This window comes from Schistocerca serialis, chromosome 2 (genome assembly GCF_023864345.2).
Source record: "Schistocerca serialis cubense isolate TAMUIC-IGC-003099 chromosome 2, iqSchSeri2.2, whole genome shotgun sequence".
Classification (NCBI taxonomy): domain Eukaryota; kingdom Metazoa; phylum Arthropoda; class Insecta; order Orthoptera; family Acrididae; genus Schistocerca; species Schistocerca serialis.
The window spans coordinates 498,113,843-498,241,966 of NC_064639.1; the positions used below are offsets into that span (position 1 = coordinate 498,113,843).

A 128,124-nucleotide genomic window follows, 5' to 3' on the forward strand; every position below is an offset into this window, starting at 1 on the left:
TTCTTTTTTTCTACCTGTGCTTCTGACGAGGCACTCACACTAATGGCTTGTTCTCCAGGCGTCTGACACACCTGGGTGCCCACGACGCATTATGTGCAGGTGGTCACTTAACTTTCTTACGGAAATATTTACGACAGCAGTTTCCGCTACAGTGACAGTCTCATATAAAAATATTTCACAGGTCAAGAATTTGCGTTGCAAATGTGTAGAAACAAAATCCTATGAATATAACAGTGTCCAAAAAATTTTCGCCGGCATTGTGATACATTCACGCATTTACACACATTTCATAACTCTTAAAGTACGATTCTTGGTTTCCAACATCCTTTTTTAAAAGTCAAGAGTCCCTAACTTCTATTCATTATTCATATACATATAAACACGTAATCACATTCCTCATATATGGTAGCATCATCTTATTGACATAAACATACCTCAACAGCATAATACATATCGTCATCATAAAAATAACATCATAACACCTCAGTCAAATCTCAAAAACGTCGTAGCTTTCTGCAATAATTTCAAAACCTAAAGAAAATTCTCTGCTCATTTCAATAGTGTCATCTACCTCAAACGTACTTTAAAATCATGATCTCATACCAAATACATCATTCAAAGCTCTCATAGTATCACAATGGTTCCAAAAAATATGAAGAGTTCACACAGTACAGACAAAATACAATTTCGTAAGTGTGAAATCATCCAGCTGTGTAATTGCGTAAACATGTGTCACTGACGTAGTAAAAAACATGTTTATCTCTCAGTTAAATGATCAGATAGCTGTGTAATTTATGTTTTAGAGAAATATGGTACCGATGTGTAAAGTTGTATAAGCAAATACCATATTAGCTGGGGCTCCTTGTGCTTGCCAAACACATGGTACACAAAGTAGGCGTGTACCCCCCTGAGGATTATTGTAATTATACCCTCAGGTGTTACAGATTACAAGAATGGAATGAAATGTATTATGGAAAACCTTTGTATCATTGTACCTCAAATATCTTTAAAAATAAATGATTTAAGTACAAAATTAATCACTCAAATACGTGTCCTGTAGTGCTAAACTGTGCGTCTTGTTGTAAGATAATCTCTGTGGGAGTGGCGTAGTTATCGTCCTCCGAAAGCTAAGTTCTGCAGAAGCCAATGTACTTACCTCATGATAAACAAAAGTGAAATGCTTGGCGTAGAGATATCTTAGTTATTACGCTTATTGTTGTGATGATGAAAGTACTGTGCTGTAACGTATTAATGTGCTATGGAAAAGGCTGTCTCCTCGTAGCTATACCACAAAAGTTACTACTAAAACATGTTTTACTTTCCAGAAGAATTCAGAAAAACTGTGCAGATATAAAACAGATACACCGCAAAAGCAACATTGTAAATTGTCACTCATTAGTAGCATCGTGATAAAATCGTGTAGCTGTCACATTAACTAACCACTGTGTCATCTGTTCGCAATAACAATGCATTCGTAATTTCTGTTTGAATAAGTTGTCTTGGTTCTTGACTGGATATTTAACTTTAAACATTGTTGCATGGTAACAGTTTCTAAAGCATACTAGTAACGTGAAGTGAAACGTTTTATGGCAAAGACAAAGTTAAAAAGCAGATTATCTTTCAATAAACGGTTTTACATGTGAAATGTGGTGAAAACCTTTTCCTCTTCTCAGTACGCAGAGTTTCAACTTGAATGCAATTATCATGCGGTATTCATCCGTAAAGAATACGGGAATTTTGCTCAAGGTTAGCGTCAATGTTATTTTTCCCTGAGCCAGCCGGCGCACGCGGGTGCCTGCGGTGCGAGTCATTGTCTGCTACCTCTTTGTTGGCGCGCGCCGTTATTGGGATTTGGAGACCTGGGCCCTGCCCTATTTAAATCCCGCCAGTTCTGATGAAATTCACGTCTGTCGTTACGATCACATCGTCTGTCGTCATGTCGGTAGTTCCTGTAGTTTCTTTCTTGTCGGTTAAGTGGTGGAGAATTTCTCCCTGAGTCGTAACTGCGCGCTGGACCGTTGCGTCTAAAGTTATTCTGCCTCCCTTGATAATAATTGTTTTGGTTCCCATATTGTCTGTTTCTCTGATTGTCTCTGTGATAGTCATTACCGCGGAAAGGTGATCTTTCCCTGTAACTATTACTACTCTGCCAACGGTTGTCATACGGGTGGTGTCTGTTTTGGTCACGATTTACGTTATGAGAATAGCCTTGTCGTGTCCAGTTATTATTTCTTTCATCGCGGAATTGCGACGGATGTGACCTGTAGTTGTTGTGTTCCTGCTTTCGCATCCCGCTACTGTCTGTGTCAATTTCTAATTCTTGTAAGAGTCCCTGAAAAGCTTCAATGTCGTCTTTGCCACGTCCTGCCAAAATAATATGCCATAAATGTTCAGGTAATTTGATTAAACAAATGCGGATGAGTTCTGAGGGGCTGTATGGGTTTGACAGGTACTGATTCTTGTGCAACATGTCTTCAAAATATTTGACAAGACTGGAAAATTCAGATTGTTCAAAGTGTTTCATCATCATGATGCTATGTTTTACTCGGTCTTGTGTGGCTTGAGACCAATATGCTGAGAGGAAGGCATGGTAAAATTCTCCTTCACTGTGGCAATCGTGAATGACCGATCGCATTCTTACAGCTGGTTCATTCTCTAAGTAGCCACACATAAATTCTAATCTGTGTTCTAATGACCAGTTGGGAGGAAAACAATGAGAGAATTGATGGAGCCACGCTTGTGGATGAATGTCGTTGGCAGAATTCTTAAACGTTTTGAATTTACGTGTAGTAATGAACAGCTTATAGTCAAAATCATCGTGTCGGCGAGTAGCATATCGGTCATTGGTACGTCGTGTCGGCGGTTCCATCTCAAAATTCGGTGTACCTTGCCAATTTCTTTCATAATTTCCGATGTGCCCTGAGTTATTATTTTGTGGCTGTTCCGTATTTCTATCTCCTTCTTCCCGTGTTGGAGCGCGAGTGTCCTCTGAAATATGTAATTCTTGTATTACCTGCATCAACTGATCTTGTACTTCCCGGATTTCTCTTTTGTGCTGTGTATTGATTTGAAATTTGATTTTGTTTGAATTTTCTTATTTGTTCATACTCTTCAGTGTCAGTGAAGGCTACGGGTCTTGTGTCATTCAGATCATCATCTACCTTTGTAGATAAGTTAGTGACCTGATCCGAAAGTTCGGCTACTTTCTCCGATAGTGTACTTATTTCCTCAGTGTGTTTTTCTGAACCAAGTTTCAGAGTGTCCATTTGTGTTGAAATCGTATCTACTGCGTCCTTTAAGTTTTCCTGAGTTTTTGCCAGTTGCGTAACCGAATCGGTAGATGCAACTGAGTCAATTTTAGCCCACAAGGTCTCATGATTTTCATGAACAATGGTTTGCAGTTCTTTTATGGCTGCTTCGTGATTCTGTAATGCATTTTCATGCCGCGAAAAAATAGGTTGAAAATGCTCACAAATTTTTGTTTTTACGTCATTACAGACCTTTTGACATTTCGATTCAATGTTATGTAATTCAGTAGTTAAATCTTCACGTGTTTGTTCAAGTGTGGTGTCTAACTTTTGAAGATTTTGTTCCATTGTGTCTAACTTTTGAAGATTTTGTCCCATCTCTCTCTGATTTTGTTCCATTTGTTGCATTAATTGCAATAGTAATGTATTAGTGTCTGGAATCTGTTTCTCTATGCTTTTTGGCAGTGCATTTTCACTGGCAACATTCACATTTTGACAAGCAGAAAATGTGTCTTGACTCATTTGAGAAAACGGTGAGGACGCAAAACCTGAATCTACAGTATTTGCAAAATTGTGTCCTATCATTTCGGATTCCTGAAGGCGAGCTGTTGCCGCGCGATCGATCGATAATGCTTCCCTGTTCACTAATTGTTTCACTGCCTACACCATTGTTTGCTGCCCGCTCCATTTCCCTATGCACAGTTACCAAATTACTATATTGAACATTAGTTAATTCATTACATGGTGGCGCTAACACACTACTTTCGTCTTCACTGTCATTTCTCAGTTTACTTTGGAGCCCAGTGTTACGTTTTTCACACGCCATTATTGTGACAATATTTCACACGATAACACAGAAAAACACAATTTGAAGAGCAAAAATAAGAGAACACATTAACATAGCACTGAAAATAATATCTAGTTAATTGCAGCTGCGAAATACTTGGTGCAAATTTACATGCATGCCACAACTGTTTTACTGTGCAACAATGAAAAACTACAAAGGAGATTCTCTCTACAATTACACATTAGCAGTAAACAAAATCTACACTAATTACACAACTACAAGAAAAAATCAGAAGATTCCAGTGAGGTATCCTAGGCAAAGGGTCGACATATGAAACGTCCCCTTTGAACAAATTATACTTATGAAACGTCCACTTAGAACAATTATACACGACTGTGCTTAAACTGACACACAATATTTTTTAGCGCAACGCAATCTGACTATCAAAGATCCCTGCAAAAGAATGGCCCTGAGTAACATTAAACTATACCTTTCACAAATCACTTACCTCACAAAAATCTCCGTTACTCGAACTACTGCAATACAGCGAGCGCCACTACTGCCAGCTAAATAAAAGATTCAAACTACGGAAGTCACTAACTACTGATAGAGATAGTTAGCAAATGAAAGATTTTAATAGAGAACAAACACTGTATTTACCTTAATAATCATAATATATATAACAGTTCAATTTCAAAACTTCCGCCATCTCTCTCCCCACATCCACCACTGCTGGCGGCTCACCTCCAACTGCCCAACGCTACGCGCTGTTAACACCCAGCTGCCCCTCTACAATGGCAGACAACAATGCAAACTAGCCACAGACTGCACACAGCACAGCCAGTGATTTTCATACAGAGCGCTACGTAACGTTGCCAATAAGAAACATAAACAGCCTAGCTTACAGTCTTTCAGGAGGACGTCAAGTGAATTTTTATCTGCTTTTTTGAATAGGTATATCTTACTTTTATTTTTGGAAGATTTGGGGGGGGGGTTACTGTATTCAATCTCGCTACGACAACCCTGTCTTCACTAATTCCTTTATCTGTTTTGATGCTCGTTATTAGCTCAGGATTATTTGTTGCTAAGAGGTCAAGTGTGTTTTCACAACAGTTGACTATTTGCGTGGGCTCATGAACTAACTGTTCGAAATAATTTTCAGAGAAGGCGTGTAGCATGGTTTCAAATGACGATTTATGCATTCCTCGGGATTTAATGATCTATCGAGGATAAATTAAAGTTACCACCAACTATGATCGTATGAGTCGGCTACATGTTTGAAATCAAACTCAAATTTTCTTTGAACCTTTCAGCAACTGTATCATCTGAACTGGGAGGTCGGTAAAAGTATCCTATTATTATTTTATTCCAGTTGCCAACAATGACCTCTGCCCATACTAACTCACAGGAACTATCTACTTCAATTTTGCGACAAGATAAACTATTTCTGACAGCAATAAACACTCCACTGCCAACCGTGTTTAGCTTATACTTTTGGAACACCATCAGGGTCTTCGCAAAAATTTCAACTGAGCTTATCTCCAGTTTTAGCCCTCTTTCAGTGCCTATAACGATTTGAGCATCAGTGCTTTCTATTAGCACTTGGAGCTCTGTTACTTCCCAACACAGCTACGACAATTTACAACTGTTATACTGATGGTTCAGGTATCTACGTTCTTCCTGTGTTCAGCCTGCACCCTTTGTGGCTGAAGCCCTTTTTTTATTTCCATGAGAGCCAAAAAAACCGCCGAGTCCACACCACACGGCCCTTGTTACCAGTGCAGCTGCCTCCTGCATGAGGTGGACTCCTGACCTATTGAGCGGAACCCAAAACCCAATCACCCTATGGCGCAAGTCGAGGAAACTGCAGCCTACATGGTCGCAGAACCCTATGAACCCCTGATGCTTACCCTCCACTCGGCTCTGTACCTAAGGTCCTCAATCGGTCCTGTTGACTTTGCACTAAATGGTGAATTCTGCATTCATCTCACAAACAAGACTTGCAGTCTTTCCCACTTCTGTTACCCTCTTGAAACCAGAGAGAATCTCCTCCAATCCAAAGTGACACACATCATTGGCACCGATTTGAGCCACCACCTGTAGTTCGCTGCACCCTGTGCTCTTCATGGCATCCGGTAGGACCTGTTCCACGTCTGCAATGACTCCACCCCTTATGCACATGGAATGGACATTGGTTTTCTTCCCTTTCTTGGCAGCCATGCCTCTAAGACACTCATATTGTGCCTAACATTGGAGCTCCCAACTACCAATAATACCACCTTCTGTGATTGTCCAGATCTTGCAGGCTGAGAGGTTACCTCTCAAACAGGGCAAGTGACTGCATCTGGCTGATGGACAGAGTCAGCCACAGACGGAACCTGGAACCTGTTTGTCAGAGTAACTGGGGAGTCCTTACGTGCAGTCCCCTGGGAAATGTTTCGCTGCCTGCCACACAGCTAGCCAACCTCCCACTCCACCACGGGTGAATGGTCAATATCAGTGTGAGCAGTAATTGGGCTGGTCATTGGTGCAGGCCGATTGGCGGACTCAGACGTGCTGGACGTCTATGGGATCCACTCGGCTGGTCAACAACAGTGATGATCTTCCACTGCAGCTTCAAGCTGTGTAACCGAAGCCATCACAGCCTAGAGTTGAGAGTGATGTGTCACCAACTCATCTCGCATCCGCACACAGCCATCACAGTTCCTATCCATACTATAGACTGTGGAAGACTGCACTACATGGACAATCGACATGCGCTCTGGAACACTATTGTGGACACGGAGGAAAACGGAAGAACTGTATTCAATGAATTAGATTAACACGCAGAAACTCAAAAACTGAACTACCAAACTAAATAATTCGCTCCTGATTAGCAACTTTTAATATGTCACAAAATCGGTTTAGTTTCCGATGAAAACAAAAACATAAGAACTGTGTCTATTAAATATGAAAATAACGCACAGAAACTCAAGAAACTAAACTTCCAAAGCCCACAGATGACACTACAGAATTCGCTCTTAGTTAGGAACTCGTAAAATGTCAAAAAGTCGATTACTACCCTGTTGCTGCTTGTGTCTCAGCCAGCTGCTGCTGCCCAAGATTTAACCTCCGTGCGTTTATTATACCCCAAATTGTGGGGCACCAGCGAAGTACGAATTCTATTTGGGGGGACTGACAATGCAGTCTTTCAATTTATACGGCTCCGGCCTCCTTAATTTCCTACCGTTCTGCAATTTCTTTAATTTTAATCTGCAGTTCAAAACTACTAAATTGTGGTCAGAGTCTACATCTGAGTTTCGAAGTGTACTGGAGTTTAAAATCTGACTTCGAAATCTCTACCTGACCATTGTGTAATCTGGAACCTTCTGTTGTCCTCTGGTTTCTTCGATGTATACAGCCTTGCCCCAAGAGATTAAATTGTTTTACCAGCCGGCTTCCACCTTCGATCCTTTCCCCCAATCAATTGTCTGCTAATACTTTTTTTCCTCCCCTTGCTTTTCTTGCAATCGAATTACAGTCCCATATCACAGTTAAATTTTCGTCTCCCCAAAGTATCTGAAAAATTATTTAATCTCATCATGAATTTTTTCAGCCTCTAAATAATCTGCGGAACTAGAAGGCATATGAACTTGTACTACAGTGGTGTTTCTGTTGACTGCGTTCACTATGCTCTTCATTGTAGCTTGACCGCAATTTCTATTCTCTGATTCATTACTAGATCCAGTCTGCACTACCTCTTTTTAATACTGTGTTGATAACTCTCACTTTATTTACTTATACAATATTAACTGTGTTTACAACTTCATTCAAACGAGCTACATAATTTGTAGAACTCTCAAAGCATAGGAAGTGAGTAATAAAACGCATGTAGAATTTTCTGTTGTAAAAATAGTCGTAAGTTGCAGACATTAATAACTTACTTTCGTGGTGCTGAAAGAAGAGTACGTTTATAATATGATTACGTTCTGGTTTGTTACTGACCTATATTGTATTGCCGCGATTCCCTCGATCAATCGATTTAGAACAATTATAAACTACTATCGAAGCACATTGTTCAGTAAAGGTTACTGCTATGATGGTATAGGAATGTGCGTTGGAGATACAATATTGCGCTATGTTTTGTTTTGAATTTTGTGTTTGTGTGCGGAAAAAATGCGTGTCAAGGAATCATTTTTACTTGTTCCTCTGCACTGTTTACTGAAGGTCTGCGATTTTGTGCAATAGCAGTCATGTTTAATTTCACGAAAGAGGTGAGTTTTGCAATAACAGGTTTTAAATATTACTTTGTCAGTTATGTTATCACATATAATTGCCACAAAATGTGCAATTACTTGTAGTTAGTGCATTTGTCTCGATGGTTGGGGCGAGGTTAGATATTATTTCAGTAAACAATAATTATTGGTCGTACCTAGAAGACATTTCTGACACATTGTTTACCTAAGAGCAAACATCGGGTTTCGAAATAGTGTAATGGACTCTATCGTACACAGATAACTTTTTGTGAGGGAACAGTGAATAAGTGTTTACTAGAGCCATTATCAAATAGATTACGAGGACTATAATCCGTAATGTAAAACAAAAGTAACAGGGAAGCTTATACGCAGAAAATAATAACTGTAACAACGTAGGTGGATTCGTAAGAGATAGTTATTCCTAGGAGCAAGCACGTCAAAAGACAGCTTTATGGTAATTACAAGTAGTAGTTCCAGTTGAGTAAGAGGCAGACTGATCGCAAGTAATTGACGAACTGTCTTGATAGCGGTTAGATGACTGTTAACGTTTTGTCGGTCGACTGTTTGTTTTTCAATTGTCCAAGAGAGTACTTAGTGAAATTGAGAGAAATATTTAAATTCAGTTAGTGTATATGTGCTTGTGATGCACACACGGTCGTTGTTAGTTGTTGGTGTCTCATTGAAAGTTAGTCGCAGTAGTAACCAATAAACGTACATTTTATTCTGATTCACTCACTGATGTACAATTCTTACCTGTTTGTATTTGCACTGCAAAGTAGTTTACAGTTTCATATAGACTGTAAATCGTACACAGTGCGATAGTAAAACAAAAGGTAGATAGGTGCTTCATTTTAGATTTGATGCAACCTTGGGTACCTCTCGTGACACAAACCATTTTAGAGGATTTATTATGTATTCATTTGGGAATCCATGTGAAAGTACCATCCTGCTGCCCTTTTCGTGACTTTTTTGAGCATTTTATTACTTTCAGTGCAGCGGTTTGTGAATTCCACATGCTGTGCATGTCGATGTTGTAGGTTATACAGATATTTCAGAATGGTTGATATTTTTAGTTTTACTGAACTTAGGTTCACTTGGAGTACTATCTGACTCAGTAAGTAATGGAGTAAGCCTAATTGTGCAGTATATTGAACTTTAAGGCTAATTGATGCTCTTCTGATGACTGGAGTTTACTGACATTTTGAAATTTTATGGTTCAGCTGTCGCTGTTGCAGGAAATTGTTTGATAGTGACACATTATCACAAGATGTACTGTGGCATTTGTTGATCTGTAGCTTCCATAACAAAACTGATTTGCCCTCTTCTTGTTGAATATCTTAACTTTGTTTATGTTTATACAAAAATTGCACTGTAAGGCTCTTTAAGGTCCAGTACAAGTCCACATAACATGTATTTCTCTTGAATCCCTGCAGCTCTAGATTTAACTATGTATCACCATATTTCTTCCAGTACGTTTCACAGTAGTTTTTGAAGTATTCAGCAGCTTCACCTGATTAGGCACATTGATTGAGGTGATCGGGAAAGATGATTGTTTTGTGGTGAGTTGGTAAAACCAATGAATATTACTGTTCTTGGTTGTGAGAGTAGACTGCTTTGTAACAGCCTGAAATCTCGGTTCAATGTTGTCAACATTGGCACTGGAAAGTGCATCTTTCTTAAATAAATAGCTGCAATAGTAAGAAATTACCAAAACTGTTGTAGGCCTAATACATAATATGGAAGTTGTGGATTTTTTTGCACTCGTGTGTGCCCCCCCCCCCTCCTCCCCCCCCCCATACACACACACACAAACACAAATAAGATGTAAAGAATAGCTTTTTCCTCTCTCCTTATGGAAGGAGACAAGGAGGTATCTTTACCATATTTAACTGCTATTAATGTAAAGCTGTACAAGTTCCTTTTTTTTTCTTTCTTTTTTTCCGAGTTAGTATTCCACACTCTACTTATAGCCAGCCACGCTGTTGTCATCCGATGTAACAGAGAGGTTTGGATAACTTGATGTGAACTTCTAGAACTTATCAAAACAAGCATTTCCATGTCTGGCTAATATGCAGAGATATAAGTGCTTTAGTTATTGTAGGTTGTACTTTAAGCCTGGTAACATTCCAGTGTAGTGAGCCTGTCCTGAAGTGCTTGGCCATTGGATCAGTAGTCTGTGCTGGAGTAACACAGATATCTTGCAAGATATATATAGTGATGCACTTTTCATTCCAGTTGTCCCAAAGTGAGGAGAGATCCTTGCAGTTGTGGGACATGTCTGAAAACAAGAATACACAATGAATATTTACAAAATAAGAACAGATATGCTAATGTACCTTCCACAGATCCCAAATGAAATGGCCCAACCTTTAGCATATTTAAAAGGATGTGAAACTTATCATCAAATATTAAATGGTCAGTACACTTGAGAGTGTATGGTAAGTTGTAGGCTGTTGTAGCCATGCATCATCAAATAAAACAGAAAACATTTTACAGCACTTATTTACGGTGATCACGTTACTCCACAAAAATTTGTACAAAAGTCAGATTGTACACAGTATTCATCTTAGCCTACGTAATATTAATAATAACATACATGCATCAATTGGTTTTCCTAAGAAACCTTTTTATTACTCAGAGAGCACAGGGAAATAACTTATAAAACTGAGTGGGAAATATTGGAAAAGTTGTCGAGGCTGAATTGAAGCTGACGTTAGAGAAGTGAGGAATTGCGAAGTATGAGATACCAGGGGTTACAAAATATATAAGGTTGAGAGGCAGTGTTGAGCATGTATGTATAATACTCGTGTAAAGTAGGAAATTTCTAAGTTACAGATAACTTTTACATGTATAATAAAGAATTTTTTCAAAGTATTTCATTATTAGCCACATAAAAAATGAAAATGAACAAGTGAAATTTTTAGTAAAGGAAAAGCAATTCTATTGTATTAGAAAGAACTTATTCAAGCCATACTTACGCCTATGTGTTACAAAAATGTGTGAATTTTTGGTAATTATTTCTTGATAAGGTCAGTGTGCACAAACAATTTTAATTGAAAATTGTATGTTACGAACTCCAAATTGTAATTTGAACTTGAAGCACTGTGACTCAGATATGTTCCCCTTTTATGAGTTTATAGGTGTTTAATGAGGCTTTACTTTTCATTGTTCTTATTGATCATTTGTTTTATAGAAGTGGCCCTCCATAAGTGGAGTACAAGATGCGAAGAGTTCCCTGTTTCTGAAAGCAGACATGGTATGTATTAATGTTAAGGTGGGTTTTATTAAGTAACGGAACATTGGCAGGTAGTAAGATCTATGCAGAATTTCTGCTAATGCTTCTCAGTACAGCAAGGTAACCCTATCACAAATCAGAGTACAGTGAATTAGAAGCTAGGTGCTTTCAGGATTGTCACAGTCAGTGCTGAAAGGTGTTGAGCTGTAAAAGTAAAAAAGGCAGCAAAGGGAGTTTGATAAGGGGTAGTCTGTAATAAGTTCTTAACAGCATGGAGTATATATGCTGGAATGATATAAGTCTAGAATAGGGCCAGTGGCGTACTTATGTGTTTCGCGCACGAGTGTTGTCAGAGTGTACTGTCATGTATGATGGGAACAAAAGAAGGTGTGTCAGCTGTTTGTGTTGCACAGCCAATGGGAGAGCAGCAAACAGACATGTTTTGAATATATTCGGAAGAGAAATTAAAACATTGTGGTAAACAAGATTGCAAAAGTAATGCAAGGACAGTAACGCAGCCTACGATTAATAAAAAAATAAATAAAAATAAAAAGCCGTGAAATATTTCTCTGCTTTGTGTTGCTACACAGTGAATCTGTGTGAGCACACTGAGTAAGTGGACTAGTGTTTTTTTAATTAAATCATGGGAGGAGGTATGTGAAGTAATGTTTTCGAATTAAATCACTGGGGAAGGTAGGTGAGTCAGTGTTTTTAATGAAATCGTGGTAGGGGGTAGGTGGATCACTGTTTTTAATTAAATCATGGGAGGCGATAGAGGGATACTAAATGTCTCAAACCACTCCACTTCATACTATTTACTCACATAATCACAGAATACCCCTCTCTAAATTCGCTAATGCACCAAAAAACAGCAAATGAGACAATTGTTTCAAATGTGTTCTTGCCTCTCTTTGGTTATTTGAAAGTATCATTGCATCGGCTATATGAAACTGACGCGTTGCCAACCTATGAGCACTTGATAAACTCCGGCGTGACCGCCGCTGGCCCTGATCTAGAATTTAGCCTGCTGCAAATAAAATTATTTGCATTGGATTTAGAGCCCTTCAGTTTCTGCATTTGCCTAATATTGATGTCTCTGTTATATAGTGCTATTCCAATTGTTGCATTTAATTAATTCTTAATGATTTTCATGAAATCTTGTGTGTGATATAGCAAACTGTTTTTAACATAGCCTCAGGTTTATGTTACTGTGCCCTCTCTGAGAGAGAATCAGCAAAAACCTGTATGCTCATTCACATCAATGCTTATAGTGAATGGATGTCACTTCATGCAGTGTTAAAAGTGATGACTGTGTAGGTTTGGATGATAGATGATAACTACTGTAATAGTTGCCTAGCTCCAGACAGGGAAATAATATATTCCAAGCTGATCAAATCAATTCATCAAGTCCCCTCGACGCTCCATCCTGCTTATGCATTACTCTGTTTTTCTACTACCATCATCTGTGTTGCTGGAACAGCTCCATAGGCCCTTGCTACTGGCAGCAGGGCTCATGGTGGGCTGAAAGAATCATCAAAAAACTCTTTTAACAGTAAACAAAACCCCTTAATGACCAGCCTTGTAAGTGTTAACTGGGATTATACACTCCTGGAAATGGAAAAAAGAACACATTGACACCGGTGTGTCAGACCCACCATACTTGCTCCGGACACTGCGAGAGGGCTGTACAAGCAATGATCACACGCACGGCATAGCGGACACACCAGGAACCGTGGTGTTGGCCGTCGAATGGCGCTACCTGCGCAGCATTTGTGCACCGCCGCCGTCAGTGTCAGCCAGTTTGCCGTGGCATACGGAGCTCCATCGCAGTCTTTAACACTGGTAGCATGCCGCGACAGCGTGGACGTGAACCGTATGTGCAGTTGACGGACTTTGAGCGAGGGCGTATAGTGGGCATGCGGGAGGCCAGGTGGACGTACCGCCGAATTGCTCAACACGTGGGGCGTGAGGTCTCCACAGTACATCGATGTTGTCGCCAGTGGTCGGCGGAAGGTGCACGTGCCCGTCGACCTGGGACCGGACCGCAGCGACGCACGGATGCGCACCAAGACCATAGGATCCTATGCAGTGCCGTAGGGGACCGCACCGCCACTTCCCAGCAAATTAGGGACACTGTTGCTCCTGGGGTATCGGCGAGGACCATTCGCAACCGTCTCCATGAAGCTGGGCTACGGTCCCGCACACCGTTAGGCCGTCTTCCGCTCACGCCCCAACATCGTGCAGCCCGCCTCCAGTGGTGTCGCGACAGGCGTGAATGGAGGGACGAATGGAGACGTGTCGTCTTCAGCGATGAGAGTCGCTTCTGCCTTGGTGCCAATGATGGTCGTATGCGTGTTTGGCGCCGTGCAGGTGAGCGCCACAATCAGGACTGCATACGACCGAGGCACACAGGGCCAACACCCGGCATCATGGTGTGGGGAGCGATCTCCTACACTGGCCGTACACCACTGGTGATCGTCGAGAGGACACTGAATAGTGCACGGTACATCCAAACCGTCATCGAACCCATCGTTCTACCATTCCTAGACCAGCAAGGGAACTTGCTGTTCCAACAGGACAATGCACGTCCGCATGTATCCCGTGCCACCCAACGTGCTCTAGAAGGTGTAAGTCAACTACCCTGGCCAGCAAGATCTCCGGATCTGTCCCCCATTGAGCATGTTTGGGACTGGATGAAGCGTCGTCTCACGCGGTCTGCACGTCCAGTACGAACGCTGGTCCAACTGAGGCGCCAGGTGGAAATGGCATGGCAAGCCGTTCCACAGGACTACATCCAGCATCTCTACGATCGTCTCCATTGGAGAATAGCAGCCTGCATTGCTGCGAAAGGTGGATATACACTGTACTAGTGCCGACATTGTGCATGCTCTGTTGCCTGTGTCTATGTGCCTGTGGTTCTGTCAGTGTGATCATGTGATGTATCTGACCCCAGGAATGTGTCAATAAAGTTTCCCCTTCCTGGGACAATGAATTCACGGTGTTCTTATTTCAATTTCCAGGAGTGTATTTTAATTAAGCAAAGGAGGAGAATATGAGGACCATTGGGTCTCCTCATTGGAAATGTATGTGCCTTCTTCCCAGATGTGAGCCAAGCTCCATGATAATAGGCCATCAGCCTCTAACAACAATCCCTGGTCTTTTACTGAAAGACGGGTTACCACAATTTCACTATCCACTTTCTGATGGTATAAGTGTGTAATTCTTATCCTCCAAACTTCCAAACATGTAAATAGTAGTTGGAAATCACCTATCTTTTTAAATATATAGGCTTAAGAGGTGGATTACCCTTGCAGTGGTGAGACAGTACCATAACCCAGTTTCAAAACCAGGCATACCCCCCAAGTACCGTTACCTGCTGTAGACCAGTACTTTTCTATAGTGCCATGAAAATTGCTCGAGAGCATGGTGGCCAGTAATTTCCAAGAATGATTGCCTATCGAAGTCGTGGGGTGCAAATGATACATATCGAACGTGCAATCGTTGATAGATGCTGAGTATGTTTACGGTGGTCACTACAGCAACAAAAAGAGAAGAGCGTTACAAAAATACATTTAATTCCAAGGAGACGACTTACCTTACTCGTCGTCAGTGTTGGAATCGTGAAAGTCCATTACAATGGTCTGGATGGTTAATTTGGAAGAGTCGAACTGTGTATTCTTCCTGATACTCATTTGTTTCCCGCACTGGCCGCAATGAAATTATAAATGGTATTTCAGCATCAAAACTGTTCTTACGAAGTTTTACACACTTTGCACCACCACCGTCTACACAGTCCCTTCTTTCCTCTTCCAGTAGTAGTCCATATTTACAACAAAAAGTCGAACAATTTTCTATGCGGGATAAACATGGAATTAGTTTTTTCCATGTGAGAGAATCCGCCGAAGAAACTTCAAGAACACCAGACATTCCACTCACTAACGACATAAATCGTCTGGGATTCCCTAACAAGTCACAAATAATTCGTAATTTAGAGCAACTAAGGGAACAACAGAAAATAGATAAAAATGATGATCACAAATGATTGATCACAACGCCCACCACCAGAGTCGCACGATTGATTTACAATTGCACGTTAAATATGTATTCTTTGGACACCACGACTTTGGTAAGCAATCATTCTTGGAAATTACCTGGTGGCCGATCGATTAATTAGCATCCTTGAATTGAAATGCCCTTTTAATTTACCTGCCAATTTGGTTTCCAGGAGGGTCAGTCCACAGCTGACCATCAGGTCCTGTTGGACATGAAATCTGCAAGACTTTTACCAAGCATCTTACTGCTATCTTTTTGGCTTGCATAAAGCATACTATGCTGTTGTAATGTAAGACACAGACAACAGTACAGCTTAAGTGAACCAGAGTTTATTCTTCTTCGAAATACAAGTGAACCGCAGTTGAACATAGACACAAACATAGAAACAGTCCAGGTATTGATACAAGTAGTTGCTGACGATAAGTAAGAACACAATATGAGAGCACTGGTAGATGGCGCAGTGGGTGCTGAGTACATACAGGGTTACAGCAACTCGTCCCTCTTGGGGAAAGGGCGCTCAGCTGATACGGACATTGGGGTGACTTGAAACATCCATTGCCTCTGTGGTGGACGCAGCCGATGACTATGGCCACAGTGTAAAGAGATTTTGAGGCAGAAGTGATGTGGTTGTGGACATGCGCGCCAGGCGCTCCCTTGCAAAATGTCATAAGATAGGGCCAGTGACAAGGCTACTGGTAACATCTTGACATCCAGTTCCTCAACGTGGTGTAACTGTACCAATGGTGAAGGCGCCAGCTGCTCTGTCGGGTGTGGCGGTGTTGAAGGGCCCAAAGGAACCGGCCCAGCCAGCAGCTGAATTGCCAGTGGCACCGAAGCATTGCAAGAAGACTAGACAACAAATGCCAAGGGGCTTTACCTCGGAGGACAGGCATGAGATGGCCATATCCATCCATAGATTGTGAATAAAAAGGACAAGCAGTCACTTGGTAAATGCCTTGATGCATGCGGAAATGTGGAAGGCATGAGACACAGACTGTTGACCATTATCCATCACAAGTGTACAAGGCAGTCTTTCAAAAGAAAAGAAAAAAAGGGGGAGGTCCTGAATTGCAGCTGCAACAGACTTTGAAGGGCAGCGGATAACATATGAAAATTTAGAGAAAGCATTGACAACCAAGTAAGAATGTAGGAAGTGTCCCACAAAATTAACACGGATGTGTTCCTGTGGATGTTGTGGTGCGAGCTACAGAGAGCGTCGCCCCTCAGTTCCACCTGTTGGCTAGCACATTGAGAGCAGTCCATGACAAGATGTACAATTTCACTTTTGATACCAGGGCAAAATGTGTAGACAGACCAATAACTTGGTATGCAAGACCCCCCCAGTGTCTCTGATGTATGAGCTATAGAGCAGCCAGGACTACAACCATAGCCGACAGCCTATCTGTAGCTAAGAGAACACCACTATCAGATACCAAAAAGCAGTGGTGGAGGGGAAAATAGGTGTGCCAAGGGTCAGAAGTCCATGGTAAGAAACTCTTCCACTGCAATTGGCACCTAAACATCTAAATGAAAACGGAGGAGTTCATCATGGTCAAAAGTAGGATCTGGTACCCTCAGAAGCTGGGAGAGCACATTGACGTTGGTGTGCTGTGTAGTAGGCAAAAAAAAAAACTATTTCATAGTTGTAGTGAGGCAGAAACAGGGCCCCACAATGGAGGCAATTTGCTGCTTTGTTGGGCAATGAAGCAGAAGCATTTAACAACTAAACATAGTTTTGTGGTCAATAATAGGTGGATCTTAAACCCCTAAAAGAACACATGAAACTTTTTGAGGTTGCAGGCGATAGCGAGCTCTTCCTTTTCAACTAGACAGTAACACTGCTGAGCAGAGTTGTGCATTTTTGATACTAAACTATCGGGCATTCAGAACCATCCTCATATTGATGCGCTAGAATGGTCCCAAAGAGACCAATGGGAGCTATAAGTACGCTTCATATAAATTCAGTTTTGGAGAAAAACTGTCGACAGGTGAGTTTAGCCAATAACTCGTCGAGATGGGGCAAAGGGTAGGTGTCAGTGGTAGATTGAGCATTAATGGTACGTTAAAGTCACCACAGAGGTGAAGCTGGTCAGTCATGGGGGGGGGGGGGGGGGTAGTCCACTCACTTGATGTAACAGACTGTATGGCCCCAATAATATCAGCCTCTCCAATTACGCTTTCACTTGATCATGCAAAGCCACTGGAACAGGGCACGAACAGAAAAAATATGGCTGGAAAGTGGGCCACAAAATTAGTGGCACAACCTAAACCACTCGAGAAAAGAGAAGAGAACTTGGAAAACAGAGGGTCTACCTGCTGGTGAGGGTCAGAGTCAGAAACCAGGAAAAACCAAAAGCTTTGAAAGCATCCAAACTGTACAAATTTGCAGTGTCAGCATCATCACCTACAAAAAATGTCACAGTATGAACCACAGCTGTATACATAGTGGGAACCATTAATTTCCCCACGATTCGAATATGCTGCTTGCTGTAACTCACCAAATGTTGAGTAACTGGAGATAACTCAGGAGGCCCAAATCCACATAAATTCGGGAGTTCCATAGAGTCATAGCTACACCCGTGTCCACTTGTAATCTGAACACTTCTTTCTATCACTTGCACTTCGATGAACAGTTTTTTATGATGTATAAGCACTTGAGACGCACAGTTACATCCATGTGTGCAGGAGGAGGCTGGAAACATGACACAGATGCTGTGGATCCTTCTTTCCTACAGTTGTTGCAAGTCACCCAGCACTTACGGCACACGGCCCTATCATGTTGCACAAAACAATATGGCCAAGATGGGAGCGCAGAGCGCTGCTGTTGGTGTTTTGATTGTTGTTTGGCATGTAGCTGTGCAGCATAGTGCAGAGGCTGTAGTTGTATGCCTGCTGCGCCGTCCTCCCCTGAGAACTGGCAGAGAACTGACTGATGCTGGATGATCAAAAGTAGGAGCCACTGCGGTGATGTGACACCAAGTATCAGACTGATAACTCACAGCACAAGATGCCTCGAAAGATTGACCAATATTTAATACTTCAGTCAAAGGTGGATACTTGCACTGCAGTGGGAGTTGAAACGCCTCCTTGTTAGGAGCCAACTGAATGGTTGTCTCACGGACCATAGAGTGAGCATAGCAGTCGTGATGAGCATCAGTAACAAACTGATATTTGTGACCGAGGCCAGGGAGTTTGGTCACCCAGCCTGGTAGGATTGGGGGGCTGTGTATGACAACAGTAGAACTGTACAAGTGCTGCAATGACATGTATGCGTTTATGGTGGTAATTTGAAACAGCCTACACTTTTCATTGAATAAAAGTGACACGAGTTCTTTGAGCTGGACCAACTGGTACAACAACTGGTAGATCCAAGGCGAAAACAAAGAAAGGATCAAAGCCTTACACATGTTTGCATCAGTGACACCAGAACTGAGGAAATGTTGCCCAAGCTACATAGCCTCCCAGTCTTCGGCCACATTGTCATAAAGGGGAAAGGATGGGGGGCACGCCATCGGCATTGGCGCCTGCGTAGGCAGCGTGGTCACAAGTTCGTGATAGCAATCGTAAGATGCTGCTGCTGCTCGATGAGAGATTTAAGCACTGGCTCTATGGCTAGAAGAACCTAAGGAACAACCAATAGACTGAGCACACAAAAATGAACACCACACTTGTCACCAGTTGTGTCTTAATGTAAGACACAAACAACGGTACGGCGATAATCATCCAAAATTTAATCTTCTTCCACAAACAAGCAAACAGTATTTAAGAATATAGACACAAACATAAAAACAATCCAGGTGCTAATCATAACTTGTAGGCTTTTGCAGCTGGCATCTTCATTAGTTAAAAGTTTCGATCTGAGAGGCCTTGGTCAATCCGTAAAACTTCTTCTTCTTGACATTTCGTTGCCAACTGCGGCCAACATCTTCCAAGGTGAGTCAGTGACTGGCTGCCAGGCCGTGGAGGTCCCATTTATGTGGAGCACATAGAGGGCACCACCGTACATCACGTGGGGCTGACTGTAAGTCTATCTCTGACTAATGTCATTATTCTTAATTGAAAGTAATCGATTGTCACGTTGTTGATGTCCCCCCCAGCAGGTCCACAACTCTTTTGTGGATATGTGTGTGGCGAGTATGGGACCCCGAGCTAGTGCAGTTCTCTTTCCTTTTCAGGCTGCATAGCTTCCCTTTCCACATCCCACCCTGTCCCCGATCCTCCTCCCACCCCCCCTCCCCCTTCATCCTTCCCCCCTCACCAGACTTTTCCACTTTCAACCCTTTCATTATTCAGAAAGGTGTCAACGCAATTGCAGGTCCTGTAAAGTCTTATTCCAGTTACGAAATGGCACCTCGTGGTTAGAAACAGACGGTGCCTTCCAGGCACGTAAATTTCTTCAAACTACACTGCTACACACCTTCCCTGTCCAGGTGGACGTACACCATACTTCAAATTCACCGTACGAGGTGGTTTATACAAGATCACGCAACTGATTATCCAATGAGGACATTCAAAATTACCTGTCCGATCAGGGCATAAAGGCTGTACATCAAGTCATGAAAAGGGTTGAAAAGAAATTTGACAGAGTTCAACTTCCATCAAACATTAAAGCAGGCTATGAGATAATTTCAGTTCACCCTTACATCCCCAACCCTACGTGTTGCTATCAGTGTCTGTGGTTTAATCATACCAGCCAGTGGTGGTCCAATACGAACAAATGCGTTACTTGTGGCAGGGATGCCCATGAGGGCGATTGTCCACCTCCATCCCCTTGTTGCATCAACTGTGTGAGTGATAGTGCCCTATTTTTAAAGATGAACAAAATAGTCAGGAAATTCGAGTGAAGGAAAATGTGTCTACCTTTGCTGATTGTGAGTTATTCACCAGTAGAAAGCCCACTGTGCTCCCAGCGGGTAAATACAGCACTGTCCTTGCCTCTCCTAGACCTACTAAGGAGGTAGCCATGCAGACTTTGGATCTCACTTTTAGCTTCAAGGTCGTCAGATCGCCATCTCAAAGATCGCCCGTTCAACCTCCCCACTATCACATGCTCACTCTAAGGCTCAACCTTCGTTGGCTCCTGCTAAATCATGGGCCCCATAATCAGACATCTGGACTTCCAAAAAAGAGCCTACTCATGAAGATTTTTTACATACCCAGACCTCACAACCATCGACTCCTCTCACATCTCAATGTCCTGCTTCCAAGAAGGCTCACAAGAAACACAGTTCCTCTCCTTCTCCGCCACAGCATGTCTCCTCTACGGCACCACCCAGCGGTAGCCACCCTCAGCCGTCTTCCGTGTCGCCGAGACGCACCGCTGGTGGCCAATCAACCAGCCGATCACCGGCAGCAGGAGCTGCCCCCAAACAACCTATGGATCAGGATCTTCTGCCTTTGGCAGAATGCCACTCTACGTCGTCAGCTGCCGGCTGTCAGCAGTTGTTGAGTTGATGGCAACTGTGGTGAGATTTTTCCCTTTTCTGCCCACCCTATGCCAATTATCCATTGGAATATTCATGGAATTCGCTGCAGTTGGAATGAATTGTCAATCCTCTTATGATCCTACTCCCCGGTCATCTTTTATCTTCAGGAAACAAAGCTATGTCCTCATGGTCGCTTTGTCTTCCCTTATTTGCAATCGGTCCGGTTTGATCTCCCCTCTGTTGGTGGCACTCCGGCGCATGGGGGACTTATGATTCTTCTCCACGATATTATCCATTATCACCATATGCCCTTAAACAGTTCCTTCCAAGCTGTCGCTGAATGTCTTTCCCTTTCTGGATACACCTTCTCACTTTGTACCATATACATTCCATCATCCACACCAATCGCAAGAGCCGATCTTCTTCGTCTGCGTGGTCAGTTCCCACCTCCTATTTGCTGGTTGGGGACTTCAACGCCCACCACCCGCTTTGGGGATTTCCGTGTCCTTATCCGAGAGGCTCCCTATTGATTGACCTCTTCCACCAAGCGGATCGTGTTTGCCTCAACACTTGGTAACCTACTTTTTTGACTGCCTGTTTTCAACCTGCTATCATTTGGACCTTTGATCGGCACTGTTCAGCTAGCTTGGTGCTTTGAATGGTTTGCTCCTGCTGATACACACTCAAGTGACCATTTTCCATGTGTCCTTCGATTACAGCCACTATGCACCCCAAGATGCTGGCAGTTTTCCCAAGCGGATTGGACACTTTTCTCCACTCTAGCAACATTTGATGACCCTCAATTTTCGCAGCATTGACGATCGGGTCACTCATGTTACGGAAGTTATTCTTAGAGCCATGGAACGTTCAATACCCTGTACCTCCCCTTTGCCCCAGTGCCTGCAAATTCCTGCCATCTGTTCTGCCTCGGGAACAGATGGCATCCACGTCAAAATGTTGCTGCATTTATCATATGGTAGTCCGTTTTTGACTGACAGTATCTTTCCCAGAAGATGGCGGGTAGCTATCGGCATTCCTGTTCCGAAACCTGGAAAGGACAAACATCTCCCCTCTAGCTCTCGCCCCATCTCTCTCATGAGTAGTGTATATAAGGTTTTGTAGCGGATTGTAAATTGCCGTTTAGGCTGGTGGTTGGAGTCCCGAAACCTGCCCAATGGGGTTTCCGAAAACATTGTTCCGCAGTTGACTATTTTGTTGCTCTCTCCATTTATATCATGAACCTCAGGAAATGCAAAACGGTAGCTATATTTTTTGATCTGGAGAGGGCATATGATACCTGTTGGAGGTCAGGCATCCTCTGCACACTGTTCTCTTGGGGCTTTCGAGGTCGGCTACCCCTTTTCATCTGTGAATTTATGACAGAGCGCACTTTTAAGGCGCGGGTGAACGCTACTTGCTCCTGTACTTTCTCCCAAGAAAACACGGTGCCCCATGGCTCCGTACTAAGTGTTTTACTGTTTGCCGTCGCCATAAATCCAGTTATGGATTGTCTCCTTCTCGATATCTCAGGCTCCCTCTTTGTTGATGATTTTACAATCTACTACAGCTCTCAATGGACGAGCCTTCTTGAACGATGTCTTCAAGGATATCCCGATCGCCTCCACTCACAGAGCATCGAAACCATCTTCCGATTTTCTCCTAGTAAGACTGTCTGAGTAAATTTTTGGCATCTTACGGAGTTTTATCTGCCTCCCCTACATCTAAACTCTATTGACCTTCTGTTTGCAGGCATCACCAAATTCTTGGGACTTATGCTTGACAGAAAACTGTGCTGGAGATTCTTTACACTGAGACTGCTAAACCTCCGCTGTCCGATCGGCAAGCTGTCCTTCTGAGTCATTATGCTAGTCATCTCTCCTCCGTGCCTGCTCATCTGACCCATGCCCTTTTTTTCGGCGCCTCCTTGAATTTAGGGTATGCAGGCCACCCTTCATCTCTACCACCATTGGGAGTCTGCTTCTGTCAACTGCTACATTCCATTTCCTTCCAATTTCCTAAAACTTTTTCAACAAATGGGGGTAAGGCGCCACCTTAGCTTTGCCTCCGGACCTGCCTTCTCTGTGATCTTTGCCAGTTTCCCAAGGGTAGTAGCACCCCCTTATATTTTATTTGCTGCTCTATGCGCACAAGTGGAGGATGCCACCTTTATTTAAACTGATGTCTCAAAGACCACTTTTGGTGTTGGGAGTGCCTATATTGTTGATGACACCCCTATTAGATTTCGGCTTCCTGACTAGTGTTTGGTTTTTACTTCGGAGCTTTACGCTGTTCTCCAGGATATCCAGTACATCGGTCACCATAAGCGGATACAGTATGTTATAAGCTTGGATTTGTTCATCTCTCTTCCCAACTTCCAAGTTCTTTATCCCGTCCACCCTCTGGTCCACCGGATTCAGGACTGCCTCCACATGCTCCACTTGGGGGGCATCTCTGTGGCATTCCTCTGGATGCCAGGACATTTTGGTATCTGTAGAAACGAGGCAGCCGATATAGCGGCAAAGGCTGCAGTCTCTCTTCCTTGGCCGTCTGGTTCCCTTTGCCGATCTACAGAGCGTTTTATGTCGTCGTGTTGCTGTTTTATGGCACACACATTGGTCTGCATGTCCCGATAATAAATTATGGGACATAAAACCTCTTCCCTGTGCTTGGACCTCTTCCTTCTGCCTCGTCGTCAGGAGGAAGTAATTTTAACTAAACTCTGGAATGGGCACTGTCTTTTTAGCCATCGACATTGTTTAAGTGGCAGTGCTCACTCTCTTCGTCCCCACTGCTCTCAACTGTGGATGGTGAGACACCCTTTACTTCAGTGACCTTATTTTAATCCGCACCCTACCCGTTTACAGTTGTAGCCTGATATATCTTCACTCTCTTCGTCCCCACTGCTCTCAACCATGGATGGTGAGACACCCTTTACTTCAGTGACCTTATTTTAATCTGCGCCGTACCCATTTACCCTTCCCGTTTAGCAGATGATGCGTGCTCAGCCAATCACATCCTGTGTTTATCAGTCATTTGAAACTCTCTTTGGGGAAAACAACCCGACACCCCCCCCCCCCCCCCATTCAATAGCAGTTTTCTCAAATTTCCTTCTATTTGTAGTTTCTCTCCTCCTTGAGTTTCGCTGCCATTGCTGCTGATTTAAATTTCCGGTTTTTACCCTTCACTGAGCCACAGAATGGGCGCTTAGGACCATAGCAGTTTTGTGCCCTAAAACCATAATAATAAAAAAAAATAAAAAAAACATTGTTGGTACCAAGTCAACTGCCATATCTTATGTAACTTTAAGCCTTCCTCTTTTCTATACATACGTGCATAATAGTGCGATGTTCTGGCTAGTAAGCTCATCTCACTAAATTTTGTTTCATGATCATCGTCTTTAAAAACATGTTCTGCTACAGCTGATTTGTCGGTATGTCCCAGTTGACAGTTCCTTTTGTGTAGGTTAAGCGAGTATTGACACTTCTTTTCATTGTTCCAATATAAACCTTCCCACAGCTACACTGAATTTCATACACCCCAGGAGTTGCTAAGGGGTGTCGAGCGTCTTTCACTGATCTTAAACGTTCACTAATCTTCTTGGTGGGTCTAAAGATTGTTTCAACTTGAAACTTCGCTGGAACTTTCCCAGTATGGTCCATAATATTGCAAATAAATGGAAGTTGTTGTTGCTGAGTGTTGTCAGATACTTTTCATCTGGGATGGAGGGCTCAATCTATCCCATTGCCAGTGTATCCATTTTGCTTCAAAGCCATTCACAAATGATTTAGTTCATCTTGCAAATAAACTGTCCTGGGACAATTCCGAAGTTTTTGAATGTGAGAAAACTGTTTCACTTGGTGCAAGCTAACTGTATCTATTCACACATGGAAGTGGCGATCCTATGGGAGCAGATACATCAAACATGCCGAGTCAAACATGCCGAGGACTGGTGGTAACTAACAGTCAACTGTTAAATCGCCATTTATTTATTAGCAATGCAATGCAGTTTTGTGATATGAAAGGTGGACAGCCTAACATTTAGATCTATGGAACTGATTGCAGAAGTGTTTTCTGATAGGCAGAAGTAGTTCAAGAATTTACAGAATGTCAGACAGGAAACACCAGTTACAGATGATTCCCATGTGGTTATTAACTTGTTGGGAAGGAAATTATCTAAGGAAAAAATTCCTGTTCTCTCCAAAGGAGGAAATTTTGCAATTACTCCATTAAAGGTTCCAACAGAGCATATTGTAGCTAATGTAGAGGTGGGGATTTGTGAGTTATCACCATATTCTGCTGATGTAATCAGAATGGAAACAGCCGTGATACTAAGTAAAGCTAAGCCACATGGCAGCAAGGAGAAAGGAAGACATTACGGGAGATTAATATGGACAGGAATATTATTGTACTTAATGCTGATCAGAGTAATGTTACCATTGTGATGATGAGTGAGGACTACCATAGGAAGATAATGAGTTTTACAAACAAACCGGAGTGGCCATGGACAGCCCTTTTGGATTCTAAAGGATCCTAGAACGAAAATGTTAGGAGCTACCAACTGATTAATAAAAAAAGTCTTCTATTCTTACTGAGGATAAAAAAATATCTATGCAAAACGGAAGCTTGCCATCCTAGATTGTATGGGCTACCGAAGATAAATAAGCCTGTTGTCTCATTGAGACCATTGGATCGCCTTCTCAAGAGTTGGCCAGACATCTCACCTCCTTGCTACAACCGCATATTGGTAAAACTGATTATCACATTAAAAATTCTATGCACTTTATTGAAAAATTGGAGGAGATTACTGTCGGTGCAGGTGATATCCTTCTCAGTTTTGATGTGGTATCCCTGTTTACCATGATTCTTTTTGACAAAGCTCTTATACATAGCTGATATGTTTCCAATTGATATAGTAGCTCTGTTTCGACATCGCCTGTCCATGACCCATTTCCAGTATGATAATGAGTTTTACAAAGAAACTGAAGGAGTGGCCATGGACAGCCCTCAGAGTCCCGCTGTTGCTAATCTATCATGGAAGATTTTGAACAGCAGGGGCTGCAGTCTGCCAGTAAAAGTCCTTTGAAGTGGTGTCGGTGTGTGGATGACACTTCTGTGGTATGGAATCACGTTGAAGAGGAATTGTATGATTTCTTTGTGCACCAAAATAGTATTAATTACTATGGAGAAAGAGAGTAACGGACAACTTAATTTTTTGGATTTATTAGTAATGAAATAAGTAGATGGGAATGTAGGGCATAAAATGTATAGAAAAGGTACACTCACCAACCGGTACCTCCATAAGAATTCGAAGCATCATCCCAGGAAGAAGAGAGGTGTCATTAAAACATTGCTGGACAGAGCTAATAATATCTGTGAGCCAGTTTATTTGCGAGATGAACCAAATCATTTGCGAAGAGCTTTTAAGAAAAATGGATACGATGACAACACCATAGATTGAGCACTCTGTCACAGGAGAAAAGAGTCTGGCAACATTCAGCAACAACAACTGTCTGCTGGAAAAGCTTTTCTTCCTTTTATTCACAATATTATGGACCGTATTGGGAAGGTTCTGCCCAAGTTTCAAGTTGAAACATTTTTTAGACCCACCACGCAGATTAGTGGATGTTCAAGATCGGCGAAACACGCACGACAATCCTTAGCAACTCCTGGAGTGTATAAAATTCCGTGTAGCTGTGGGAAGGTTTATACTGGAACAACAGAAGAAATGTCAATACCCGCTTATCCGAACACAAAAGGAACTGTTGACTGGGACATACCGACAAATCAGCTGTAGCAGAACATGTTTTCAAAGACGGTGATTATGAAACAAAAGTTAGTGAGACGAGCTTGCTAGCCAGCACATTGCATTATTATGCATGCATTTATAGAGAAGCTATATAGATTCAGAAACACCACCGTGATTTTAATAGAAAAGAGGAACGCTTAAAGTTAGGTAAGATATGGTGATCGACTTTGCACCAAAGATGCAATAATTGATCAATAGTTGGCCCCACATGATGTATGGTGATGCGCTCTATATAAACGAGACCTTCTCGGTCAAGCAGCCAGTCGTTGACTCACCTCGGCAGATGTTGCCCGCAGTTGGCAACGAAATGTCAGGAAGTCTTACAGATCGACCGCGGCCTCTCAGCCCGGAAGTTTTAACTAATGAATCCAGGTACTATACAAGCAGTTGCTGACAATAAATAAGAGTACAATATGATGGTGAGTGCCTGCTCCATTGTGCTTATAAAGAGGAGGGCTCCAGTAGAAGACGCCTCTGATGCTCGGTCTGTACAGATACCGTTGGCAGAATATTTGAAGTGTAGTGCTCATGTGGCCTGGGTTATAGCGTATACTACCTGGCATTGTCACATAATAACAGCACTTCACTGAGGGGATGTTGAGATACTTCACCAATTTTTATCTGCAGCTTTTTGTCACCTGGTCCTTTTAGATTAGTGTTGCATCTCTCAGGTCCCCACTAGTCCAGGAGAACAGTGTCTGTCAGTGTTTCATGTTATACTTTTTCTCACAGACATCGAGGGAGTTGTGCACTCTGTGAGTCTGCTGATTACTCCTGCTCATTATGTTGAGGACTTTTGCGTTTGGTATAGTACTCTGTCTGTAGGCTTTGCCAAGTATCACGTCAAAGGAGCCAAACAGTGGGCCTTCTCTTGGGCCCCTCTGTCATCACTTTTCATTTTTCCCCTGCTAAAAAACAAGTCATCCATCTTTTTTGCTGCAGCATGGACCATCCAGACTGAGCTCATCATGGGATACCAACTTGTCAATGTAGTCACACAGTGTTGTTTTGAGGGCTGCCTCTCCAGCAGTGAAATGACACAGTTACCCCATGTCTAAGAGAACACAAGAAGTTGCTTCATAAGCTTAATAGTCTCCGCCCCCTTCACCGTACATCTCGAGCACCATTCTCCAAATATAGGTTATTGGCCTTGTGGTGACTACACTACCAATACCAGATACATGTTTCAACAGCACTATAGACATTGAGAGAGTTAGTCATTTTGTCATTGAGGGATAAGTCGGATCATGAGCACCTTTCATTTGAGCCCCTTTGATAGTTTTCTGGATGAATATGGGATCCTAACGCTGCAGTTTTGATACCACCATCTACTACTCAGTTATGCAATTACTATTTCCCAATTCCCTAGCCATCAGAATTATCACATTCTTTTTCTTTCTCAGGAGTACCAACACTCTGGAAATCAATCCATGACATACCTTCAAATTGGAATGTTTTGGAAATCTACATTTATACTCCGCAAGCCACCCAACGGTGTGTGGCGGAGGGCACTTTACATGCCACTGTCATTACCTCCCTTTCCTGTTCCAGTCGTGTATGGTGGTTCGCGGGAAGAACGACTGCCGGAAAGCCTCCGTGCTCGCTTGAATCTCTCTAATTTTACATTCGTGATCTCCTCGGGAGGTATAAGTAGGGGGAAGCAATATATTCTATACCTCATCCAGAAACGCACCCTCTCGAAACATGGACAGCAAGCTACAATGCAATTCAGAGCGCCTCTCTTGCAGAGTCTATCACTTGAAGTTTGCTAAACATCTCCGTAACGCTATCACGCTTACCAAATAACCCTGTGACGAAACGTGCCGCTCTTCTTTGGATCTTCTCTATCTCCTCTGTCAACCCAACCTGGTACGGATCCCACACTGATGAGCAATACTCAAGTATAGGTCGAACGAGTGTTTTGTAAGTCACCTCCTTTGTTGATGGACTACATTTTCTAAGGACTCTCCCAATGAATATCAACCTGGCACCTACTTTACCAACAATTAATTTTATATGATCATTCCACTTCATATCATTTCGTACACATACTCCCAGATATTTTACAGAAGTAACTGCTACCAGTGTTTGTTCCGCTATCACACAATCATACAATAAATGATCCTTCTTTCTATGTATTCGCAATACATTACATTTTTCTATGTTAAGGGTCAGTTGCCACTCCCTGCAGCAGGTGCCTATCCGCTGCAGAGCTTCCTGCATTTCGCTGCAATTTTCTAATGTTACAACTTCTCTGTATACTACAGCATCATCTGCGAAAAGCTGCATGGAACTTCCGACACTATCTACTAGGTCATTTATATATATTGTGAAAAGCAATGGTCCCATAACACTCCCCTGTGACACGCCAGAGGTTACTTTAACATCTGTAGACGTCTCTCCATTGAGAACAACATGCTGTGCTCTTCAATCCAGCCACACAGCTGGTCTGATATTCCATAGGCTCTTACTTTGTTTATCAGTTGACAGTGCGGAACTGTATCGAATGCCTTCCGGAAGTCAAGGAAAATGGCATTACTTGGGAGCCTGTATCTAATATTTTCTGGGTCTCATGTACAAATAAAGAGAGTTGGGTCTCACACGATCGCTGTTTCCGGAATCCTTGTTGATTCCTACAGAGTAGATTCTGGGTTTCCAGAAATGACATGATACACGAGCAAAAAAGTGTTGTAAACTTCTACAACAGATCGATGTCAGAGATATAGGCCTGTAGTTTTGTGCATCTGCTCGACGACCCTTCTTGAAAACTGGGACTACCTGTGCTCTTTTCCAGTCATTTGGAACCTTCCATTCCTCTAGAATCTTGCGGTACACTGCTGTTAGAAGGGGGGCAAGTTCATTTGCATACTCTGTGTAGAATCGAATTGGTATCCCGTCAGGTACAGTGGACTTTCCTCTGTTGAGTGATTTCAGTTGCTTTTCTATTCCTTGGACACTTATTTCGAAGACAGCCATTTTTTCGTTCATTCGAGGATTTAGAGAAGGAACTGTAGTGCGATCTTCCTCTGTGAAACAGCTTTGGAAAAAGGTGTTTAGTATTTCAACTTAATGTGTGTCATCCTCTGTTTCAATGCCATTATCACCCCAGAGCGTCTGGATATGCTGTTTCGATCCACTTACTGATTTAATGTAAGACCAGAACTTCCGAGAATTTTCTGTCAAGTTGGTACATAGAATTTTACTTTCGAATTCACTGAGCACTTCACCCATAGCCCTCCTTACGCTAACTTTGACATCATTTAGCTTCTGTTTGTCTGAGAGGTTTTGGCTGCTTTTAAACTTGCAGTGAAGCTCTTTTTGCTTTTGCAGTAGTTTCCTAAGTTTTACTTGGCACGTAGCTGTCTAAAACACATTTTGCGATTGCCTTGAACTTTTTCCATAAACACTCAACATTGTCAGTGTCGGAACAGAAATTTTCGTTTTGATCTGTTAGGTAGTCTGAAATCTGCCTCCTATTACTCTTGCTAAACTGATAAACCTTCCTCCTTTTTTTTATATACCTGTTTACTTCCATATTCAGGGATGCTGCAACGGCCTTATGATCACTGATTCCCTGTTCTACACTTACAGAGTCGAAAAGTTCGGGTCTGTTTGTAATCAGTAGGTCCAAGATGTTATCTCCATCAGTCGGTTCTCTGTTTAATTGCTCAAGGTAATTTTTGGATAGTGCACTCAGTATAATGTGACTGTCCCTACCACCCATCCTAAACATCTGAGTGTCCCAGTCTATATCTGGTAAATTGAAATCTCCAACTAAGACTATAACATGCTGAGGAAATTTATGTGAAATGTATTCAAGATTTTCTCTCAGTTGTTCTGCCACTAATGCTGCTGAGTCGGGAGGTCGGTAAAAGGAGCCAATTATTAACCTAGATCGGTTGTTGAGTATAACCTTCACCCATAATAATTCACAGGAACTATCCACTTCTATTTCACTACAGGATAAACTACTAGTAACAGTGACAAACACGCCACCACTGGTTGCATGCAATCTATCCCTTCTAAATACCGTCTGTGCCTGTGTAAAAATTTCGGCAGAATTTATCTCTGGCTTCAGCCAGCTTTCCGCACCTATCATGATTTCAGCTTCGGTACTTTCTATCAGCGCTCATAGAGCACTTCATATCTAACTTCTGAAATGTTCCCACAGGCTGATTCATATGCAGACTCTGCTATGTATCCAGTTCACAAGATTCTGTTGTTGCATCCTTGCTTTTCTGTGGGAATACTGAGAAGTTGATGGTACTAAAGATGTCAAAATGATTGGAATACACTTTCACATGCATTAAAGGCCAGTAACAATACAGTTTGCCATGTACCTGTTGCATCTTCACAGTGAAGCTGGTGGCTATTGTTGGAGCTGTCTATTCCATGAAGAAGTAAACTCTCAACTTATTTTTTGTATTCAGTGACTGTGAGCAAGTGCACCTACTGATTGATTTTGACCTCTCCATCTTGCAGTGCCATTTAGCCTTGATGACCATCTTTCTAGTCTCAGCAGTACTGCATGCACAGTCTCTTTCTTCTGGATCCCTATCCCTATGGGAATCCTTGAGAACAAGCTACCTGATCACTTTATCCAGGAAATTGACCACATGGCCAAAATTGATAATGGTGATGCGGACATTCCGATCCATTGCAGCCACTCCTTCCAGCTAACAGTGTATCATCAAGGAGACCACTGTTGCGTTTGTTCTTCCGTTTGTCCCAGAAAGAATCCTCCATATTACCCCAACTTCGTATTAGACACTCTCTGACTAGGTTTTATCCTGAGCAATAAGATGACCCCTACCCTCACACCGTGTCCACACCCAACATGACAATGACTCACAGCCTTCCTTAAGGCATTCAGATAAACACAGTTGGAGGGAGTGCCTTTTATTTCCAGCTTTAACCCTCGAGTGTGTGCACCTATGTATAAAGTACATGAATTACAAATAATTTTCATGCACCAATCCATTGGTGTTTTACAACTGTGAGCTGGTATCTGTTCCTTCATTATTGCCTCAGCAAGCTGTGTTGTCATACATCCAAGAGAGCAGCAGTAATATAAAATAAACAGTGAACTGGATGAGAAAAAAATTATGATCCAAACAGCAAAATTACCCAGATTCTGATCTAGCAGTGCAACCCCACAACGAGGCAGTTGTGTATAAGATAATTAACAATCATATAAGCATTTGGTTAGGATATGATGCAAAAGTAATGTTTAATGCTTCGAGTGAGTCATTAATGTGAGGTAACACATGTACATGGCAACAGCGTGACATAATCAAAGTTTATTTTCTTATTGTTTAATTAAACAGTGATTTAGTTCTTATAATGTAAGTCTGTTTTATTGTTGTTCAGTTAAACTAAGATTAAACTGTGATCTTCTTCATACTTGTTTACCTTGGCAGCATAAACAGGGCTATTCTTGACATGTGTACAGAGTATACCACTTGCGCCAGTCTGTGTTATTAATAATGTACCTGCTGGAGGGTTAATGTTTCAACTATACTTGGGGACGGGTGTTCGGCTGTTATGGGAGGTGTGCCTCCCTCCTGCCCGCCCTCCTGACCGTCCCCCACCCCCCAATATTTTGAGCTCCAGTAGGTCTTGACTGTGTCTGCCCAGTTTGACTGCCTGGTCATATGCCTTTTGTATTCATTTTATTATTTCTCACAGCCTTTTCTGATTTTGTTAAGCTCTTGGCTTATATGGACTTTCATTTTGTGTATTTTGTAGGATGTTTATTATATTATTGTTTATGAACATCTCATGCCAACTGAGAGTCAGCCACAGAGCAAAGGGTTGTGTCTTTGACACATACGAACCCTCAGGGTTCTAGTATCTGTCTCTGTCCCTCTGCCCTACAAATGTGCTTGATTAAGTGTTAGGTACCCCTTGCGATATTCCCTGCATTTTTTTAAAATCATAACATTGTCAGTGTTCTGGGTGTCTTTGCTCGACTATTTCCCATATGCCATGGCAACATTTAAATGACTTTTACTCCTTGCTAACAGCACTGTTCTCCAGGAATTGGTTTTGCAAATGAGGAACTGGTGACTTCATTCTTTGGTCCCTTAATCCTTCCCCTACAACTAACAGCTAATAGCTGTTAGGCCTCCATGTTTCTTATGTCCTTTACATCAATCCTAAAAGGCAGTGTATGTTGAAAAAAGAAAGAAAAATGTTGATGCAGCAAATGAGAAGCAGTGAATATGAAGGATGAAGGTGCTTGATTGTAAATTACGTATAGTAGAAGGCTGATGACCACCCTTGCCACCTGCAGCATCATGTTTCTTGCATTCACCTCACTCCAACAGTCTCAACAGATGTGTGCATACACTATAGAAAGTGAAGCCATAGTTGACCACCAAAGAAGTAAGTGGTTTACCATTAGGCACACCAACACTGTTCCCCAGCAGAGAGAGAGGAACCTACAAAACGAAACATTCTGAAGCTGTCCCCCTACTCCATCCAAAATGTGCCTGATTATGCATTTACTCCTAGCTGTAAGGATGTTAGTGAGCCACCTCTGTAGTAAAACCTCAGCATAACATGTGACCTCTCTATTTCATTGCTTCTAGGCTCTAGAGTCCCTCTCCTGCTTGGTTCTGAGTGAGTGCCCTTCCTGTTCAGCTTTTCCCAACCTATCCCTTCTGCTTCCCAAGGAAGGAAATAATAGTTCTGAAAGCTAAGACAATGTTGTCACTGCTCCTGTAATATGTATGTATCGGCAGTGTTAGGTGTAAATACTGGCCAACAATTTTAGTTTTCCCATCTGAATTTTCCTTTGATACAGTTATTTGCCTTTTGGTGCCTTCTTTTGCTCTTTCTGTTTGTTAACTATAATTCTTATTGGTCACACTTTTGTCATGTGGACATGCTTTTACTTCTTCAGTAATTTTTCTTGCATGTTGAGAGACCAGCCTTTCATATTTGGCAACAGTTTTTCACTATATTTAATGACCCTCTTTCTGTATTAGCAAACCTCTGTTTTTAGGCAATCTCATGTAAGTGTCTAGCAATAATTTGTATTCATTTGGTGTACTTTTTCAGCTTTTTGCATTCTTCTTCTTCTTCTTCTCCTCTCTCTCTCTCTCTCTCTCTCTCTCTCTCCCCTCCCCCTCTCTCTCCCCCTCCCTCTCTCCCTCCCCCCTCTCTCTTTTGGATATCCACAACATTCCACATGTTATATATATCCACTTCCATTGCCGAACTATTTTTTCCTGTGTGGGTACTGTTTTTTTTTTTTTTTTTGCATGTAGCGGACTCTGCACATTCTTTCAGTGGCTAATTAACCTCTGTACATTCCAGTTGCTTTTTATGTTGACAAACAAAAAAAAGTCATAATTTTTTGTGTACTACATGTGTAATGAAAGATTGTGAGACATGACAAATTTTTCAATTAATAGTGTGCTTCTGGGTGCTCTGCTGTGCTTCCGGCTGCTGTGCCGAGTTGTGGTTTCCATTTTATGCTCAATATTTCGATGACTGACCCAACTGTCTTCTTCAGGTACTGTGAGTTCTGCTGTTGGAGTCCAGGTAGTACTCATAACAGTAAAACTTGCAACACCTGAAGTCAGCTGGGTCAGTTGTCGAAATATCTTGTGTAAAATGGAAACAACAACTCGGCAGAGCACTCTTAAGCACATTATTAATCAATTGTGTCGAGAAAACTTGAGAGATCACAGTATATTCTTCTTTTATTTTGCAGAAATCTTCAGCTGATGAAACACTTCAGAACTTAGCAGATTCATATGGCATCAAAGAGGAGTTTGTAAGTGTTATTTTTTTCTGTTTTATGTATTTTACATTAAGAATATAATGCTTTTTTATATAAAATTTAATACAAAGATCAGACTGAGTATATGCAGGGTGTACATAAATTCCGGCAACACTTTCAGTTATTTATTGCACAAGAACTAAACATTGTACAGATGTCATACATATTGTATTTTGAAGAGAAACTAGGAAAGTGTTTTTTACAAACATTCGATATGTGAACCATGAGTGACCGGGCAGATGTCAATATGGTAATCAAATTCTCGCCATACATGTCCCAGCATGGCATCATTGACTGTGGCACTCACTTCTCATATTTTCTCCTGGAGCTTTGCTTCATCACATGGTAGAGGCAGTACATACACCAGATCTTTAATATGTTCCCACAGAAAAAAGTCACACGGAGTGAGATTTGGTGTTTTTGTCGAACTACAGAAAGCTCGGTCCGCACCTGGATTCGCCACGTGTGCGACTAGCGCTGACTATCAGCAGATTACCAAACTACGCTGTTGTGGTATACATGAGAGAAAACTTTCGGGGATTCTCTTCAAAATGACATACGTATGATATCTGTACAATGTTTGGTTCTTGTGCAATAAATAATTGAAAGTGTTCCCGGACTTTATGTACCCCCTGTATAAACATAATGTAGCTATGAACTGGTTAGATGTTTGGGTCTCAAGATTACAATTTGTTATAAATTACAGATATTTATAGCACGTCTGCCTCCAGTATAGACCTACTGTAACGCTGTTTGTTTCTCAACCTTTCATGTGTGATTAACTGTTGTTGCACAAGATGTTAACAAATATTGTTGAATGTCTGTGTAAGTCATTTCTGTGGTTGAAGTCTAGATCAAGGTTGGTGCCAGCCATTTTACTTTTTCTTAAAGGAACATATGTTTGTGATGTGTCAGTTTTGTGTAGCAAATGAGAGAAGAGTTTTTGGTAGTCAGTGAGAGGCAGTGTATTTCAAGTGACTAAAATTAAAATACAGCAACCAGCATTCTTTACAGGTTTTTCGTGATTTGCATAAAATTTTACCACCAAAGGTTTTACGTTTTTATTTCTGCTTCGAATGAAGATTGTGGTGACAGATTGGTTTTAAGAGATCAGAGGTCTGGATTAGGTTTACAGTTGATAGCCCAGTTAGCTGGCAAAGCCATCAATGGGACATGACAGGAAGCAAGCTGTGTGAGCCAAAATATTAATTATTCAGAAGATAGTGATCATGAGTTGTATACATCTCACATTAGTTTGCACTGTCATTTCAGCTCTATATCATATGACACAAATTTAGTTTTACCCCCCCCCCCCCCCCCATACACACACACACAAACTGTGCATTCAGCTTTTATATAGACTTTACTATAACTATTTTTGTAATCGCATCTACTCTTGGCACTGAAACACTTCAACACACTGCACTCTCATTGCCTACTTTTAACCAATTACTGACATGTTCCCTTGCATTTCCATCACATGTAATGGCAAGCACTATCAAAGATCATCTGCTAAACATGTAATGGCTCTGCTCTTGGTCTAGGCTCTTACTTTTTTGCGAAATGTTTTGTGACACTTGCCAGGACATTGCGCATGTTTGTGTGCGCTCTTCTTTTTGCAAGGGTAGTACAGAAAGTAATGGCAAATTAACTAAGATTCGGGTGCGCACACGCACATGCACATGCGTGTGTGTGCGCGCGCGCACACACACACGCACATGCGCGCGCACACACACACTCTCTCTCTCTCTCTCTCTCTCTCTCTCTCTCCTGTCATCTGATACACTCCATATTACACATACACTGATCAGCCAGACCATTATGACCACCAACTTACTAGGTAGTCAGGCACACGCACAGTGCTTGTAGTATCAGCGAGCGTGCTGTCCTTGCATAGATGGGGAAGGTGCGCGATCTGCCTGATTTTGACTGAAGGCCCCCAGCACAAGCATTTGGGAAACTGCATAACTTATAGGGTGTTTGAGGAATGGTGTGGTGTGTTTCTTCAATACGTGGCGAAACCAAGGTGAAATCACATCCCAGGTATTGGACGTTGCAGTCTAGGCAGACTTGTAAAACAGGACAGTCGGCAGCCTGTGGTGGAACTAACATCAGACTTTAATGCCGTGCAGAGTACAAATGTGTCAGAACACACAATGCACTGAACACTCCTAACGATGGGCCTCTGCAGCCAACCACCCATGCAGGTGCCAATGTTAACACCACGACATTGACAACTATTACTGAAATGGTGGACATACTGGCTGTAGGCAGGTGGTCATAGTGTTCTGGCTGATAAGTGTATTTAGGAGCGTATACCAGAATAGAGGATTTGGGGGGTTTCTTTCATCCCTGGCAAGAGATCAAAATCGCACTGCTTCATTTGCAGTGGAGTACTCACGGTGTGCATAAAAAAAGCAGTAGGTGGGTGACAGTTTCAATTGCAAATAAGGCACGATACAGAAATGCTGCCTCGTAGTTGTACAACACTACAGGCATCACTTCCATTTTATTAAATTTATGTTGTAATGTGTTTGGTTGCATTGCTGCTTGGAGAAATCATTCATTCAACTGAATAGGGGTTTTTGTATTCACGTTCTAATAAACACCAGAAATAATAAGCAGCGTGCATGTTCATCATTACGATATCTGTCCAAGTGCAAACCAGTTACTGCACACCAGTGCACTGTTGCACTTCAGTAACATGACGAGCTATAGTTTGCTATAATTTTGCTCGTATTTTTCATGGTTTGCTATGCAATTTGACAGGATAGCTCTACCTTGAGGGGTAACTTCGTGACAGCAGCAAACAGCTCATTTTCACCAACTACTCATCTGTCTTGTACGTGTGAGCACGGTGAATCAAATTGGGAGTTTTATGTACCAGGTACAACACACACTGAACAACCTTGCTGCTTAAATGTGCAGTAGTGTGTCATAGCCACGAACTTCTCCTTTTTATGAATTTTGTTATACAGTACTTTGATTAATATTTCTTTAGATCGGCTAATTATCAGACTTTTCATTTTGTGATCACTCATGTCAACAGTTGCATTCAGTTTTCCACACCTCAGCAGTGGCATGTGCAAACAGTATAAATACACTGACACCTCACTGTCCACTTAAACTGCTGCTATTACTTTCTTGTCAACCCTGATAAATATTGAAAACTGGCATGTGCCTGTATTCATTATTTCATGATTGAAGTCAAAAGTGTGCCATTTGCAGGCAGCCTCTGGATAGTCCCAGTTGGTTGTTTGGCTACCTAATTAGTCGCTGTGGGTGCTCAGCTTTATTCTGCCCAGCATTCGTGAAAAGTGGCATTGCTGCAGAAGATAAGTGTGGAGTACCTAGTGCAGGTCGAAAACTATTAATTTTTTGTGCAGACTTGACCTGTAAAATAAGCATGTAATTAAAGCTATTTGCAGCTACATTTACTCCTGGTACAATACTCTTGTCAAGATTGCCACCATGAATATAGCTTGTAAATTATCAGTATTTGTAAAAATGTTTTCCTTGAATGTTTTACTTGCTTAAAGATAAATCAACTTAATGGTAGTTAAATTAACTGCCTTATATGTTAAATAACTTAAATAGTAACAAATGTAGTACTAGTTTCTACTGTCTGAAGTGTTCATATTATTCTCTCTTTGTGGTATTATATGATAAGAATGTTTGTAAATACTTGCTGTATGTAATTATATTTTCTTTTACATAGACACACTGATATGATGACCTTGCAACTGCATGTAGTGTTATTTTCTCCTTATCACACACACAGACTGCTGTTCAAAAAGCTTTGTTTCTGTTGTAGGGTTGTTTGTCAACTAGCGGCCTTACGAGGCTTCAGTCCACTGATGCTCCAAAGAAAGAAAAGGTATGTTCTGGATTTATTAGAAATAAAGGTTTGCTTGACAATTAATGCCAAATGTCTGATAAAAGTTCTATATAGCTAATTGTAGAGTAAACAATGTAAATGAAATTGTCTGTGACTAGAAAACTGATTCAGTGTAGCTTGATTACAAATTACTGATCATTTTCCTAAGGCTACATTTTCAGCAACATTGACTGTAAATACATGGTCTTATGACAGTGTCATAGAAGGAAATAAGTTCTTAGGCCAACTTTGTGTGTGTTAAATGCCAGATCCATGTAGAATACAACACACACACACACACACACACACACACACACACACACAAAGCAGATCTGGTGTAAGTACTTCAAAGATGTTGGGAATGCACCTACTTATACCTGGCAGCATTGTTGGATGTGTAAACAGATGTAATTTTTTCTGTTTTCAAACTGCATGGGAAGAAATTACATATGTTGATATCTGGTGAGTGGTGTGGGCATTTTGAGGTATTTGCAGAACATTTACTCAAATTACTTGTTGTATTGCTTCAAATATTATAAAATGACATAGGGCACAGCGATGAGATCGCCACTGTCTCTGGCAGTTGCGAACTACTTCCTGGAGCGCTTTGAGGAGAAGGCTTTGAAATTGGTGGTGTTGTGTCCTTCTTGGTTTGTAAGGTACATTGATGGCACCTTCCTGTTATTATCTTGTTTGTCAATCTCATGAATGTTGTCTGTCCCCAACATTAAATTTACTGTTGAATTGGAGAAGGATGGCAAGCTACCATTGGTGGACTTTTAGTTGAGAGGAAGGCAGGAGGCCAGCTGGATAATTCAGTGTACAGGAAGCCAACACACACTGACCGGTACTTGAACACTCATAGGTTTCACCATCAGGTACACAAGAAGGTGGTCATGGACATGCTGGTACACAGAGCGAAGATTACTTTGGATGATGACCACGTAGAATCGGAATTGTAACAATTGAGACATGTGTTAAGAGACAATGGCTGTAGCAAGGGAGACAATAACACTTTCAAATACCAGTGTGAAGGATGCCTCGTGAGTTGGCAGAGGATGCTATGCCAGCTGCTTTCCTTCCATACCGTGGGGCAACAAGCAGCAAGTTATAATGTGTGCTGCAGAGACATGAACTGAGACCAGTGTTCCAGCCTGCCTCGCAAGAAATGAGTTATTCCGTGCCCTTTTAAAGACAACATTGCTCTTCGTGTGTCTGGTGTGTATCATGCCCCTTGTGAATGCAAAAGTTCTATATAGGTCAGACTGTTCACACAGTTGTAGTGTTGTACAGAGCACAAACAATATATTAAATAAAGGGAGCATGACAATTCGGCCATAGCAGAGGATTGCCTGGACAGTGGACACAAAATACAGTTTCAAGAGATGATAGTCTTGGCTCAAGCATCAACATATTGGGATTCCGTTAAAAAGGAGTTAGCTGAGATATAGAATAAACAACAAAATTTTTAAAATGGACCAGGGGTACACACTTAGTAGGAAGTGCGGTCGGGCTTTGGATATCCAAAGAAATCAGACAGATGTTTGATGTTTTTAGGAAGGTGGGAGCTGCAGTTTCAAATTTGGTGCCAACCCCTGGTGTCACGTGATGACACTCGGTCCCGAATTGGGCCAGAGTTGCCATAAGCTGCTCAACTTGCCTTTCATGCATGCGTTGTTTTGGCCCTCTGTGATTGGTGCCAGAGGCTGCAGTTGTGCCTTTATAAGTGGAAACCATACCCAAGCAGTCAGTTGGTTTTACTCATGGTGATGACTGAAGTAACTGTAGAAAGCACAAGTGTTTTATTTGAGTTGACACACCTTGAAAACGGGGAAGATTTTTATTCAGACAATGCGCTGTGAAAGACTTAGAATAACATACTTTGTCAAAAACAGTTTGGATTCCAAAAAGGACTGTTAACTCAACAGGTGATATATTATAAGGGGCATTAAATAAACAAAAAAAAAAGAGCCGGAGTCTGGAATGTGTAAACCGGTGACAGGAGGGTAATATCTTGGTGTGTGTAACGAGGTTTGGTTCTGACCAGAGCATGGAAGTTCGTAGCCTTTCGCTAGAGGCACGTGTGCACGTCACGTGACTAGACAGAGTTAGCAGCAGCATGCATCAATCATCCAGCGCTGCCAATCGCATTGCAAACAGTGACATGGAGGTGTCAAAAGAAGAGCAAGGATGTATTGTTCGTTTTATGACAGCGGAAGGAGTAGGAGGAATGGACATTCATTGACGAATGTCACAAGTGTACGACAAACACTGCGTGTCCCTTGCAAGGGTCAAGGCATAGCACAAGGGCTTCAGGGAAGGATGGGTGTCGTTAGCTGATGATGCCTGGTCTGGAGCACCACACTGCATTACCGATGACATTGTCCAGCTGGAGGATGCACTCGTTACCCAGGATTGCCAAGTGACAGTGAAAGCCATAGCTGCTGTGATCAGATTGAGCATCGGAAGAGTTCACACGATCTTGAAGGAATGACTGCACATGCACAAAGTGTGTGCCCAATTTACTCATCTGCAATGCTATACTCGGGAAGGGAATGTGTTCTTGGCATGAGTGGTGGCTGGAGAAGAGTCATGGTGTCATCACTTCGACAATGCAAAGCCTCATACAGCCAACACACTTCTGTAGAAATTCAAATGGGAGGTTCTTGGCTACCTTTGGTATAGTCCTGACCTCTCTCCCTGCGATTACGCCATTTTTGGTGCCCTTAAAAAGGCTCTGAGGGACAAACGATTCACCTCGGACGACGACGTCCAGCTGTATGTGTGGAACTGGTTAAAATCGAAACTCCGGGAATTTTATGAGACAGTCATTCACCACATTGTGTCGCAGTGGGACAAGTGTCTCAACAGCCAGTGTCAGTACTTCTGAGATACAGGTATTGGTTTCTGTAATTATGCCTCCGGTTCTTTTCTTTTTGAACGCCCCTTATGGAAAAACAAATAAAAAAATTACTACCATTAGGAATATTTTGCAACATGGCTAAGGCTTTTGTTTGTGTTGACCGTGATGTCCTAATACAAAAGTTAAAATGTTACAGTATAGTAGGCACAACATGTTTGTGGTTTTTATCTTATAAGAATGACAGAAAACAACGTGTGTCACTTCCATGTTAATCACCTAATGATATGCTCTTAGAATTTGAGGCATGGTGTACCATGGCGTTTGATTTGGGGTGCTGTTGTTTCTGACATACACATATGATCTTCCACTTGTAGTTTCAGACTACGCAAATTTTGTATTTTTTGCAGATCATAGAAGTTTGTGAATCAAAAATAGTACCAGGCTCCTAATGAAATATTCGAAAACATCAACAGCGGGTTCAAGGCAAGTGGATTATCATTGTATTTCAAGATTAATTACATACATCTCGTAGAACTAAACAAGCCATAAAAATAATTACCTCAAACAACGAAATTCAAGAAGTAGGAAGTTTTAATTTTTTGGATCTACAGATAGATCACAAGTTCAGTTGGAAAATCCACTACTGAGAATTAATGAAGTGCCTTGGTTCAGCCATGTTTGCAGAAGGCATGATTGTTACCACAGGCAATTTAAAAAATGATGAAAGTAGCTTACTCTGCATATTTCCATTTACTAATGAGTTATCACGTCATTTTATGGAGAAATTAATGTTCCAGGATAGTATTTTCGGAACATAGAAACATGATATAAGAATTATGTATGTCCTTAATTCAAGAATCTCCCTCAAAAATCTCTTCAAAAAATTGGGTATTTTGATAAAAGTAAACAAACTTGGCTATTTTGGGTGCAGCTTTATTATTTCTCCATTGTTACTTGCTAAGTTATATTTTGCATCTGAAGTCAATGGTAATCTTTTTCCATTGATTCAACAGCATAAGACCAGGGACTCATATCACGAAAAAAATGTGTATTCCTGTTTCCAGACCAGTGTTAAACATGTTGGATGTTAGTCAGGATCAATAAGATAGAGAAGAAAAGTGTTTCTTTTTGTGACACTTGTTTGCAATTCTTGTTGGTAGGACCCTTTATTTTCCAAGAGTTCCAGACCCATTCAAAAATTGTCACACCTTTGCATCTCTAAATGAAATGTTTTCAAAACTGAACATGCACTATTCTGAACAAGTCATCACATTCTTTCATGTAACATCGACAATGTATTGTGCAGTGAATGATGCTATGGTGCTGACATTATTTGACTCATTGCTTATTCCTGAGCAAGGCACCGTTCAACAAACCCAAACCTGCTTTCATTCAAGACAATTTGTTCACTTCGTTGGAAGCAGATGGAATTTTTTTTTTTTTTCTTTACGTTGTTAATGTATGCTGTTGCTTCAGTAAGAAAATTCTTGATAGATATTGTTTGGAATTTACTTGCAGAATGTTGAAAACTCTTTGTATATACAATGCCTGTGCATTTACAAAAACTTTTATCTTATGTTTATGTACTTTGTATTTTGTTATTTCAGGAAGCAGTACAACCGCAGCAGCAGGATCAGTTGCAGCCATTATGCCATAAGCAAAACCAAACTGATAATGAGCAGAAGGAAAGCAGCTTTGCTCATTCTAGAGAAAGGTAAATTTCTAACATAGTGTTTTTGTGAAACTTGAAAAAATGAGGGATAAAGCATATTTTTACCATTTCTATTTGATACACTTTTACCTCTACAGTGTTGGAAAACATAATGTACAGCATTAGCCAGTGAACTGCATCTTCAGCTGTGCCGCAATAAGCATCTGATAATGTATATGATGTTGGTCATTAATTTCAGAATTAGGTACCCATTGATGATATCCAAGTGGACCACTTCGTCACAATTAATATGATTTTTGCCATCTTTCGTCTTGAATGTTCTGGAATGATCTCACAAATACTATATCAAATGTGTGATTGTGTTACACTTCTGTTTGATTTTTCTCAGGCAAACAGTTGTTATCTACTAGTACGTTATCTCCTAGTACAATCTTCTTGTAAAAATAACAGCTTATTAACTGTATTACAACAGATACCAAGTTAGGAATTGGCAACAGCCTCTACCCCTAACTAAATAGTGTATCTGTATTTCAGTGACCACTACCAAACACTTGATTGTCTTGCTTTAAGTTGAAGGAAGGTCTGAGGAATCACATTTTTAGTTAATATTTGGGATATGAATATATTTTTCTTAAGTAGCTTTTTAGCTCAGTTACTCTGAAGTTGTGTAGAGTAAGTAATATATAATCAAAAGCACATCATTTGCTACAAACTTCATTACACCGTAGTATGAACTTATTAGTGTCTGTGTGTGTGTGTGTGTGTGACTTTTCACCATTGGCTGTAGAAATTATTTATTTCACAGTTGCAATTTTGGCCTTTGGGCCATTTTCAAATTGTACTTCTTAAGATTTTGCTTTAGAGTATCAGACTTAAAATCCTCCGACATATACTGAAGCAAAAATCTTTTGCAGTTCAGAGAAAATGGCCCAAAGACTGAAATTGCAATTGTGAAATAAATAATTTCTACAGTCAACAGCAAGTATGGTGTCCTTTAAAAGAAAATGCAACATGACTGTGAACCCCTACCATGAGAAGTTTTACTGTTTTCGTTTGTAAGTCACATATAAATTCAACATGCTCTTTTGATTTTATGGAAGCACCCAGAAAGAAGATCAAATTGTCTTTGTTCAGTAGTTTCTTCAATTAATGATGAAGAATGAATGTGATAACACAGGGAAATACATATAGACCTCATTTTAAAAAATCTGTAAGTGTATTTTGTATCTTATTTTCCACATAACATACTGATGAAATAGTCACTTCAGATGACTGGTTGATAGAAAGACTTGTTGGACAGTAGCTCTGGAGAGTACGAAGTTCTTGCACAGTTACAGAAAAGCATAATACAATTAAAGTGTCATAGCAAACAAAATTTGTGATTGAGTTGAGGATTTCTTGGTAGGGAGGACACGGCATGTTATCTTGAGTGGAAAGTCATCAACAGCTGTAAAAATTAATTCTGAAATGCCCCACAGAGTGCGTGGGGATGCTTTGCCATTGATGTTCTATATTAGTGATCTGTCAGATTATATCAATAGCAACCTCAGACTTGTTGCAGATGATGCAGTTGACTATAATGAAGTACTATCTGCGAAAAATGACCCCGGTATACAGTCAGTTCTTAATAAGATTTAAAGTCTAAATATAGACAGCTTGTTTTGAAGGTTCAGAAATATTAAATTGTGCTCTTTACAAAATGCAGAAAAGTAGTATACCGTATTTACTCGAATCTAAGCCGCACTTTTTTTCCGGTTTTTGTAATCCAAAAACCGCCTGCGGCTTAGAATCGAGTGCAAAGCAAGCGGAAGTTCTGAAAAATGTTGGTAGATGCCGCCACAACTAACTTCTGCCGTCGAATATATGTAGCGCTACACAGACATGCTTTGTAGGCACAAAGATAAATACTGGCGCCAAAACCTCTGCGTCAGTAAATAAATTTAAAAAAAAGGTGGAAGACGAGCTTTTTTTTCTCCGCCCCGAGTTTCAACCACTGCATTTTCATACATTATCCAACGAAGTAAATACAAATTCCGTATTGTTCATCTTCGAATGTATTAGAATTTCAATGTTCTACGAAAATCCGACTGGCAAGACTGTTTGGGATGTTTTTCAATATGGCCAACTCTACGTTCTGAATTTTTTCCTACCTGTGAGAAGAGGTGGTTGCTAATAGTAACCTGATGAAATGTGAATCACAAGCAGTATTCTCTTCACCATAAGAGTAATACGAATATAAACATTTTGCCATATGTTCTTCCGTGTTTGTTGCTATCTCATTTAAATCCTGTCTGCCTAATAAACTACGAAACTAAAAGTGAGACAACAGCAAACGCGGAAGAATACACTTATCATGTCATGTTTATATTCGTATTATTCTGAGCCTAATAGTGATACAGTCAGAAATGAACCACGGCAACTGACTAGATTTTTAAATCTAAGATGACTCTAATTTCTTTGCAGAATTTGATGTACTAAAGAAGCGGCCGCAAAGATTTTCAAACGGAGAAAAATTTTCGCCTAACTCTCGTTCAGAACATGTTCTATCATACGCAGCCTATTATTTTGTTCTTGTTGATCATTCTCAAAGAAAGCAGCAGTGTAAGTAACAACAAATAGCAGTCTCTTGACATTGCTTCGCTAATGAGACGATTCGCTTCTTTTTAGTTGTAAGCGGCGGTAGCGCGCACAAAAGCAAGCCATGCCGCGAACGGCGACAGGCCGTAAACACGCACTATCAGAATGCGACAAACAATGCATGACACAGTACAGTGATGCATTTTCAGCTTAGAGTGACGTAAACACCTATAACAGAGAAAACGGCACATATCAGATCAAACAAAATAAGCAATCGATTCAAACCAGACGAAGCACGTGAAAAAGGAATGGTACCCGTGTAAATACGGACGGAGCGCCTGACGCATAGCAATGGCTACCTGGTAAAGCTTACGACTCGAACCAAACTACTGTAGCTGTATCGTCATTCATTCGACCTAAATTGTGTCTCATATTACAATGGACCAACTTTGTTTCGATTTGGAGGTGCGGCCTAAAACTTTTCTCTCGCCTTTAATTTCGAGTCTCAAATTTCAGGTGCGGCTTAGGTTCGGGAAATCTTTTTTTCCTTTGTTTCGAGTCTCATTTTTCAGGTGCGGCTTAGATTCGAGTGCGGCTTAGATTCGGGTAAATACGGTACTTTATTTTACATTAATTTATATGGGATAAATTGTTTCGCTTATTGAGTGTTTCACACTAAGAGCAAGATTCTGAAATGAATTATGCTCACTATGCAACTTTCCATTATATGGAGTCACAGCTACCACAGTGTGTTCACTGGAATCAAAATATTTTTCCCAAAAGATTTATTTTGATGTAGGACCAAATAGAAGTCAGATGTTGGCAAATCTCATAAATAGTATGGATGTTCCACTTCCATCAAGTTATGTAATCTTTCTGGCAGATGAAACTAGCTTTGCCTTTTCCATTCGTGGTCACACTATTTTTTACTACTGATTTGCTTCTGTCATGAATGGTTGAATCATATCCCATGTACAGCAACAAACCTGCCGCCTGCAACTTATGCAAAGCTTTCTAAAAGCTAATTGTTTGTGTAAACTGCCTATAGTATCAGCTGTTTCATACCTTTAATCACCGATTGTACTTTCTGGATATTTTCATCTCTGTTTGCAGTTTTGTATTATCCTGCATATAGATTGTGTAAAGAGAATTATGGCGACAGTTGAATTAAGCTGCCCATTTCTTGACTGTTGGAGAGGAGCAGATTATTAGAAAGCTACATGAGCTTGGGTAAATTTCTGTTAGCTAATAAATCACCCAAAACAAATAGTATTAATTGAATTGACATGGTGTTCTAATTTATCTATTTGAATGAAACACTCACTATATAACAGTTTTAAAATGTCATGCAGTCAGAAGTATTCCACAGGTTGTGTTTACAGTCCTTTTGCATTATTACACAGTGGGACCTTAAGTCCCAGGGTGCCAGTGAAGTATTTTCAGGGGGGGAAATATCCCACATTTATTAATTTGAAACAAGTTAAGTATAAAGTGGACACAGATGCATTCAGGAAATTAAGCTGGGATTCTGAGCTACTTGATTTAACGATCATTTGGCCTGTACATCAATACTTTACTTGTAACCTGTGCATTTGCAGAAAATCATAATTTTACTGATGTCACATTAAATAACTTGTACTCTTGTCAGTGGCAGCTATGCCATTTGTGGGCACAAGGTAGCAGTCTCCTGCCTAAAGCTACGTGGCTTCAGTGTAATTTGCCATAGTGGACATGTCGTCAGAAAAGCACAGCAGCTGTAGCAGTGTGGACTGCTGAAAATGTATGTGTCCCTAAGTCAGAATGTTTAACTCAGCAGTTTCATTAGTGTATCACAAGACATTCTTTTGCTGAGGAACTGAGTAGTCAACATCAGTAATGTGAATTTTTTCCAAAGTTTAGCAATGAGCTCTTCCAGTAGAGTAAGTTAAAAATAAAATAAAATAAAATTTTAGCTTTGTTATCTCCATCTTCTCTCTGTGGCACTGCTACTATTTTCTCTGCTATTGGCTGTAACATTTCTCTGACGGTTTTGAAGTTTATTTCATTATTTTTGTTTGTCTTGTCTCTGCTTCTTTACCATTTCTTCTTGTGCTTTGAACTGCTAACTTTAGTAAGCTACTTTCTAAAGTTTGTAACATATGATATCTTTATGCTTCACACGATCAGGGCATTCTGAGCAGTGCCAGTGGCATTCCTCCTACCTTAACCAGTAGTCAGATAACTGAACTTTGCTGGCGGTGTGAAGTGAACTGAGGCAGCTGCCATAAATTGTCCTTCCAATAGCTTGCTGGTGATGTCTTCCATTTCTTTTCATGCTTGGTCCTGTTTACAGGCCTGTAAACACGTATCGAGTGTTTAAGAATTCAATTTTTGTAATGGAATTTATCCCCTATGTGTTTGTCTTCCTTTCTAGACATAAGTTGCCCATTGATTATGTAATGTTCAAAGTAGATGTAACATTGGTGTACCTTTAACATGAATCAAGACATAACAGGAGACTGTGTTGTCAAGTAAATAGACTCGGTGCAAATCCAAACAGAGAATTTTTCGTTAGGTTGTTGTGTTGCTGTCTCTGCACAAGAACTTATCAAAAGATAATGACAAAACAAGAGGAAAAATGACATAATTGTTTACATCTTCACAGTAAGAATTGGATGTGTAATGGGCTTGCAAGTATATGTCATCTTGTATTGATGTTGTTGGATATGTGAGCTTTGTTTCTAGTGGCCAGTTATAAGACCCTATAACCCTCTTACCAGTACTCAGATGTAGTGTTCTCTTTATGATAATTTTTTTGAAAATCACTTCACATCTGTGAAACAGTGCGACTGTGCTATGGCTTTGTATGTCTGACATAACATCTAAAAGTCTAACCGCAAACCCAAACAATAATAATATTTGTGCGGTGAATGCTATACTTAACTACAGTGCACTCTTTAACTAATCTTGACCCCATGTTTACCTACCTGAAATTTGTTATTATGAAAGGAAAGATTGCTGCTCACCATGTAACAGAGACATTGAGTCGCAGACAGGCACAACAAAAAAACTACTAAACGCATAAGCTTTCGGCCAGAAGGCTTTCTTCCGAAACACACACACACACACACATACACACACACACACACACAGGCGCGCACGCGAATGCAGCTCACACACATTACCACTCCCTTGGGCTGCCGGAGCCAGACTGCGAGCAGTTGTGTATGGTGGGGGAAGCAATGTGGGTTGTGGGGGTAGATGCGGTAGGAGCGGGGTACTGGTGGTGGACAGTGTAATGTTGTTGTGGGAGCTGACAGGGAAAAGGTGGAGAGAGTGTAGGGCAGCTAGTTGCAGTCGGGATGTTAGATGGGAACGTGGAGAAAGAGGAAAGTAAAAAGACCTACCCTCCTATATAAAAGATACCAACCATTTCCTCCACAGATTCTCCACAGCTCCTGCTCCTTCACCATATGGTGTGCTGCTTGACACCATCGATGCCACCTCCCTTTACCCTAAGGCCCGTTTCACATTGGGACACTGGTGACGGTTGCCAGTGATGGTCATCAGTGACTGTGGTGAACACTCCTGGATCACTGGTCTCTGACACCACAGGTATTGCCAACTGATTAGTTAATGAAATGGACTCGTACACAGGTAGCAACTAAATTTCGCTAGTTTTGTGGTCCAAAAAATAAGGTACTAAATTTGAACAAAGAATATACAACTTACCAATTTTGTTTTTCTCAACCATGCTCTTCTCATTGCAATCACACACACACTTTGTTATAATTTCTTGCCACGCATTCGTTTTCATCACTTTGTTGCTATAAGTCATCGCTTTTCACATCCCAAATAGCAGGACTACTTTCTACTTCACTTATAAAGTCTCCCATCTTAATCAAATCTAAACTTATGGCTAAAGTGTGTACAGTATAATGTACAATGAGTGTTTCGCGTCACTGTCTCAGAAATGACTGCCTGTCGGTTGGCAAATCTGCAGCGCTGTCTCTGTGATCTGTGTCCCAGTGCAAACACTCCAATTCAAACTAATGCATGTCCAGTGGTGACTGCTGTGAGAACAGTGACCTCCTCTGTCACATGTGGTGAGGATGAGTCAGTGCTGGGTCACAGTGGCTCGGTGTGAGGCAGTGTAAGTGTCCCAGTGTGAATGCTCCAGTTCAAACGAATGTATCTCTGTCGGAGAGAGTCGCTGGTGACCGTCACCAGTGTCCCAGTGTGAAACGGGCCTAACATCCCTAATGCCCTTGGCTTAGACGCTATGGAACAATACCTTTCCCAACACCTTAGGAATTCCAAATCTACAACTCCCTTCCTAATCACCATGACCAACTACATCCTCACCCACAAATTACTTCTCCTTTGAAGGTGTCACCGACAAACAAATCTGGGGTGTGGCAATAGGCATCTGCAAGGCACCATCCTAGGCCAACCTGTTCATGGGCTTCTAGAGAAATCATTCCTAACCACCCAAAATCCCAAATCCCTGACCTGGTACAGATTCATTGATGACATCTTCTTAATGTGGATTAAGGGTGAGGACACCCTATCCACATTCCTCCAGATTCTCAACACCTTCTGCCCCATTTTCTTCACCCCGTCTTCCTCAACCCAGCAAGCCTCTTTTTCGATGTTGATCTCCACCTCAAAGACGGCTACATATCAAACGTACCAACCACTAGCAATACCTCCACTTCGACAGTTGCCAACCACCAGAAAGCCCCTTCCATTCAGCCTATCCATCTGTGGCCCTCACATCTGCAGTAATGAGCAGTCCCTCTCAAAATGTACCAGGGGTCTCACTGAGACCTTCACAGACCGTAACTACCCTCCTAGCCCTGTACAGAAACAGATCTCCTGTCCTTACCTCACCACCTATAAAGTCCCATTGTCCAGCAACAGAGGAACATTCCCTCATGATTCAGTACCACCCAGGACTGGAGCAGCTGAATCACATTCTCCACCAGGGTTTCGACTAGCTCGCATTGTGCCCTGAAGAATGTCTAGCCCACTATCCTCCCCACCCCTCCCACTGTGGTATTCCATTGCCCACTGAACGTACACAATATCCTAATCCATCCCTACAAAACCTTCCCTCCAACCCCTTGCCTCTTGGCTCATATCCCTGCAATAGACCTAGATAAAAGACCGGCCCCGTACCTTCTGCCACCACTGCTTTCTGCAGTCTGGTCACAAGTGTCACATGTCTCATAAAAGCAGGGCTACCTGTGAAACCAGTCGTGTAATCTACAAACTATGCTGCAACCACTGTGCTTTGTACTATGTGGGCATGACAACCAACAAACAGTCTGTCTGCACGAATGGCCATCAATAAACTGAGGCCATAATACAGCTGGATCACCCAGTTGGTGACCACACTGCCCAACACAAGTCTTCATTTTAATGAATGCTTCGCAGTCTGTGCCATCTACATCCTTCTTATCAACACCGTCTTTTCTGAATTTCGCAGTTGGAAACTCTCCCTGCAATATATCCTTTCTGTCCATAACCCTCCCGGCCTCAGCCTTCCCTAGTCGTCGTCCTGCACCCAACTATCCCACTCCATGTCTCCACTGTGCAGCATTCTGTTCCATGAGCACACCCCGGTCTTTCTACTACACTCCATTTCTGCCTCCCCCTTCTCTTCCGTCTAACCTCCTGACTGCACCTAACTTCTCTACCTTCTCTCCACTTTGTCTGTGTATGCTCTGTATGCTCCCACAAACAGTACTTCTCCGTCCACCACCTATACTGTGCTCTACCTCCCCCTCCCTGCCCCAACTACCGCCAGCCACCACCCAGATTGTTTCTGCCACCATGTGGAGTTTTTCACAGTCTGGCCAAGGCAGCCAGAGGCAGGGTCATACGTGTGTGAGCTGTGTTTGCATCAATGTGTGTGTGTGTGTGTGTGTGTGTGTGTGTGTGTGTGTGTGTGTGTGTGTGTGTGTGTGTGTGTTTGTTTGCTATTTTGAAAGAAGGCCTTCTGGCCAAAATCTTACATGTTAGTATCTTTTTAGTGTGCCTGTCTACGACTCAACATCTCTGCTATATGGTGAGTATCAATCTTTCCTTTTCATAATATTGTCATTATTCAGCCCTAGATTTTCCGTTGTTTGATTTTAACTGAAATTTAATTGGGCTGTCGAACTTCCGAAGCAGCCACTAAACATAGTGGCTGCATCCACTACTGGAACAGGAATTGTGGTTAAACTCACCTTGAGAAATTCCTCCTCAAATTAATGCTTTGGAGGAGAATTAATAAAGTACAAAAACAAGAATGAAACTGAGAAGATATTTATTCACTTTTTTCAGTAGTTTTAGGGCTTTCCGCAGTTCAGTGAATATTAATATGTATCATTTAAATAAACAAAATATGCTCTTGAAACTTTAAGGAAATATCTTTATGCAGATGAATTTTACTCAACGGATCTAGCAAAGTGACCCCCTCAAAAGCATTTAAGACAATGTTGTAGCTGCTGGTACATTTATCATTGTTACATTAGAACATAAGAAGTAAGAAAACTGAAATGGATATTTGAAATGAAACAGAACCACTCTGTAGGTATAATAGACAATATATTGAACAAAGTTCACTCGATCACAGAACAGGTTGGAGTAGTCTGGCTCTCCTTTACATTAATGACAGTACGAAAGGTCACAGCTTGCTATATTAATTGTAGTTCAGTTGATGATGTGATGTCAGAACAGTTGTGCAAATTTTTCACGCCCCTGGTTAAAACAATATGAGAGTGGTGTCATCTAGCCTACAGTTATTCAGCACACTTGAAACAAAGTTGTGCAACCACTGCAAACCCATAATTGAGCTTGGTAATTCTTGTAAGCATGCCCAGTAATTACCACAAATGACTTTCTATACAGAAATATTAATAAATGTGTTCCTCCAATATTTTGTGCAGGTGTTAGCCTAAAGAGTAAAATTTTGCTATGTGCAACAAAGAAACATGACTGTTAATGTCACTGGTGTCTGGCTACAAGTTTTTTCCTTTTATAAGGCATTTCCAAAATTGAATGCAACAAGGCAACCTGTTATCCCTGTCTCACCACCTACATCACATTTTCTCTTTTAGAAAAAAGCATTCTCCAGGTGGAAAAACAAGGGTAAAAGCCTAGTGGCTTTCTTCTGTCAGGTGCATGTTTTGCTACTTTTTGCAATAATAGATAATATTAAGTTAAGGATGGCATCAGACCTTACATAAATGATTTGTTTTATCTTCTTAAATGTAGAACAGTAATTTAATTTTGTATTTATCATTTACATTAAAATTTTACCACTTTACTAAATAAGAATGTCAGATACAAACAACACACTATATATGTGGATGATAACACTGTTCAGTAGATTAAAACTGAAGAAACTGCAAAAAGGTGGGGATTTAAGGAGACGGGACCTGGATAAACTGAAAGAACCAGAGATTGTACAGAGTTTCAGGGAGAGCATAAGGGAACAATTGACAGTAATGGGGAAAAGAAATACAGTAGAAGAAGAATGGGTAGCTTTGAGGGATGAAATAGTGAAGGCAGCAGAGGATCAAATAGGTAAAAAGACGAGGGCTAGTAGAAATCCTAGGGTAACAGAAGAAATATTGAATTTGATTTATGAAAGGAGAAAATACAAAAATGCAGTAAATGAAGCAGGCAAAAAGGAATAGAAACGCCTCAAAAATGAGATCGACAGGAAGTGCAAAATGGCTAAGCAGGGATGGTTAGAGGACAAATGTAAGGTTGTTGAGGCTTATCTCACTAGGGGTAAGATAGATACTGCTTACAGGAAAATTAAAGAGACCTTCGGAGAAAGGAGAACCACTTGCATGAGTATCAAGAGCTTTGATGGAAACCCAGCTCTAAGCAAAGAAGGGAAAGCAGAAAGGTGGAAGGAGTATGTAGAGGGTCTATACAAGGGCGGCATAATTGAGGACAATATTATGGAAATGGAAGAGGATGTAGATGAAGATGAAATGGGAGATATGATACTGCGTAAAGAATTTGACAGAGCACTGAAAGACCTGAGTCGAAACAAGGCCCCCGGAGTAGACAACATTCCATTAGAATTACTGAGAGCCTTGGGAGAACCAGTCCTGATGAAACTCTACCATCTGGTGAGCAAGATGTAGGAGACAGGCAAAATACCCTCAGACTTCAAAAAGAATATAATACTTTCAATCCCAAAGAAAGCAGGTGTTGACAGATGTGAAAATTACTGAACTATCAGTTTAATAAGTCACAGCTGCAAAATACTAACACGAATTCTTTACAGACGAATGGAAAAACTGATAGAAGCCAACCTCGGGGAAGATCAGTTTGGATTCCGTAGAAATTTTGGAACACGTGAGGCAATACTGACCCTATGACTTATCTTAGAAGAAAGATTAAGAAAAGGCAAACCTACGTTTCTAGCATTTGTAGACTTGGAGTAAGCTTTCAAATTCTGAAGGTGGCAGGGGTAAAATACTGGGAGCAAAAGGCTATTTACAATTTGTACAGAAAGCAGATGGCAGTTATAAGAGTCAGGGGTATGAAAGGGAAGCAGTGGTTGGGAAGGGAGTGAGACAGGATTGTAGTCTATCCCCGATGTTATTCAATCTGTATATTGAGCAAGCAATAAAGGAAACAAAAGAAAAGTTCAGAGTAGGTATTAAAATCCATGGAGAAGAAATAAAAACTTTGAGGTTCGCCGATGACATTGTAATTCTGTCAGAGACAGCAAAGGACTTGGAAGAGCAGCTGAACGGAATGGACAGTGTCTTGAAATGAGGGTACGAGATGAACATCAACAAAAGCAAAATGAAGATAATGGAATGTTGTCGAATTAAGTCGGGTGGTGCTAAGGGAATTAGATTCGGAAATGAGAGGCTTAACGTAGTAAAGGAGTTTTGCTATTGTGGGGAGCAAAATAACTGACACTGGTCGAAGTAGAGAGGATATAAAATGTAGACTGGCAATGGCAAGGAAAGTGTTTCTGAAGAAGAAAAATTTGTTAACATTGAGTATAGATTTAAATGTCAGGAAGTCGTTTCTGAAAGTATTTGTATGGAGTGTAGCCATGTGTGGAAGTGAAACGTGGACTATAAATAGTTTCGACAAGAAGAGGATAGAAGCTTTCGAAATGTGGTGCTACAGAAGAATGCTGAAGATTAGATGGGTAGATCACATAACTAATGAGGAGGTATTGAATAGAATTGGGTAGAAGAGGAGCTTGTGGCACAACTTGACTAGAAGAAGGGATCGGTTGGTAGGACATGTTCTGAGACATCGAGGGATCAGCAATTTAGTATTGGAGGGCAGTGTGGAGGGCAAAAATCGTAGAGGGAGACCAAGAGATGAATACATTAAGCAGATTCAGAAGGATGTAGGCTGCAGTAGGTACTGGGAGATGAAGAAGCTTGCATAGGATAGAGTAGCATGGAGAGCTGCTTCAAACCAGTCTCAGGACTGAAGATAACAACAACAACACCAACACCACTGTTCATTTATACATAGGAGGAAGTTAGTTTTCAGTGTGGGAAACTTGAGTTTGTTAACTGTTCAGTTTAAATGTAATGAATATTAACAGTGGGTTATCTGCTTCTGGTAACATTGTCTTGTGCTGCATATTCGTAGAGTTTGCTAATTTCTAACATGAAGAGGACGTTGTAGGAAAGCAAGAGCTCCAGAGGCTGGAAAACACAATTGAGATAGAGTTGATCTTGAGCTGCAAAAATCATAAGTAGGGGTTATTTGACCAGTGTCAAAGGACACCCTGTGGATGAAAACTACTTTTCTTGTTTTTGAAAAAAAGATATGTAATGTCTTGCAGACTCATCAGTTAACTTAAACCATTTTCTGTATGGGTTATTTGGTTGTAGTCATTGTGATTTCTGGCACCTTTTTCAGCAGTAGATAATGAGGAAAAGTTTGTCTTTAATTATAAAAGCAAGGATTGCTTGTTGTGCAGCTCATCTTGTGTTGGCAGTCTGCAAATGTTAATAGTACACATGAAACAGAACTTAGACTGGTTGAGAGAAACTACTCTACGAGCCTGGTTTTTAGCATGATAGAGTAAATATTGCCTTCCTATCAAATAAACTACCGTATTTACTCGAATCTAAGCCGCACTTTTTTACCAGTTTTTGTAATCCAGAAAACCACCTGCGGCTTAGAATCGAGTGCAAAGCAAACGGAAGTTATGAAAAATGTTGGTAGGTGCCGCCACAACTAAGTTCTGCCGTCTAATATATGTAGCGCTACACAGGCATGCTTTGTAGGCACAAAGATAAATACTGGTGCCAAAACCTCTGCTTCAGTAAATAAATTAAAATAAAAAAAAAGTGGAAGACGAGCTTTTTTTCTCCGCCCTGAGTTTCGACCACTGCATTTTCATATATTATCAACGAAGTAAATACAAATTCCGTATTGTTCATCTTCGAATGTAGCAGAATTTCAATGTACTACGAAAATCCGACTGGCAAGACTGTTTGGGATGTTTGTCAATATGGCCAACTCTATGTTCTGAATTTTTTCCTACCTGTGAGAAGATATGTTTGCTAATAGGAACCTGATGAAATGTGAATCACATGCAGTATTCTCTTCGCCATAAGAATAATACGAATATAAACATTTTGCCATGTATTCTTTTGTGTTTGCTGCTATCTCATTTAAATCCTGTCTGCCTCATAAACTACAAAACTAGAGTGAGACAACAGCAAACGCGGAAGAATATACATATCGTATCATGTTTACATTCGTATTATTCTTATGCCTAAGAGTGAGACAGGCAGAAATGAAGCACAGCAACTGACTAGATTTTTAAATCTAAGGTGACTAATTTCTGTGCAGAATTTGATGTTCTAAAGAAGCGGCCGCAAAGATTTTCAAACGGAGAAAAATTTTCGCGTAACTCTCGTTCCGAACATCTTCTATCATACACAGTCTATTATTTTGTTCTTGTTGATAGTTATCAAAGAAAGCAGCAGTGTAAGTAACAACAAATAGCAGTCTCTTGCCATTGTTTCGCAAATGAGACGATTCCTCTTTTTTTTTTAGTGGCGGTAGCGCGCACAAAAGCAAGCCTTGCCGCGAGCGGCGACAGGCCGTAAACACGAACTACCAGAATGCGAAAAACAATGCATGACACAGTACAGTAATGCATTTTCAGCTTAGAGTGACGTAAACACCTATAACAAAGAAAACGGCACTTATCAGATCAAAGCAAAATAAGCAATCGATTCAAACCAGACGAAGCACGTGAAAAAGGAAGGGTACCCGTATAAATACGGACGGAGCGCCTGACGCATAGCAATGGCTACCTGGTAAAGCTTAACTGCTGAGCTTACGACTCGAACCAAACTACTGTGGCTGTATCGTCATTCATTCGACCTAAATTGTGTCTCGTATTACAATGGACCGACTTTGTTTCGATTTGGAGGTGCGGCCTAAAAGTTTTCTCTCCCCTTGAATTTCAAGTCGCAAATTTCACGTGTGGCTTAGATTCGGGAAATTTTTTTTCCCTTTATTTCGAGTCTCATTTTTCTGGTGCGCCTTATATTCGAGTGCGGCTTAGAATCGAGTAAATACGGTATGTGGTTTCACATTTGCTATGTGAATACCAGCAAATTTCACTTACTTGAGCAGACAAAAAATTGCACATTGTATTAATTTTGAATCTGTTATTAGATATGATATAATTTTCTTGGGAAGTTCAAGAAGTGTATCTCAAATACTGATACTGCAAAAGAAAATTGTCATATACATTTGTACTGCACAGCCAACAAGAGTCTTGTCGCCCATTATTTCAGAGACTACAAATCCTAACTGTGGATAATATAAAATTACTTTTATTTCTTGTGTTATATATGTGGTTATAATGATCTCAAATAATTTGTGTCTGCCATGTAGGAAGATTATAATTTCTCTAATGCGTATGGAGGGGACAGTTACAGCATGGACGTATTTTAGTTGCCTTTAACAAGAGGAACATGTGAATGAAGATAATTATGTAGTGATATTCCATACACCAATTGAAATTGTATGCTCGGATTCCACAGTATATGGGGATGACAATACAAAGTTAATGAAATAAAAAGACACACTAACGAAACAAATCAGTAATCAATAAACAGCATGAAAAGGCAACAACCTGATTGATGCATCAAATGTAGATGCATATTGCTGTACAGAGGCTACACTAGATTTCAAATTACTGCTCCTTCTCTAGCAATTTTGCCCACACACACAAACATCTCATTCCCCCTCTCCTTCAGTGCCACGTTGATGAGGGTGATATTATTTCACTTTTGTTAAACTGGTAATCATGGTGTGTTACAAAAAGAAGATCCCACTGATTACAGCACAGATATGCTGAATTATGGTTGTGCAATGAATCTGACAAGCATCTATGTTTTGCAAAAACAGGCAGGCTTTTTGCAATAATTGGGGTCTAATTAACCTTCATATACTCTGAGCTTTTGCAGATGTTGTTCATATTGACAGCCTTCATGACCTGAATTATATTTCCTCCTGTTCTATATGAAATTAAATAATCAATACTATTTTTTAACTATTGATAATATTAATGAGATTGAATTTTTTTCAAATATAAAGTGTGTAAAACTAAGGATTAAGGGTGCTCTAATAATTGTGTAAATTTTAAAATATTTAATTTGAATTTATATTGTTTCATCTCAATTGCCCAGCAGGTCAGTGTCTAACTCAGGAAGAGAAGGTAGCAGTGACCGAACACAGAAGTTTCCATACAATGCTCAAGACATGAGAAGTATAATGAGTGAACCATATACATATTTCTACTCTGGAACACCAACTATGGTTCCGCCATACATGCAATATAAGGAGGAATATGATAGGATAATAGAGAGGACGTTATCTAGTGGAATTTTTTCTCAGTCTCACAGTGCAGTGAGTAAGGAACCTTTCAATAATCCAAGTGTAGTGAATAAAGTGACACCTGCAAAACTGAGTTCAGATGCTCGTGCATTGGCAGCCAAAAGGATTCACCCTTGCAATGTGTGTGGGAAGTCCTTCACAAAAGTGTACAGCTTGACTACCCATCAGAGAATCCACACTGGTGAGAGGCCATACTCTTGTCCAGAGTGTGGCAAGGCCTTCACAGAAGGTAGCAAACTGACTAAACACAGGCGCATCCATTCTGGAGACTGGCCTTATACTTGCCCACAGTGTGGCAAAGGATTCTCAGATTCCTACAACCTCGCTCGTCACCATCGCAGTCACACAGGAGAGCGGCCTTACAGGTGAGTTGTACTGTTAAGTTTTTTTTTTTTAGAGTGTGTGTGTGTGTTGCATTAGTTTGAGTGGGTTCTTGAGGGAGGACAGCTAGCTGACTGAGCACTGGTGAATGGCCCTACAGCTGCCCGCAGTGCGGCAAGGGCTTCTCCGACTCGTGCAACCTCGTCCGGCACCATCGCGGTCATACGGGCGAGCGCCCTTTCAGGTGAGTTAAAATTTTCATAAATTCCCCAGGGAGGTAAATTTAGTGTGATATCTTTCAGAAAACTATTTGTCATTAGCTTCAGAGTGACCTTTGGGTGTGTGCATGTATGAAGTACACAGTACAACCTCGTTTATCTGGGACCAGAACTGATACGATAAATCAAATTGGAGAATATTTTGAAAGAAGGTGAATCTTGTACAGTAACGAAATTACTTGCAACATATTGAGATATAACAACAGTATCCCCTTCTTTTCTTACTGAGGCTTGACGTAATGTCCTTTGCTTCAAACAAGTATAGTATGACATTTTTCAGCAGCATGATAATAGAATTGTTTGTTAGTTCAGTTGTAGTGGTATCAAACTGACACTCCACCGTGATAAGAGTGAGCAGATGCATAGTATTTGCATGTCATCTGCTCCTATTGTGTTGTCATTACTTCCTCCTTGTTCTCGGTTTCCCAATTGTCTGCCCCAACATTTGAACATTCTGTTATTTTTGAAAACATTGGTGAAATGATCTCATCAGCCATAATGTAAAAGTTGTTGCTTGCCAGTTGTGCTAGGGACACACAACAAGGAATAGTTTTCTCCCTGCTGAGATGTTTTGGGTGGTGGTTGAGACAGTTACAGGTGGCAGCCATAAATGAAAATTCAGACAAATAACTGACTCTTAATGTAATATTGATAAACTATGCACTACCACATTTAAAAGCTGTCAGGTAAGAAAAATGTAAATTGCAACTGAAAAATGTTCATCAGAGATTAATTGACATCATAATAAATGAGGGTCAGATGAACTAGCTTGTACTGTACTGTTCAAATATTCTTTGTCAGCACAAAATTACTACATTCTTCATATCTTTGTAGGTATTTTTATGTTGTTTCTCGGTCAGGATATTCTTTATATTGTTTGTAATTTGTAAAACAGTTTTGAGTTTCGTAACTGAATCCTTTTGTCTGATTTCCAAGACATTGGGATGGTGGTATTACTTCAGACACTGATGTATCTTCAGAAAGTAAAGTTAAAATTATTTAAAAAATTAACTTCATCTAAACACATTATGATTCACATAGCACTTGCAGTGTTTGCTGATTGTTATGCTAATCAATTGTTTTTCAGTGGTCACGAAAGTTATGGGAACATTTTTCAGTTATACTAGGTATTAATCTTTAATCTTCCCACTATTTGCTTCAGATGTAGTACTTGCAAATGTTTTGATAAGTTTTAAAATGTGTAGCAAGGAGGAGGAAAAAAAGGAAATCAGTGTGTTCATATAATGGATACCTAAGCAGGATTGTAGGCATCTGATACTTAGTTCTATTGTTAACCACCAATTTGTCATTTTGGATGAATGTTGATTTGGTTTTATGGGATATCCTCTCTCTTATGCTTCTCTTTCGGTTACCTTTGTCCCTATATTATATTTGTTGCCACATCATATTCTACAGTTCACTTATTACACTCATAAAATGTAATCACACATAATAATTCTGTAATGTCTGATCACTGTTGTGGTAATTCCATCAACATTACGAACTGTAATGCACAGTGGGTAAATTACAAGATTATAGCACAACCTTTCAGCTTTTACCCAAGACGTCACCAAGATGGCAGAGCGCCCTGTTTTAAGCTTATACAATATGGCAATTATAACATTGCCCATTACACAAGGGAGCAGTCATAAATAAAATGAAAAATATTTAATTACAGAAATGGCTTGTGACCAGTGGGACAACTGCGGAAATTATGGGGTTTTGGGCAGGGACAAACTAAATATATTACAATCCTAATAATGAAGATGTGTCAAAACAAATACTAATGCAAAAATTAAGCAAACAAAATCCTCAGAAATCAAGAACACCACAATAAAAAAGTCTAGTAAAAAAACTTGACAGAAATTTCACTCAACGAAGGCCATGATACATTGAACCTACACAAAGCTGGGCGGAGGGGCATAGCTTCAAAATGAGTGCTAATACTGCTTCATCAATACAGTCTTCCGAATGGCCAGCCCTAATTTTTCAAACCAGTAACCTCTCTGGATAGAAAACTATACGTTGTCCTATGCCCATGTCGTGGCCCCGTGTCCTAGATGCAGCAGCTTTGGTCAGTTTCACACCTTCTCCACAAACATAACACCTCACATAATCACCACTTAAACCAAATAACTGTAGGAATTTAATTGTGATCAACTTGCATTTCTCCATTGCAGCATTCAGGGTCCTACTCATGAACTTCATTGTCGTATCCATAGTTACTGAAAAATGGAACATAAAATTAAATTGCTAACTGTATAGAACATACCACACTAATATTGGGTTGGTGAATAAGTTTGTAGTGTTTTCCCATAAGTTTAATAGAAGCAACAAATACACCTAACAGACTTTGGTCACAGATGGATAATGTATTCTTCTTCATTATTTATGAAAATCTGCCACCACTGAGGTAACTTTTCGATTCCACAGCTGTAGAAATCACAAGGTTTTGTGGTGAAGTACTGTTTGAGCCATGTTTGGAGCCCATTTTAAAGGAAGTTCCTTGAAGGTTGAGCCCATTTACATGTGGAAAGGAAGTTCCTTGAAGATTGTTCAATAGTGTCTTGAAAATCAGAGGGCACAAGATCAGATGAATATGGTGAGTGCGCTATGACTCCCCAGACACGGCTCGTGTATAGTGTTTTTTGTCAGTCTCGCTAAAAATGTGCAGGCTTTGTCTTGGAGTAGCATCATTTCATGCAGTCTTCCTGGTCATTGTTCTTGAGCTGCATCTGCAAGACACCTCAATGTCAGCAGTGATGGTTACAACTCAGGGAAGCAATTTGTATTACATCACACCATCGCTGTTCCATCAGATGCGTATCATTATCTTTTGTGAATGTGTGCAGGTCTTTGTATGAGGGGTTGCTGCTTTGATTGGGCTCAACCATAGCTATCTCTGCCTCATTTTAGCATAAAGGCACCATTTCTCGTCACCAGTAACTATACAGGATAATGATAGTGTCATTCACAAGCCAGTTTATGACAAGCAAGCAGATGCACGTATGTGCACATGCAGAGCAGTATCCATGCACCAGATTTTTAGATCTACCCAATTGCATGCAAGTGTCGTACAATCGCAGAATAATCACAGTTCATCACATTTGCCAGTTCTCGAATACACTGATGTGGTTCATTGTGGATTAATGCATTGAAATGATTTTTATCAAACACTGAAGGTCTTCCTGATAGTGGAGAGTCACAAACGTCAAAACACTCCTCTTTAAAACAATAAAACTGTTTTCTTTCCGTGATCTGTTCAGTGGCATTATCTCCATATGTGCCTCAAATGTCTCTGGCTGCCTGCGCTGCTGTTGCCTGTCTATTGAGCTCAGGCAGAAGAATATGTCGGAAATGTTCAGATTTCTCCAGTTCACACTCCATTTTGTAGCATCCACAGTTCCACTCACTTCCTCCAAATGACAGTATCTAAACTTCCATAGCAACAATGAATTACAAATAAAAAATGACAATTGATAAATTGACCCATAGCAACAAGAATACCAATATACAAAATAAAAGTGCTGCAAACCACCAACCTATACTTCTGAATCTGAAAACTAGTCTATTACTCATAACTGCCAGCATCAAAATAACTCATCAAACTGACACAAACTCTTCCAATAGTATTCTCACAAACAGCATTCAAGAAGTACAGTGAATCACCAACAGCTCTCCCATCAATTTAGAAACATAAATATCATATACTAGAGAGTGCCACTGCGAAGTCCAACATGCCCTCTGCGAATACAATCCGTTTCAAATACGCCGCACCACCATGATGTCACACAACATAACAAAGTTATGTTATGGGTCAAAACAGCTGGGTGGTACCGCATTTAGTGAATTCAACACATAATTTAACAACTTAAGAAATTCCATACATTAGAAACGATTTGCAGAGGGCGACTTTCAACATGTTTATAGGTGCACAGACTTTTATGTGCATCAATGTGTAGACTTGCACAAGCATCAGACCCCATCCTATGCTCATAGAAAAACTAGGCTTTGTAACATCTTGAAAGAAATTGTTTTCCTGCATTGGCTGCTTCTTTATATGCATTTTATTTTGTATACTGTGACATTTCAGCTGCATAGCCATTTTCAAAGAAAATGTTTAATCAGACAAACACAAACTTTTTGGTCATACAGTTTCAGGGGCGGTGTGCAGTGGGCCGGGCTTGAGAGCTGCAACCATGATATCCGTTTCTGTGAAAACAATAGCACACAGCCAAAAATTGTGTGCAGCGACATCTTGTCACTGCACGGAATTCAGTGCTCCCTCACACTAGTAAATGGCTTGTCTGTGTGCTATTGTTTGTACAGAAACGGATATCACGGCTGCAACTCTGAAGCCCAGCCAGCTGCACACTGCCCATGAAATTAAACAACTTTATCCCAAAAGGTGTATGTTTAATGGGTTAAAAATTTTGCTCGAAAATGTCATAGTATACAAAATAAAATGTATATAAAGAAACAGCCGATGCAGGAAACTAATTTCTTTCAAGATGTTTACCACGGCTGTGGATGCTGTCATAACCTAAGAAAAAGAAATTATACCTGTGTGTTTGAGTAAGGCTATCCATATACGCGGCTACTCAGAGGGAACTCATTTGTGATGCAAGTCAATAACAGGTTGCTTGGAAGTCACTTTGTGTGTGATTCAGTGTAATGCTGCCAGTGTGCTGTTAGAAACCCATAAGTAACCACTTTGTAATAAGTTGGCAACTTGTTTGCTGTTGGTCAACAATTGTAGTTCCTGTAAACGAAGTGCATTAGAATGGAGAAGTGTTTAATAACAAACCTATTGGACTGCATTCTGCATTGAATCATTTTCCTTCCTGTCTAAATTTCATTAAAATTATTTTATTTGATTAATTTTGTTTTTATTATTTTCATGTTGTCGATAATTTATTTGGAAATGTATCTCATTATTAGTGCGATTAATGGTAAACATGGCAAATGAGTTGTTGCAGAATTGAAGATCCACAGACATTCCTCATTAGAGAAAAGATCACTGGGCTTAATGGGTTTCAGTTGGGACCTGTGTAGATTATATGAAAGAACTTACTCCCGTCTGTAGTAAGGTCACTGGAGAAATGAAGTGTTCCAGGCACCAGGAGGAAGATGCAGGTCTTTGTCATCTTGTAGAAAGGATATTGAATAGATGTGATGATATAATTCTTTTGTAGAAATATGCTTAATACACTACATATACAAAGTAGTTATAATCAAATTTTCGGTACTTGAACCAGTGTAGATAGAAAACTATTTACTATATGGGTACCCAACTTTATAGAAATGATGTTCAGAATGTGTGCTGCAGGGCTTGCATTATTAGTAGTGTTAGCATAGTGACTTGGCCATTAAGCGGTGTTGAGGCTGAAACACAAGCATCAGTGTGCATTACAGCTGCAGAAATCCAAGATGAGTCTGAACAACATGTGCAGGGCTTTACTTGTAAATCTGTTTTTTCAAAATAACAGCAATAGTGCTGTTGCTTTTTGAGATTATCAACACATTAAAGGAATATGGAGAGGTCCTCTATACTCGCTGAGGTTGAAGAATGTGATTCGGAAATTCGAATTAACTGGTGATTTGGGAATTGTTGCTGGGAGAGGCTGACAGCCAAGTGCAACGCAAATTGTTAAAGCAGTTACTGTTGCCATCTATAGTGCCGGTCCAGGCTGTCGTGGATGTAAATGCTCATCACATTGAGCAGTGTTTGTAACATAGAACATAAACATCATGCACAATTAACAAATGTTGCCCTCTCATGTGAAAATTGAAACGTATTTGTTCCAGTGGTATTTTTCTTTTCATTATTTCTTTTCCACATGTCCCCGCAAATATTTCCACAAAGTTTCATTGTCATAATGTCTGCTTGTGTCTGTGTATATGCGGATGGATATGTGTGTGTGTGCGAGTGTATACCTGTCCTTTTTTTCCCCCTAAGGTAAGTCTTTCCGCTCCCGGGATTGGAATGACTCCTTACCCTCTCCCTTAAAACCCACACCCTTTCGTCTTTCCCTCTCCTTCCCTCTTTCCTGACAAAGCAACCGTTTGTTGCGAAAGCTTGAATTTTGTGTGTATGTTTGTGTTTGTTTGTGTGTCTATCGACCTGCCAGCGCTTTTGTTTGGTAAGTCTCATCATCTTTCTTTTTAGATATATTTTTTCCACGTGGAATAAAGTTTCATTGTCATACAATCACTCATTTGTCATGAGGTCTCTCTCAAATAGTGAAAGTTTAATTATCAACACCCTGTACTTCATAGACTACAAAATAATATGGGAAGGGGCTATTATTCTCATTGTACATTACTATAGCATGGAATATTCCTCGTGACAGCATCATCATGTGCCATTAACAAAATGGAGTGGTATGATTTGTAAATGAAGTATGTTAAACCACTGTTTATGTATTTTTCAATTCAGACATGTTTACCACTCATTGCACCAATATTGTTCAGAAGATACCATAACTGTTTTTGTGTTATTCACAGTGATGCATTCAGTTATTTGTTTACATCATAATTATTTTTTTCTTGTTAGTTTGTAGGCATGAGTTCATATTTTTGCCTGGACCTAAGGAAAAGTGGAAACACTTGTGAACTGTCTTTGTGTGGAACAGTAAAGTTGTATTTATTTACTGTACGCATAAATTAAATCAGCATTTCCTTACCTCAGAGTGACTGTCAGTTCCTCTGCTGTAATGTGTACTCTGTATTACACTGGGTTATAAGTGGATACATAAATTGTACTAAATCACTGCAACTGTTTAGATATTTATAGAAAGTTATGCATTTTGAAACTCTGTTGCAGCTCTTTATCTGCCTGCAGCTTACTTTTTCCTGGACATATGGGTGAACCCAAAATTTTATTAGCGTTTTTTATGTGCTTTTAATAATAATACAGTATCACATCTTCTTTTGATGTTAAATTTTTACTCAAACAAATAGAATGTAACAAAAAGATATTAAAGTGTAGTAACACTTTATTGTATGATTATATGATAGCGGAACAAACACTGGTAGCAGTTACTTCTGTAAAATATCTGGGAGTATGCGTGCGGAACGATTTGAAGTGGAATGTTCATATAAAATTAATTGTTGGTAAGGCGGGTACCAGGTTGAGATTCATTGGGAGAGTCCTTAGAAAATGTAGTCCATCAGCAAAGGAGGTGGCTTACAAAACACTCTTTCAACCTATACTTGAGTATTGCTCATCATTGTGGGATCCGTACCAGATCGGGTTGACGGAGGAGATAGAGAAGATCCAAAGAAGAGTGGCGCGTTTCTTCACAGGGTTATTTGGTAACCGTGATAGCATTACGGAGATGTTTAAAGAACTCAAGTGGCAGACTCTGCAAGAGAGGCGCTCTGCATCGCCGTGTAGCTTGCTCGCCAGGTTTCGAGAGGGTGCGTTTCTGGATGAGGTATAGAATATATTGCTTCCCCCTACTTATACCTCCTGAGGAGATCATGAATGTAAAATTAGAGAGATTAGAGCGCGCACGGAGGCTTTCAGACAGTCGTTCTTCTTGCGAACCATACGCGACTGGAACAGGAAAGGGAGGTAATGACAGTGGCATGTAAAGTGCCCTCCGCCACACACCGTTGGGTGGGTTGCGGAGTATAAATGTACACTCCTGGAAATTGAAATAAGAACACCGTGAATTCATTGTCCCAGGAAGGGGAAACTTTATTGACACATTCCTGGGGTCAGATACATCACATGATCACACTGACAGAACCACAGGCACATAGACACAGGCAACAGAGCATGCACAATGTCGGCACTAGTACAGTGTATATCCACCTTTCGCAGCAATGCAGGCTGCTATTCTCCCATGGAGACGATCGTAGAGATGCTGGATGTAGTCCTGTGGAACGGCTTGCCATGCCATTTCCACCTGGTGCCTCAGTTGGACCAGCGTTCGTGCTGGACGTGCAGACCGCGTGAGACGACGCTTCATCCAGTCCCAAACATGTTCAATGGGGGACAGATCCGGAGATCTTGCTGGCCAGGGTAGTTGACTTACACCTTCTAGAGCACGTTGGGTGGCAAGGGATACATGCGGACGTGCATTGTCCTGTTGGAACAGCAAGTTCCCTTGCCAGTCTAGGAATGGTAGAACGATGGGTTCGATGACGGTTTGGATGTACCGTGCACTATTCAGTGTCCCCTCGACGATCACCAGTGGTGTACGGCCAGTGTAGGAGATCGCTCCCCACACCATGATGCCGGGTGTTGGCCCTGTGTGCCTCGGTCGTATGCAGTCCTGATTGTGGCGCTCACCTGCATGGCGCCAAACATGCATACGACCATCATTGGCACCAAGGCAGAAGCGACTCTCATCGCTGAAGACGACACGTCTCCATTCGTCCCTCCATTCACGCCTGTCGCGACACCACTGGAGGCAGGCTGCACGATGTTGGGGCGTGAGCGGAAGACGGCCTAACGGTGTGAGGGACCGTAGCCCAGCTTCATGGAGACGGTTGCGAATGGTCCTCGCCGATACCCCAGGAGCAACAGTGTCCCTAATTTGCTGAGAAGTGGCGGTGCGGTCCCCTACGGCACTGCGTAGGATCCTACGGTCTTGGCGTGCATCCGTGCGTCGCTGCGGTCCGGTCCCAGGTCGACGGGCACGTGCACCTTCCGCTGACCACTGGCGACAACATCGATGTACTGTGGAGACCTCACGCCCCACGTGTTGAGCAATTCGGCGGTACGTCCACCCGGCCTCCCACATGCCCACTATATGCCCTCGCTCAAAGTCCGTCAACTGCACATACGGTTCACGTCCACGCTGTCGCGGCATGCTACCAGTGTTAAAGACTGCGATGGAGCTCCGTATGCCACGGCAAACTGGCTGACACTGATGGTGGCGGTGCACAAATGCTGCGCAGCTAGCGCCATTCGACGGCCAACACCGCGGTTCCTGGTGTGTCCGCTGTGCCGTGCGTGTGATCATTGCTTGTACAGCCCTCTCGCAGTGTCCGGAGCAAGTATGGTGGGTCTGACACACCGGTGTCAATATGTTCTTTTTTCCATTTCCAGGAGTGTAGATGTAGATGTAGATGTAGGTGTAGAACAGTCAGCAACTTGAATCCTCTAAGATCATACATGTTGACTGCAGTTTCTGTCACTTCATAGTAGCACCATGTTCAGAACTGTGTTACCAATCAATGTGGAACAAGTGTCAGTAATTTAAGCCGTCTACCAATTTAACTCTTTTTGAGTAGCTTGTTGTGCAGGCAGCCTATCAGTTGGAAGTAAATCATTTCATTACGCATTACACATTTTTTATATAAAATCCTTTGAAATGAAATGTTGTGTGGCTAAGGCTTCCCATTCAGCAGACTGGTCACCTGGTGCAAGTCTTTTTAGTTGATGCCACTTCGGTGACTGGTGCGTTAATGGGGATGAGATGATGATGACGATGATGACAGCACAACACCCTGTCCCTGAGCAGAGAAAATCTCCAACCCAGCCGGGAATCAAACCCAAGCCCCATAGCATGGCATTCCATCGCACCGACCACTCAGCTATCAAGGCGGACTAAAATCCTTTAATAGTCCAGATCACAATATTTTAACAATCATTGATTATTAGTCTTGGCAGAGCAATAAGCCACATTTAGATCATTTGGTAAAATGAGTGCAGTGTCTAATCACAAGATTTGGTGAAGACACATTATATCAGTATCACATATCCTTATGCAAGAAAGTTTTCACAGAAAAAGTTTTGCGTATTACAAATCGATGAAACATTATGTAAGCAAAACCTTTCTTATTCAAACATATAAGAATGTCATACTCAGTGCACAGTACACTTAATAACAATAAATGTGTTGTGTGCAGTGAGCAGACACCACAGATCAGTGAATAGCCTGTTTACTGCTCTGCATTGGGTACATAACACACCTTGTTATTAAGTGGTACAATGTTACTGTACAGTGTGTATGACATTCTTACATGTTTGAGTAAGAAAGGATTTGCTTATGATGTGTTAGATTGGTTTGTAACATGCAGAACTTTTCCTATAGTTGCTTTCATGTGGAAGCATGCGTTATATTGCTGACTGTTTTTTTCACCCAATCAGTTGTCTTCACACTGACCATGTCAGGAAATAACAGTTTCATACTATGTTATTTACAGTTATCAGTGTCATTAGAGTATTGTTGTGTTGGACATGCCGTTACCTTTTATTTCCATTTTAATTTATTACAGGAGAAAAATTATTTGACTGTAGTTGTTGTGCAGTCCCCTGATTTCTTTTAATCTCAAATTGAAGAACATGTTGACCATATTTTATTAATTAAGTTAGAACTATGTCATTCATGTCTTCATTTGATTTTTGTTCTTCTCCTGATAAGACCTAAAGTTTCAAACAGTATAATTTTTTTTTTTTTTTTTTACGATTTGTCACACAGGTGTGAAGAGTGTGGTAAGGCTTTCTCCCGAACTTCGCAGTTGACAGAGCACCGCCGCATCCATACTGGTGAGAGGCCCTACCAGTGTCAGCAATGTGGAAAGTGCTTCTCACAGTCAGGAAAACTTACTAAGCATAAGCGGGCTCACAGCAGTGGAGTAGGAAGTGGAGGCAGTGGTGACAGACCTTCAAGCGCTATCAGTTGTGAGCCTGTGAATGCGCTAAGCAAGCCAAAACTGAGCACTTCACAACACCCAGTCCCACCCATCACTGGCGAGAGGCCTTTTCCTTGTCACCAATGTGGGCTGACATTTGCGCGTCCTGACTTTCTAAGGCATGTTACGTCCTATCATTTGGGTCTTCAGCAGACATAACACAAATGACATGTAATAACAGAGGATTATGCTAACAAGAATTTTAAGTATGAACCAAAGAACTTTGTGCAGTAACGACCTTTATGAATGCAAATGGATGACACTCAAAACAACATAGTGAACCAATTCACAAAGATTCAAGTGCACTTTAAGTTCTTGCCATTGTCTCATTGTATAACTGTTATCATAACACAGTGTGCTTAATTTGGCATTTAGCAAATAATTATGTGTGTAACTACTAAAGAAGAAATGTTTATTGTCTGTGTGTACCATTGTGTAGCAACTCCACTGCATAACAAGTAATTATCTTCACTCAAGATTTCTGAGGTTTCATATGTAAATAACCCCCTTTCACCCCAGTACACTTTGAATTGTTGTGCTCTTTACGTTTACAGTATTAGGTGTTGAAACTTTGTGAAATATTTAAGAAATGTGATGTTAGAGAAGTAATGTGATCTGATTCATAATGGATTAGAAAAAAAGATCTTAGTTTATGATATTGTGTCTACGAATTCATAGACTTTTTCCCATCATTTTACAATATATATTGACACAAGATTAGCAGAGTGCCTTCACTTTTGGAATCTCTGCAGTAGTTACCATGTTGCTTGGTAGATAATTATTTATAACAACTTGTTATTATGGAATGGACATTTTTTGTGTGTTCCATCTTTGCAGGCACCTTTTGTTTAATTTTGTGTTACCGCCATTTGTAGTGTCAGTCTACATTATACCATTTTAAACTTGCTATTTATTTGTTTATATTTTAACACAAAAAGTAGAGACCTATCTACAGCCAAACTGCAAACCAAATAATATGTAGAGCTGCATTTGTGTCAGTTACTTCACTCCATACTTCAAAACAGGATAGCTGCAGCCAAAATGACTTATTACACTTGAATCTTGTGAAATTGGTCATGTCATGGATTTGCCTACAGTGTTTGGAGTGTAAGTTTGTATGGAATTGTGTGAAATTTGTAATTTTTATAAGCCTCACATTAAAATAATACTGTTGCATGTCTAATGCAGTTTTGTTACTTTTGTATTTTATATCAAATGGTGGGAAAAATGGACAAATCCACCACAAATCTTGTGTTATTGTTTTTTATTACTGTTTTCTCATTACTTACATGAAGTGTGGTCATTCAGGAATTAATTGAATGATTTGTTCCTTGAGGTGTTAAATGTTGTGAAATTTGTAATTTTTTATGTGTGTAGTTCAGTTTGTAAGTAAAATTGGTTTAAATAACTTTGAAATTGATTTATTTTTGCACCCCTTTCAATGTTTTATAAAATTGTACTATAAAAACTAGACTCCTGTTTTATTACTAATTTATTCTGTTTTGTCATGGTAAGTTTCTAACAAGGGAATGGTCAGACTTGTCATGCCGAAACATGTGTTGCTTTTTTTAGCACTGTTATTTAACTGTGCAAAAGGTCCGTATGCAGAATTGTAGCTGCTGACATGAACTGGAAGTCGCCTAAAAAAAAATCACGAACATGGCTGTGTTTCCTGCTTGGCGCTTGCAGTGACGGCTGGCCGCCCCTGGAAATGGCGAGTCGCGAGCGTTGTGCGCATGGTCGGGATGTGCGGCCGTCTTATCGCAGTGTTCACTAAAGAGGAATACAGCTGCACGGTTTTGGTGCAAAGGAGAAACGAATATTCGTTTCTGTGGCATCCACGTCCTTTTAATTTCTGGTGCGTATTTCGAAACATACCATCCTGAAACTGGTTAGAGATGTGAAAGATGTTCTGTACATATTCATCTATACTCCGCAAGCCACTTTACGGTGAACATTCAATCTCCCCTTGCAGGTGATGGTGAACCCTGTAAATGTTTTGCTGCTTGCCATGGAGATATGCCACAGACGCCAAATGAAGCAATCAACAGAAAACACGCGTGAAGACTATGTGTTACGCGACATGGTTGTTAAACTTCTAGACGAGCATGTAAATGGCGCAGACATGTGGCTAGAAACAACTGAAACACTCGATATTGCAGACTGTGAATCTACAGACGGCGAAGACACCGACGAAAGTTGCACTCATGAAGACTCTTCGAGTGATAGTGCCACGTACCATCCGAAAGTAACACCAGCAACTACAATTACCTTATCAGACAAAGAAAGCGGTGATGTAATGGTTGAACGAAAGTGGTAAGAAACGCCTATGTGTAAATACTGTTCAAAATAAGTATCGGTTTGTCCGTTCTGAACGTGACTTGTATAGATGGAAAAAGGAAGCCGGTGGACGACGTAAGAGTCGACTGGAAATTGAGACGGAGATAAATGCGCGACTTTTTGAGCTATTTACCGATGCCAGACAAGTCATTTAATGTCATCGATACAACTTTGCGTGATTGGGCGTTAGAGATTGCCAACGCGATAGGCGCTAAAGAATTTACAGCTTCTCAAAGTTGGATTAGTCGCTTCAAAAGATCACATAAAATTGTGGCAATAAAAAGTAATAAAATTTGTATCGAGAAACAGGTCGGAAAATGAAGTGACACAAATCGAAATGATAGAAGGTTTTCTTAAGAATGCAAAAAATAAGATCGCTAGTTTTAGTGAATCGTGCATGTACAGTGCAGATTAGTCAGGTTTTCAAAAAGAAGTGCGTGCGAAAAGAACACTGACATTCAAAGGGGAAAAACATATTGAGGCGATTGCGCAGTTCACGTCTGCACTCACCCATTCATACACTATATTGCCCATAATTAGTCTGGATGGTTCATTGCTGCCTAAACTAGCCTATATGTGTGTCTTCAAGAACCAACTGGACGTTTTGGACCACGTGTCAAAAGAACAATGTTCTACGCAAACAATCTTGTGGTAGACGCATCGAAGTCTGCAAAAATGGGAAATGAAAACGTTACACTTTTCATGCGTCATGCTTTTCTTCCGTTCTGCGGGAACAAATCTCTTCTCCTTCTAGATTCGTTGTCAGGCCATAAAATGTCTGATTCATTAAAAGCTGTATTTCGAGCCCACCCTGACAAAGAAGTAGAGATACTTCAGATTCCACCCGGCACGACGAACTTAATTCAACCTTTGGACAGATAATATTTCCGTCAGTGGAAGGCATTTTAGAGAAAACTAACAGAGAAAATTATGCAATTTCCTGTGTATGACCGTGACAATATTCTCAAGCTGCAATCAGTAGTACATTATCAATTTTCCTCCCCACGGTTTCGGAATTTGATTAAATATGCGTGGCACTCCTCGAAATATACTGATACTAGGCCTGATTCATTCCTAACGCCAGCCCAATTTTTGTCTACGGACATCTAACAACGTCTGTGATTCGCAGGGCTGTCATATGTCATTTTTACTTGTACGTTCTTGGTGCACAAAAAACCTATGTTTTGAACATTGTATCAATATTTCGCCGTTTTGAGGTAATTACAAGAAATAAAATTTGGACGTGTTCTAAACCGTATATTTATTTGTGTCTATTTCATAGCTATCTGGAAAGAATGTTGTAGATAACATATCAGCCATATTTGTCAACGAATGTTTAATTATCATACGATCCCTTTCACTGGGGGAATCAGCTCTCTCACTGCTGTGGCAAGAGAGCGGCGCGTAGCTAACGCCACCTTGTCCCTAAATGGCGTTGGTATAACGTAGCGAGAGGGGTCAGGGTTGTACAAGAGGCAGTTATAAGCGCGGAAACCATGCGACAATAATGTCTTACTTCATCAAATTGTTTACAGACTTCCAGTTCATGTCAGCAGCTAAAATTCTGCATACAGACTTCTTACAATGTTAACTCACAGTGGTAAAAAAAGCAACACAGGTTTCGACATGACAAGTCTGACCATTCCCTTGTAAGTAATAAATGCATATGTTCCCATACAACTGATGCTACATTGTACAGTATTGGGTCATATTTGCTTTTATTTTGCCTCCTACTACACCCACTCCCCATGCAGTGTGGTTTCTTGATTGTCAAAATGTAACTTCTGCTATTAGTGGTAGGAAGCAATTATTTTTTTGAGCAGTTCTCTGTATGACTTAACATATGTGTTTTACTTATAGTGCTGTCAACTCCTGAGTGATCTGAATTGCAAAAACTGAGAACAAATTATGGTTTCCTTAAAAAAGGTCGGATATAATGCATACTGTATTGTATTTACAATAAAATTAAATGTGAAGTTTCCCAAGTTGATGTAAATGTTTATCACAGTAATCTTCATGTTATCTGAAGAGAAGACAGGCTTTATTTTTATAATGTCTTAGATATGTTCCAAAAGTATATTGTAAGGAGTATCCCATAACAGGTTAATTTAACCATTAATGGAAAAAAACCCGAAATGACTGTAAAAACTGAGCCATTTCGGTTTTGAAGTGCTTCTGTCAAAGATGGTGCCAGAGATTGTTTAGCGGGTGGGGTGTTTATCCAGTAGCTATCTAGAGTATGAGCTTATTAAGAACCAGATCACAAAAAAGGCTAGTGTGCAAAGAACAATAGGAAAAGGTAGAAAACATGAAACAAATACCGTATTTACTCGAATCTAAGCCGCACTTTTTTTCCGGTTTTCGTAATCCAAAAAACCGCCTGCGGCTTAGAATCGAGTGCAAAGCAAGCGGAAGTTACGAAAAATGTTGGTGGGTGCCGCCACAACTAACTTCTGCCGTCGAATATATGAAGCGCTACGCAGGCATGTTTTGTAGGCACAAAGATAAATACTGGCGCCAAAACCTCTGCGTCAGTAAATAAATTAAAATAAAAAAAAAGTGGAAGACGAGCTTTTTTTCTCCGCCGCGAGTTTCGACCACTGCATTTTCATACATTATCCAATGAAGTAAATACAAATTCCGTATTGTTCATCTTCGAATGTAGCACAAATTCAGTGTGCTACGAAAATCTGACTGGCAAGACTGTTTGGAATGTTTGTCAATATGGCCAACTCTACGTTCTGAATGTTTTCCTATCTGTGAGAAGAGATGGTTGTTAATAAGAACCTGATGAAATTTGAATCACATACAGTATTCTATTCACCATAAGAATAATACGAATGTAAACATTTTGCCATGTATTCTTTCGTGTTTGCTGCTATCTCATTTAAATCCTGTCTGCCTAATAAACTACGAAACTAGAGAGAGACAACAGCAAACGCGGAAGGATATTCGTATTATTCTTATGTCTAATAGCGATACAGTCAGAAATGAAGCACGGCAAGTGACTAGATTTTTAAATCTAAGATGACTCTAATTTCTGTGCAGAATTTGATGTAATAAAGAAGCGGCCGCAAAGATTTTCAACGGAGAAAAATTTTCGCCTAACTCTCGTTCAGAACATGTTCTATCATACGCAGTCTATTATTTGATTCTTGTTGATCATTATCAAAGAAAGCAGCAGTGTAAGTAACAACAAATAGCAGTCTCTTGCCATTGTTTCGCCAATGAGACGATTCCTCTCTCTTTTTTTTTTAATTGTGCGCGGCGGTAGCGCGCACAAAAGCAAGCCATGCCGCGAGCCGCGACAGGCCGTAAACACGCACTATCAGAATGCGACAAACAATGCATGACACAGTGCAGTAATGCATTTTCAGCTTAAGAGTGACGCAAACACCTATAACAAAGAAAACGGCACTTATCAGATCAAAGCAAAATAAGCAATCGATTCAAACCAGACGAAGCACGTGAAAAAGGAAGGATACCCGTATAAATACGGACTGAGCGCCTGACGCATAGCAATGGATACCTGGTAAAGCTTAACTGCTAAGCTTACGACTCGATCCAAACTACTGTAGCTGTATCGTCATTCATTCGACCTAAATTGTGTCTCATATTACAATGGACCAACTTTGTTTCGATTTGGAGGTGCGGCCTAAAGCTTTTCTCTCCCCTTGAATTTTGAGTCTCAAATTTCAGGTGCGGCTTAGATTCGGGAAATTTTTTTTTCCTTTATTTCGAGTCTCATTTTTCAGGTGCGGCTTAGATTCGAGTGCGGCTTAGATTCGAGTAAATACGGTAGTGAGAAAATGAAATTGTGGGAAAACTGATGGATAGATGCACCATCAGTTATGGGAAATAATTGATGCGATTGGTTTCAGGTGAGTTAGGAGTGGATTGGAGGAAGAACGATTGAAATAGGTACTGAGTATGTAGGGAGATGAGTAGATTAGATTAGAACAGGCTGTGTGGTAAATATGGAAACTAATAAAATTGCAATGACAGATGATGAAGTTGACTGTTCTTCTATAGGGGAATTTTTGCTTATTGTCAACATAACCATCCTATTAAATTAAATGAACATAAACTGAACTCTCTATTGTGTGTAAATGTACACTTAGAAATACATTGCTGTATAGTTTATTGGTGGTGCCTCAGAAATTATATTTTTAGCTGTGTTGACTATAGAATGTTTCAGGACAAAACTAGCTTGTGGTTATGTTGTGACAATTCATCTTCTAGATCAGTGTTGGCAAAATTTAAATGCCGGCCGGAGTGGCCAAGCGGTTCTAGGCGCTACAGTCTGGAACCGCGCGACCGCTACAGTCACACGTTCGAATCCTGCCTCGGGCATGGATGTGTGTTATGTCCTTAGGTTCGTTAGGTTTAAGTAGTTCTAAGTTCTAGGGGACTGATGACCTTAGAAGTTAAGTCCCATAGTGCTCAGAGCCATTTTTTTGAAATTTAATGGCAATACATTGTAAATATTATAAGCAGCCAGAGTTGACTATACCACATTGTGCTCTGTTAATGTCACAATATTCTGCCCCATTCCGCTTGTTGCTAAAGCTCTCTTGTATAGTGGAGTTTCATTAGAAGGTACTTGATAGAACAAATTTTCATCTTTATTGTTTGGCCAATAATAAAAGGAGGGGTGGAAAGCGTTTGATCTTTAATTCTGCAGAGACCATCATTTTACAGCTGGAGAATTTCTTTACTTTTAGTTACTAAAAGCAACTTCCATACCAGGAGCACAAAGTGGTATTATGGGGGACATTTATTGTCAGCATTGCAAGATAATAGTTTGAATAGTAATACTAATACTGTTGCTTGCAGTGTGGTTTCAGTTGCCTGAGACTGCAGTCATGAGTGTGAGTTGCAATTGTGTGTGTGTGTGTGTGTGTGTGTGTGTGTGTGTGTGGGTGTGGGTGGGTGGGTGGGTGGGTGCGCGCGCGTGCGTGTGTCTATTGTTGACAAAGGCCATTGGCCGAAAGCTTTAAGTGTGAAAATCTTTTTGTTGTGCCTGTATGCGACTCAGAATCTCTGCTATATGATGAGTAGCAACTTTCCTTCTCATAATATTGAATACTAATTTTGTTAGCTGCAAATGTAAGAGAAATTTTAACTTGACCACTCATGAGTGTGCCATTAACTCTATGCTTTGTACTGACTGCAAAGCAGTAGGAATAAATGTGGGAGTTCAGTTTGGTTATACATAGGCCAAATCTGTTGGGAATTTGGGCATTGATTTTGTGTTTCAAATTATATGGAAAATTTCCAATTCAGGTTCACCAAAAAACAATCACAGCAACCTAGGTATCTTAGAAAAATCTAGAAGACCAAATTATCTCACTGAGACTGTCTGATTCAGAACTTTAAGGAGCAGAAAGCACTAGAGTTCCCTAAAAATTGTGATTGGTATCATAGAACAAATTGGTGATACACAGCAATGCTGTTTGTGTGATGCAGGGCTGAATGCAGACTATGACAGTTTTGAACAAGACATCAACAACTTGGAATTATATGCACGTTCACACTGTACATATACTTGACAAGAAAATGTGATACTTCAGGGATACAATTTTAAAGACTCCACAGTCCAAGGAGTCATGACTACTTCCAGGTGTAGTGCTGGCTGGTCAGTATTTTTAATGCAGCAATTGTGCAATCCTACAGATTAGCTACTAGTTATAATTGAACATTAATTTACTATTGGCAATTAAATGTAGATAATAAAGCAGATCTAGGAACTTTTCAAATGATGATTTTGAGACTGGAACAGTGAATTTAGTCAGTGATTAATGTGAAGCCAATTTAAATTGTTGAATTGTGAAAGGATATAAGCAACTAAAACAGAAGTCAGTTGAACAGGTGCCATATTATATTTACAACAAAGAGTAGATCATAGTAAGCCCCCCCCCTGACCCCCCCCCCCCCAATCTGAATCAAAATGACTCTTCATTCTCCATACTTCCAGATCAGTTAAAACAATCTCATTGCTTTAGATTTGTGCCAGTCAAAAGGTATTAAGCTCACCACCACAACATGCAGAGCTGTGTCAGCAACATAATAGCAAGCATCTTGGACTCGTGGTTGCTACATACTGATTCTTTCTGTTACCACTATGCATGAGGTTGCTAAACCAATAAATGCACACTCAAATGTGGATTTATCAGACAACATGTATCGCAGGTTGTTCACTGACAAATCACATACCATATTTGTAATAAGATTGTTAACTGTTTCTATAATGCATTTAGGTAAAGTAGTTATCATTTAATTATCTGTGTTAACTCATATACATATTGTTGTAATTGTCACTTTACGTGTTACTACTTTATACAAGTTACTGAATTGTGTTATTTGAGTAAACGAAAACTTTCTTGGATAGTGTGGCCTCCAATAAATAAATAAGTAACGATTGAATAAGGTTCAACAGAGAATTAATAATTAAGAATAATAATAATGTAAATCTCTCTTAATGTGTGGAATTATAAAAATGACATGCAAGTGGTGGCAAATAATGAAGACTGTGAAGCAGGCTCTCTTTCTTAAGCAGTTATTCAAGATGATCGGCGAGGAATGAAACCTTTTACCTTGTAGCACTCTCACTTTGTTGTTAGATAAGTTGGAATGCCAAAACAGTAAAATAGGTACACTTCTCTTTAAAAATGTATATTTTCAACTAAAGTTTCTTCATGACATCAAAATACATCAGCTGCAACACCACTAATTCCATTGTACACTGAGGTGACGAAAGTCATGGGTTAGTGATACACACATGCAGATGGCGGTAGTATTACACACACAAGGTATAAAAGGACAGTGCATTGGCAGCGCTGTCATTTGTACTCGGGTGATTCTCTTGAAAAAGCTTGTGACATGATTATGGATACATGATGGGCATTAACAGACTCTGAATGCGGAATGGTACATGGGGCTAGACACATGGGACACTCCATTTCAGAAATCATAAGGGAATGCAATATTCTGCAATCTACAGTCTCAAGAATGTGATAAGGACACAAAATTTCGGGCATTACCTCTCATCATGGACAACACAGTTGCCGAAGGTCTTCACTTAATGGAGCAAGAGCAGCAGGATTTGTGTAGAGTTGTCAGTGCTAACATACAAGCATCACTGCATGGAATAACTGTAGAAATCAATGTGGGATGAACGATGTACATATCCATATGGACAGTGAAGTAAAATTCGGCATTAATGGGCTACGGTAGCAGGTGACCAACATTGTGCCTTTGCTAACAGCATGACATCACCTGCAGTGCATCTCCTGGGACCATGACCATATCAGTTGGACATTAGATGACTGGAAAATTGTAGCCTGGTCAGATGAGTCCAGATTTCAGTTGGTAAGAGCTGATGGTAGGGACTGAGTGTTGCACAGATCCCACAATGCCATAGACCCAAGTTGTTGTCAAGGCATTGTGCAAGTTGGTTGTGGCTCCATAACAGCGGGGGCCCATGTCACCGGTTTGGAAAATATTCTGGACAGTTTGAGCAAATGATTTGGCTACCCAGCTCACCCGAGACGAATCGCATCGAACATTTGTGTGACATAATTAATTGTTTAGTTCTTGTACAAAATCCTCTACCAGCAAAACTTTCACAATTATTGACAGCTGTAGAGGCAGCATGACTAGTATTTCTACAGTAGACTTCCAGTATCTTCTCGAGTCTGTGCCACATTGAATTTCTGTGCTATGGCAGGCAAAAGGAAGTCCAACACAGTAATAGGAGGCATCGAAGACTTTTTTCACCTTAGTGTACATGTCATATTGTTGCTATGTGTTCCTTTAAGAGCAAATTAAGCAGAGTAGACACACTTGCTTCATAACTCTATGAAGACTGATACTAGAGAGACGTAAAAAGACAGGACTAATACGTATAAAATGAAATTGTATCCAGTGATGTGATGTTGACTTTTTAAGTAGCTACTGTGTCTGCAGAGAGAATGAATCCAGGCTAATGTATAATTAATGGGCAAAATAAAGCATTATATTGCCCCTGATGTAGAAATACATTAAAGTGTCTTATAGTATACTGAAACATCTGTAATCATTTAAATATAATTTTTCTGAGACTGGTCTATCCGGTAATGTTCAAGAAATGTTTGAGGGTTTGTAGACACTCTTCAACAAGTGAGAGGTCATAAAAGTTTCTCTTAGTTTTTATGAGTCAACGGTCAACCTGGAAGTAAATCTAAGAAGTAAGAAGTGCACGTGAGCCTCTAGCACTGGCTGGCGGAACGCGCCGGTACTAAGTTGCAGGCGCTGTTTAACTCTGTCATGGTAGCCGACCGTTGCATTTGTGTGGTTGTGCACGCCACGGCCCAGAGGATGGTAGAATGAAAATTATGTGATGAAGTTTACGTAACTTCAAATGTGCTCCAGGTTAGGAAGAGTAACAAGTAGAAAAGTTCAATGCTCTTTTGTACACCGCAGATGCAAAACATAAAAAGTTTGTACAGTGCATACAAAATGGTTGCATTCTTGTTTACTGTACTTCTACCATGAGGAAACATATGTGTTCCATCAAAAGAAAAAAGGACATAGATCAATGTCAATTGCCTGATGAGGAAAGAACAGCAGCTAAAATTTTATTGGAGCTTGTTCGCCATTTCGAGCCCTTTACAATTTTTGAGGACGCAATGAAGTCCGCACCTTTCATAACAGATTGAGATTCTAATACAGTGACAACTCTGAAAGGTTTCACAAGACTTTTTTGCACTTGTCATGGTTTAACACTTTGCTCAAACATACTTTTGGCCAAGCTCCTGAACATTTCACAGCCTTCACCACTGCCTGCAAGACCAAAAATAACTTGTAATCACAAGAACAAGTCATAACAGTACAGTGTCTTCAACCTCTTGTCTGAAGCATTATTCCTCCTGAGTTATATAATTTTTCCAAGGGCCTCACTTTCAGCCCTAAACCTGGATTTGATCATGTTGCTTTGGTGAAGGACCTACTTTCCTTCTCATGTAATGTCAACTGGAAATATCACTTTGCAACCCAATCCCAAAACCTTTCCAACAGCAAACCTGACATTGATCCTGTGTTGAACAGTCCCAACTTGATCCACCATCACCACCTCAAAATCATTTCTTACAAGCTTTCCAAGATTCCTCACATCCAGTATTGCTTTGCAACCCTCCCTCAGATCCCTGCAACATGACTTCACACTCTGCATTCCCTAAAACCTGATGACTCCATCATTATCCTCCCAGCAGACAAAGGATCTACCACTGTGGTACTTGACCGAAAGGAGTATGTTAGTGAAGGTCTATGCCAGCTGTGTGACGTCTCTACATACAGCATCTGCCTTTAAAACTTCTCACCCCACCCAAATCACACACTCTCGCCTTTTACCTTCTTCCTAATATCCACAAACCCAATCATCTACCGACCGAGGTGGCGCAGTGGTTAGACACTGGACTCGCATTCGGGAGGACGACGGTTCAATCCTGCGTCCGGCCATCCTGATTTAGGTTTTCCGTGATTTCCCTAAATCGCTCCAGGCAAATGCCGGGATAGTTCCTTTCAAAAGGGCACGGCCGACTTCCTTCCCCGTCCTCCCCTAATCCGATGAGACCGATGACCTCGCTGTCTGGTCTCCTTCCCCAACCAACCAACCCAATCATCTTGGCCATCTTATAGTTGTTTGCTTCAAAGTACCCACCAAATGTATATCTGCCTTAGTTGATCAGCACCTGCAGCTCATAGTACAAAGACTTACCTCCTATATCAAAGATACCAACCATTTCCTAGGTCATCTGAAATCTGTGCATGTCTCTTTGTCACCACCAATGCCATCGCCTTCTATACCAACATCCCCCATGTACATGGTGTGTGTGCTGCTGAACATTCCTTCAGTCAGTACCCACATGATTCCAAACCTATGACATCCTTCCTACTTACCAGCTACTACTTCACCTTTGAGGGGCAAACATACAAACTGATCAGGGGTACGGCCATGGGAACCAGGATGGCTCCTTTCTATGCGAACCTTTTCATGGGTCTCTCTGAGGGAGCTTTCCTGGGATCTATAAGTCTTCAGACCCTGGTTTGTTTTAGGTACATGGATGACATCTGCCAGCTACGCATTTCTGTCCACACCAGCCTAGTTCAAAAGCAGATTCACCGGGCCATCAGTTCCAATCCGGGTACTGCTGATCGCTCCTAGAAACAACTTCGGAGCAAGTCACTGGTCACCCAGTATTTTCCTGGTCTGTAATGTATTAATCAGCTACTTTGACAAGGCCATGACGTCCTAAAATCATGTCCTGAAATGAGATCCATTCTGCCTGAAATACTAGCAACACGCAATATCCTGTTCCAGAGCATGCTGTATAATGTGACAATCATGACCTTGGTGCCTGTTTTACCCCACATGCCACCTGGATTCTTCCGCCAGACACCATCTTCTCAGAACTCTGTTGGTGGAAACTAGCATTACAACATGTCCTTGGTTCTCGCCACCCACCTGGCATTAATTTAGGTTAATTTCTTGTGCCTGAGCATTCTTCACACAGTGGTTAGCACATTGGACTCACATTTGGGAGGATGATGCTTCAGACCCACATCTGGCCAGCCATTATTTCGCTAAATCACTTTAGGCAAATGCTGGGATGGTTCCTTTGAAAGGTCACGGCCGACTTCCTTCCCCATCCTTCCTTAATCCGGTGGGACCTCGCTGTTTTGTCCCCTCTCCTTAAATCAACCAACCAACCGTTATTCACAGTAAACTACTCCTTTCTTCACTCCATTTTAGTTTTCTACATCTTTCAATTTCTTACCTGTCTTTTTCGCCACCCACCCTCCCTCTTCTGTTATGTACAATGCACTTAGCTTTTCACTCTTATTAACTATTGCGCAGTGTTTAAGCAGTAGTCTCTGTCTTGGATATTACCCTGTCTTCCAATTTTAAGCTATCAGGTTTTCAAATCTTGTCTGGTGCAATCCCCAACAATCAGTCTTTCCTTCTGATCCCATCCGATAAGTCTCCCCTCTGGGTTGTTGTTGTTGTTGTTGTTGTTATTGTTGTTGTGGTGGTCTTCAGTCCTGAGACTGGTTTGATGCAGCTCTCCATGCTACTCTATCCTGTGCAAGCTTCTTCTTCTCCCAGTACCTACTGCAGCCTACATCCTTCTGAATCTGCTTAGTGTATTCATCTCTTGTTCTCCCTCTACGATTTTTACCCTCCACACTGCCCCCCAGTACTAAATTGGTGATCCCTTGATGCCTCAGAACATGTCCTACCAACTGATCCCTTCTTCTAGTCAAGTTGTGCCACAAACTCCTCTTCTCCCCAATTCTATTCAATACCTCCTCATTAGTTATGTGATCAACCCATCTAATCTTCAGCATTCTTCTGTAGCACCACATTTCGAAAGCTTCCATTCTCTTCATGTATAAACTATTTATCGTCCACTTTTCACTTCCATACATGGCTACAATCCATACAAATATTTTCAGAAACGACTTCCTAACACGTAAATCAATACTCAATGTTAACAAATTTCTCTTCTTCAGAAACGCTTTCCTTGCCATTGCCAGTCTACATTTTATATCCTCTCTACTTCAACCATCGTCAGTTATTTTGTTCCCCAAATAGCAAAACTCCTTTACTACTTTAAGTGTCTCATTTCCTAAGCTAATTCCCTCAGCATCACCCGACTTAATTCAACTACATTCCATTATCCTTGTTTTGCTTTTGTTGATGTTCATCTTATACCCTACTTTCAAGACACTGTCCATTCCGTTCAACTGCTCTTCCAAGTCCTTTGCTGTTTCTGACAGAATTACAATGTCATTGGCGAACCTCAAAGTTTTTATTTCTTCTCCATGGATTTTAATACCTATTCCAAACTTTTCTTTTGTTTCCTTTACTGCTTGCTCAATATACAGATTGAATAGCATCGGGGATAGGCTACAACCCTGTCTCATTCTCTTCCCAACCGCTGCTTCCCTTTCATGTCCCTCGACTCTTATAACTGCCCTCTGGTTTCTGTACAAATTGTAAATAGCCTTTCGCTCCCTGTATTTTACCCCTGCCTCCTTCAGAATTTGAAAGTGAGTATTCCAGTCACCATTTTCAAAAGCTTTCTCTAAGTCTAGAAATGTAGGTTTGCCTTTCCTTAATCTTTCTTCTAAGATAAGTCGTAGGGTCAGTATTGCCTCACGTGTTCCAACATTTCTACGGAATCCAAACTGATCTTCCTGACGTTGGCTTCTATCAGTTTTTCCATTAGTCTGTAAAGAATTCGCGTCAGTATTTTGCAGCTGTGACTTATTAAACTGATAGTTCGGTAATTTTCACATCTTTCAACACCTGCTTTCTTTGGGATTGGGATTATTATATTCTTCCTGAAGTCTGAGGGTATTTCGCCTGTCTCATACATCTTGCTCACCAGATGGTAGAGTTTTGTCAGGACCGGCTCTCCCAAGGCTGTCAGTAGTTCTAATGGAATGTTGCCTACTCCGGGGGCCTTGTCTCGACTCAGGTCTTTCAGTGCTCTGTCAAACTCTTTACGCAGTATCATATCTCCCATTTCATCTTCATCTACATCCTCTTCCATTTCCATAATATTTGCCTCAAGAACATCGCCCCTGTATAGACCGTCTATATACTCCTTCCACCTTTCTGCTTTCCCTTCTTTGCTTAGAACTGGGTTTCCATCTGAGCTCTTGATATTCATGGAAGTGGTTCACTTTTCTTCAAAGGTCTCTTTAATTTTCCTGTAGGCAGTATCTATCTTACCACTCATGAGATAAGCCTCTACATCCTTACATATGTCCTCTAGTCATCCCTGCTTAGCCATTTTGCACTTCCTGTCGATCTCATTTTTGAGACGTTTGTATTCCTTTTTGCCTGCTTCACTTACTGCATTTTTGTATTTTCTCCTTTCATCAATTAAATTCAGTATCTCTTCTGTTACCCAAGGATTTCTACTAGCCCTCGTCTTTTTACCTACTTGATCCTCTGGTGCCTTCACTATTTCATTCCTCAAAGCTACCCAATCTTCTTCTACTGTATTTCTTTCCCCCACTCCTGTCAGTTGTTCCCTTATGCTCTCCCTGAAACTCTGTACAACCTCTGGTTCTTTCAGTTTATCCAGCTCCCATCTCCTTAAATTCTCACCTTTTTGCGGTTTCTTCAGTTTTAATCTACAGTTCATAGATTGTGGTCAGAGTCCACATCTGCCCTTGGAAATGTTTTACAATTTAAAACCCGGTTCCTAAATCTCTGTGTTACCATTATATAATCTATCTGAAACCTTTTAGTATCTCCAGGGTTCTTCCATGTATACAACCTTCTTTCATGATTCTTGAACCACGTGTTAGCTATGATTAAGTTATGCTCTTCCTCTTCCTACTGTCGAATTCCAGTCACTCATGACTATTAAATTTTTATCTCCCTTCACTACCTGAATAATTTCTTTTATCTCATTACACATTTCATCAATTTCTCATCGTCTGCAGAGCTAGTTGGCATATAAACTTGTACTGCTGTAGTAGGCATGGGCTTCGTGTCTATCTTGGCCACAATAATATGTTCACTATACTGTTTGTAGTAGCTTACCCGCACTCCTATTTTTTTATTCATTATTAAAACTACTCCTGCATTACCCCTACTTGATTTTGTATTTATAACCCTGTATTCACCTGACCAAAAGTCTTGTTCCTCCTGCCACCAAACTTCACTAATTCTCACTATATCTAACTTTAAACTATCCATTTCCCTTTTTAAAATTTCTAACCTACCTGACCGATTAAGGGATCTGACATTCCACATTCCGATCCGTAGAACGCCAGTTTTCTTTCTCCTGATAACGACGTCCTCCTGAGTAGTCCCCGCCCGGAGATCTGAATGGGGGACTATTTTACCTCCGGAATATTTTACCCAAGAGGATGCCATCATCATTTAATCATACAGTAAAGCTGCATGCCCTCGGGAAAAATTACGGCTGTAGTTTCCCCTTGCTTTCAGCTGTTCGCAGTACCCCTCTGGGTAACTTTCGTGAAATCTATCCCTTTTCAGTCCTTTTCCTTCACTCTTTCTTCTTTTTCAACCCTTCTGCTGTAAGGAGCCACTGGCTCTAGAAGCTTGCCTAATTATAATCTTTTATGTGTGTGTTCTGCCGCCACTTTGTGAGTAGATTTTTTTTAATGTATCTAGTTACCTTATTTTGTCAATAATTGTTTGTTTTCGTTGTTATACTTCCATGTCAGAGTTTTAAACATCACAACCAGAACTAACTCATTTAGGAGAGACAGTAGACTTGTGTAAAGCACTAGTGGCACATTGTAGGAAACTTGGCTTTTCGAAAAGACTCGCAAAACCACTGAAACTAGAGATCAAAGTCCAATCAAACAGTTTGTCCAACTTGCAGTTTCAGTACATGATCATTTGATTGAGGGTTAGGGATTGCTAAAAAAAAGAGTTAAGTACACTTCAGAGTACAGACGAACATACCCTAAATGAGCTTGTAATGTTCTTCGAGCCATTCAAACAAGCTAGTAATGATCTAGAACATGACAACTATCCGACTCTCCATGTAGTGCTACTTTGGTGAAGTAAACTTCTGGATGAGCACTTGAGACCTAATGAATTAGATAGTGATGCCTTGGCAATACTTAAATTAAGATGCAGAAATTACATGGACAGAAGTAATGAGAAGATTAAAGTGCACTTTTACCACAGGATCATAACATTTTTGTGTCCCCCAAATCATGATCTTTTGATGCTGAGCACATAAGATAGAGATAATGTTTTGAAAGAGGTTGGTACTCTGCATGCGAATATTTCAGGGGAGTGACAACTAAATATGCCAAATATTCTTTGCTTGTGGAACATGTTTATCAGTGACTGTTCCTACAAATTGTGACATCCATTCTATCTAGTTACTCATGCATCCATTCTGTCTAGTTACTCATGGTTCACATGAAAGTACAGCATGCCCATCTAAACTGCCACAACTGTAGAAGTTGCAGAGGTGTGCGAAAAGTCTGTACCATACAGACAAACACTGCAAAGTATTGTTGTACCTCTCAGTCACTACCACTGAAAAAGATGCAGAGTGTCGACCTGCCAGCACTTTCATTTGGTAAGTCACATCATCTTTGTTTTTAGGTATATTTTTCCTTTGTGGAATGTTTCCTTCTATTATAACCATATATATATATATATATATATATATATATATATATATATATATATATATATATATATATATATATATATATATATATATATATATATATATAAGATGATGAGACTTACCAAACAAAAGCGCTGGCAGGTCGATAGACACACAAACATACACACAAAATTCTAGCTTTCGCAACCAACGGTTGCCTCGTCAGGAAAGAGGGAAGGAGAGGGAAAGACAAAAGGATTTGGGTTTTAAGGGAGAGGGTAAAGAGTCATTCCAATCCCGGGAGCGAAAAGACTTACCTTAGGGGGAAAAAAGGACGGGTATACACTCGCACACACACACATATCCATCCGCATATACACAGACACAAGCAGACATATTTGGTCTTTAATATAGATTATATAATGGTAACACAGAGATTTAGGAACCAGGTTTTAAATTGTAAGATATTTCCAGGGGCAGATGAGGACTCTGACCACAATCTATTGGTTATGAACTGTAGATTAAAACTGAAGAAACTGCAAAAAGGTGGGAATTTAAGGAGATGGGACCTGGATAAACTGAAAGAACCAGAGGTTGTACAGAGTTTCAGGGAGAGCATAAGGGAACAATTGACAGGAATGGGGGAAAGAAATATAGTAGAAGAAGAATGGGTAGCTTTGAGGAATGAAATAGTGAAGGCAGCAGAGGATCAAATAGGTAAAAAGACGAGGGCTAGTAGAAACCCTTGGGTAACAGAAGAAATATTGAATTTAATTGATGAAAGGACAAAGTATAAAAATGCAGTAAATGAAGCAGGCAAAAAGGAATACAAACGTCTCAAAAATGATATCGACAGGAAGTGCAAAATGGCTAAGCAGGGATGGCTAGATGACAAATGTAAGGATGTAGAGGCTTATCTCACTAGGGGTAAGATAGATACTGCCTACAGGAAAATTAAAGAGACCTTTGGAGAAAGGAGAACCACTTGCATGAATATCAAGAGCTTTGATGAAAATCCAGTTCTAAGCAAAGAAGGGAAAGCAGAAAGGTGGAAGGAGTATATAGAGGGCCTATACAAGGGCGATGTACTTGAGGACAATATTATGGAAATGGAAGAGGATGTAGATAAAGGTGAAATGGGAGATATAATACTGCGTGAAGAATTTGACAGAACACTGAAAGACCTGAGTCGAAACAAGGCCCCGGGAATAGACAACATTCCATTAGAACTACTGACGGCCTTTGGAGAGCCAGTCATGACAAAACTCTACCATCTGGTGAGCAAGATGTATGAGACAGGCGAAATACCCTCAGGCTTCAAGAAGAATATAATAATCCCAATCCCAAAGAAAGCAGGTGTTGACAGATGTGAAAATTACCGAACTATCAGTTTAATAAGTCACAGCTGCAAAATACTGACGCGAATTCTTTACAGACTAATGGAAAAATTGATAGAAGCCAATGTCAGGAAGATCAGTTTGGATTCCGTAGAAATGTTGGAACACGTGAGGCAATACTGACCCTACGACTTATCTTAGAAGAAAGATTAAGGAAAGGCAAACCTACATTTCTAGACTCAGAGAAAGCTTTTGAAAATGGTGACTGGAATACTCACTTTCAAATTCTGAAGGAGGCAGGGGTAAAATACAGGGAGCGAAAGGCTATTTACAATTTGTACAGAAACCAGATGGCAGTTATAAGAGTCAAGGGGTATGAAAGGGAAGCAGTGGTTGGGAAGGGAGTGAGACAGGGTTGTAGCCTATCCCCAATGTTATTCAATCTGTATATTGAGCAAGCAATAAAGTAAACAAAAGAAAAGTTCGTAGTAGGTATTAAAATCCATGGAGAAGAAATAAAAACTTTGAGGTTTGCCGATAACATTGTAATTCTGTCAGAGACAACAAAGGACTTGGAAGAGCAGTTGAACGGAATGGATAGTGTCTTGAAAGGAGGGTATAAGATGAACATCAACAAAAGCAAAATGAGGATAATGGAATGTAGTTGAATTAAATCCGGTGATGCTGAGGGAATTAGATTAGGAAGTGAGACACTTAAAGCAGTAAAGGAGTTTTGCTATTTGGGGAGCAAAATAACTGACAATGTTCGAAGTAGAGAGGATATAAAATGTAGACTGGCAATGGCAAGGAAAGCGTTTCTGAAGACGAAAAATTTGTTAACATCGAGTATAGATTTAAATGTCAGGAAGTCATTTCTGAAAGTATTTGTATGGAGTGTAGCAATGTATGGAAGTGAAATGTGGACGATAAATAGCTTAGACAAGAAGAGAATGGAAGCTTTCGAAATGTGGTGCTACAGAAGAATGCTGAAGATTAGATGGGTTGATCACATAACTAATGAGGAGGTATTGAATAGAATTGGGGAGAAGAGGAGCTTGTGGCACAACTTGACTAGAAGAAGGAATCGGTTGGTAGGACATGTTCTGAGGCATCAAGGGATCACCAATTTAGTATTGGAGGGCAGCGTGGAGGGTAAAAATAAAAGAGGGAGACCAAGAGATGAATACACTAAGCAGATTCAGAAGGATGTAGGCTGCAGTAGGTACTGGGAGATGAAGAAGCTTGCACAGGATAGAGTAGCATGGAGAGCTGCATCAAACCAGTCCCACGACTGAAGACCACAACAACAACAACAATAACAACAACATAGGCCTAGTTAGTTCTATGGCTATCTCCTGTATGGATGTTATCTTCTGTTGTGCTTTTTCACGTAACCAAGGGACTGCTATCGCCCCGATCTTATCCCGGGGTAGTACGTAATGTCGGTGACCCGATGTGATGTGAACTACAACCTTCTGATGTGGAGTCGGAGGAAGTTTTCCAGTAGGAAGTGACAGGTATAAAGCAGCCACTTAATTTTTCTTACATAGACAGCTTCACAGGCTACATGGTCCACCTATGACTGTGATCTTTTAGCAGTTTATGAAGCAGTTTGCCAGTTTATATATGACATGGAAGGCAGATCACTAGTCATTTACATGGACCACCAACTGCTAGTGGACTCAGTCTGAAATCCATTGAAAGACACATGTCCCAGGCGATTCCCATCACCTGGACTATATTGCACAGTTTACCACCAACATCAACCATATGAAGAATATGGACAATGTTGTTGTTCTGTGTGTGAACACTCAGTCATTATAATGCTGAAAATGATCTAAAAGAGTAATCTTAAGCCTGAAGGGAACCTGTATGTGCTTGCAAACAAGTTTATAAAAGCTTTTTCATTAAATTCACTTTCACACAGGGTGCCATAAATATTAACAGCATCAGCAGCAGCAGCAGCAGCACTGTTTCTCATCAAAGAGGAAACATTTGTGAAGTGTGACATGAGGTGTCAACCTACTGTGAGGGATTGGAGTGGTTATGAAAATCTTGTAGCTGTAATACACTGAAGAGCCAGAGGGACTGGTAAACCTGCCTAATATCATGTAGGGCCCCTGCAAGCTCACAGAAGTGCCACATCATGATGTGGCATGGACAGGACTAATGTCTGAAGTACTGCTGGAGGGAATTGACACCATGAATCCTGCAGGGCTGTCTATAAATCCACATGAGTACGAGAATGTGGAGATCTCTTCTGAACAGCATGTTGCAAGGCATCCCAGATATGGTCAATTGCGGAGTGTTTAAACTCAGAAGAGCGTTCCTGGAGCCACTCTGTAGCAATTCTGGACATGTGGAGTGTCGCATTGTCTTGCTGGAGTTGCCCAAGTCTGTTGCAATGCACAATGGACATGAATGGATGCAGGTGATCAAACAGGATGCTTACATATGTGTCACCCGTCTGAGTCATATCTAGACATATCAGGGGTCCCATATAACTCCAACTGCACATGCCCCACACCACTGCAGAGCCCCCACCAGCTTGAACAGTTCCCTGCTGACATGCAGGGTCCATGGATTCATGAGGTTGTCTCCATACCTGTACATGTCCATCCACTCAATACAATTTGAAAAAAAGACTCATCTGACCAGGCAACATGTTTACAGTCATCAACAGGCCAGTGCAAGTGTAGACGGGCCCAGGCAAGGCGTAAAGCTTTGTGTCATCCCATCAAGAGTACACAAGTGGGCCTTTGGCTCAGAAAGCCCACATCGATGATGTTTCACTAAATGCTTTACATACTGACACTTGTTGAAATCTGCAGAAATTTGTGGAAGGGTTGCACTTCTGTCACGTTGAACAATTCTTTTCAGTTGTCATTGGTCCTGTTCATGCAGGAGCTTATTCCAGCCACAGCAATGTGGCGATGTTATACCAGATTCCTGTCACTGACAATGCACTCATGAAATAGTCACATGAGAAAATCCCTATTTCTTTGGTATCTCGGAGATGCTGTGTCCATCGCTCATGCACAACTATAACACCATGTTCAAACTCACTTAAATCTTGATAACTTGCCATTGTAGCAACAGTAACTGATCTAACAACAGTGCCAGACACTTGTTGTCTTGGCTTGTTTGCATATCACTGTATCTGAATACGCTTGCCTATACTAGTTTCTTTGGCATTGCAGTGTAATTTTTGTATACTGTCAGCAAACCAACAAATGAAATTTTATGAATTCTCCAGCTACCCCATACTATCTAATTCTAAGACATTCAAGTATGACATTATCTATCATTTCATACAGATTGTTGATAAGTAAGGCTCCATGAAGCTAAGCAAACAGTGCATAATACAAAGCACAAATGCACTGTTCCATAAAAACATGGGAGAACTGCCAGATATCAGTAATGTCCTGCAACAATATTTCGGCGCAGAGTCTTCTGGCCATCTTCACGTGAGTGCCACTGTAGTAGTACTGGTGAGTACACGCTGAGCTCCGCTATTTAAAGCCGTACTGAGGTGACGTTGTGCATGCACTGCTCAGCGTGCGCATTCAAAACGGCCCCGTGCGCTGCACCTCGCGCCCTCCACGGTGAAAGCCTGTCGTATCGGTATTAGGTCGATTTCCATCTTTATGCAGATAACTACGTCGACTATGAAGTTTCTCTATAACAGGATTCCAAGCATAGTTTAGCTGATAACCACTATCTCGATTGATGAGAGTCTCATTGTCAGACAATCTTATTTCCACAGATTCATTGATAATCGAGCTCCAAAAGTTTGATGTATGGGCCAAAATTTTTGGGTCGTCATAATTCATGGAATGGTCTGTGGAAATACAGTGTTTGGCGATTGCGGACTTGGTGGGTTGGAGAAGGAAAATGTGTCATTACGCCCAATTGTGAGTAACATTGGAGCAGCCACCTACGACCTACCAAAATTCTTGGCATCTTTGCTCAAGCCAATGATAGGCAAGTGTGCACATCACATAAAAAATTCTGGTGATTTTATCAGTCGACTTCAGTCACTACAACTGCAAAGTAACGACTTATTGGTCAGTCTTGATGTGGTTTCACTTTTCACAAAGGTGCCTCTGGTGGACCCACTACACCTCATTGGCAATATGTTTGGTGCAGACATTACAGTGTTGTTTGAGCACACTCTCTCCTCTACATATTTTATATTTAACAACGAATTTTATGAACAATCTGACGGAGTTGCCATGGGGAGTCCTTTGTCTCCCCTGGTGGCCAATCTTTTTATGGAGGATTTTGAGGAGAGAGCACTCGACTCTGCCACTTTTAAACGACAGTATTTCGGCGGTACTTTGACGACACTTTCATAGTGTGGCCTCATGGTCCGGACCGTCTCCAAGAATTTTTACGTCACATGAACTCCTTACATGAAAACATAAAGTTTACCATGGAGATAGAGAAAGATGGTTGCCTGCCATTTTTAGACGTCTTGGTGTGACGGAAGAGTGATGACACACTTGGTCACTCGGTGTACAGAAAGCCCACTCATACAGACCTGTATCTACAAGCTACGAGTTGCCACCATCCAGCACAAACAATGGGCATTCTCAAAACCTTGATCCACCGTGCCCATACTATCTCTGATGCCAACAGTCTTCAAGCGGAACACCTGCAAAAAGTATTTTTGAAGAATGGCTTTTCACCTAGGCAAGTGAACCGAGTGATGAAGTCCTACAAACAACGGAACAAGGAAGAGGAAGAGGCCTTCAGGTCGACTGTTTATCTACCGTTTATTGGGAATATTTCTTCACAGATAGGCAGAATATTGAGAAAGTATCAAGTGAGAGTCATCTTTCGCCCTCCTTCCAAAATTTCATCACTGGTGGGACCCATTAAAGATGACCTGGGCCTGAGTAAATCAGGTGTTTACAAAATTCCATGTGAATGCGGCAAATCATATATAGGGCAAACAACACAAACTGTGCAGGAACGCATTGTGGAACACCAACGGCATACTCACCTTCTCCAACCCACCAAGTCCACAATCGCCGAACACTGTATTTCCAAACCGCCCGGTGTGGCCGTGCAGTTCTAAGCGCTTCAGTTTGGAACCGCGTGACAGCTACGGTCGCAGGTTCGAATCCTGCCTCGGGCATGGATGTGTGTGATGTCCTTAGGTTAGTTAGGTTTAAGTAGTTCTAAGTTCTAGGGGACTGATGACCTCAGTAGTTAAGACCCATAGTGCTCAGAGCCATTTGAACCATTTGAACCTGTATTTCCACAGACCATTCCATGAATTATGACGACCCAAAAATTTTGGCCCATACATCAAACTTTTGGAGCTCGATTATCAATGAATCTGTGGAAATAAGATTGTCTGACAATGAGACTCTCATCAATCGAGATAGCGATTATCAGCTAAACTCCGCTTGGAATCCTGTTATAGAGAAACTTTGTAGTTGACGTAGTTATCTGCATAAAGATGGAAATCGACCCGATACCGATACGACAGGCTTTCACTGTGGAGGGCGCGAGGCGCAGCGCACGGAGCCATTATGAACGTGCACGCTGAGAGCGCATGCATAATGTCACCTCAGTATGGCTTTAAATAGCAGAGCTCAGTGCGTACTCACCAGTACTACTACAGTGGCACTCACATGAAGATGGCCAGAAGACTCTGCCCCGAAATATCGTTGCAGGATGTTACTGATATCTGGCAGTTCTCCCGTGTTTTTATGGAACAATCAGTACGCCGGGAAAGCTTTAAACATCACACAAATGCACAGTTTGGTGGCAACTTGTGAATTAAAGTATTTAAGCACTCAGTGATGGTCCATTAAGTAAAAATACCCAGAATGTTAGTTTTGCTCAATATGTGTTGATGTCATGCCTATATTAATTGGCTGGGTGAAAACTGTGACTGCATTTTTGATACATACTTTGCCTGTTGTCCAGAGGTGGCCACATAGTCATTGCATTGTCAAATAAATTGTTCAATTGCATTTAACAAGATGTGAGCTAGTTAAAGAAGATCTCTCCTACAAAGGTGAGCTAAGTTTTCTTTAAAATTATTAATTGAGATGAAGTCCAAATGTCTGTAAGACGGTGGCATGTGATGCAAGCTAAAATTCCTTGAGAGCTCCAGTAATAACAGTGCCACAATTGTGTATAATATTAAATGAAATATTGTAAAGACGTCATTGCACTTAACTGTTGAGAGTGCATATCCCACTGCAAAAATGTTTCAAAGTTCACCACATCTCAAAAAATCAGTCCCAGTCATGGCCTAGCCTGGATTTCTATCTTTTCCAAATTGTGACAAGTAGACTATTCATTCACTAAATCTCACAACTGCTTGCAACCTTTTGAACTGACCATTTGTACCAGAGTGATCCAGATACAAAATAGCAACCTGCACTTAGGTCAGCATCAGTCATTGTTCTTTTTGCTGTACAGCATACACAGGATCTTTCTTAATATTGACCTAATCTTAATTCTAATTGCACCAATAGACACATGATGTACTATCAGTTGAGTTAATATTTACAAGATCATTTATCTGTAGTGATTACCAGGGAAACATTACTTGTAAATTTTATCCATCATATCAATGTACTCTCCCATAAATAAAAACTAACAAAATATACATTTTGTGCTGAATTTTGTGTGGTAGTTTTCATAATTGGATATGACACATAGTTTGGAAATTATTCATGAACTACTGGGTTCAGTAATAAAAATTAACACAATGTGCTTATATTTAATGCAAGTTGTATTTCTACATATGCATCATCTTAAATTCCATCTTATGCTGCCATGATAAATAATGTTTTTCTATTGAGGTGAATTTTAAACATTTTAACCCTTTAACTGCTCTGGATGTGTTAACACACATGCCTTTGTAGCTGTACCTGTGCTCTGAACGTGTTTACACACACCGCCAGTCCTTCTACCTGGTACTCTGAACGTGTCTATGCGTAGTCACATTCAGGGGACCAGGTAGAAGGACTGGTGGCATGCATAAACACTTTCAGAGCACACAGGGACAGGTACAAAGGCACGCATGTTAACACGTCCAGAGCAGTTAAAGGGTTAATTGATTATCAGAATTTGTTCTCTTAGATTAGGAAACAGTCTTATAACAAGGACACCCACAACTATCATTATTTTGCATACTGAAAGGAAAACTAAAAACTTAAAATATACTGAGCTCCTGAAATGCTGGTAAAATTAATTGAGAATTCAATTTGCTGTGTTAGCTGTTTCATTGTAATTGCTCAGAGACTGGTACAACCAGTTTTTATGATGCACATACATTCTCAGGTGTATTTCTGCATAGCAAATTTTTTATGTAGAAATTTTATAAGAACCATACTACTGACTTACAAAGTTCAGAATCCTTAACACTAAAAATTAAAACCATGGCCCATGAATTAATAACAAAAGGCATGAGCCACTATCACAAAATTACTTAAAATGTTTAATGTCCCACATACCTATATGGCTTAATGCATGTTCTGAGGTGCGATGAGGAGCATTACTGATGCAACCAGCAATGGATGTCAGACGTCATAAAGCCAATTGTCACTGATAATTTATGTTCAGAATGTGACAGAAGTGCTTAAAATAAAAATGTTATAAAAATAACGTGAAGAAGGCCCAACAGGGGCTATATGTAGACCCAAATGAAAGAATAATTAAATCAATAACATTGGATTCACATGTGGTAACAGGAAAACATCTAGGCTGTTGAACAATCTAATACTGAAATGACATCAGAGAATACACCAGTGTTTGTTGTTCCCAATTGACAACACCTATATATCATCAGTGTTTGTCGTTCCCAATTGACAACACCTATATATCACCAGGAACACACCTACGATTTCGGTCAAGAACTTTTCAAGATTGTTGGTAACAACATAACACAACTGCTTGTCTTTATATAGTAGTATAGATATATATTTATATACCATATATATTAAGAAATATATAGCATATGTCCATCTGAATGTTTATTAGAGCATCATGTAATTATTTGAAGTAAACTGGTCAAGCACTTTCAAAATTTTTGGTACTGATTTTTCACCTTTATATAATATATTGTATATTTATATACCACATGTATTTACAAAATAGTAGCCTATGTCTGTCCTAACATTTGTTAGAGTATTATGTAAAGCTCTGAAGTAAATTGATTGAGAACATTTTGAGACTTTTGGTAATGACATTAAACAACAATTTGTGTTTATATAGTGCTGTAGATAATGAATTTGCAAGTTCGTGGCATATTTTGATGGAATTATTTTCCAAGTTTCATCTGTGGGCATATCAGATATTCATGTCTGATTCTTCTACTTAGACAATGTATGTATGTTTTTCTGCTGCTTTATATAACTGTATTATGATTCAGTATGCAGATATCCACTATTAAGCTCTTGTGTACATTATACAACAACAACAGCCATAGCATTACACTATGTTCTTATTTGTCATTTCCAATTATACCACCCGTCTTTCACCTGGACCTATATTGTTTTGTTTCCATGCCACCAAGTCTTTTCCAACACAGGCCTTACTATTACACTTAGTCAGTCCTTATTTGTCATTTCCTATTTTACCACCAATCTGTTACCTGCACCTTTATTGTTTTGTTTCCACCCACCTGGTCTTTTCCTGGTTGTGCTAAATTCTACCTCTTGAGTTTCAAGATTCATTGCAGCATTTACTCTGTCACCACTGAGTGTACTTACAGGGTCTGCAACTGTTGATAGCTGCAATATTCCACATGTACCTTCCGGGTGACCCAACAGTAGGCTGGCCACTATACATCTTCAGTGGTCACTGGGTGTTGAGACAAGGCAACTAGGTTCTGACACTGTGTACTCTATCAAAGATAGAACTGAAGTAAAAGTGCACTTACGGACTTTGTATTGCATGCTGCAGTTGGTAACTGTTTGTGTGGTGAATGATAGGAAGTGAAGACAACGAATAATTAGCCACAACCAATGTGAAAATAGCTTTTGATGAACATAGACATAATGTATAGTGTATGAAGCTCTGTGGTGGCATAGTGGAATATACTGTGCAGAATGTCAAACAGAACAATATTCTGTAAAATAGAAATTGTTCCTGTGTAACCACAACCTTGGAAATTGGGATATTCCTAAAATACCCAACTGAGTTTTCAAAATGATCATTGAGCTACACTACAGATCAGTACGTCACCACAGCCACTTTTCCAATCACATTTGTAGTCTTTGGCAGCTCACAATCAAACCGTTATGTTTCAACCTAACCTACACTGTTGGTCACGTTAAAGATCTGTCTGTTATCACAGTGTTTTTTTCCCTCTAGCCACATTTGTTGGCTTTGCCAGCTCAAAACCAAACTATAACACAGGAATGCAAAACAATATTTCAAGATATACTATCATATTCCAAGGAACACACAATATAAGTAATTCATACAAAAACCAGTAACGAGCTTTACAATACATAATACACAGAGTAATAATCATCAATCTTGTACTATCTGCCTATAAACAAAAGTCAACTATTCATATTTTCCACCAAACTAAAGTCATTAGTTTCAGCAGTTCTCATTGGCTACTCTATACTATCATCTGATTGGCTATGACCAAAGGAAACAAATTGCCAGCAGCAGCACACAGCAGAAGAGTCACTAATGCCATAAGTGCACTTTAACTGCAAATTGAATTACATAGGTACTTCATATCTTGTATTAATGAAAAGTGTTCAAAATTAATAGCAAAATTTGTTCATGATTTCTATAATAACAATAGCTAGGCCACTGTTCCGAAGATTAACTTCTGACAATACCAACTGCTGAAACATTGCATCAACAAAGAACACACATCAACCTAAAAAGGCAAAAGTCCACCTCATGATTAACAATTCAGTGTCACTTAAAATTAAATGCACTGAAATGAAAAGAATAGACCAAAGTTGAAAAAAATGAATGAAGATGTTATAATGTCAGTGAAGACCTTTTAGATATACTGAATCTGCAGTAGTGCTATTCCCACATCCCTGGTGGGAGAACCTCTGCTAGTAGGTTTTTGAAATCATAAATGGAAACATTAGTGACAATGGAAGGCTATGTAACTTTTTAAAGTTTTCCTATCAAGACTGATAAAGGCACAGTTTAAGATAAAAATGCAATTAGGTTGGATTATTGGGAATGCACCTAAGATCTGGCATCACGGTCAGTCAATATACAGCTTCATTTAGTGAAATACTAATGTGGCTTTCTGATTCTATCTCAGATATGCATTATTTGAACACAAAAAGCACAGATAATTTCTCACAATTCACAGAAAAATCTGCCCCGCATTCATAATGTAAGTTATTTCCTGTGAATTATGTGAGAATTATGATATCTTTGTGATAAAAGTCTTGATAGTCAAAGCAAGCAACAAAGCTGTGCTTACAAAGTAACAATACTGATTCTGTGTAATTGTGATGTGCTAAAAGAAATACTGAAAAATTAATGGAGTGGTTAAGTAAAATATAGTTACCAATAACAGTTAGAACTGTCTTTTTGCCATTTTATTTCTGCGATATGATATTCCTCTTCCAAATTTTTGATTGTTACAGGAAACATATGTGCTCCAACAATGATGACCAACAAGCACTGTGTCCACATTGTGGAAAGCTGTCTTCACATGTTTGCACACACATTTGTGAACAGTACTGCAGATGTGATGATTGTGAGACAGAGTTTATTCATGGGAGACATCAAACAACACACGAAGGGAGTGAACAAGAAAAAGATGATAATACTTCAGACCACAACAGGATACTGGCACTTGACAACCAATTAGCAATATCTTCACAAGTACATTTGACAGAAACCATCACAAAACTCCCTTTGGAGTGTGACATTTGTGGCTGGGCTTGCTCAGAACCTTCTGATCTTACAGCACATAAGAAAACACACGCAGGGCAGCGACCATTCAAGTGCCGTCTGTGTGAGTGGACATTTGCTCGTTCCTGTGGTCTTATGAAACACATGCGCACACATACTGGGGAACAACCTTTCTTATGTCCTGTGTGCTGTGAGAGCTTTACTACCACATACAGTCTCAGTAGACACAAGTGCTGTCCAAGGGATACTAAGCAGCTTTAATAACCACCAATTTTTTTCCATATTATGTTTTTATGTTTTTATTAATGTTGTGATAACTGTAATGAGACCTTTCTTAATGGTATAGATAAAATGTGTTATTGTGAGGGCCAAGATTTCCTTGTAAAAAGTGAGTGGTTGCCTCAGTCCCATTGTAAAAAGAAAAATAAATTAATGGATTAAAATTCTTAATAAGATCTGTTGGCACTTTTCTTTACTTTAAATTATTTTTTGTTTGTTTCTGGATTTTCTGTATCTGTTACTGAATAAACTGTCATTCTGTTTAAATCAGTGTTTTTTGTGATGTGTGTTTCCATATAGTAGAACAAGGAATATTATTTCAAGCTAGGAAACAGTGCCTAAAATGATCAATGGAAGATGAGGAATGAAACAGTCAAGTGTCTTTTTTGGTAAACATAGACTGCAATGAGTACTAGCTTTTATTATTTCTGTTAGTTCCTCTAGTTGGAGCCTCACATAAATCTCTCATACTTTTCCCAGCAGCAGTGCAGGAAAACATCTTGCCCGGGTGGATATCAGCATGTATATAGTGTAAGAAATGTGTAACACTAATGCTGATTAATGCAATTTATTTACTGACCAGTTTCAGTTCAGGAACCTGTTCACGGCAGTCAAATATGAATTATAAAAACAACAATGCATATAATAGATTTTTTGAAATCCAAGTTACATAATGAAAGTCAAACAGAACAGTTCTGAACACAATAACTGTGTGAAATGCAGACACTAATCATTACAACTGAAGACTTTAAACTGGTTCAGAATTCTGTTCTTGACTATCCTGAACCAGTTTGAAGTATTCATTTGTAGTGATTAGTGTCTGCATTAGTGTCTCTAGATTGTCGCACAGATGACAAAATGGTAGATATCGAAATAGACGACAGAGGGATAGAGAAACAATTAAAATCGCTCAAAAGAGGAAAGGCCTCTGGACCTGATGGGATACCAATTCGATTTTACACAGAGTACGCGAAGGAACTTGCCCCCCTTCTTGCAGCGGTGTACCGTAGGTCTCTAGAAGAGCGTAGCGTTCCAAAGGATTGGAAAAGGGCACAGGTCATCCCCGTTTTCAGAAGGGACGTCGAACAGATGTGCAGAACTATAGACCTATATCTCTAACGTCGATCAGTTGTAGAATTTTGGAACACGTATTGTGTTCGAGTATAATGACTTTTCTGGAGACTAGAAATCTACTCTGTAGGAATCAGCATGGGTTTCGAAAAAGACGCTCATGTGAAACCCAGCTCGCGCTATTCGTCCACGAGACTCAGAGGGCCATAGACACGGGTTCACAGGTAGATGCCGTGTTTCTTGACTTCCGCAAGGCGTTCGATACAGTTCCCCACAGTCGTTTAATGAACAAAGTAAGAGCATATGGACTATCAGACCAATTGTGTGATTGGATTGAGGAGTTCCTAGATAACAGGACGCAGCATGTCATTCTCAATGGAGAGAAGTCTTCCGAAGTAAGAGTGATTTCAGGTTTGCCGCAGGGGAGTGTCATAGGACGTTGCTATTCACAATATACATAAATGACCTGGTGGATGACATCAGAAGTTCACTGAGGCTTTTTGCAGATGATGCTGTGGTGTATCGAGAGGTTGTAACAATGGAAAATTGTACTGAAATGCAGGAGGATCTGCAGCGAATTGACGCATGGTGCAGGGAATGGCAATTGAATCTTAATGTAGACAAGTGTAATGTGCTGCAAATACACAGAAACATAGATCCTTTATCATTTAGCTACAAAATAGGTCAGCAACTGGAAGCAGTTAATACCATAAATTATCTGGGAGTACGCATTAGCAGTGATTTAAAATGGAATAAGCATATAATGTTGATTGTCGGTAAAGCAGATGCCAGACTGAGATTCATTGGAAGAATCCTAAGGAAATGCAATCCGAAAACAAAGGAAGTAGGTTACAGTACGCTTGTTCGCCCACTGCTTGAATACTGCTCAGCAGTGTGGGATCCGTACCAGATAGGGTTGATAGAAGATATAGAGAAGATCCAACGGAGAGCAGCGCGCTTCGTTACAGGGTCATTTAGTAATCGCGAAAGCATTACGGAGATGATAGATAAACTCCAGTGGAAGACTCTGCAGGAGAGACGCTCAGTAGCTCGGTACGGGCTTTTGTTAAAGTTTCGAGAACATACCTTCACCGAAGAGTCAAGCAGTATATTGCTCCCTCCTACGTATATCTCGCGAAGAGACCATGAGGATAAAATCAGAGAGATTAGAGCCCACACAGAGGCATACAGACAATCCTTCTTTCCACGAACAATACGAGACTGGAATAGAAGGGAGAACCGATAGAGGTACTCAAGGTACCCTCCGCCATACACCGTCAGGTGGCTTGCGGAGTATGGATGTAGATGTAGAATGTAGATGCATTTCACACTGTTTTTGTGTTCAGAATTGTTGCGCTTGACTTTCATTATGTATCTTAAATTTTGAAAAATATATGATATGTACTGTTGTTTTTATAATAGCATATTTGATTACTGTGAACACTGTCCTGGACTGAAACCTGCTGGTGACTAAACTGTGTTAGAGTCAGCATTTGTGTTAAGCATTTTCCACAACACAGGAAGTGCTTCTGTGTACTGCAGCATAGCTGGAATGAAAGCAGAAAAAGGAAACATATACATAAGTTATTTTCAGACTGCCATTGACATTCCTAGATAAATTACAGAGAATTATTTAAGATATTCTTTCTAGTTCAGCAAAATAAAATAAATGAAATCTTCAAGAATTTTAAGTGATAAATGTAGCTAGCTTTATTTAATTAATTGAATATCAGGCAAAGAAAGTGTTGTGTCATGACACTGCCTGTATTCAATGCATAAATTGTCCATGAAATGATGGATTTTGTGATGGTGCAAGTCCTTTTCTAAACAATGCCAGATGCTGTAAGGTACTGGAAAGAAATGAGTATATTTACCTTCAGCTGAGCAAGTTGGTAGTTTATTATAAGCATGTCATACACCAATTTACACAAAACATGAACTGGAGGGAAATGATCATTTTTTTTACAAGTTAGTACTAAATCGTAGTGCTGCAAGGGCAACTAGGAACATTAATAGAACATTTAAGTTCAGTACAGTACTCAGGAACTTCAAGAAAGTACGTGACACGTATCATTTCTCACTAAGACCAATGCACAACAAGAATCACACATTGTTACAAGAGAGTACATTTTCCGTGTCTCCTGCAGACACAGATCCACTGCAGTGCAGACAACTCCAAAGTTGAAGTACTTAGGACAGTAAGATTTTTGTGGGCAAAACATCTCAGTTGCACACAGATTCATGGCGAAATTTTGGTGATGTGTAAACTAAATGTAATGTTGCCTCCAACTCTAATAAAATAGTGCCAACAATTTGACCAAGGGTGCACAGATGTGGATGATGCTGATTGGAGAGGAAGGTAATTAACATTGATAACAGAGGGCAATGTTCAGGCGATCAAGGGAAAACATTCTGGGGGAAAGAGATTTTTCAATGATGAGAATGTTTGAACTGTGGTTCCACGACCAAGCAGTGGATTTCTATCATCAAGAAACTGAATGATGGGCAGAATGTTCTGACCATTGTTTACAGAGACTCGGTGATTATGTTAAAAACAGTGTCATGTACCTGTTTACCTATGTAATGTAATACCAAAACTTCCTAGGATTTTCTGCAAAATTGGGAGACAGAATTTGAATTGATGTGATTCTTCAGTTTCTCCTGGTGTATTTCTTGCTTGAACAGTCCACAGGTGTACTGCCAGTCCACAGTGTCCAACAGGCATAATATTTCAGTGATCAGACATGTTGCCATCCTCAGGTGCGCTGACAAACTGAGCTCCTTAGGGCAGGCAGAAGGACTGAGATATCCTGGTGAGTTTTGATGTTGTTTTATTATTCACCAGGGTGCCTGTTTGAGAGTCAGTTGAGCTTATTGCCCAGAAATTTGACGAGAAGACAACTGACCTTTTCAAGCACGTTATGACCTCCATGCATTTTCTCTTTAATGGAGAATACTATGAACAAACAGAAGGAGTTGAAATGGGGAGCCCATTCTCACCTGTGGTCGCAAATTTCTATATGGAGTACTTCAAGGAGGAAGCTTTGGCATCATCCAAATGGAAAACTACTTGATTTCTACGTTATGTGGATGACACATTTGTGATCTGGCCCCATGGAAGGGACAAGTTCCTAGACTTCCTAACATACCTGAACTCCATACATCCGAACATCAAATTCATTTTGGAAACCAAAGCAGAAGGAAGATTACCATTTCTGGATGTCATGGTCAAAAGAAGAGTGGATGGCACTCTGGGACATGGGGTATACAGGAAGAAAATGCACACCGACCTGTATTTGCATGCAGATAGCTGCCACCACCCTGCACAGAGGAATGGGGTGCTAAAAACAACAGGTGCACAGGGCACGCACCATCTCTGCTGCTGAGAGTCTGCCCCAAGAGTTGGAACATCTCAAAACTGTGTTCCAGAAAAATGGGTACTTGGAATGGCAGATCAGATGCGCTCTCTGCCCCACCTCTACAGCACAGTGTGTGGAGACGGAAGATAGCAACTGTCTATATACCGTATACTGGCACACTATCGGGGAAAATAGGACAAATATTGAGGAAACACCGAGTAGGCACTGTCTTTTGCTCACCAAATAAAACATGAGCATTTATGAGAAGTGTCAGAGTGATCTCAGTTTGCGGAAGGCCGGCATATACCAGATTCCATGTCAATGTGGGAAGACTTATATTGGACAGACAGTGCGCACCATCGTAGATTGTTGCTGAGAACATCAGAGGCACAGTCGACTTGGTTACCCCAACAAGTTGGCAGTTGCAGAGCACTGTTTGTCTGAAAATCACGAAATGAACTACCATCATACCAGGGTCTTGGCACAAACATCTAAATATGGGACAGCGTTGTTAGAGAGGCTATTGAAATTCTTACCAGGGACAGACTCTTCAACTTAGATTGCAGCTACAACCTCAGCAGGCATGGAAACCAGCACTGAGTATAATTAAAAAGATGCTCAGCAAAGGAAATGAATGGGCAGCTGGGGCAGACGAGGCAATTACAATGATTGCAGATGCCGACACCAGTACCTCAGCGACCGCTGACACGCAGGCGTGGACCACGGAGAGAACGCCTCACAAGGGGAGTGGATTTAATATGGCTGCCCGACATCAGGAGCTCAGTTTGTCAGCACAACTGATGATGGCAACATGTCTGATCGCCAAAATATTGTGCCTGTTGGACACTGTGCACCAGCAGTACACCCGTGGATTGTTCAACCAGAATTTGAATTCATTGAATGATCCAAACATGGCCCTCCCAATACAAATTTTGGTTTCAACTCATTTTTGTTTATCTGTGAGGCTTTGAGTACAATTAAATTTGTAGTGAAGCCCTCTTTGCTTTTGTAGCAGCTTTCTAACAAGGTTCTTGAACCACAGTGGGTCTTTTCCTCCCTCATAACTGCTGTATTGCTCGTTAAGTTGGCTTAAGTTGCCTTCCTATGTTTTTTTGCTAATATTATGATCTGCAGTGTAGTCTTTTGTGTGTGTGTGTGTGTGTGTGTGTGTGTGTGTGTTTGTTTTGCGCGCGTGTGCGCACATGTCGCGTGCGCGTGCACGCAGGCATATAGTTAGTGAAATAAAGTGTGTGGTTTTTATGTCTATGTATTACTGAGCAAACCAGTACAAAACCTAACACACTCGTAAAGAGGATGGGATGGTAAGGTGCAATGATTAAATGCCTATTTTCATTTTTCACACAAAATGACGTGAAGTCATCACCAACCAATTGGGTCACATTGTCTGATGCAGTCACTTAGGCAGACCAAACTGAGAAACAAAGGGATTAATGCATCCACTAGAGCAGAAATGTTGGTAAAAGGCATCTTGATTACTTCTGGCCACCTGCTGTGGACATCCACTACAATTAACATGGTCTTATAAAATTCTGCAAAATAGTTATGTTTTCTTAAGACCAACATGTACACTCCTGGAAATGGAAAAAAGAACACATTGACACCGGTGTGTCAGACCCACCATACTTGCTCCGGACACTGCGAGAGGGCTGTACAAGCAATGATCACACGCACGGCACAGCGGACACACCAGGAACCGCGGTGTTGGCCGTCGAATGGCGCTAGCTGCGCAGCATTTGTGTACCGCCGCCGTCAGTGTCAGCCAGTTTGCCGTGGCATACGGAGCTCCATCGCAGTCTTTAACACTGGTAGCATGCCGCGACAGCGTGGACGTGAACCGTATGTGCAGTTGACGGACTTTGAGCGAGGGCGTATAGTGGGCATGCGGGAGGCCGGGTGGACGTACCGCCGAATTGCTCAACACGTGGAGCGTGAGGTCTCCACAGTACATCGATGTTGTCGCCAGTGGTCGGCGGAAGGTGCACGTGCCCGTCGACCTGGGACCGGACCACAACGACGCACGGATGCACGCCAAGACCGTAGGATCCTACGCAGTGCCGTAGGGGACCGCACCGCCACTTCCCAGCAAATTAGGGATACTGTTGCTCCTGGGGTATCGGCGAGGACCATTCGCAACCGTCTCCATGAAGGTGGGCTACAGTCCCGCACACCGTTACGCCGTCTTCCGCTCATGCCCCAACATCGTGCAGCCCACCTCCAGTGGTGTCGCGACAGGCGTGAATGGAGGGACGAATGGAGACGTGTCGTCTTCAGCGATGAGAGTCGCTTCTGCCTTGGTGCCAATGATGGTCGTATGCGAGTTTGGCGCCGTGCAGGTGAGCGCCACAATCAGGACTGCATACGACCGAGGCACACAGGGCCAACACCCGGCATCATGGTGTGGGGAGCGATCTCCTACACTGGCCGTACACCACTGGTGATCGTCGAGGGGACACTGAATAGTGCACGGTACATCCAAACCGTCATCGAACCCATCGTTCTACCATTCCTAGACCGGCAAGGGAACTTGCTGTTCCAACAGGACAATGCACGTCCGCATGTATCCCGTGCCACCCAACGTGCTCTAGAAGGTGTATGTTAACTACCCTGGCCAGCAAGATCTCCGGATCTGTCCCCCATTGAGCATGTTTGGGACTGGATGAAGCGTCGTCTCACGCGGTCTGCACGTCCAGCACGAACGCTGGTCCAACTGAGGCGCCAGGTGGAAATGGCATGGCAAGCCGTTCCACAGGACTACATCCAGCATCTCTACGATCATCTCCATGGGAGAATAGCAGCCTGCATTGCTGCGAAAGGTGGATATACACTGTACTAGTGCCGACATTGTGCATGCTCTGTTGCCTGTGTCTATGTGCCTGTGGTTCTGTCAGTGTGATCATGTGATGTATCTGACCCCAGGAATGTGTCAATAAAGTTTCACCTTCCTGGGACAATGAATTCACGGTGTTCTTATTTCAATTTCCAGGAGTGTATATTATCCAGTTCTGATTACCATGTAGTGGCGGCGGATGCAGTTCCAAAAGCAAGTCTAGTAAACTTAAACAGACACCAAGCAATAATAATAGTTTGCTCAGCCATTTCTAATCGTAAATACAAAGCATGTTTGGTGAAACTATCATCTATCTTTGGTAAGGGAAACTGGGGAATGAAAAGGTTTGGGTTCCAGTTACCTTAAAATCCTCACAAATTCTTACTTTAGGTGTTTGGTGTTTAGCCTGCTGAATGATAGGCAAAAGAAATGTGGTCCACATGGCTTTGGCTAACTCCCCATCTGACAATCTGACAGGGGTTTTTTCCTCAGCCATATTTTATATTTTATTTCCTACGCGAATTTGGTGAGCTAGGGAAATTGACCTGGCACAAAGTGCAATAGGTTGAGGCCCTTCTTTTAGCTCTAGGGTACCTTTGATGCCTTTTAAGGTCTCTGGATTTTTTTGTGAAAACCTCTGGATATGACTTCACAAGTTTTTCCACTGAAACTATTTCTGGGTCAAAAACTTATAATTATTTCACTTTATGCATTTTGACAAATATTGTGTCAGTTAAGTGGAATGGATCTTAGCCAGTTTCTCTCCAGCACAGTGGAGCTGGCTGATGACTTTACAACATATAGAGGCAATTAACAGCTTACTTTATCAACTTCATCAGTGACATTAACCAAATATACAGAGCCCTTCACATGCATGTTATCATAATGAATAACTTTTGTACTGATTTTGCACAATTTATCTTTTAGGAAACACTTGTGCCATTTGTGATAGCCATAAAAGTGGCATGTACATATCTAGATCTACAATTACATCTATACTCTGCAAACCACTGTGAGATTCATGGCAGATGGTACATTCCATTGTATCAGTTATTAGGGTTTCTTCCTGTTCCATTCATGTATGGAGCACAGGAAGAATGATTGTTTGAATGCCTCTGTGTGTGCAGTAATTATTCTAATCTTATCTTCACAGCACCCAAGTATATACCTGTATCCAACTCAAAAGGAATTTTCTTGTCACCCACGACTAGCTCTACAACTGGCATCATAGCCCACTTGTTTAATGGTGTCAATTTTATGCATTGGAACTTGCTCTGCCATAGTTGAACACACATCAGCACTGTGACACACCTGGCACACAATGAGATTTTCTTCATTTAGATCACTTTTTTGATACACACTTGTTTTGAAGCACCATTTTCTAAGTATGAAATTTTTAAATACTAATTCTGCCCCATTGTTTGAATTTGATTCTCCTGAATCAGTGTCAGAATCCTCCAACACCATCTTGTACATTTTCCTGCATTTCCTCTTCTTCTTCTTTCTTCTTCTTCTTCTTCTTTCTTCTTCTCCTACTGGTTTTTCTTTGGGCCCCAACTTGTATACTGTTGACTGCTGTCTTTTCTGTGACACATTTTTGGAACATGTCCTTGAATGCTACAAATTTTACAAGTGAAGCCTTTCAGTGAGCATCATGGCTTCATGTGTCCTTGTTTGCCACTACAGTAACATTGTGCTTTGTTAGACTGCTAACTCACTTGAGGCTTTCTGCTAGAAGAAGCCTGATCATGTATCTGTAGCCAACCACTGCAGCATCAGTTGTGGCAGTCTCCATAATCATTTAGTAGACTCCATAATCATTGCAATTTCTTGACATTTATTGAATGTAAGTTGCATTCTCCAAACAGCTTGTTTTCCATTTCTTAAACTACACACTAATCTGTCTCGTAGCACTTCTTGTAGATTATCTTTTTACAGTGTTCTGCCACAGACTTCAACTGAGATATGTACTGCAGAATAATTCTTCAAAAACTGGTTTCTCATATGAAACTTACAGCCATCCAGAATCACTGAAGGTGCAGTAGTTTCACTACTGTCAGTATCATTGAAAGTCATGTCATCCGGGTTCTGAGGGTATGCTAGGACTGTGATGAGAGCTGCATATGCTGCATAATCAAATCCATTGAGACTCAACATTAGTTTGCATGCAGTTGTCTGGAACCTTGTGCACAATGAACGTATTTTTCATAATGGACATATACACAACCTCATGGTACTTGTTTTGTTAGCTTGGGCATTGTGATGGCACCAGGATTATTCACAGACATTTGAATCTTCTTCACTGGTTCCTTGGCCTCACATTCACTGTAGGTTAGTTGTAGTTAGCTGCAACAGGCAGAAGACTTGCTTTGTTTGTGTGGCACATTTTAGCAATTTTGACTTAGACAAACTCACACTGCAGTGTTATTCTTCAGCACACCAGTGTACAAGTGTGCACAGAAACAGGTAAGTGAAAAATCTGATCAATATGCATGTTTATTTATATATGAATGCTAACTTCTGAATTTTTCTTTGTGTGAGACCTAATGTACAAGATTCATTTGTGAAATTTTGAACATTTGCAAGAGCTGCGATAAACTTGTACTGTTGTTGCAGTTATAGGCTAAACTTAATTGTGCCCTTTTAAAATTTTTGAGAAGGGTAGGCGTGCCTTCATTCAAAACAATAATTTTTTAATTTCATTGTACAATTACATGAGAAACAGGTTATTTTTTAGAATTTCCAGATGATTACAAAACTATATTTTTGTAAGTTACTTGTATGAGTGTTTTAGATACATATCTTATTTTGTAGCAAATCAGCCTTTCTGGGTCACAGTTCTGCTAAAGAATACATCATATTTCATTGTATATCAATGCAAATAAATATGCATTTTTGAGAATTTTCAGAAGCTACCATTGTCCTTTGTATAATATATGAGCACTTTGTAATAAATCAGTGATTGTGATTTAGTTACTGTAGCAGATATACCAACATATTCCATTACATTTATTTTTCCATTAAAGAAGAGTAGCTCCATATGTTACCTACATTTCTCATAAATTATCTCCGTTTTTGAGTTTGCTAACGACTGTAATTGACCTCAAAATGTTTTATGTAACTAGTAACTTTTACCACTGGTTTTTATGTTGCCTTAATAGAAATCTTGTTTCATGTATTCACTTGAATTCTGATAGGGAATTAACAGCTTTATAGCTCAACAGATTAAAAGATAATCAGTGGGGTTTAATTTAAAGTTATTTATTCTCTGCCTTGTAATACACCGCACCAGCCAAAATGCAGTCCACTGTTAATGATGTTCATGAACACCGGATGATTTGGTTGATATTTGTAAGCAGCTGGAATTCACCCTAAATACTGTCAAATGATTGGCAACTGCTATGAACTGGTGTATTCGAAGAGCTCCTGAGAGTTGTGTACCTGAAAGCACAGGATCTGTTATTACTCGTCCACTTAACTGTGAGTGGTGTGCATCATGTACAGGATGAATGGTGACAAGGGAGGACTCAAGATGTTGTACCAATCCCCCTAACTGACAAGTTTGAGGTGCTGTCTTTCACTGAATGTGAAACTGGGCCAGTGGGACTCAATTCAAATGTTTTTAGGAAATCTGTTCCGTCCAGTGTCAAGAGGAGGCAAACATGAAAGGGTAGGGATCCACTAATTGTTGGTGGTTCAAATGTACAGCAAATGAAGGTATTCCCTAGGAAAATGGCAGCAAGGGACAGGTAAGGATACCTGCTTCACTAACTGTGGTATGCCAGGGGTCTCATTCAACGTGTTGAAGAGGCTATTCCAGCAGCCATCGAGGGAACAGGATGCAACCAACTGCAGATTGTGTCATACATTGGAACAAATGATGCCTGTCATCTGGGCCCCAGGGCCATACTTGGGTCATTCCAGTGACTGACAGAGAAGGTTGAGAAGACCAGCCTTGCACATGGAGTCTCAACAAGGCTCACACTTTGCAGAATTGTCTCCAGAACTGATCTTGGTTCTTTGGTTCCAGTCCATATTATTATCAGTATCAGTATCAGAGTAAGGTCAAAAGAAATGCCTTCCACAGGTGAGAGAATTAAAATCCTAATGGTAAACTGCCAAAGCATTCACAACAAGCGCCAGAGTTCGAAGCAGTGAAACTCCCCTAATACTAGAAACAGAAAGCTGGTTGAAACCTGAAACTGATAGCAGTGAGATTTTTGAGGAAAATTTAAGTATATATTGAAAGGATAGGCAAATGGGAAATGGAGGTGGTGTATTTGTCGCAGTAGACAATAAACTCAAATCCACTGAGATAGAAATTTAAGCTGCATGTGAGATTGTTTGGGCAAGACTCAGTATCAGGAGTGGGCATAAAATGATAATTGGATCCTTTGGTTGTCCATCATACTTGTCTCCTGATGTAACTGATGTGACTGTGGCAGTAATGATTACCAAAGTACAAAGAATTACTAAAAAAGCAGAAAAATATATATGTTCGGTAAACTAGATAAAAAAATCAGTAGTGTCATATCTCAATGAGTAGCCTGAAATTTTCAGCAGAGGGTAGGGGCATGTAGAGGAACTCTGGCTCAAGTTTAAAAGAATAGTTGACTGGATAGATATGTACCCAGTAGAACAGTTCATAATGGGAGGGAACCTCCATGGTAACAGCCACTGTAAAAAAATTTCTAAAGAAATAGAAATCATTCATGATAGGTGTAAAACAAAACATAGGGCTATAGGTAGACAGATGCTAAATGAAACAAATCTACATCTACATCTACATCCATACTCCACAAGCCACCTGACGGTGTGTGGCGGAGGGTACCTTGAGTACCTCTATCTCTTCTCCCTTCTATTCCAGTCTCGTATTGTTTGTGGAAAGATAGATTGTTGGTAAGCCTCTGTGTGGGCCCCAATCTCTCTGATTTTATCCTCATGATCTCTTCGTGAGATATACGTAGGAGGGAGCAATATATTGCTTGTCTCCTCGGTGAAGGTATGTTCTCGAAACTTCAACAAAAGTCCGTACCGATCTACTGAGCGCCTCTCTCGCAGAGTCTTCCACTGGAGTTTATCTATCATCTCCGTAACGCTTTCACGATTACTAAATGATCCTGTAATGAAGCAAGCTGCTCTCCGTTGGATCTTCTCTATCTCTTCTATCAACCCTATCTGGTACGTATCCCACACCGGTGAGCAGTATTCAAGCAATGGGCGAATAAGTGTACTGTAACCTACTTTGTGGCCGAGCGGTTCTAGGCGCTACAGTCTGGAACCGCACGACCACTACAATCACAGGTTTGAATCCTGCCTCGGGCATGGATGTGTGTGATGTCCTTAGGTTAGTTAGGTTTAAGTAGTTCTAAGTTCTAGGGGACTGATGACCTCAGAAGTTAAGTCCCATAGTGCTCAGAGCCATTTATTTGTAACCTACTTCCTTTGTTTATGGACTGCATTTCCTTAGGATTATTCCAATGAATCTCAGTCTGGCATCTGGTTTACCGACGATTAATTTTATATGGGCATTCCATTTTAAATCACTCCTAATGCCTACTCCCAGGTATGTTATGGAATTAACTGCTTCCAGTTGCTGACCTGCTATATTGTAGCTAAATGATAAAGGATCTTTCTTTCTATGTATTTGCAGCACATTACACTTGCCTACATTGAGATTTAATTGCCATTCCCTGCACCATGCGTCAATTCTTTGCCCGCTCCTCCTGCATTTCAGTACAATTTTCCATTGTTACAATCTCTCGATATACTACAGCATCATCTGCAAAAAGCCACAGTGAACTTCTGATGTTATCCACAAGGTCATTTATAAATACTGTAAATACTGTGTATAGCAATGGTCCTACAACACTCCGCTGCAGCACGCCTGAAATCACTCTTACTTCGGAAGACTTCTCTCCATTGAGAATAACATGCTGTGTTCTGTTATCTAGGAACTCTTCAATCCAATCACACAATTGGTCTGATAGTCCATATGCTCTTACTTTGTTCATTAAACGACTGTGGGGAACTGTATCAAATGCCTTGTGAAAGTCAAGAAACATGGCATCTACCTGGGAACCCATGTCTATGGCCCTCTGAGTCTCATGACTGTCAAGAGAGGAATATGTGATGCCTTCAGTGACTGCTGTAGCAGAATATTGTCAAATGATATTTTACAAAATCCAAAGAAATTCTGGTCATATGTAAAGGCTGTTAGTGGCACCAAAGTTAGTTTCCAATTCTGGTGAACGAGGCAGGAACTGAAATTTGAGTGTAGCAAAGCAAAAGCTGATGCTTAACTCCATTTTCAAAAATTCCTTTACAAAGGAAAACCCTGGAGAATTGCACCAATTTAGTTCTTGTACCACTGGAAAGATGAATGAAATTAGTGCCAGTGATGTTGAGAAACAGCTGAAATCATTAAAACTGAACAAAGCTCCAGGGCCTGATGGAATCCCTGTCACATTGTATATTGAATTTGCAGCTGAGTTAGCCTGTGTTACAACTATAATCTATGGTAGATCCCTCAAACAAAAATCTGTGCACAGTTCTTGGAAAAAAACACAGGTCACACCCAACTAAAAGAAGGCTAGTAGAAGTGATCCACAAAACTACCATCCAATATCCTTGACACTGATCTGTTGTAGAATCTTAGAAAATATTATGAGCTCAATCATAATTAAGTATCTTGAACAGAAAGACCTCCTCAATGCCAACTGGTATGAATTCCAAAAACATCAGTTGTGTGAAACACAACTCACACTTTTCTCACATGACATACTGGAAGCTCTGGATATAGGCATGCAAGTAAGTGGAGTATTTCTTGATTTCTGAAGAACATTTGACTCAGAACCACACCTATGCTTATTGTCAAAAGTCTAATCACATGGGGTATCAAGTAAAATATGTGACTGGATTGAGGATTTTTGGTAGGGAGGACACAGTGAAATGGAGAATCATTGACAGATGTAGAAGTAACTTCGGGTTGCTCCAGGGAAGTGTGTTGAAACCCTTACTGTTCATGTTGTATATTAAGAGACCTTGCAGACAATATTAACAGTAACCTCAGACTTTTTGCAGCTGATGAAGTTATCTATAAGGAAATGCTATCTGAAAGAAGCTGCATAAATATTCAGTCAGATCTTGATAAGATTTCAAAGCAGTGCAAAGGTTGGCAACTACTTTAAATGCTCAGAAAAGTAAAATTGTGCACTTCACAAAATGAAAAAAGTAGTATCCTATGACTATAATATCAATGAGTCACTGTTGGAATTGGCCAACTCGTACAAATACTTGGGTGTAACACTTAGTAGGGATATGAAATGGAAAGATCACACAGGGTCAGTCATGAGAAAAGCAGGTGGCAGACTTTGGTTTATTGGTAGAATACTGGGAAGTGCAATCAGTTGACAAAGGAGATTGCATACAAATCACTTATGTGACCAGTTCCAAACTATTGCTCAAGTGTGTCGGACCATACCGAAGAGGACTAACAGGGGATATTGACTGTATACAGAGAGAGCAGCACAAATGGTCACAGGTCTGTTTGATTCATGGAAGATTGTCACACAGATACCGAGGAAACTGAACTGGAGGGCTCTTGAAGATAGATGTAAACTGTCTCGAGAAATTCTATTAAGAAAGTTTCAAGAAACAGCTTTAAATGAATATACTACAATTCCCTACATATCGCTCACAAAGAGATCATGAGGATAAGATTAGAATAATCACTGCAAGCAAAGAGACATTCAAACAATCATTCTACCCACACGAAATACATGAATGGAATGGAAAGAAACCCTAATAACTGGTACAGTGGGACATAGCCTCTGCCATGTACCTCAGGGTGGTTTGCAGAATGATCTTTCTAGGAATATACTACAATCCCCTACATATCGCTCACATAGGGATCATGAGGATAAGATTAGAATAATTACTGCAAGCAAAGAGACATTCAAACAATCATTTTTCCCACACGCAATACATGAATGGAATGGAAAGAAACCCTAATAACTGGTAGAGTGGGACATATCCTCTGCCATGTACCTCAAGGTGGTTTGCAGAGTGTAGCTGTAGATGTAGACATAAGTTACAGGCAATCCCTCCCAAACACAAGCATGATCTGAAATTTAGTATGTTTGATTAAACATCCAAACTTGATAAATTGTATGTCTGGTTTGTTGCATATTGGGATGCAGAACTTGCATTCACAGGCCAAAGCCCAGCCATGCTTGGATTTGGAAGGGATCTAAGGACTTAATTAAGCATAACCAAAACATCTGACATCTAGCCAAAGATCAGACCCAAGTTAAGGCTTGAGATCGATTGTATGTTGAATGTGGAAGATTTTGTCTGGATAAGGAAAGGTATTAACTGTTATGTATGGGAAAAGGGCAGAGTTTTGAAAAGAGAAGGAAATTTTATGTACACTGTAAAAGATCTTAATCATAATATTCATAGGAAACATGTGGGCAAACTCTTGTCATCCATTTCTATTGATAAGTTTGCCATTTCTGAAAATAATGTAATGCCAACAACTGATGATAATGTAGCTGAATTCAACTCTGATTGAGAAACTAACAATATTTTTGAGAGTGAACCACTACCAAACTCTATCGTAAATGAGCCACCTGTAGCTGTACATTATAATGAATGTGCTGTGACACCAGCTGCTCACTGAGCACTCCAGGACATTTCTAAGTTGCACTGTAGCTTCCGGATTGTTAAAAAAAATAATAATAAAATAAAATAAGAAAAAAACAGAGAGACTTAATCTGAAGTTGTCCCTTTCTTAGATGGGGCAGTTTTTATATCTGCCGATTAAGTTGGTAATGTTACCTTGGTTTGAGTTGCCTTCCTATGTGTTTGCTATGATTTTCATTACTGAGCAATCCAGTACAAAACATGACACTAGGTTCGATTGGTTTTTACAGCACACTGGATTTGCTGGTGGGTGTAACCATTCTTCCAGAAAATTGGCTGTAGCTGCTGCAAGTGTGGTGCTAAACTGCCTTGGTCAGAAATTTTATGACTCCTGTGCATTAGAGTACTGAGTACATCTACTTGTTGTTAGAGAGCTGGGGGCAAGCAGGCATACATTTGTATGGCTTGGTTTACAGTAAATGGTGTGACCTAGCGTGCTATCTAGTCTTCATTTGACTAGCATGTCAAGGAATGGAAGTTGCTTGCTTTCTTTTATTTCCATTGTGAATCAGATGTTTTGTTGCAGAGAATTCAGATGATTCAAAAAGTGTTGTACATACTATCATCCATGTGGCCAAATTACGAATGTATTACCCACATAACTAAAGAAACATGATGATTTGTAGAGAGTGCTGAGCCTAGGGATTTTTCTGCAAATCTTGGCAAGAAATTCCCCATCTGCTCAGATTCCTAAAGTGTCCTTGTTATTGATCAGATGTACAAAGAGGGCAGGATGGTGCAAGAAACCCAAGTTGGTCTCCCTCTCTTTCAAAAGCAGGAGAAGGAAATAATTTTCTGCCGGATTCCAGGGCACATAGGGATTTGAGGGAATGAGCTTGTTGATGGGGCTGCCAAGGGGGCTTTCTCCCTTTCACCACTTTCTGCTAGCTCTTCTGTCCCCTGCAGGCTTTTACCACCTATGTGGCCCTGCAGACCATGTTTGGTGGGAGGCTCAGCAGCTGGAAGTGAGGAGTTGTAAGCAGATGTCAGTGAAATCTTCAGTGCAACCATGGCTTACCTGCTTCAGGTGATGAGGTGATGAAGTTGCCCTTACAAGGTTCAGAAATGGAAATTGCTCATTAACACATGACTTTCTTTTATGTTGTGCAGAGCCACCAGACTGTTAAAGTTGTGGAACTTAGGAGTCAGTTACATAAATTTTAACAGAATGTGTTTTATATGATGACCTGAGAGCAGATCTTTGTCTCCCATGGCACCTGACCTCTATTTTAACTGACAATGAGGTAAGTATGATATGTATTTTAATTTTTTGTGTGATATCAGGACTCCTTTCCAACATACTGGGTGTGAGGTTTTAATGTGTCACAGAGTGGTTTGGTTATTGATTATTTCTAAATAGTCACCAGGGGTGTCAGCAGGTGTGGGGGGTGGGGGTGGGGGTGGGAGGGGGGTTTGGGGTGAGGTGGGGAGAAGGCAGTGGGGACATTTTCCCCTAGTGAGAATTCACTTAGTTCACGAATATGAGAAGGGGGCTGCAAATGTCGGGCCCATATTTTTATGATTTAAAATGTCTAGAAAATAATCACTAAAATGACCTTAAGATACCAATAAAATTACTGTAAAATATGTAAAACATATGTAAAGTGAGTTACAAAATGAATTAGAGTTATGAAAGCTTCATAGGATGTTGGAACTGAAATTTCAAACAAGGGTAACTAATTTAAAAACACAATATTTTTCTTTAAGAAATCTTATTGTTTGAAGATGTACAGAAACTGTTGTATTACTATCATAGAGTGTATGACAGTCACCATGTAGAGGTTTTCAAAAGTGTGGTACATCTATTGTCAGACAACATGTGCTTGTAGTTAGAAAATCTTTCAACATTTGCTGGGAAAATATGTGTTGTTTGTCCAAGTGTCTCTACATATTCGCTAATGAATGCAGAAACATCCATGAGGTGACTGAGCGGTTCAACTCACATCCTCGTCACTTTGGTTGTACTCCCCAGACTTCATAAAACTTCACAGAAATAAATCTAATGGTGTAATGTATGGCAATCTTGGTGGCCAGTTATTTGTACTACCATGCAATGACCAATCCAGTGAATAGGATAAGACACATACATGCTTATAACCAGCCCCAAAACAAACATGGATTAAACATGGCCTATCTTGGAAACCATTCAGAACAGAGCATATGTTCGTAAGAAGTTGTTTGCTTAAAATGAGAGTTCCTATCATACCTGTGAACACTGACCATTCCTCCTGGGACACACTGGTTGTTTTTTTCTGTTTGTGTCATAAGTCTTCTGACTTGTCTGATGCGGCTCATTGCAAATTTCTCTCCTGTGCCAAGACCTTCATCTCACAGTAGCACTTGGAACCTACCGTATTTACTCGAATCTAAGCCGCACTCGAATCTAAGCCGCACCTGAAAAATGAGACTCGAAATAAAGGAAAAAAAATTTCCCGAATCTAAGCCGCACCTGAAATTTGAGACTCGAAATACAAGGGGAGAGAAAAGTTTTAGGCCGCATCTCCAAATCGAAACAAAGTTGGTCCATTGTAATATGATAGACAATTTAGGTCGAATGAATCACGATACAGCTACAGTAGTTTGGTTCGAGTTGTAAGCTTAGCAGTTAAGCTTTACCACGTAGCCATTGCTATGCGTCAGGCGCTCCATCCGTATTTATACGGATACCCTTCCTTTTTCACGTGCTTCGTCTGGTTTGAATCGATTGCTTATTTTGCTTTGATCTGATAAATGCCGTTTTCTTTGTTATAGGTGTTTGCGTCACTCTTAAGTTGAAAATGCATTACTGCACTGTGTCATGCATTGTTTGTCGCATTCTGATAGTGCGTGTTTACGGCCAGTCGCGGCTCGCGGCATGGCTTGCTTTTGTGCGCGCTACCGCCGCGTACAATTAAAAAAGAGAGAGAGAGAGGAGTCGTCTCATTAGTGAAACAATGGCAAGAGACTGTTATTTGTTGTTACTTACACTGCTGCTTTCTTTGATAATGATCAACAAGAATCAAATAATAGACTGCGTATGATAGAACATGTTCTGAAAGAGAGTTTGTGAAAATTTTTCTCCGTTTGAATATCTTTGCGGCCGGTTCTTTATTACATCAAATTCTGCACAGAAATTACAGTCATCTTAGATTTAAAAATCTAGTCACTTGCCGTGCTTCATTTCTGACTGTATCACTATTAGACATAAGAATAATACGAATATAAACATGACATGATATGTATATTCTTCCACGTTTGCTGTTGTCTCACTCTATAGTTTCGTAGTTTATTAGGCAGACAGGATTTAAATGAGATAGCAGCAAACATGAAAGAATACATGGCAAAATGTTTATATTCGTATTATTCTTATGGTGAAGAGAATACTGTATGTGATTCAAATTTCATCAGGTTCCTATTAGCAACGATCTCTTCTCACAGATAGGAAAAAATTCAGAACGTAGAGTTGGCCATATTGACAAACATCCCAAACAGTCTTGCCAGTCAGATTTTCGTAGTACACTGAAATTGTGCTACATTCGAAGATGAACAATACGGAATTTGTATTTACTTCATTGGATAATGTATGAAAATGCAGTGGTCGAAACTCGCGGCGGAGAAAAAAAATCTCGTCTTCCACTTTTTTTAAAAAAAATTATTTACTGACGCAGAGGTTTTGGCGCCAGTATTTATCTTTGTGCCTACAAAGTATGCTTGCGTAGCGCTACATGTATTCGCCGGCAGAAGTTAGTTGTGGCTGCACGTACGAACATTTTTCATAACTTCCGCTAGCTTTGCACTCGATTCTAAGCCGCAGGCGGTTTTTTGGATTACGAAAACCGGAAAAAAAGTGCGGCTTAGATTCGAGTAAATACGGTACATCCTCAATTATTTGCTGGATGTATTCCAACATCCCTCATCCTCTACAGTTTTTACTCTCTACAGCTCTCTCTAATACCATAGAAGTTATTCCTTGATGCCCTAACTGATGTCCGACCATCCTGTCCCTTCTTTTTGTCAATGCATATATTCCTTTCCTTGCTGAGTCTGTGGAGAATCTCCTCACTGAGTACATTATCAGCCCAATGAATTTTCAGAATTCTTCTGTAGTACCACATTCCAAATGCTCTGATTCTCTTCTTTTCCAGTTTTCCCACATCTTTCACTGCTATATAATGCCATGCTCCAAACATACATTCTCAGAAATTTCTTCCTCAAATTAAGGCCTATGTTTGATGTTAACAGACTTCTCTGGGCCACAAGTGCCCCTTCTTGCCAGTACTCATCTGCTTTTTATGTCCTTCTTGCTCTGTCCATCATTAGTTAGATTGCTGCCTAGGTAGCAGAATTCGTTCACTTCATCTACTTCATGATCACCAGTCTTGATGTTAAGCTTCTCACTGTTCTGATTTCTGCTACTTGTCATTACTTTCATCTTTCTTTGATTTACTCTCAACAAACATTCTGTACTCATTAGATTGTTCATTCCATTCAACAGATCCTTTAATTCTTCTTCACTTTCACTGAGGATAGCAATATCATCAGTGAATCTTATCCTTGATATCCTTTCTCCTTGAATTTTAATTCCACTCTTGAACCTTTCTTTTATTTCTGACATTGTGTGACATGCCGTAGGATCGTTAGTTCTGGGGTATGGTGTGATGGGTGTTGTAGTTTCTTTCATTGGGGCGAATGTAGTGGCGTGGGAAATGGGGACATAAATGAGGCTCACCAGTGGTATTGTAGGATCTGCAGTAGAGATAGGAAAATACTGGAACAGGAAGGGAAAATTGCAGCTCTTCAAGCTGACCTAGACAAGGCAAGAGAGGATCTGGACAGATTAAAGAGGGAGAAGGGTGAACAGAGGTGGGAAGTGGCAACAGGTAATAGAGGGAACAGGCAGGACTATCAGATCATGACATGCAGCTCCTTGTTTCAGATGTAAATTCTAAGCAGATTATCAAGACTTCTAAATCTGAATACAGGAGAGTATTCAATCAACCAAAAATTGAGTGTTTTAGAAAACTGCTCAAAGATATGAACTGGAAAGATGTTTATAGTGCTCATGACATGAATGAAAAATATAACACATTCATGAACAATGTCAGTACCATGTTTGAAAACTGTTTTCCTCTAAAAGTTACTCAAATTAAACAGAAGTCTATAATAAAACCATGGATCACACAAAGAATAAAGATTTCCTGTAAGACAAAAAGGAAAATGTATCTGTCGACCAAGAATAGCTCCAATGCTGATGATTTAGCTAAATACAAGGAATACTGTAAAATATTAAAAAAAGTAATTCAGACATCTAAACAAATGCACTACGAGAAGAAGATAGCAATGTCAGGGAACAAAATAAAAACAATATGGGATATAGTGAAAGAGGAGACTGGTAGAACCAGAAAGGAACAGGAGCAAGTAGCACTAAGGGTAGATGACACATTAGTAACCGATGGGCATAGTGTGGCAAATCTATTTAACAAGTACTTTATATCCATTACCGATAGAATGGGATTGCCAGGATCAGTAAATAATGCCCTTGAATATCTGAAACTAGCCTTTACAAATAGCTTCAGGTACATGAATATGTCACTCACTTCACCAAAAGAAATAACTTCCATAATAAAATCTTTAAAAACAAAGCATTCTAGTGGTTATGACGAAATATCAACAAAGTTAATTAAGGCATGTTCTTGTGAGTTTAGTACAATTCTAAGTTACTTGTGTAACCAGTCAATTACAACTGGGACATTTCCTGACTGGCTGAAATATTCAGATGTTAAGCCTCTATTCAAGAAAGGGGATAAAGAGATGCCATCAAACTACAGACCAATTTCACTTTTGCCAGCATTCTCAAAAATTTTAGAAAAAGTAATGTACAGGCAGCTTCTCAACCATCTGACCACAAATAACATATTATCAAGAACACAGTTTGGATTTCTGAAGGATTCTGATATCGAAAAGGCTATTTACACCTACAGTGAAAATGTACTTAATTCATTAAATAACAAGTTACAAGCAGCAGGTATTTTCTGTGATTTGTCAAAGGCATTCGATTGTGTAAACCACAACATCCTTTTAAATAAATTAGAATTCTATGGTTCACGGGCAGTGCTGCAAAATGGTTCAAGTCATACCTCGCTAACAGGAAACAAAGGGTGTCAGCGCAAGGGACTAGTCAATTAAGTCATCAGTCATCATCAGAATGGGAAGAAATTACATGTGGTGTCCCACAAGGATCCATATTAGGGCCATTGCTTTTTTCTTGTGTACATCAATGATCTCTCATCAGTTACACTGCCAGAAGCAGAGTTCGCTTTGTTTGCAGATGACACAAGTATTGCAATAAATAGTATGTCGAGTGTAGTTCTAGAAAGATCTGCTAATGATATTTTCATGGATATTAATAAATGTTTTAAAGCCAACTCACTGACATTAAACTTCGAAAAGACTCACTATATGCAATTCAGAACCTGTAAGAGGTTTCCAGCCAGCATATGCATAAAGTACGAAGAAGAGCAGATAGAAGAGGTTGACAGTCTTAAATTTCTGGGATTACAACTTGATAATAAATTCAGTTGGGAGGAGCACACCACAGAACTGCAGAAACGCCTTAACAAGTCTGTATTTGCAATCCGAGTGTTAGCAGACATAGGCGACATGAAAGTGAAAAAGCTTGCATACTTTGCATACTTTCATTCCATAATGTCATATGGTATAATATTTTGGGGTAACTCTTCAAGTCAAAGAAAAGTTTTCAGAGTCCAAAAGCATGTAATACGTATTCATTGTGGAGTAAATTCACGGACGTCTTGTAGAAACCTCTTCAAAGAACTGGGTATACTAACTACTGCCTCTCAGTATATTTACTCCTTAATGAAATTTGTCCTAAATAATATATCTCTTTTTCCAACAAACAGCTCAGTTCATACATACAATACCAGGAACAAAAATGATCTACACAAGGACTTAAAAGCACTTACTTTAGTTCAAAAAGGGGTCCACTGCTCAGGAACACTCATCTTCAATAATTTGCCAGCAAACATAAAAAATTTAGCTACAAATAAAGATCAGTTTAAAAGGAGCCTGAAAGACCTACTAGTGACCAACTCCTTCTACTCCATTGACGAATTTTTTAATAGAAACAAATGATGTATTGTATATATTCATACTATTAGTATTGTTATTTCAGCTTAAAAAAAAAAGTGACATGTTCCACATCCACGAGGATCTCCTCAACATGGATCTATGGAACGAGAAAATAATCTAATCTAATCTCGTGTCTTCGATGTATAGATTGAAGAGTAGGAGTGAAAGACTACATCCCTGTCTTACACCTTTTTAGTCATTACTCCCTTTTTAACGTGAGCACTTCATTCTTGATCTTCCAGTCGTATTGTTCCCTCTTGGATGTACATATTTTACATTACCTGTCTTTCCCTATATCTTACCCTATTTTTCCGAGAATTTTGAACACCTTGCACCATTTGACATTGTCAAATGCTTTTTCCACATCAGCAAATCCTATGAACATGTCTTGGTTTTTCTGTAGTCTTGCTTCCACTATCAACAGCAGCATCAGAACTGCCTCTCTGGTACCTTTACCTTTCCTAAAGCCAAACTGATTATCATCTAACACATCCTCAATTTTCTTTTCTTCTTTTCTGCATATTATTCTTTTCAGGAACTTGGATGCATGAGTTGTTAAGCTGACGATACGATAATTCCCGCATTTGTCACCTTTTGCAATCTTCAGAATTGTGTGGATTAGCTTTTAATTTCACCAAAGGTTGTTTTGACTTTTCTGTATGCTGTGCCAGTCCTTCCAACAATCATTTCTTTTTCAATTTCTTCCTATTATTTATTCAGCCATTTCATCTCAACTTCCCTGCACTTTGATTTAATTCATTCTTAAGTGACTAATATTTCTGTGTTCCTGAATTTTTTCTGTACATTTTTGTACTTCCTTCTGTCATTGATTGATTGAAGTATTTCTTCTGTTACCCATGGTTTCTTCGAAGTTACCTTCTTTGTACTTACGTTTTTCTTTCCATGTTTTTCTTTCCAGCTTCTGTAAATGCCCTTTTCCAATATGCCCATTCCTCTTCAACTGAATTGCCTACTGAACTATTCATTATTACAGTATCTATAGCCTTAGAACAATTCAACCCACTTCTTTGCACTTGGATTCTTCCTGACAGTTCACTTAAATTTCAGCCTACTTTGTCGCTGCTAAATTGTGATTTGAGTCTATATCTACTTCTGGTTATGCCTTACAATCCAGTATCTGATTTCAGAATCTCTGCCTGACCTGGACGTAATCTAACTGAAATCTTCCAGTATCTCCTGGCCTTTTCCAAGTGTATCTCCTCGTCTTGTGATTCTTGAATGTTGTATTCGCTATTACTAACTCAAATTTATTCCAGAATTCAGTTAGTCTTTCTCATCCCTCGTTCCTAGTACCAAGCCCATATGCTCCTGTAACCCTTTCTTCTATCCTTACCCTACAACCGCATTCCAGTCCCACATGATTATTAGATTTTCATGTCTCTTTATATACTAAATTACCCATTCAATATCCACATGTACTTTCTCTATCTCTTCTTCTTCGGACTGAGATGTCAGCATGTATACCTGAACTATCATTGTTGGTGTTGGTTTGCTGTCAATTATGATGAGAACAGCCCAGTCACTGAACTGTTCATGGTAACTCACTGTCTGCCCTACCTTCTTACTCATAACAAATCCTACTCTCGTTATACCATTTTCTGCTGCTGTTGATATTATCCCATACTCATCTGACCAGAAATCCTTGTCTTCTTTCCATTTTACTTTACTGACACCCCACTATATATAGACTGAGTCATAGCATTTCCCTTTTCAAACTTTCTAGCTTCCCTACCACGTTCAAATTTCTGACATTTCATGCCCTGACTCTTAGAACATTACCCTTTGAAGGTTTTATATCTTTTTCTCATGGTCACCTACCACCTGACAGACCCCTCACAGAGATACGAATGGGTGACTATAGTCCAGAATCTTTTGCCAATGGATAGATCATCATGACACTTTTTCAATTACAGGCCACATGACTTGTGGACACACATTATGTGTCTTTAATGCAGTGGTTTCCATTGCCTTCTGCATCCTAATGTCATTGATCATTGCTGTTTCTTCTGCCTGTGGGAGCTAATTTCCTACCCCAAGGGCAACAGAGTGCCCCAAACCTATGTACACTCCTCCGCTCTCTTTGACAAGGCCGTTGGCTGAATGAGGGCAATGTCTTATTCTGGAAGTCTTCGGGTGCCATTGCTGATGGTTTTTATTCAAAATTTAAGTGGTGGTGTGGTTCTAACCTATGACTGAGGAAGTTTTGATTACTAATCGAAGACACTACCCTTAGACCAAGGGTGCACACGGAAATTTGGGTTTTTAGTACCGTACTTGTGAACAGTGTGTAGCTCATAAAAAAAGAAAGTTTGCTTGTCAACGAATTCTGGACAAAGAATTCTAACAAGCTATATAGAAATGGAATGAAGCTGCTGATCAACTGAGTGTACTACATGCGTACACGGTCCCATTAAAAAGATACTGTAGCCATGGTGAGGGTTCTATCTCAGAAATGTTGCCTTCCTAGGTAGGGCTGCCATTCATCCGGGTTTTCCAAGACTTGCCCTAGTTTTGATGCCGTCCACGTGCGTCCTAGTGGTTTTTTTATACAACTGTATGGTGCATAGGTAGTTTCTTTCATTTACATTTAAAAACCACTGGCCAGCATGCTTAAATTCTCTCCTATGCACATACTTTCCGTATTTCATTGTTGAGAAAAATGGGAAATCGCCCGCCATACGGTTGTGTGCGGGCGAGCCAATTGTGCAAGTCTATGTTTCATTCCACACATCCGTGCAGCAAACATAGAATCTCGATTCTGCAGCACACCCATTTAAGTAATTTTGCATCATTTATATTGGTCAAAATTTTTTAACTCGTTATGGTTTTATTTTTATCGACCAACTTATCATTGACATGTACAGTGGTCGGGCAAAAATGAAGAAACGCCAGAAGAAATGAGTGCTTGAACATACATGCAGATGTTATCCAAGCTTGCAGGTTGCACCGTTGCATGTGATCATGAATGGCACGTGTGCAGTGTCCTCAGTATGTTGCAATTGTCAGTCATGGTTCTGTGTAGTTGTGAGTGCATGATGTTGAAGCTAACTGAATTCATACGTGCAGACATTGTTGGTGCTCGTAAGGTGGGTGCGTGCATAACCGAGGGAGATGAAGTGTCTGGTGCTTCGAGAGGCACCATATCGAAGATTTATACTGCATACCGGAAAAGCAGAAAAAACATCATCGACTAAATCGCAACGTGGATGGAGGTGTGTTTTGAGTCATCGTGACAGATGATTACTGAAGACCATTGTGACGAGAAATAAGAGCACGGCAGATGCTCTCTACACAACTAAATATCGCACTCGCGAAGCATGCCAGTACCAAAACAATAATAAGGGAGCTCCATGAGCAGGGAATTGCAGAGCGAGATTGAATTCGAGAACCACTCATCATTGATGCAGATTCCCGTAACCAGAAAACGTGGTACCAAAGCCATAAAACATGGGATTAAAAGCAATGGAAGAATATTATTTTGGCGGATGAGTCTCTTTGGACTCTGCTTCAAACTTCTAGCTGTGTTTATGTGCCAAGAGTGAAACATGGTGGCGGTTCAGTAATGATTTGGACAGCCATATTATAGTGTTCCATAGGTTCCATGAGTATTCTGCAAGGCCCGTTATTGTCAAGAACTAGGTGACCATATTCGCTGATCTGGTCGATACCATGGTACCAGTACAATATTTGTTCTTCAGTGGTGATGCTGTGTTCCAAGGCGACAGAGCATATGTTCACACAGCTAGCATCGTCCAGGAGTGATTTGGGAGCACAAGGATGAATTATCACATCTCCCCTATCCACTGCAGTCACCGTATCTCAATGCTATTGAGAGGTTCTGGTCTATTTTGGAGAGAAGGGTGCATAATTACTATCCACCTCCATCACTGTTACCTGAAGTTGCCACTATTTTGTAGGAAGAATGGTATAAGCTCCCTTGAAATCCACACAAGACCTGTATTTATCCATTCCGTGATGAACAGAAGCTGTTTTGAATGCCAACAGTTTTCCTAAACCTTATTAGGCACAGTAACATGTTTTTTTTGTGTTTGCATATTTTTGTCCAGCCTCTGTATGTGTCCGAGAAAATAACCCGATCTGACCCAAATATCTGGGGTTTGCAATGTCTTTGCTGGAGGTCGGTGTTTTACATGATGGCAGGCTTATTCCCTGCCTAGGGAGGAGAAAGTCACCCTTACAGTTTCCACGTCACTTGGTGCACACATCATAAATTTAAAATGACTATTGCTGCTCGGTATTTACTTCAGTGTTGTATGCCAAGGTATGGCATTAACTATCCAGACATTTATCGATATTACGTGATGGTAACTGATAAGTTACTTACGAAACAGAGATAATGGTGGCTTTGATTTGATATGTTGAAATGTTAATGACTTGGGAATAAGTATTCTCAATGCTTTAGCAGCCACAAGGTCCATCTGTGTTGCTAGGCTTCGTTCCTGTCATACATCCCGGGGTTCTGGATGTGCTGACTTCGAGACATACAAGAGGGAACATGATAATTGTTTGCCAGCACCTTGTATCACTGGAAGGAAGATGGGATTCCCACTTTGCGAGAAACTGATCAAGTCTGATGAAGCATGAGGCATGTATACTCATCGCAGGGCTGTGTTCTGCGGCATTTGCGGCTTCTATGTGTTGCTTAAAGCAGCGTAGGCCCAATTGGGAGACATGTATTCAAGAACAGGGGGATATCACTTATTTATTTCTTCCTTAGATCATATGTAGTACAATGTACAAGATGATACTGGACTTAATTCTAGACATTACAGTGGACAGCTATCCAGGATTATTTATAGTTCTGTGTGTTATATGACACTGAAGTTACAGCTCTATACATTTACTGCAATTCAAGTATTATTTACTGAATAGAATCAGTGGTACTGTAGATATCCTCTAACAGATCTTTCAAAAATATTAATATTTACTATATATTTTGCATCATTTGGAAACTTGTTGAATAATTTTATTCCCAAGTAGCATGTACTTTTCTGATATAAACTAGTATTAGCTGGGAGTAAATGTAAATTATGTTTTAATTTAGTGTTATGATTATGTAAGTTTCTAATATTGTTATCATTTTCGATTATATTTCTTTTAATATATATTAGCATGTTAAGAACAACATGCGAGGTAGTGGTAGCACTTTCAGTGTTTTAAGTATTGGTTTACATGACTGACTAGTTTATCTCCCTGTAATAATCCTGAAGGTTCTTTCTTGGATTCTGAAGTTCCCCAGAGCAGGTGGTGAATTC

General features: G+C 40.4%; 1 protein-coding gene across 4 annotated transcripts; it reads left to right on the forward strand.

The window, feature by feature from the left end:
* Positions 1–8,086: 8,086 nt before the first annotated feature.
* LOC126457440 (zinc finger protein 184-like) lies at positions 8,087–99,899 on the forward strand. 4 transcript variants are annotated; one of them, XM_050093721.1, is made up of 8 exons: positions 8,087–8,288; positions 11,464–11,526; positions 34,514–34,576; positions 38,397–38,459; positions 42,930–43,036; positions 58,261–58,833; positions 58,950–59,033; positions 69,507–71,114. In XM_050093721.1, exons 1-8 carry the CDS (start codon positions 8,268–8,270, stop codon positions 69,877–69,879), a joined length of 1,347 nt encoding a protein of 448 aa, XP_049949678.1. In that variant the 5' UTR covers positions 8,087–8,267; the 3' UTR covers positions 69,880–71,114. The 4 variants fall into 4 exon arrangements, with proteins under 4 accessions (XP_049949678.1, XP_049949675.1, XP_049949676.1 ...); XM_050093718.1 differs by lacking the exons at positions 58,950–59,033; positions 69,507–71,114 and adding an exon at positions 99,166–99,899; XM_050093719.1 differs by lacking the exons at positions 58,950–59,033; positions 69,507–71,114 and adding an exon at positions 99,166–99,899 and having other exon boundaries at positions 58,264–58,833.
* The last annotated feature ends 28,225 nt before the right edge of the window (positions 99,900–128,124 follow it).

Bases quoted from the DNA above. Each gene is read 5' to 3' on its own strand.
- LOC126457440 (XM_050093718.1), top strand. From the start codon at position 8,268: ATGTTTAATTTCACGAAAGAG. The intron at 43,037-58,260 runs GTAAATTTCTAA...TCAATTGCCCAG, and splicing joins TTTGCTCATTCTAGAGAAAG to CAGGTCAGTGTCTAACTCAG. The intron at 58,834-99,165 runs GTGAGTTGTACT...TGATTGTTACAG, and splicing joins ACAGGAGAGCGGCCTTACAG to GAAACATATGTGCTCCAACA.